The following is a 144,179-nucleotide window of genomic DNA, read 5'->3' as shown; positions in this document are numbered from 1 at the left end:
ATGGTGTATGTAACAGAATTTCCGAGCCTATTCTTCAATTTTTTGGTGAGTCCCCAAAGCAGCATGTGGCCTGACATGATCATGCTGCAGTATGATGTCCTTCCTGTTGAAAATCGCCGGCCTCTTTTCTTGGACTGTTGTCTTTAAATTGTCTAATTGTTAGTCTAATTGCTAACAGTACTTCTTCGAATTGAGCTTTTTGTTCGATTTCGAAAGCTCATAATGTATTGGTCCTCGAATGCGCCACCATATACACAACGTTCTCCTTATTCAGGGTCAAATTTGCCTTAGAGGTGGGAGGGCTAGGTTTTCTGTGTTTACAATATGCCCTTTCCCTTATGATGTTTCCGTGGGTGATCCACTTTTCATTCCCAGTTATCATCCGGTTCAAGAAAGGCTTCATTATGTTTGGAGCGAGCAGAGATGTGCATATGTCAACTCGATCATCCAAATTCTTCTGACTTAATTCATATTGAATTCATCTTGAACATGTCCACACAAATCCTATCTTCCAAATATGATTCAAAATGGTTTGCTGAGCTGAATTAAGCCTTTCTGCAATCTCCAATGTAATCACAAAAGGATCTTGCTACAACATGGTTGGAACAACACCATCGCTGATCAAAGATGATCAGCCAGAGCGTGGCTTATCAGAAAGTTCGAAATCACTTGTTTCAAATTTTTCAAACCATCTTCTGCATGCCTTATCAGAAACTGTATCTTCACCAAACACTTTCAATAAATTTCTACATGCTTCTGTAGCATTTCTTCCTTGTTGGAATTCGTATAAAATACAGTGGCGTAAATGAACTTTATCAGTGGCCATGGGTACACTATCGCTTCACACTTAAGACTAACGTGAATCAACTTTGTTTTAGTTAACTTTCTGCTTTAGTATGCATACATTAAGCATACATCAAATAAACATATGCTTACGTGTCAAAAAATGTTGTCATAAAACGGACATAACTTTCCGGTAGAACGAATATTTATAAATTTGCAGATCTAGTTTCAACATGGAATCACCTTCTTCAGCTGCAGAAATGCAAATGTTCTTGTTGCTTTAATACCTCTAATAATGAATGAAGACTCAAAAGGAAATTTGAAGTCAATCTAAACAATGTAAATCATGAATATATATATATATTCAGAGATGGAGTCTTTAATTCAAGATACTACAATATTAGTGGCATTTAATGCATTTTCCGGCCCATACTGAGTGGTTTTTTTTTTTTTTATATATAAATTATTAAAGAAGTTAAGCTCAGAGTATAAATTTTCCCATGCTTTTAATAATTTCTTTTGTGCTTAAAGAATGCTTTTTATCCTCAAAAGCTTTATTCCCAACTATAAAAACTTACTTTTAAAAGTAATATTGGTTATTGATAATACTCCTGAACATGCTTTTCAAATTCTGGATTTTGATTTGAGAAGTGAAAACTATTCTTTTTCTTCCAAATGTTAACCGAAGGATCAAAGAACTGAAAGTTTATTAAGCTTGATATATTTTACCAGTTTTAGCTGACTGTGTAATGGAAGAAAGATGGGATTTGGAGGAATATATGGTCATGAATTCCTGAGTTATCACAGAAACAAATTCCTGATTCCTTATGAAATCATTAAAAGTTTTTATTATCCTGATTTCAGTACAGTATTTCTTCCAGTCTTAAAAGATTTTGTCATCTCTACTCAGTAATTTAATTTTAAAATTATTATATGAATTCAGTATGCAATTGAACTGATAATCTTTGCATTATGCAGTATTTTCTGCTCATAGTTTTTGTAAAATAGAGTGAAAATTAGTATTCTAAGAAGGTGTTCTTTATTTAAATGTACATTTGTAAATGTATTTTATTTTTTTGGTGCTACAGTTTTGCTGGAAATGGAAGAGAATTGAGGAATTTTAATTTTCAGGTTAGTGAGCTACTAATTGTTCAACACATTCACTGCCAGGATAGGCATCCAAAACTTTGCGAGAAGCTAACTAACATGAAAGCAATGTGCTGACATGTTTTAGCCTTTAGATAATACCATGATATCATAGAAGAGTGTAAACAGCAGCTAACATATGAAACATATTTTCGAAATTATAACTTTGTGAATAAACTGTTAAGTTCGATTTATGGGTTACTAGTATTTTATATCTGTAATATGAGTTTGTCAGTTTATTTGTGATTTAAAATCTGGTACATAAAGTAAGTTGAAAATACCATTTTATCTCAATATCAAAATCATTTTATCATATGCCATCATGAAATGCATCTCATGTAATGGATTTTAATTATATTGCATTACTAGATCATCATTAATTGCTTTATCAAAGAATTTTCTAGATTAATTATGGAACAATTTTATTTGATTTTAAATTTAAACTTTAAGCTGGACAAAGAATTTTGCATTTTACAACTCTGGTACTTGTTACATTATGATTTAATGGAGCATTTTTGGTTTTATGAAAATGTTTACTTTTTATAGACATTAAAAAAATAGATTCAGTGTGCATTGATAGTTTTAACACTGAGTGCCTTCATTTGTTTGTTATTTAATCTGCTCGAAGTTATCTTCTTTGCAATAGTTTGATATTGTTATTGTCTTATTGGGATTATGTTTGAAAATTTTTTGTCTGAAAATCATTGCTTACTTAAAGAAATCAATAACTTAAAGAAAATAAAGCAAGATTTTTTTTTAAAACTTTGCCATTTTAAAAAGTACAGGATTTCCTTTTGCCTTTCTGCCTCATTAATTCATGTGTTAATTATGCAAAATATTTTTGAAACCTTATTGTTATTTTCTTTGCATTTTAGCAATTGAAAATTGTCTTGCTCATAATTCAAGTCATCTTGCATGGAATTTGATGCAGTTGGTTTTCTTCCTTTTATGAAATTTCTACTCCTTTTGTTAATAAATAAGTTTTCCAGTTGCATTCTGCATCATTTCTTTTAATCAACAAATATAATTTTTTGTATAACATATTTTAGCTAACTTGTTTGCAAAAAAGGGGGGAATTCTTGAAACATATTTTTTGCCTTCTGGTAAAATGAAAATGCCAGAGAGAAATATTTGTTGCAAGCCTGGTATCCAAATGATCTAATGAAATAAATGCACAACAGTATTTTGAATAATTTTCTTTATAAAATAAGGTGATGTTTATTTACAATGAATGAAAATTGTAATAAATAATCAACTAATCCTTAAACTTATAGGCCTGTTGTAACTGCTTTGCTTAGAGATTATTCCAGATATTGCTCTGAAATTCCATGCCAAGCTCAGAGTGAAATTTCTTTTAATTTAACAATTTTTAATTTTTAAAGTATTTTTAACTTTTCAAACTTTTATAGGAGATCTGAGATGTTAAACAATGATCTGAAATGATAAAGCTCTTTTTTTTTTTTTTTTTAAATGCCTGAGAACTGAGTATGCTGTAATAGGTCTGTCTAAAAAATGTCATAAAAATAAAAAAAAAAAGTTTTCAAGAAATGTTTGTAATACAAATTGCAGTAATTTATAGCAATATAATCTCTCAGAAATTTTATTAAGATTTGTATATATATCTTTTTTAATTTTATTTCATTAATAAAGCATTAACTTCTTGGTTTAACATCTAAATTAAAAATCTGAAAGTATATTTTTATCCCTTATTCCTTACTTTTCGTGCACAATATGCTGATACCATATATAATTCATTTATATTGGATAAATGAATTAGCATCTAAATATTTGGATAATGAGGATATGTAAAAGCTTATGTAATGCAAGCAGATGTTAATACAAGTATTGTTTTGTGTGTTTCAATGAAATTTGCAAAAGTATGTGATGTCTTTTTAATAATAATAATTGGAACTAACATTTTTAACTCTGATAATTTAATCTATATCATTGTCTGGCAGATTCATTTCATGTCTTATCAGAATAATTTTTAAAAACTGAATTTGCCATAATTATTCAAATCAGTAGCTAAATTACAGTTTTAGTACACGTACAAGAATATTTATTAAGATGGTTAGCTTTTTTAAAAGTGTAAGCCATATGTTTCATTTCTTATTATAATAAATGTTTTAGGGTACCATATAATTCATAATTTTTATAAGTTTAATCACATGAAGTTATGTTTATTCAGTTTCATCTTTAAAGTAGCCATATGTCTTGAGAATGTAATGTAATGATAGATTTCCATATTTAAAGATTCACTGTAAGTGATAAAAATAAAAAATATTTTTCAAATGTCAGGTGAGTGAGTATAAAGGGAAAGAATAAATAGTAAAATAGATTAAACATAATTATAATGTTTAAAATGATAGGAAGTGCATTTAAAAATATTTGTTATATAATCTCAGTAATTTTCTTCGGCAGTTTAAATTTTAAAATAAGACCACTGCAAGAATTTGTTTTTCTTTTGTCAAAAACATCTTTGTGTTGAAAGGTATATATATATATATATACATACATAAAAATAATAATAATAGGCTAAAAATTAAAAGCAAATTTTTATATGCATCCTGCGCTATAGCTGCAGGATTGAAGTAAAATAGACTTAAAAAATCTAAAGTTAAAAGTAAATTGGTGTCGAAGTAAGGCATTTCCTCAGAAATATTAATAATTGCAATCATGTAAAAGAAGTTTAACACAATATCAGAAACAAATCAAAATTAAAATAAGAATTCATAATAGTACAAACTCTAAAAATGAAAATGCAAAAGGGGAGAAAATATACAAAATAAATAATAATTTCCCTTTTGCATTTTCATTTTTATTTTTAGTTTGCATTACTATGAATATATATATATATATGTGTGACAATGTAAATTAAATTGTATGCCATGTACATAATTTTAATTTGGGTATTAAATACATCCAAATTTAACACACAGTTTATACCTTTTAATAAAGCAACATACATATTGATTAAATCAAGTTTTAAAATTTCCTTTCAGGGCATAAAAAATGGAAATTTTAAAATAAATCATACTACTGGAGGCATCTTTTTTAATAAATTGAGTGAGATATATGTATTATGAAGGTGTTTGATGATAATCTTGTAAAAAAAGTGAATAGTTGAAATTTTAATACATAGTAGTGTGGTTTAGTCATGAATTTGCATAAACATTAATATTACATTTTGTAATAGAGTTTTGAAGCAAATTTCATTTACTTTTTTCCCTCTTATTCAATAATTAAGAACTAGTGTATGTCTTTTCCCCCTCCTCCCTTTTTTCCCAATTTTGGTATCTTTACTTGCTTATTTTTCAATATATGTAAATATATTTTTTTTTATTTACCCAGATTTTCTTTTGTGTGACTTACAATGTGAACTGTGTGGAAAAGTGTTGTCTAGCAAACAAAGAAAGAAGATGCACATGGGTATTCACTCCAGTGTTCATGTAGTTTTCCATTGCAACTTCTGTTCAAAGGAATTTTTATGGGGTGACACACTTAATCGTCATGTAAAACTCCATCATTCTTAGAATCGTAATATTCTGTGTTGTGTTTAGATTTAGAAAAAAATTTTTAATGTTATAAATATTAGCAATAATTTTATTGTGAAAAAAAATTGATTTTTTTAATTTCTCATATTAATTTACTTATATTATTACAAGGTTCGTACAGTCCTTAAGAGTCCTTAGATTTTTTTAATCGATTTTTGGTCCTTAAAAGTCCTTAATTTTGATCAAATTCGGCAGGAGGACCTTAATTTTAATCTTCTGAAATTTCTGTCTGTTTTTATGACTCAGTTTGGATGTGAATTAGCATTCTGGACAAATATTTTTGGCGAATATAGTTATTAATAATTGAATAGGTTCATGCATTTTAATTTGTTTCTATTTCTAATACAAATGATTCGATACTCAAGTTTCTGAGCAAGAAGTGAAAGCATTTTGAAACTTTTTCATTTTTTCTAATGAAGCGATCTTAAATTACTTTTCGCTTTTGAGAATGTGAATTCTTTATTAAGCAGTTTCAAATTTGGCGACTTATCAACATTTTGGCAATTTTAAGATCAGTTTCTGAAAAAAATTTTTGCCTTAGCACAATTCATTAACCAATTCTTAACAAAAGCAAAATAGCTATGTATTTAATTAAAATGCCTTCGTTTTAATTTTTTTTCATGATAAGAATTTTTCCCATGTAATTGTCTCAATATGCATCAGTTTTCTCTGCAAAATTAATTTTACACTTTTTTCTTCTGATTTTTTTTTCAACATATTTCTGGCTTTTTGCTCTTACAGAGTTGTAGGGGTAATTTTTCTTTAGGATTTTAGACACTGCAACTTAGAAAGTTTAGAAGGATTTGAATTACCTTCAAATCCTTCTAAATTTATAGACGCACGAATCTAGTAGATTCCAGAAAAATGTCTTCGTGGTATTAATATGTAATATACGTATTTTACAGAAAGTTTGTGATAAACTTTTAATTTTTGGAGAATTTTCGGAAAAACAATGAAAACATAATATTTGAATGTTTCACTTCTGATACTAGAAGTCCATTTTCTTAACATGTTTATCTTTCCTTTTTTTCCTCTACTTTTCACTAGACTCAAACATGGAAAGATATAAAAAATTCTTCTAATCTTATCACATGGACAGGCATTTATAGAAAGGAATTTTTCTATTAATAAAGAAATTGAAAAATGACAATTTAAAAGATTCATCTTATAAGGTCTCAGAGGCATAGCTAGGTTGGGACAAGAGGGAACATTTGTCCCTGGGTGCAGCATCCATAAAGTGCCAAACTGATATTACAAAATTTTAGAATAAAATGTTTTTTATTCTTGTCATACAGAAAGGCTGTAAACTCAACGGTTTGTCCCCGGGTGCTAGAAACCCTAGCTATGGCTCTGTGCATCACACAAAAGGCATGCTACTATGCATTTTTCCACCTGATGCAATCTCTGTGGATCCTGAATTCTACTGCCTAGTGCCTTCCTAAATTCTAAATTTCTAGATTTTGTTACTCGATGTGTCACTAAAATCTAAAAATTCTGATACGTGGGCTTTGTAGCAGGCCCTTACCATATATCATTTCATATTTATTCTGAATGTTCATATTACTAAAGAAATAAAATTAGCACCTTTTCCTATACATTCTAAATGAAATTAGTTTTTTAAAATAACAGAAATCTTTAATTAAATACAAAAATTCTAAATTGGATAAATACATAAAGAGAAAGAAAATTATTCTTCAAAGATAATATGTACAGCTATTATTATGTAAATTAAGTAATTGTTTATAATTTCAGCACAAAAAGCCTGCAATCCACGCAGGCTAAGTCCAGTATAACAGCGGAAAGTGGAATGGAATGGAATTTCAGCCTTTGCTATAATTTTCCCTGTTTCCTCACCAGAAGGAAAATCACTTAAATAGTTTTTAAACTAAGGTTTTGAGGTTCTAAGACAGAATTTCTGGACTCCGCTTGCATGCTTCATTAGTTCCAAGTAGCTCTGGTAATTTGTAATTATCGTCTTTGTGTTATCGTTGTCAATATTTGAATTTGTTTTGCGATAACTATGTTACAATGAGTTACAAAGTTGTTATGACAGGTTATTGAGCCAGCTTAGATTAAAATTAAATCGAGTAGTTTTTAACTACTAGTCCACATTTTTAGTTTGAATTTACTGTTCCTGTTTAATTGGATCACCATATGATATAGTTAATTTTGCTAGCATAAAAACATGTCTTTTTGTTCTAAGGTCTTTTTAAATAAGAGGTTTATTTAAACCTTTCTGACTTTCAGACCTGGCGATAATTTGCTTCATGTCTGTCAGGGATTTGGGACTATTTAACTTTTATCATATCAAGTAAAACCCTATATGTACATAGTCAGAGATTGACAAGTTAGGAGATAAATGGTATCTAACTAGCTAATTTAATTATTTGTAACTAACTGGTCACCCTTAAAAGTTGTCTGCATTTAAGTTGTTGCCTTTCATTAATCTTTTTCGTGGTCACAAGCTGCAACACAAAAATATAAAAATTAATATAAAACTTAATTGTTCGCATCTAGTGAGACTTAAAATAATACAAACAACTTATCACCTCTGATGCTTGAGGGGCTTATTGGCCTACATCAAGCTTTCAGGTTTGTTCTGATCAGCATGTACTCTCTAGGCAAGCAGCAGTGGTGTCAGGTCTGGTTTTCTGTAACAGCTAGTCTTCTGTAACGAATCATGCAGATTATGATTTTGCTTCTCATTTTAACCTATGCCATTGACATAAAATCTACGTGCTATTTACCAAACCTCTAAACTGAACAAGTACATGACAAAATGAGACATAAAAGAAAAAAACCAACTTAATGAAATGTAAATAAAATGTCACTAATCTCCTTGCAAATATGTCCTACTATTATAAGGATAAAATATTTAATGCTACCTGATAAATTTTATAAAGTTGATTTTATTCTCACATTTGTTTTATAATTATATTTATTAAATTATGTTTAATAATGTATTCTGCTTGTGGATCTATTTTATTCTTAGGATAATATCACAAAAGTGAAATTCAGGCAGAGCTAATATCTTTAATTGAATGTATTCAGTTCCCATTTGTTGATGGATCCTTAAAAGTACTTAATTTCTATGTGCAAAAATGTGTACGAACCCTGTATTAGTATATAAATTTTTCTTACTTTTATGATTTTTGAAGCTCATATTAATAGTTTTATATTTATTCTTTTAGAAGTGTTTTGTGTATAAGTATTTTGTTGATATTAAATTAATCAAGTTGCTTTTTTTATTTTTAGCAATTTTCAAAAAATATTAAACATTAATAGGTAAAATCTGTAAAATTAATTTTAATATTTTATAAGAAATTGTAATGTATGTAATGTGTTATTTGCCTTTCCTCCCACGTACTAAAAACTGCTCAAACCAGAAAGCTCATATAATTAACATTTCAATGATAATGCTTTTTAAATTATTAAAAATAATCATTTATGTGTTAGAATTGCTAGAACACATACATTTCATATTTTCTATAACTAAGCAAGGTTTTTTTTTTTTTTTTTTTTTTTTTTTTTTTTTTTTTTTTAAACAGATCTTTCACTTTCAAGAAAGATTTTATTTATGTGCAACAAATCTCAGTAACAAATGTTTAAAATTATTTATAAAAACATATTTGAGAGGTAATATCTATATGTGTATATTTTATTATAAATTTTAGCAGTAAGTCAAATTAATAGAAATTAATTTTACGATCAAAGTTAATTTTATGATTTTCATAAATGAAATACAAGGTAAAACAAAGGTTGAACACTGTATAAATCATTGTTTCAGATACTGCACAAAGTATGACTAGATTTTATTAGAGGAAATGAATATTTTTATGTGTTTTTATATATATAATTAGTTATCTAAATGTAATAATATCTTAATAGTAAACAACTTTTATTTCACTTGGAGTTATAAAAACTTTGCCTGTAACTTGTTTAAAAGATAAGATATACCATATTTAAAAGATATACAAGTCTGTTTAAGAGATATACAATGATACCTTCATATACATCCACTTTGGAATACCTTTTATTCAAACATGAAAATTTTTGTTTGGAATGCATCCTGAGTTCAGTGACTACACTTGTCTACCTCTTTCAAGATAATGTTACAGTTGCCCATGAGTGTCAGTATGCATGCTGTTACAGTTCAGTAAACATATCATGCTATAACTCAAATTTCAAGTGGTATGTTTTTTAAGTTTATTAATAATAAATTTTAGGAAAGTTAATGAGAAGAGTCAAGCAACGAAGAAAATTGTCAGGATGGCTATAGAGGTGAAAAAAGAGATTGTTGAAATTTATGAAGATGGTATGCATATCCAAGACTTCTCAATACCATATAACCACCGGTTCTTAACCTTTTGATTAGCACATACCATCTAAATAAAAATTGAAAAACCTTAGTACCACCATTACATTTTACAGTGATTATTTTTCAATTTCTCAATAAAAATATTTTAAAAAAATATGTGTTTTTCTTCCTTTATTGAGGAGCGCATCCCCTTTTTTCCCCATTTAACCATTGAAATTAATTATATACAGTATTAGACGTTTAGTTTACATTTTGCCAACAGATATCGTTAGTTGTCCACTAAATTGCGGCATTTGAAGGCACGTGGTATTACCGCTCAAACTTCACTTTTTGCCGCTTTATTCTTACATAAATGGTTGCTAGAAAACATTCAGCATTTTTAAGGTTTTTTCCCTCAGCGCTTTATATTTTCTTAAATTTTATACATTTTACCTTTTTACATTATGCAATAAATAGAAATTAACTGTAATTCGACTGAAATTTATTTTAAAAAAAGTTTTTTTTTTTTTTTTTTTTTTTTTTTTTTTCTTTGTGATAACATCTGAAATCGGTTTTTCTGGCAACTTAGTTTCTCATGATAAAAATCTATATAAAAAATATTTTCTAGAAGGAAAAAGTGTATTTTTCAATTCTCCGATATATATAGATTTAAAAAATGGGGGAAAAAAATTTTTTTAGAAGCGATTTCGGTCTACAAATTGAGCAGTCAGAAGGTTAAATATGCACACGTAAAAAATACTAGATTGAAAATTGGTTACTATTTTAATTATCAAAATTCAAGCTGTAATACTTTAATTCTAGAATTTAGTGTTAAATTTTGGCCCGTTTATGGGAGATTGATTTCTTAATGTCTAGTGTTATTTCACTTATAAATTGAGATCCACTTTTAATTTTCTTCTGTATTTATTTTTCAAATATAACATGTAAGAAAATCCTTGTTCACACAAATAGGTTCTGCAAAAAGGTGGTAAAAATGTAATAGCTTTATATGAAAGGCCTTTAAATTCTTTTCTTCGGTTCAGCCAAAAGTTAGCAAGTGTTATTTTTTAAATCTTCAGTTATAGTTCAGTCACAGGAAATTTCTCCAGAGGTGGTATTTTTTTTAGGTTTATTAATAATAAATTTTAGGAAAGTTAATGAGAAGAGTCAAGCAACGAAGAAAATTGTCAGGATGGTAGCTAGGGTGGGGCAAGGAGGGACACCTGTCCCCAGGCGCAGCATCCAGGCAACGCCAAATTGATGCTACGAAATTTTTTAATGAAATGTTTTCCATTCATGGCACACAGAGAGGGGCGCAAAATTCTTCAGTTGTCCCTGGGGCGCTTGGATCCTAGCTATGCCACTGAATTTCTCTCAAGTGTTTTTTTTTTTTTTTTTTTTCTCCACAGGATTTTTTAATTTAATAGTTAAAAATACTTTGTTTCTTTTTGTACCACCGGTTGAGAATCACTGCCATATACTTTAAGATTATTAAAGGACTAACATTGTGAAGCAGGCAGAATTGATTACCAAACAAAGATCAGAGATGTTAGAGAATGTTGAAAAATTGCTTCTGGATAGCAGAAAAACATTTATGCATGGTACCATGTGCAGTGCTTCATTTATGTACAGTATATACTTCACCCACTGCATTTTATTTTAATATTAAACAGCATTATAATAATAAATGATAATAATAGGATTTTTATAAGCGTAGATTAATTATTTCCCCTTTTATTTCTTAATGGAAAGTTTGCTTGGTATACATCCAAGGAAATGCAATGGATTGATGATATATATCAAGGTATCACTGTATTATTTTAATACGCAATGTTTGGTATCGTAATTGCAATTGATAATATGACTTCATTGATAATATGTGTGTGTGTGTGCGTATGTGAACCATTGCTTAGTGTTCCAAGTTTGTAGTATTTATTTTCTTTCATTCTGAGAAATTAGATTTTTTTTTTTTTTTATTTACTAATGCGTAGAATTATAGTATGCCTACAGAGAATATGGCGTGATTTAGGAATTTTAGAAACTGATATGAGAGCTGTGTAATGATATTCATATGCAATAAAAATATTCTTCTTTTTTTTATGTAAAGTTTAAATTTTTTAGAAAATAATGAAAATTGTCTAATTATTGGTATGTAAGGAATTAGTCGTTATGTAGCAAGAAGGTAATTTGTAAAAATGATAAAATTGAAATGTTCCACAATATCAATTTAAATTTAAAAAAATCTTTTTCTATTTGTATAATTGCTTTAATAAAATTCCTTGAAAATATTGAAGCTGTACAAGTATTAGAGACTACAACGTTATTTATCGTTTTAATAATTGGCAGAATTCGCTTACTGTATCATGGTAATTTTAAATATAAACAATTTATTATACTTATTTAAAAAATTAATAATTAATAAATTAAGAATTTTAAAAATCTTTTTTTTATTTGTATAAATGCTTTAATAAAAATCCTTGAAAATATTGAAGCTGCACAAGTATTAGAGACTACATTATTTATCGTTTTAATAATTGGTAGAATTCGCTCACTGTATCATGGTAATTTTAAATATAAACAATTTATTATACTTATTATCAGTAACGCCAAAGCTTAAATGTTATAAATGTAAATTTAAAGTAAAGAATTTAATATTAATTTACAATAATAAACAATTTATTATTGTATTTTTCAGAGAAAATAGAAAGTACGCGTAGTGTAAATGCAAGAATACATTGTGACGTCACAAGCTTAGTCCCACCCGTTTATGGACATCACACAGCTCCGCCTTCTAAACTTTGTTGATGCAGCCTATTCTGTGCTTTTACCAAAACTAATATAACAAGCTTTGTAAGAAATAAGGCAACACTTATCATGGAACACTAACAACTTTTTTTAGCTCAATTCGTTGTTGCCACATGGTGAATCTTAATAACTATGTAGAAACATTACATCATGTTCCCACTTAGGAAATCTTAATAATTGTATAAAAACATTAAATTATGTTCCACTACAGATATATGTATACTAGAAAGCCTGACCGTCATACGAAATGACCACTGTTGTAGATATTATAAATTGTAATTAAAATGATTTGTGCAAAGGTGTCTTCTAATTCAAACTGAATTACCCAGGGCAGGCAGCAAGGACACCTCTTTGCTTACTGCCCCACGGGGTTTTCCCCTTCTACTTGCTTAATTGCTTAAAGTAGAGTAGAATGAAGGAACCACTGGCAGTACATTTCTTAAGAGCCACCGCTAGCTCAATAAATAAAGGTGATTTAAATAATAAAATGTTAATTCACATGTCAAAGATCTCTTTGTACATAACATTTCTTGTGTAGATCTTTCTATCATTGTTAAGCTCACCCTGCAGAGGACTATCAATTATTTTTAATTTTAGGTCTGTTCCATCACGAACTCTTGAACAAGCAACATTAATTTGATCGTGTCCAAATACAGGCTTAAGTAAAAAAATGCCAACACACTTAAACGTTTGGCCCTGAGACTTATTGATGGTTATAGCAAAGGCAAGTTTTAACAGAAATTGTCTAAGTCTCAATTGAAATGGCAACCCTGTGCTGTGGCAACTTCACCTCATTGGCTAGTACAGTTGCGCAAGCAACCAATAAACTATCGGCGACAAACAGACACTTAAGCCGCATATATATATATATATATATATGAGGTGAAGTAACATTATCTCCTCCGAAATGGCTGGCTCCCATGCTTAACGAAGCACACCGTTGGATTCCGCAGGTCCTTGGCACGCCATTTTGACCATTTGCGTCTTCGTCGGATTTAATTAGCCGAGATATTAATTAAAAACTAATTTTCCACTTTCTTTCTTGGGTTTTCGCTATTAGAGGGATTTGGCTAAGTGCCAAATTCTTTTTTCTCGAATATCTACGGAACGGCACCGAGTTGAAATTTGAGACGCATATCCTTGGGTTCCAAAAAATTCTCCGAATCCATCGATACCATTCTCATCTTCATACGACTTTAATCAACCGAGATATTAATTAAAAACTGCAGAGACATTCATTTCCGCGCTCATTTTTCCGAGTGGCAACAATAAACTATCAGCGACAGACACTTAAGCCGCTTATATATATAAAGATATATTTGTTTTTATATTTATGTAACACTTTCCTTACGGAAATTAAAAGTTTTTTTTTTTTTTTTTTTTTTTTTTTTTTTAAATTTTTTATTGTGAAGTTATGGTGTGATGCATACAGAATTTTAAACTGTAGTATATTTGTTTTACCACATTATTTCCAAAATGATGAATTTAATAAAGCTTAAAATTTAAATTATTTGTTATTTCTGTGTTGAAATGTAATAGCTTTTTATACAACCTTAGATTAAAACATACTTGTTTTCAACTATCTAGATGCTAGGCAGAGAAAATTAATGGCTTACAGATTTTTTAGCAGTTTTTTAATATGTTCATTTGCAGTTATTTATTTTGTTTCAGTTAAATATATTGTTGAAAGACTCACTTTGTTATCCTGTGTTACCTGCATTCAGAATCAGGTATTGAATATTTCTTGATTATCCATTTTGCTTTGCATCTGTGAAATTAATATGAATAATTTCTAACTAAAATAAATAAATAAAAGTTTATTCTTGCTGTTTGTGTGAAGCATAATTTTTTTGTGGTGGTTGTGAAAAACTAAAAAACAAAATTGGCACAATTTTCTTCTATCTCATCAGACCTCTGTGTTATAATTGACACATTCACTATTGGCTGATTCATGTATGAGCGATAATTTTTCCTCAAACAGACCAGTTATTCATATGTGGGACAGTGGTAAAAACAGAGTCTCTCTAGAATTTCTCAGAAAAGACCATAACTACTGCACTTATATTAAATAGTGGTCTATAGAAAACTATGATTCGTATTTATTGCACGTAATCTCAGGTTCTGATTTGTTTAAATAATATTAAAATCATATTTTTGATTAAAACAACTTTGAATTCTCTTATTGGAATGAGTGTCTGGTATTACTGTATAGCTTAAAGTACTTAAGTATGTCCACGATTATTTTGATAACATTAACCAATGAGAAAAATTGTCTTTTAAATATCTATGGAGGTATTTATTATAAATATTAATTATATAAAATATAATAATATATTATAAGGAATTTAATATAAATATAACCAAAAACATAAAAATAGGTATTTTTATAACATTTAATCAGGAAAAGGCAAAAATTTGTTTATGTGCTATTCACAATGTCTTTGATGCAAAAGTTCATTTATGAACTTCATGATGTTTCTGGAAATTATTTGATCGATGCTGAACCCCTACCACATAGAGAGCATCTCTTGTTGTGTGGGGATATGACTTTTTTAAATTAAAAATTAGGTTAAAAAAAAGGAAACTTAGTACATGTTTTAGTAGTAGTTCCTCCCTTTCCAGATGTAAGGAAAAGAGGGGATTCTGCTGATTTTTTTTTCCCCTCCTGAAGAAGAAGGACCTGTGTCTGATCACCCTCAAAATGGAAGTTATTCAAAATCTATGACAAGCTATTTTGGGGCTTATTTTTTAATGGTTGATTAAGATTGAAACCAAATTGTTTAGTTATTTAATCGCCTGGTGACATTTCTCTGTCTCATGCTATTTCTTATAATTATCTTGACCTTACATAATGACTTTACTTCAGCTTAAAGAAATTGATTCTGTAATATTTTTATTAAATGAATTGTTGATCACAATAAGCTAAGTATTTTCCATTTTTTCATCTGCAAATGGGCAGGACTTTGGCAGTTCTATGGCAATATCCAAATGATAACATTAACTGCAATCACATTAATCAGCATTTGCTGTGTAAAAACATACTATTGGTCTGTAACGGAAAATTTCTTTTTACATGTCATTATTGAGCATGCTAATAATAAGAAATCTGTTATTAAAGATCTAGTGAGGACTTCACATTGCCTTTTGAGTGTTTTGAAGCTCTGGTGATTTTTTTTTACCTCGATATTTTTATGTCATGTCAATTTTTAATCATTTATGTTATTTTGATTTTAAAAGTGTTTGGGAAAGTTACTGAGGAACTTATTATAAACACAAAACTAGTTATAAATTCTTTTATTTAAATTACATATATATACAGGGTTGATTAATTTCTCTGTATATCAGAAGGTCGAGTATATATTGTATTGTGATAAAATTTTTGGGGGAATTGATTGTTATAATTTTTTTCAATCATCCAAGTGAAATTAATTTGATTATTTTATTATGTGTATAATATTTATTGCATTGAGTCAATGTTTACTGTATAAATGAACTGCTATGTGACTTTAAAAACTGTTTAAATAATACTTTATCAGTTTTGAGAAGGAAATTCTTTGTATTAGTATTTAATAAAAGTTAAAATTATTTTTTATGCTGGTTTCTTTCCCAGTCAGGTAAGTGTCTCATAGTATACTTAGTAGCTTATTTTTATATATTCATAAAAGAGATTTAGAAGAGGAAATTGTAATTTATTTAATTTAGCTAGGATTAGTATTTGTTTCCATTAATATTGTCATTCTCTTTTAATTTGATATATTTTTCCTACTGTTAAATATATGTATTAATTTTTTTCTTTATAAGTTACTTTTATGAATAAAGTATTGTTCATAATTAAGAATTTCAGTTGTTTATTTAAATGAAAATTTTAAAAAATTAACGATTAATAAATTAAAGCTTTGCCAAAAATTATTTCATCAGGAAAATTGAATTGCTTTAGGAAAAAGGAATTTGTGTTTTTGTATCTCTGTTCACTGTAAATTTCTTAATGTGTTGCAATAAAATGCAGTTTATCCTTTATTTTTAAAGTGTATATAGACATATAAAAAGGGGAAGAAGAAAACTTAAGTAATTGACAAACATTTCTAAAATTATTCTTGTATAATAGTATTAAAGCAGTATTAATTATAATTGTAATGGTGACGGAGAATTCAGAAATCAGTTTCAGTGTTTCATGTCTTAATTTTAATAATTTACTTTTTAAACAGAATTTTTCTTTAAATGACTATAAATTCTTATACAAGTTTTTATATTTTAGTAAAAAATTGAATATATCATTATTATGCTTTAAAAAATTATTGCATTTTTCGTTTGGATAAAAGGTTAAAAAATCTGAAGGTTTGCTGTTTTATTGCTCCATGATTTTAGATTTCCAGGTGCTTTTAAAGCACAGTATTGCTTTGCATAATTTAGTTAGACTTTATTCACATCATTTCTTATTAAACTTGAGTGAATCATAGAGATTTAAAATTTTATTCAATAGATATTTTACTCTTTTAAATTATTTGTATGTAATCTGATATATTATAATAATGATGATGTAGAAGAAACTAAAGTTTCATTTCTATTGTCAATAATGGAACTGTAAAAATTCTGCTAGTTTTTATCTATTAGTTTCTCTGTTAATTTATGTTAGTTATTTATTAATAACTTTTTCATTAGATTGCAGATAGGTTTTTTTGCTTTTGAAATTTAAATATATAGCTTTCTGTACTATTAATATAAATCAGGGTTACAGAGCTGATAAGTTTTATTTTATTCCAAACCTCACTTGTTAAGAAAAAAATATTTTTACCGATTCTTAAGGCCCAGTAGCTTTGTAATGATATTTTTAATCTTTAGCATATTGGTGTCTATTCCTAGGAAAACAGGAAAAACACTTTTTTAAATATGTTTATAGCTTTAGCTTCTTTTATATGTATTTCATGCTGTAGATGCTATTTTATAGTTCTAAAAGAACTTCTGCATATCAGATTTTCTAGAATATTACATATATGCCTCTAAAAGTTTTAATTTGAATTTTTTTAAATATATGTTCATAAGCATATTTTTCAGAGGTAGTTTTGTTTATTAGCATTTTCACTCTTCTCCCTCTTACACTAGAAAAAATTTTCTCATGACAAAGATGGAAATTTATACTTTGCTAGATTTATACTAGATTTTCTTTTTTCATTAGATTGCTTTTATTTGTGTTATTTTATCATGTGTACATTTCTGAGATACTTTTATATTGTAAATAATTCATAAAGCACTGTGCGAGATGCCCATTGTAGAGACAATGTGACTTAATGTATGTGATCGTAAGATAGGACTGATATTTCAATTTTGCATGTACAGCTTGTATTTCTGTTTACTCCACTTATGTTACTTGTATTTCTGTTAATCTTGTATTCTCAAGTTCTATATTGTTCTGTCCTATATGTGCTCAGTTCATGCTGATCTATCTCATATGTACTCAGTCTAAATATATAGCTGAGATAGGAGTTGAGTTCTAAAATTGAAAAACCAAAGTTTATATCTAGTTATCTTTTCCCTTTTCATCAAGAAAAGTAAGAAAAATTTTACTATTCTTGGATTAAATTATCATAAAGATATGGTCTATGACTGATAGAACATCTGATGAAATAAATGCTAGCAATGTTATACTCCTGAAATAATGCTGCATCCTTACTGATGTTTCTGTTGTTTTAAAATGCTTTCATTTGCTCTGACTATGCTCTTTCTGTAAAACATGTAAACCAGATTGCTTGAATGCTAAAGTGACTAATAATAAACAACAGGTACAAGATTAAATAAATTTATAGTACTATAGTTATGCGCTAAATTATTTCAGTGTAGAAAAAATAAAGAAATTTGTCCATCTGTAAAGGTTAGTGATCACAAACTTGCCCACTGTTATGATGCTGTGTGACTATTTTGCTTATGTTCGTCCTTTTGTAGTAAGCCAGTTGTTCTGTTCGTATAAGTGAAGCACTTGTTATTTTGCCACTGAAAAGCATATCTTTTTTTAAAAGATTATAAAGGTCTTATGGCTGCTGCGTTTCAGGAGAGCATTATTGTGCATACTAACATATTCCAGGTAGTACCTTTCCAGTTTTATGAAATAAGACTTGCCTAATTGGTGATTTATAGTTTCTAAACCAAATATGCGGCATTGTGCTCAAGTCATAATTCAGTGATTTCTTATTGCATGCATTATAGGAATGCATCAGTGCAGATATCATATACTATAAAAGTGCACCAAAGATATTGCTTCATTCTACAGTATGTTTGTATGATATTCATAAAACAAAATTTTTAACACTTTACTAAATTTTTCTATAGCATTCTGCATTTTCAGATATAAAGAAAGTTTAGAACAGAATTTATCAGGCAGATCACATTTTGATTAAGATTTGATACATGATAGATGAGTTAATACATGATTTTATATTATCTTAATATAAAAGTATGTATTGATTATTTAAAATTTGAACTCCTCCTCCCAAAAATTACTCATTTTTCCTTCTGCAACTGTAAAATGTAATAGTGATAGTAATTATTGCCATGGAATTGCCCATAATCTTTGAAATATTGAAAGATAGTTCTTTTTATGATTTCATTCATGTATGAAAAATATACATGTATGTTTTCAACTCGCCTTTCTTATGGCTGTAAAAAAAGGGGGCTTTTAGTAATATACTTTAATGAATTCACTATTTTCACTAATTATTTCAAACAAACATGCTTTTTAAGTATTTAAGAAAATTTTTTATTTATTTTTATATATTTATTTTCAGGAACTTGGACTTTAGATGGTCTAGATTTAAATAGTCTTCAGTGTCACGTTTGTGGTAAAATTCTATCAAGAAGACAAACTTTGAAAATACATATGCAAACCCATATGGATTGTAGAAGCATGTTTAATTGTGAATTTTGTCCTGCTGTCTTTAAATGGAAAGAAAATCTTACTCGCCATGTTAGAATTAAGCATGCTTTGATGTGGTTACAGAAACAGCATGAGCTATAAAATGGCAACTCTTTTTTTTAATACTTGGATTGTACAGAAATGATTGACACAATGGCTCTAACAACGAAACTATTACACTATGCAAAGGGAAAACAAGTGAAATAGACACAAGGCTACAATGAGCTATTCAGAATGCGGCCGCAAGCGAACAGTATAAGTTAGCACTCGTCCATTTCGCTGTCATCATTGAGAGCGTGGACAGCAATGATGGAAGGTGATTATCACGGTCAGCATTGGACATCGTAGTTCCTATGGATGGAAGGGATACAGGATAGTGAGATCCATCGTTGCATGATGTCTTTGGGCAGGAACAAAGCACCCTCAAGGTGTACCATATCCCATTGGTTGGCCAAATTCAGCAGTGGAGGGGAGACTGCAGCCAAAGGTGTCAGCTTTGGGATGACCAGTAACATCACATACAGCAGCAAATGTGGCAGCTGTGTCATATTTGATCATAGCGAACAGGCACATAGCATTCAACAAGATGCTGGAAGAGCGCATAACATTCAACAAGATGCTGGAAGAGCACATAACATTCAAGAAGATGCTGGCTTGTGCAAGGAACATTGGAGGTGACTGTACATGGTGATTTGGAGATGACAGATGTGTGTGCAAAATAGATGGATCTTGGACCTCGGACTATGCCTTGCTTGACAAGATGAAGAACGCAGTCAGGGGCTAACATGTTGAATCTTCTGCCGAACTGTATGCAACTGTCCATTAGGTGGTGCACCAACGCCCCCCCAGACCGGTTTACCAAAGCCCTTCGGGACTTCACAGCCAGATAGCAGAAGTATATTTGCATGGGCGGGGATTATTTCTAACTGATGTACTATCAGTTTTGGGTTAATAAATTGTGTTCCGCTCTTTGGCAAAATTTGTGTCATTCATTTCTGTACGACCCTAAATGTTAGCTAAATACGCTGTGATACTCAACATGGAAAAGAAAAATTATATATTTTACAATCTGTTCTACCATGTGTGATATATTTTTGTGTTTGAGAATAAGCTTAATGCTGTAAGAATCATTCTCAGTTATTGTTTGGAATATTCCGTATATTTTTTATTTAAATATAATTTTGTTAAAAAGTGTTTTTTTTATTTATTTATTTACATCACTTCATGATAATATTTAAAAATGATATATTATTGATATATTTTATATTATACAAATTTTGCACATTTTATGCTATTGAAATATATGACACAGTGTAAATGTTCTATAGTAGGGCTTTCAAACTATTTTATGAATGGTGCTTTTTTTCTATGGACTAGCCACATAAAATAATTATTTTTAAAAAGAAAATAAATATATGCAATGACTTTATTGAGTACAGCTAGTGTAATTTCATAGGTCTTGCTAATAATTAATAATAATAAAGAACTGTGTTTATTGCTTATTGCTTAATTTAGTAATCAGTAATTGTCAAATTAAATTTAGAAGAAAAATTAAGTGTACTGAAGGGCAGCATGCTAGGATGTCCAAGATTAAAGTTTTTTATTTTAGGCAGTGATATCACGAGTTTGTTGATTAATGTGAAAGGCAAATATATTATGCTTTGCCAAGTAGGAACGTATTTCTTTAAAATTGCTGAGATTTCTGATTAAATTTGAAACATAAATATATTATGCTTAGCTGAGTGGTAACACATTGCTTTTTAAATTGCTGATTTTGTTAATCAAAATTGCCTTAATTTTGCATGAAATATAAAATAAAGAAAACAAAAATTCAAGCATTGGGCTTCAAGGTACACATGCTCATGTAGAGTACTGCATGTCTTTGAAATTTGGTGGTTGTAAGTGCCATTGTTTTTCACAATGTAAGGAACATATGTATATATATATATTAATTACAATAAGAAGACTTTCCATATACCATCTCCAAGGAACACAAATTTAATTTAATACCATGAATGAAAAAAAATTTTTTTTTTAGTCAGAATTAGTATTTTAAATAGTAATTTCAGCTTCTTGTTTAAAAATCTACTAAAAAAAATCTTTAAAAAAAAAAAAAAAAAAAAGTAGTTCTAAATATTGAAAAAGTAGTTATTGTCATTGATCGCTGTAAATTAAAATTAATTCATAGGCTTTTTATTTAATTTTAATTACTTTATTTTGAATATATACACACACACCCACACAGATTCTCCATTATTTAATAATAGAAATGCCATCATGATCTACCAAGGTATCGGGAACACATAATATAAAAATCCTATAATGCTATAGAGAAAATGCTCATAATTGATTGGTTTGGCCTGCCCTACTATATAGCATTTGCTTAATTTTAAAACATAAAATGTTTTCAGAAACTTGAGTAACCTTTTGATATTCAAAGAGCATGTTTTTTATTCTGTATTCATTTAGAATTTTTCTTCTTACTTTGTGTATACAGTTTTAAAAAATACGATTCCAAAGTAAATATATTTGTATTTCATTATTTAAAAAATTAATTAATTCAAAGTGCAGGTGTCTCAATGTATTGAATTATAGCAATGTATAAATTTAACAAATAATTTAGTAGTAATATAGAACCTAAAAACTATATGAGTTAATCTTTTTTATAAGATATGGTTTTGTATATGGAAAGGCTAAGTACATTTTAAGGAGATTAATTTTTATCAATTAAAAAGATTCATTGGTAGTTTTAACAAACACTATTCTTGATATAATGGTTTCTTATTTTATTGCTGACACCTTCCCCCCCCCCAAAAAAAAAGAAAAGATTTTTTTTTTTAAATTCTTTTAAATCTGAATTAACTTTTTGGTGGTAAAATTTTAACCTTAATAAAGCTTAGTTTATATAATCTGTTTAAAAGTCATGAATTGTTAACTCTTGTCTGTAATTTTTCAAAACTGCTGGTAGGAAATTATAAAATTTATAAGTATTTCTATGTAATTATCTTAAAGAAAACATTAATGGATGAAAATATTAATCCAATTATTATATTTATCAGTCTAGTTATGAGATACATATATCAATTTAGTTACAGAATATGAAATTTAATACCCAAGTCTACTTCCCTGTAAATCATAATTCATTTCTTTAACTTTGACGCAACTAGAAGCATGATACTTAAATTTTTCAAAAATAAGTTCAAAAATTCAAAATTTTAATTTCAAAACTTTGAATTTTTAATATTTTAAAAGATTTAAAGTCTTATTTCATTAAATTATTTTTCAATGTTTTTAAAAATTTTTGTGTATTTTGTTGCTCAAAAAAAATATTTTCAAAGTTCTAAAACAGGTGTTAAAAGTAGATTGTTTTCGTTTACAGATTTCAGTGAGTTGATATGGAAATGTTCTGTTTGTGGAAAGGACTTAGCTACAAAATACTCTTTAGCTAGACATGAGCGTCGACATTTTGAAGAAACTCCTCAATATTCATGTGAACTGTGTGGTTTACATTTCTCATGGAAAGAAAGCTTAAATTTTCATCTAAGAAGAAAACATAATGTATCAAAAGTTAGTTGATGTCTTGAGCAATTAAAGATAGTTGATAAATTATATATATTTAGCTGCCTAAATTTAAGTGCAAAAAGATAGGACAAAAATGATTTGGTGATTCCAGTAATCCCTCATGGTGAACGTGGTGTCTAATAGTATATAATTTATCTAATATTATGTTTCTCTTTCCATTAATTTTTATTTATGAAATCTAAAAGTTGTTCCTGTGTATTTTAAGAAAGTGAAATAACTATTGTATTTTAAAAATCAAAGCAATTGTAATATGTATTTTTAACAGTAATTTTTTAGACATTTTTTTTATTGCTGCAAATCTGTAATCTTCACAGTAGAGTAAGATTATACTATGAAGTAAGAGTACTTCATAGTAAGAATACCTATGTAAGCATTTCTTACAATAAATTATTTCTATTGGTGTCTCACTTTTCCATGCTTTAATGTGATGATGATTCTTGTTTTTATGAGATGTTTATAATTCAACATATTTTAACATCTAATTTTTATTTATAACTATTCTCATAGAATTCATTGAAGCAATTTCACAGATTTCGCTGGTATTTTAAAAGTATCATTTAAATTTTAAAATGTTCTTTTTATGTAACCTTTATATATAACATTTTTTAAAATTAGTCATGGTATGCAGAACAATTGTTTTCCATGTATTGATTTTTATTATATCATTAAAAATGTTTCAAGATGGATTCTATTTTTTTCCCACTTCCAGGCTTGAATATTTGGGAGAACAAGGCAAAAAGTAATTCTTCCATTGTTATGTCAAAATGGCAATGCCATATCTGTGGCAGTTATTTATCCAACAAGTACTCTCTTGAGCGGCATATGTACAAGCATTCAGATGTAAAGCATTACTTCAAATGCAATATTTGTAATCAACTGTTTGCTTGGGAATCCAGTTTATTGAGGCACAAAAAGTGCATTCATAATTGTTTACCAGCATAAAATACAGGAAACTTTTCAAGTGGAACTATATTTCTAGTGTTCATTCTTTTCCACTTGTCCACTGTAAAATATTATGTACACTTTGGGGGGGGAAGGACAGTTCTATATCTTTCGTTCTACTAGGCCGATTGACAAAATTCAACTTGTGTTTTTCGTATCTCGAAAGCGCGACTTAAGATATGCATTAGATTTATATATAGCGTTGTTCTAATGTAGGTATCTTGACACAAAGTTCGGCTTTTTCTGAAGTGATATGTCGATTTTTCTCCATATTTCGATTCTTCGACTCATTATGCAAAACAGCCATGTTTTTTAAAAATCTCACGAGTAGTTTTTAAAAAATTAGCTCTCAAACTTTTAACTCCTCATTGTTAATCGAATTTGATATATATTTATTAATATCTCCTTTTTTAGTAAAGTTACTTGATTCCTTCTTGCAGAATTCGAAATTTAGGTTTAATCCAAATATAATTCGTACATTTTTGTGATTTATTTCTTAAACTTGTATTTTTAAATATTTTTTATAATTTTTTGAAAAAAATTTTGTCTTTTTTTACGTATAAATTTTTTTATATCGTCTTTAAGTACATGTATTTCTAGGCACACCTGCAGAAAATTAGAGGTTTTTTTTATTCATAATTTTCTAAAATATACATGAATGTACATATTGGAGCAGTTTGAAATTTGGCATCTTTTTGTGTGTGTGCGATAATAATGCTAAATCTGGTTTACGCACTTTGTTAAAATTATTTGAAAGCATGAACGATGGCTTTTTTTCCCGCTCGGCTGTAATGAAAAAAAGAAAAGGAAAATAGGTTGCTATAAATTAAGAAGTCCGCCATGTCAATTATTTTTGGCGAAAACTGAAAAAAAATACGCCAAGATAAATTTTTGAATTTCTCTGTAAATTTTTGAATTTCTCCCCGAATTTTACAAAATTTAATATTTAGGCATAGTTTGAGTCGTAGAATCGAAATATGGTAAAAAATTGGCATGTTATTTCAGAAAAGTCCGGTTTTATGCCAAAGTACCTATGTTACGATAACCACTATATATAAATGTAATAGTATATATCCTAAGTCGAGCTTTCGAGATGAGAAATAAGCAATTGGAATTTCGTCAATTGCTCCAGTACAACGGGAAATATAGAACTGTCCGGTCTCCCCCCCCCTGCAGTGTACCTAAGATTTGCCATCTATTGTTTTCAAGTTCCCCCTCCAAATTATATGATATACATATGATGTCAACTTATAAAAGTCCAGATTTCTAATTAAATTATGTATGTTTATTGTCCAGTACTTGACATTTCATATAATGCAGTATTTAAAATTATATGTGGATTTCATGTTTAAAGCTATGAATTAAAGTAAAATTGCATTTTGCAACCTTAATTGTACTTAAAAATATAAATTAAAAATTCAATTTTTATTGTATTTTCTGTGGAATTACAAAAGGACTTTTTTTTTTTCCCTCATTTTAAAAGTATATTATAATGATTTATTTTTCTGTTTTTTATTATTTTATTTTTTTTTTCATATGACGCAGTGCAAATATTTATAGAGAATATGTATTTGATTTACAAATTTAGGTATAGTTATATGTATGGATGTGTATGGATGTATACATACAATTTGCATTTATAATTTGTTAAATATTTTGAAATTTAAAGATTTTTCATTATATTTGATAAGACAATTATCGTTTAATGAAAACTAAGGATTATTTGTCAGTACTTGTGATTAGTATAATTCAAATGTATACTTTGTCTTTATTTTCATACTATATGAAAAATGTTAGAAAGTAATGTGTAAATTTATGTAAGATATTGTAGTAAAAGAGTTCAGTATAAAGAACGCTAAAGCAGGATAAGATTTTTTATTTCTTTCTCATTTTATTCAGAATAATAAACATTTTATCTCAAAAGCACAAACAAGCAAAAGAAGTTTAATTATAGATTAGGTAGCTTGTGCATTATATTGATATGTTTTGCTTTTTATTTTAATCAGGTTCATAGCAACAGTTTAATGGTATCCTACTTGTAAAATCTTTTAGTTCTAGGCATTTTTCATGTATTATTATTTTTTATCTGAAACTTTAAAATTCAGTTTAGTTTTTTTTTTAAATTTAATTATTACTTTTCTTTGATTTTATAAATTTAATGATTTTAATGTTTATTATTTGAATATGCACTTCTTTACTATTAGAATATTACTTAAATGTGTATTTAAATGTAGTATTAACACAATCCTGACCTTAAAATTTGTAATTTATTTCTTGCATTTAAAAATAATCTTTATATAGTACTATTTTATGAATGTATGTTATCATCAAAATTTATTTTATGTCAGTTTACCTCTTTGTCAGCATAGGTGAAAAACTATTTTGGTGAAAATTCCTGATAACTAAAATTTATTTCCATGTACTGCAGAAAATTTCTTTGCCAAGTTTTGCAATGTTTCCATTATTTTACTGAATGCAGATCTCCATCTATTAAACAGTTGTTTATTGCTGCAAGTTTCATGCTTTGTAAAACTGTAAATAAAGTACAGTTGAAAATTTAGTTTAATATTTGGCATTATGTATAAAGTATAATTTATTAAAGTATGGGGCTAGATTCAAAAATTCTCTTTCTTCACCTTTCTTCTACTGATATAGTTAGATTTTTCTTTGTAGTTAAAGAACCATTTAAAAATATAGTCATTTTTTCATGCATTACATGTAAGATGCCCTTTATCTTTATTTGAATATCTTGAACAAGGTGGTGAACAATTATTACATTTTAATAGCTTTTCTCTATCCATTGCATAATTTATGTACTAAATTATAAGTTCTTCTGTGCTTTTATACGTTTGGCAATTATACAGGAGAATAATTTAGTGTATGAATCCCTTATATAAGAACATTATTTGCCAGAAGCTCATGCATTTGTTACTTAATTAACAGTCTATTATGTCATTGCAGTAATATCATTAGTTATTGTTGTTGTGACTTTTCACTCACTAATCTGACAGTAACATCAGATATTGATACATTAATTGTAGCCATGAGCACAAGGGTTATGCCTGTCATTTTCGTAGGCCAATGACTGACTGACCTTTGGCTCTTATAAGTGATATTATGAATTTGTGCAACTCCATTGTTGTTTTGAAGGAGAATTCATTAGGAGATGCATCCAAGGGTCTCCCACCTCTCTTCTCTGTGTGTCACCTTCTCTAAAGAACTTTTGGCTGGGCAGTATTTAAATTCCCCATGCTATGAAAACACTATGCACTTATGAATATCCATGCCTTTTCTGGGATTTGACCATGTGCAGTGGCCAGCTCATCTACCATGTGCCAGTGGGATATCCTTTTTTTGCCCTCATCTTCCTTCCCCCTTTTTTCCCCTGCAGAAATTCCTGCTTCCCCCTCTTTTGGCATTTAAAATTTGTCTGAAAATAACAGAAGTCTTATAGCAGTCAAACATTTCTCAATCTAAGATAATCTGTTTGGGCAATTCTTTGTTGACATGATTTTACTGGTTTTCCACCAATACATATTTCTACCGGTATCTTGTCAATTTATAATGAGATTCATTAAACCAAGCATTTCATCTAAAAAAAAAAAAAAAAAACTTGCCCACATTAATAGTCCTGTGGCATGGTGTTAAAAATTGTACCTTTGTGAATTGGTAACTTCTGTAACTTATTTACATATAATACCAGCTAAAGATTTAAATAAAAGTTACTGCCACTTCTTATAGTGTAATTGGTAAGAGTGTATACCCCTTGTCCTGTATATTTGGTTGAATCTGCCTGAGATACACATTAATTAAGCATATTCACCCTTACTTTTCTCTATATTTGGTTGAATCTGCATGAGATACACAATTAATGTGTATCTCATGCAGATCAAGCATATTCATCCTTACTTTTCTAAAGCCTTACTGCTGTTCACTAGATATTTTGGAATTTATATACATACGAGGGCCATCCAGGAAGTAGATTACGTTTCCGTCTGTGTCCGCTAGGGGCGGGGCTAGCGCGGCCATCTTGGGGTCAGAGCGTTGCGCAGCTCAGTCTGCATCTAGTCGTGCTAGTGAGAGGTTCGTGCTGTGCTCCGTTCAGATACTGGGACGGTTTGAAATGTCTGCGTTAATTGAAAATCCCGCGAGGTGCGCTCAGTAATAAGGTTTCTGACTGCAAAAAACTGTAAACCGATAGAAATCTATCGGCAGCTTCGTGAAGTGTATGGGGACAACATTATCACTGAAGGTGGAGTGCGTCAGTGGGTCATAAGATTTCAAAATGGCCGAACCAATGTTCACGACGAAGATCGAAGTGGGAGACCCAGCATAGTGACCGCCGAACTTCTCGAAAAAGTCGATGCTAAAGTCCGTGAAAATCGAAATTTCACAATAACGGAACTTTCTTTGAGTTTTCCACAAATTTCGCGAAGTTTGTTGCACGAAATCATAAGCGAAAAGCTTGGTTACCACAAGTTTTGTGCAAGATGGATTCCAAAAATCTTGACAGAGGACCACAAAAATCAGCGAATGGCTGCAGCGTTGAACTTTTTGGACGCTTACCATAAGGATGGTGACTCTTTACTCGATCGCATCGTTACTGGTGACGAAACATGTGAACTGTGAAACGAAATTGCAATCAATGCAGTGGGGGCACACAAGTTCTCCCTAAAAACCCAAGAAATGCATGCAAACAATGTCGGCAAGGAAGATGATGGCGACTGTTTTTTGGGACAGAAAAGGTGTAATTTTGGTGGACTTCCTGGAAAGAGGCACTACAATAAACTCTCAAAGGTATTATCAAACTCTCCAAAAACTCAGAAGAGCAATTCAAAACAAGCGCAGAGGAATGTTGAGCTTGTTGATTCACGACAACGCCCGGCCCCACACGGCAAATGTCACTCGTAGTTCTTGAATCTTTTAAGTGGGAGTTGTTTCCTCATCCGCCGTACAGTCCCGACCTGGCACCGAGCGACTTCCACCTATTCACAGCAATGAAGAAGTGGCTGGCTATGCAGCGTTTTGATGACGACGCACAGCTGCAAGAAGAGGTAACGAAGTGGTTGAAGGCGCAGGCGGCCGAATTTTTCGACGAAGGAATTTCCAAGCTCGTACATAAATGCCTTAATTTGTATGGTGACTATGTAGAAAAGTAGTATTTGAGTGTGGCTTTCATCTGTATATAATAAAATTTGTTTCCTGTACTTTGTTTATTTTTTTATTCCAAAACGTAATCTACTTTCTGGATAGCCCTCGTATATATATATTTTTATGTACTTCTGAGGCAATACAATGATGGAATAATTCAGGCAATCACTATCAGATTTAACCAGTTCATAAAGTTTATCTGTTCTAAATTTCATGTGTAATCTAAATAACTGATAGTTATTTGAGCACTACCAGTCAGTGATCCTTGCAGAATTATGTATAATTAGTAACTACATTTATAGTTTCACCATATTTATATATACATTAAATTAAAAAGTATACAATTATTTTTTTTAAAAAAATTGTTGTTTGATGCCATAATTCTCTCTTGAAAATATTTGATGTTATGTCTCCTGTTCTAAAGATATTGCAAAATTTGCAATTATTTATTTTAAAAAAAAATAATGTATTTTTTTTTTTTTAAGATAATATTGTTCAGTTTTCTATTTATATATATATATATATACAAATATATGGTTTACGCAAATGCTGCTTTAATTTTTTTTAACAAAAAAAAACTTTATTTAGGGCCAAATCTGATAACTTCAGTGAATAGAGGATAAACCGAAATCAACATTGCTGAATTTTCCACTGCCTTTAAATCATTCCTGAACATTATCATCATTGCTGTACCAAGAACAATGTAAATGTTTCTTCAGTTTGCTAAATAAAAAGGAGCCACCTGTGGTTAATTAGTGTACACATTGGATGGAAGAGAAACCTAAAATCTGCATTGCTGAACAGCAGTCTAGGAAATGGGAGATGGAACTTTGTTGTGCAAAAGAGCAACACTTTTTTGCTAAGATGGCGGCGGCATTTTAACTTTATGGCTTGTCAGAAGTAGAGCTGTAATAAAATTATAAGTACCCATTGTATTGTGGCTTATTATTAATAAGCAGTAGTCCGTTTTCATTCCAAAAAAATGGTACCCAAATTTTGCTGGTAGATTTCTGGATTCTGAGCTTGTGGGATTGGAAGAGATTCTCAATGTTTCCACATTATGTTCTTTTATTTCATTTCTGGGTCAAAATAGTGAAGCTATATTTCATGTCTTGTCAGCAGCCATAAAAAAATTTTCTGCATTTATCATGGAGAGTAGTTCTCAAGAATGTTTAGTCCAGCATTTCTTCATTTATGGCATCAATATTCTTAATATCATCTGCATCACTTTTGACATCCCCTGTATTTCATGCAGAATTTTTCCACTGATCCATATGTAGTGAAAAGCCAATGAAATCAAGTCAGTAAGGAACTGTTTCCATAATATCCTGAGAAACTGTCATTTGTCTATTTTTCATTATTATATGCCTCGATTTTAGAATGCATTTCATTAATGGTCATGTCTGCACTGCAGCCTGCTCTAGAATCATCTTTGAGTAGCATTATCCTGTTTGAACATCTCAGTTCATGTTTTATAATGACATAAGAAATCGCTGTATTATTGTAGACTGCAAACATGCATCAATGGAAATGTCATATATCTTTGGCAAGAACTCGGTCGAGCAGATTCTGATATTTTCAGAATTAACTGATATCAATTTCTGGCAACATTTAACAGCCTTTCAAAAATAATAAAATTTTCTGTGTGTAATTTTACTTTTTATGGTTCAAAAGGGCAATGCAATTATTTCGCCAAATTTTATTATTCTGCAAAAGTTACATCATGTTTAGAATTTATTGAAAACCTCATATTTAAATGCTTGGCATAAGCTTAGTTTTAAAAATTGTGTCTTTAAAACGATAATTCTCATGTATAGCTTTCACAAAATTAATTTATATATTGTAAAATATTTAAAAATAACATAGAAAAATAAGTACAAACAGATCAGAATTGAGTTGTAAAAATGTAAGTGATAAAAAGGTTTTTTAGTTTTTAAAAAGACTACATAGTGGATATTATACTGTAATTTGAAGAAAAGTGTTTAAATAAATTAGACTTTCAGTGTTTACTTTTTTACCTTGTATCATTCATTTAAGAAAGGGGGATGAAAAGAGAGAAAAGAACTCTTGGAACAGAAGTTATTGATTTTTAAAATTCATTATTCACGTATGTCAAGTGTTTGAATATGCAGACATAATGCAATAAAAATAACTACTGTTTTTTGGACTCTCCACGTTTATGTGATGATATAAAATCAGATAAATTTATAGCACTAGGTATTGTATTAGTATTTTAAATTTTAGTGTATCCATTATATATAAATCTGAATTTCTAGAAAAGTTTGTGAATTTTACTTTTATTCATCATGCATTTTGAATGATTATAGTTCACATTAACATGTTGATAGATGAATTTAGTTATGCTTTACTAAGAATAGACTTTACATGGCTTAAAGTTCATTGCAAGTAATTCTGGGACAACCAAAACCTCATGAGAATATATTATCATATATTTTTTATGTAATGAAATAACATTACTATAGCTAAAAATCGCATAACTGTGATCAAAGTAATATTATTATTTAGGCTGTGTAAACCTTTCAAAGTAGTATATGTTCATATTGATTTGAATGCACCATCCTTCATCTGTTACAGTTCATTAAAAAAAAAAAAAGTTTCAGAGAGCAAAACAAAGACACCTAATGGCAGACTGCATGCAGCCTGTGGGGGTTCTCCCCACATATACACATACATAGCTAGGTTAACAAAGTTTATTATTATTGACCGAATTTATCCAAATTTATGCATATTTTCTTGTTTCTAACCTTTTTTTATGCAAAGATTATTTGAAATTAGTGCAACAGAAATCTTGAACTAACTGATGTTTATAACTCCTCATTCTTAAATATTTGCTAAATGTAACTAAAGATGCAATGTATGTTAGCTTTTGAGGGTGCAGAAATTGTCACCACTATTTGCTCATTTGCTGGAAGGAATCAGTAAAAGGGAAAAAAATTAGTAAAGCAGGCCATTATAAGAGATAATTGTTTATGTTTGCATTCAAAGTTATTTGCTTCTCTCCCCTTCCTATACACATATTATTTTAAATATGTTTAACAATCATTTAAATAACAATTTATACACATTTTATTTGTAACTTTTTTCCCGAAAAAAATTCTCAAGTAAGTACATTTAGAAAGCAATTATCTGGTATATTACTATCTATATAAAAAATCTGGTTAAAATTTATTCAACTGCTGTTACTTTTTTTTTTTTTTTTTTTAATGTACTTAATTAAAATATTTATTTTAGGGAAGTACAGCTGCGATATCTGTGGGCGATTATACACAATGTCTAGCAACCTTAGCAGACATCGTAAAACTCACCAAGGGGCAGCTTATCAATGTGGCATTTGTGGTGTAACATGTTCTCGATCTGATAACTTAAAAGTGCACATGAAAAATCTTCATGGTGTTTTATAAATTATTTACTTAATATTTTGTTCTTTATTGCAAATTATGCGGTACATAGGATATTTATAAAAAGTAGGTATAATTTATTATATTTATTAATTTTTTAATGTATGTCTCTTGATTTTTTAACATGCTAATTATTTGCCATTTATTGTAATTGAACTGATGCTACAGTTTAAATTTTAAAAAGTATTGATTTAAATTTTATTATGTGAAAAATTCAGTATGCTTTAAATTTATTTTTAAAGAAAGTAATTTTGTCATATATAAAAGAAATTAGGTTGTGTTTATCTCATTTGTCTGACAATAACATTAAATAGTAGACCACAAATTTTAACGTAACAATGAGATATGCACCTTCTCTTGATTCATCATTTGGACAACGGACAAAAATTTGCCTTATTTCATTCTGATTTTGAATGAGAATCCACTGGGAGATGAATTCAATGGTCTTCCCCCATGCCTTCCACCAACATCTCAAGAAGAGTTTAAGTTTGGCACTATTTTGAGTGTTCTCATGCCACGTGCACAGTTGACAGTTATAAAGATCCACATGCACACTTGACACTTATGAAGATCTATGCCTCTTCCTAGATTCAAATGTGGACCGAAGACTTTGGCAGCTAGTTCCCTTACCAGCATACTAACAGGGTAACAAAAAAATTGTATTGGGAAAAATCGTTCTGAAGAATTCTGAGAAATTATGTAAACGTTTTTGTAAAAAAAAAAAAAAAAAAAAAAAAAAAAATTATCCAGTTTTTCCCTAGGCATTGTGATAGTTACAGACAGTTTTGTGCTCGAAATTGAAGTGAAAGATTCAGAAATCACTGAGCTTAGCTGAATATTCCACTGACACTGATATATGTGTAGATTAATTTTAAAGTGTATATTAATATCATAGGTTTAAAATTAGTGCTTAAATGACTACATAATTTTCTCTTGCATATAATAAATTGCTCAGAATTACATAACACTTATGTATCAGTTACAAGCTTTATAACACTCAAGTGAAAAATTTTTATGAACACAGTATGAGCACTGAGAGAGAAGGTTCTTTAGATACAAAACCGAACTTCTTACATGACTGTCATAGAGCAAAAATTCTTGTTAATGTATATTTTTATGATTTAGTAAGTTAAATGTAAAAGTTTGCATGTATTTTTCAGAAAAGTTCCCCGAGTTTTGTTCTGATAGTTTTCTGTAGTCAACTGCTAAGTTATATTAACTGCTTCTGTTTTCAGCCTGAAATATTTAACTTCCAAAATTACCTTGTTTTGTAACATCTGCCTAAATGTGCTCAAAATTACTCATTGAGAAGTTATCTATGTTAATTAGTTCTCAAATACCTCTGCTGAATTTACACATATTGATATAATATTAAAACAAGATCAGCATTTTACTAATTGCACTTTTCGTCTACAAAAAATATATAAAAAGTTAGATTTTGCATTTACTGAACTCGCTTCAGTGCTGGATGTATTTTCACAAAATTCTATACCTTATTTTGGAAACTGTGTAAATAGAAATACAGGCTTAGGATAAGTATTTATGGAAATAAAAGCTGTAGTCACCTTTCTTTTGTAAGCTCTTGAAAACATGGAATGTTTTTCTTTAAATTCTGGATTTTAAAACATGGAATTTATTTCTTTAAATTCTGGATGAATTCTTTTGGGGTAAAGGAAATATAAGAGGCTCTGTTAGTGGAAATGTCTATTTTAAATGTATAAAAATTCATTAAAATAAATTTTCAAATTATTTACATAGTTTAGTTTATGGTTTTAGCCAATGGTGATGAACAAAATTCTTTTTAACATGTCTGAATCTGTGGCCTGTCTACATGTGCCTGCTGGTTAATCAGTGTGTAATCATTCATAAATCCTCTTCTGATGACTATTTTGTACAGCTGTCTTTAAGTTTGTTAAAAATTTTCTGCTTATTTATTTTATTAAGCATCACATTTCATAATTCCGTTAAATAAATTTAAGTTAAACAAGATAATTATGTATGTCATCCTTTTATCAGTTTGGGAAATCTGTCAATAAAAAATTCAATTCTGTGCAATTTTTGTAAAATTAAAATTTTCCTATCAAGTTATAAATTTATAAAAATCTGCAATTAGTCATCAGTGTAATGCCTGTAGATAAAGGTAACTGCTATCTCTTAAGAAATCATGAACATGTATTTTTTCATAGAAGGCAAAAATAATATAAAAATCTTATTTAACTAGTTACAAGTCAGTTTATTAAACAAAAAATTGGTATAGAAAGGTAATATTAGAACTCACTTATTGTTACCTTGTTAGTTAACACTAGAACTACAGGAGATTAACCTATGCCTATTTTTACCAGGAAAAGAATCCGATACTTTGATAAACCTAATTTTAGTATTAATGAACATATCTTCATATCAAATTAAGCATCATTTATTTCCTCTCCCAAGTTGTTTACACTAAAGAAGACATGTAAGATAAAAAATATTTCTTAATTCATTTTATCTATTCAAAAAAAAAATGTCTACAAAGTATTGTCATTAAATTTCACCCTTTAGTACCTATATGTGATTAAGTTTGATTCATTCTGTTCTTAAAATTTAGTACAGAAAATAGTTAACAATGTGAAACCACTGATAAGTTACCTTGTTCAACAATATTAAAAACTGATACATCCTTCAGGGTGCTTAAATTATCAATTAAAAATAATTTTAAAATGATAAGTTATATTTATGAAAAAATTTAGTTAATTGCTGTAAATAGTTTCTCATTACATGAAATGTAGATATAAACCTAAAACTACTTTTTAATAGAACATATACGTTTGAGAGTATGGCATTTTGTTTCTGTACCTAAAATTAATATATCACCTCTTTACACATAACCAAGTGTGGTTAAAAAGTAAGTAGACCGAATTTTTCCCCAAGCTGCTATTAGCTTGGAAACCATCATTAGGTCAATGATTCTCAACCTTTTATAACCCACATACCCCTTTCACCACTGCTAGATCGCTCCCCCTCTTTTCCAAAACTCGAAAAATACATATATACATTTATTTAGATTTAGATGATTTTTTAACGTGTTTTATAAATTAATCAGCAGAAAGTACAGGAAAAGTAGATAAATACGAAAACTTGAACAAAAATGTAGTTTTTTATATTCATAAACTTAACAGTTTACCCCAAGTGTACTTATAATGTTTGCTGATAGACATAAACTTAACCCCTGAAAATACGAAACTCAGTCACACAGTTGTAAAATATATAATATCATTGTAATTACAGTTACAAAATAATATCTTTTTTGTAAATTTAATTCTATTTATATTAAAATTTATATTTACAATTTATTTTGTAAATATATATCAGCTCTAACTGTAATTGCTGCTGATAATTCCAGTTACTTAATTGTAAAAGTAATTGTCCTCTACAATTACATAAGTATAGTATAATTGAATCACAATTGCAAATTGCATTTCAACTTTGCATATTTGATGCCGAGAACAATTTTGAATAATGGCTACCTGTAAGAAAAATAGTACTATTTTCCATCTGGAACTATCCTGCTTAACTTCTTATATTTGTAGTTATGACATAAATTAAATACTACATATATTTTATTTACATATTTGTGAAAGAATACAGTTAGAACAGAATGTGTTTACAGGAGCAATATTGGCTCTTTCAAGTAGATGTAAATCCATGTAATTTTGGGAAGAAAAAGTGTACTTATAATGTTTGCTGATAGACATGTATGTGTATTTAAATTACTTGATTATGTAAAGCACATAAAGGCCTATAGGATTGATTCTGTCCTGGAGTTCTTGTCAAGGGAAAAAGCCCTGAAGGACTACAACTGTATCACTTTAAAACTTTAAAAGACTGTATCACTTTTCAAATCATTGCCACCATATATTATCGCTCTGTCTTATATTTAAAGAAATTAAATAATGAAGAATCTGCATAAATGTGTGTATATTTCTCACACTATGGTAAAGCAACGGTACCTATAGCCATGAAAATTTGAATAATGTAATCTTCCCTAATAATTCCATGTAATCATCCATTTTATAGTTTGAGTACATAGAACATGATATTTAATAAATAAAGGTAATGCACAAAACATTTAAAAAATGCCCCTTTGGACGTAATTTAAAATTTGAAACCTTTCAGATTTCCCCCCCCATTACACAAGAAATGTGTCTTAAAATGTCATAGCTTTCTGATTAATATGTACTGCTGTGGAGAACTTGTAACAGGTGAGCTTTTAATCAGAAACACTGTATATGTATGTATATATAAAGGTCGAAAATATTTCTGTTTAGTTGTATTTTTATATGAGTTAATGTTACAAATCACAGTGATAATTCAGTACATTTTATATTACCTTTTTTCATAATAAATGCAATGTAAACCGTCTTGATAAATCTAAGATATTAATTTATTGAACATCAGAAATTTGAAGCTAGAAATTTGGAACTACAAACACTTCAAAATGGTGAATTTTAGACACATTATATATATTTTAGTGTAAGAGGAAATATCCTGTTGGAGGAAATTCTCAAAAATTAACCATCTGTACTAAAAATGAGTGAATGTAAGAAGGTAATATCAAGTTAATGACAGTTCTCACCATTTTTGTATATTTTTTGGCAATTTTAATTTAATGTTGCTTTAATAAACCTTTATATCTTTTCCTATGTATTGTCATATGTGCATATGTCAGTAGATTTTTTTTTTTTTCCAGTTTTCCTAAACACAGCATTTAGAAAATTTTTAAATACTTATGCCATTTAGAATGATATGGAGAACTTTTCTATTAATATTTGTGAAAATATATTTAATATTATGATAATTTGATATCCAATCATGTTGTTTAAAAGAAAATCTAATGTAAAATCATTTAATGTAATGCCTGAAATATAGTATTTAAGCATTTGAAATACATGTCTTAAAATGTATGCTCTACTATAAGATCCAGAATTTTAAATATTTAGACTTTCATAGTTTGAATAGTATATTCATAGTTTGAAAAAAATATAATGTAATTAATTTTCAAACATTTAATTGCAGAAAGACGTTACCAATGTAAGATCTGTAATGTTCTTTTCACAAAGTCTTATAATCTGAATAGACATTTAAGGGAAAAACATTTACTACGAACCACTTATACATGCAAGCTATGCAACTTCCCTTGCAAAAGAAGAGACAGACTAAAAATGCATTTCATGACAGTACATTCATCTTTTTGTGGTAAAGGGGAAAACCTTTGAATATCTTCTTGAGATATGTGATTTAAGGGGCCTTATTCTTTATAAAGTGCAATGTTGATATATGTATTCTTGTTTTTGTTGAAACAAATATTTTGTATAATGTCATATTCAAAGAGTGTTATTACAGTTTTTAAAAGTTTTAAACTGAGACTTCTAAGATTAGTAATTTTTTTTAATATAAAATTATAATTTTTTACCTTTTAGTACCATTTTAATGTACATGTAAACTGAATTTTATATCAATATTTTGTTTGTTTTTGAGATTAATAAATACAATTTGTGTAAATACAATCATCCTTTAGTACTTGCATCACTTAAAACATAACTAAGTTAACAAAATAACAGTTGTTTATTAATATAACAACAATAATTAAAACATATATTTAATTGTATTTCTATGCTTCATGTGGGTTCTTCTAATTTTAAAAGTTGAAAATTGATTACTATATTTTTCAGTTGCTTCTTTTTTGAATTTTGAAAGAAAAAATATGTGATGTTTTCTGCTTTTATTAAATAGAATAACTAATATCAGAAAAGGTAAATAACTAGAAATAAAAGCGTGTTTGTTGAGAACATGGCTGAATTCTTGAAAAAACCTTTACTGGGGAAATGATTCATATCTCATTTGGCAAAGTGTAATATATGAAGTAAGTTTGATACTGTAACTTATAAATGTACCTCCAAGATATCAAATATAACACGTCTAAGATAATTCAAGTTAAACATATGTATTACTGTGTGAATTGGCAATTTTCAAGTTAATCCCATCTTTTAATCTCTCAGGCATGACCAGCTTTATCCAGTCGTGAAATGTTTTATCACTTCGTACATATTAGATTATAATTTAAATATTTTGCTCTCTTACTTTCTTAATAATGTAAATATCATCTTAAAAATGGAAGTTAATGAAAACAAAGACCAAAATAAGTAATTATAAAAATTTAGCTAATAGAAGCTGTTTAAATGCAGGTCTTCATGAGCAGATCAAAAAGCTGTACCAGTGAAGGTATTTCTGATCTAAGAGTAAGCTTTTTGTTTGCTTTTACCTGCTTTACAGCTTCAAATTTGGGTTCAGTTTTTCTAATTCAAGCGTTGCATTAACATCACATTTAATGAGTTACGTGATAGAATTCAAAAATTGTACTACCTGTTGACAGACCATTGGTGTGCAAAAACCTGAAGCCTTTCAGCTAGACCTCAACCAAAATAAGGAGCTAACTTGCATGTCATATTTATTTGAATTTATATGATATAACATTTTTTCTATCAGGCATCAGCATTACCAAATTATACTATTAACAATTAATTCCTCATTGAAAACATGTTTGTTGTTAATTTCCTGCTAGACAGTACATGATTGTATGTTTCTTTCAAAGTAAGAGGACTGCTCAAAACAAAATGAGACCTATGCTGTACTTACTTTGTTGCTCATTATACAAATTTTCAGTCGTATATTATTTATTTATTAATGTCCTGTAATACTCTCATTGCACTTTCCTGAATTTCCTGAGTGATTTTAAGTTTGGCAAAGAGAGAATAAGGTGGATGGCACATAACAGAAGTGCAGTGTTTTGCCAAATAATTGGATACAAAAGAGTGGTGCATGAGATGAAGCATTGTCATATACAACATCCACGATTGATTCCTTCACAGTTCAGATCTCTTTCTACACATGGCATCTCTCATTCATGTTAGAATTCTCTGGTAGATTTCCTTGTTAACTGTCTGAGCACATGGTACAAATTCATAGTGCACAATATCTTTCTAATAGAAAAACACAATAATCACCCAGATGTCTGAGTGACTCATATGTATATATATATATATATATATATATATATTTCTTTTTTTTTTCTTTTTTTTTTTTTCTTCTGCGTATCTACATCTCATCTCTTACAATGTTCGTGAGAGAGTTGTATATTTTTGCAAACAGGGCGTGACAGATTTCAACTGCTTCTGGTCAAAGTTTCCTTTCCTAAATTTGTCCATTGCTTAAGATGTAAGCTGAACAAAATTGTGGGATGCATAATGCACCCACAGGGATAATGTGTATTATTGAAAAATAAAATTATGTGTGGATTTTACCATTTGTCATCTTATTTTAATAAAAACGCAGTATTTATTATCATATAATGTAGCAATAATATTTTAAAATATATGTAATGAAAACAAGAAAAAAAAACAAAGCCGCATCGATGCGTAATAGCTATACAGTACAAAGTCCGTAATCCAGACTCATTGGGACTTCGGCGATTCGGGATTAGGTTTTTTTCTGAATTTTAGAACATAAACTTAAATCTGGTAAGATGGCATGCAGAAATTATACAATTAAAAATATGAAACCGTAATTTGTGAAATAAAGAGCAATTATGATCTAAAGGGTATCAAAATTTACAAAAAAAAAAAAAGCTTAATATTTATTTGTTTACTTTATTAAACATTTCTTTCAATGTAAGTTGTTTAAGTTGCTTTGTTTTTTGTGCTAATACTTTCTTTTTATTTCTATAAAAAGACATAATTTCTTGTTCAGTTACGAAGTTCCACTGTTCAATTCCTGTAATTGCTATGTCGAGAATACCGACTAACTTGTCAATCGAAATTTTTTCATTTTCAATAACCTCTCTCTCAATTTCTTCACTATCGGAAGCAGTATTTTCTAGATCTAGAACCATACTACAGATTTCGCTGCCCGTTAATTGATTGCTGATTGGGGCATTGTCATTGCAATAAAAAACTTCTGCTATATCATCTTCATTTATTCTCGCTTCTCCACATTTCTTTACAAAATCCAATAACTGGAAAATTTCACCTTTATTTTGCCATGTCTGAAAACCTTCAAATTCACAGCTATCATCTTCATCGTCCTCACCATGAAATATGGTAGCTGGCCATAAATTATGCCAAGCATTTTTTAACGTATCTGGAGACACATCCTCCCACGATTTTGTGATGCTCCACACAGCAGATTTTATGCTAAAAAATTTCAAACAATCTTGAATAGTCTTGCCATTGTTCAAGAAATTTAACATAGATTTTAAAAATGCTACTTTATATGTGCATTTCAGCGTGTGCGCTATTCTCATATCCATAGGCTGAATGATAGACATACAGTTTGGAGGGAAGAATAAAACACATACATTATCTCTCACTAAAACTTTAAGTGAAGTATGCACTGAACAGTTGTCGACAATCAGGACTATTTTTGAGTCATCAGGTAAACTAACCAAATTCAAATGTCGCCAAGCCTCGGTTATAAAATGATTTTCAAACCAATAATTCATCAACGCTTGTGTCATTAAAGCTCTTTTATTTGTGCGATATATAACGGGAAAAATGTCATTCCTTTAAATGCTCGAGGTTGTGCATGTTTTCCGATTACGAAAAGTTTGCACTTGTGCGTTCCTGCAGCATTTGCACACGTTAAAATTGTTAGTCTCGCTTTGGAATCTTTGACACCAGTTGGAGCCTTTTCTGTAGAGGTTGCCAAAGTATTTCGCAGTACATATTGCCAGAAAAGACCAGTTTCATCAGCATTGTAAATTTGTTCTGGAGATAATTGTTCACTAGTAATGAGTTCAATGAATTCATCTGCAAATTGTTCAGCAGCTTCAGTATCAGCTGAAGCTTTTTCACCTGAAGTTTTTAATTGTCTTATACCATGGTGATTTTTAAATTCGGTTAACTAACCTGTTGAATATGTGCACTCAGTGTTTAAGTTAATTTCTTCATGAAATATTTTGGCTTGAGCCATCAGCATTGGACCCGTCAATGGCACGCCCTCGCTGGGATGCTGTCTGACCCATTCAGTCATCACTTTTAGCATAACGAAACCTTTTTCTGTTATTCATTGCAAGTAAAGTGTTGGAATCCACAAAAAATTCAAAATGTTCCTTTTTCTTTTTGCTTATGTCACATGCAGTTGACTTTCCAATACTCCTCACATAATTTTGAGACGGATGTGCCTTTATCCATTTTTTGCAGCAATTCCACTTTTTGTTTCATGGACATCGAAACATGCTTTCACTTTGTAGATCCTTTGGCAGCTCCAGAATTGGAAACTCTTTTTGACATAATCGAAAGTTCAAGCTTAATTTTTATAAAATTGCTTTAACAGTCTGCAAAAAATAATAAGCTAATCCAATTAGAAGATTAAGGAACAGTGCAATCTGCAACATTAACAGAAATGCCTTAGAATCAGTAAAGATAATTTTAGCTTAGCTTATACTGTCCATTATACATTAAACGCGCATGCATAAAGCATACAAAAAAAAGTTTGTGGCTTTGAGGTCCGGATTATAGATCATTCCGGATAATGGACATCCGGATTACGGACTTTGTATTGTATATGATAGACCATAGATCTATACTGAAGAGGAAGAATTCTGATTGCATCATATGCTGATATGTTGACTTGGTAATATCTAAAAAAACTTTGCAGTCGAGGCAGTTTTAAGTCCAGTCGACATTTGTGGCCAGAACTGCTTGGCTTTCTAGTTGTGCCCGTTCACAGAATATTGACATTTTTTATGCTATGACGATAGAAAGCAAGCACAACAAAATTATGTCCAACCAGTGCAGAAGTTCAAGCTAAAGTGTGTGGTATTGCAAGATAGAAGCACACAAAGAGAAAGGTTTTGGTGTGAGATAAAAGTTTCAGTTCCCAATTATTACATCATCAGCACTGCGCAGGCCATGCAAAATGGAATGATTTAGAAATGACGCAATCCAGAGAAGTTGTTATGATTTTTAAAACAGAGAGAAAGAATTAGAGTTTATTGTTAGTTTAAATTATAATTTTGATTAACATATTTTTATGTTACATATATATATATAAACTTAAAGCATCTAAAGTTAATATTAAATTCGAATCAGAGCAAGGCAATTCCTCACCAATATCAATAATTCCAACCATGTATAAGAGGTTTAACACAATATCTAAACAAATCAAGATTAAAATAAGAATTCCATAGTAGAACAAACTCGAAAAATATAAATGCAAAAGGGAAAATATATAAAATTATAGAAAGAAAAATTAATGTCCTTTTACTGAAATTCCAATTCAGAACTCATCAGGGGAAAATGAATTAAAGCTTCATAAAAGTCGATTCATATGTTTCGAAAACACGTTTCATTCTCCTGGTTCATTTGAGATCAAAATGATTCAATTAAATTTTCATTTAAAACATTAAAATTCCTATAAAACCGAAAAAATCGAATCTCAAATGTACCAGAATTTTTCCTACACACTTCCGAAACACTTGGAAAAACGAATAAAACATAACATTGTGCCACATTGACTACTCAAAAAAACCTAAAAACTGGTCTAAAACCATTATATGCTATTCCAATTCGAAGAATTATGTATTAAAAGAGTCTAAAACTTGCGCTGAAGCTACAAAGTTGGAAATAAACATAAGGAAAATAATAAAATTATCTCCAAGGAAGAGAAAGAAAAATTGTATTCCTAAATGTTATTGAAGTAAAAATTTTTTAATATCTGCTAAATTCATTAATAAAGGTACAGAACATGTCAAAACGTAACTAGTTACAAGTCAGTTTATTAAACAAAAAATTGGTATAGAAAGGTAATATTGGAACTCACTTAATATTACCTTGTTAGTTAACACTAGAACTACAGGAGATTAACCTATGTCTATTTTTACCAGGAAAAGAATCCGATACTTTGATAAACCTAATTTTAGTATTAATGAACATATCTTCATATCAAATTAAGCATCATTTATTTCCTCTCCCAAGTTGTTTACACTAAAGAAGACATGTAAGATAAAAAATATTTCTTAATTCATTTTATCTATTCAAAAAAAAAATGTCTACAAAGTATTGTCATTAAATTTCACCCTTTAGTACCTATATGTGATTAAGTTTGATTCATTCTGTTCTTAAAATTTAGTACAGAAAATAGTTAACAATGTGAAACCACTGATAAGTTACCTTGTTCAACAATATTAAAAACTGATACATCCTTCAGGGTGCTTAAATTGTCAATTAAAAATAATTTTAAAATGATAAGTTATATTTATGAATAAATTTAGTTAGTTTCTCATTACATGAAATGCAGATATAAACCTAAAACTACTTTTTAATAGAACATATACGTTTGAGAGTATGGCATTTTGTTTGTGTACCTAAAATTAATATATCACCTCTTTACACATAACCAAGTGTGGTTAAAAAGTAAGTAGACCGAATTTTTCCTCAAGCTGCTATTAGCCTGGAAACCATCATTAGGTCAATGATTCTCAACCTTTTATAACCCACATACCCCTTTCACCACTGCTAGATCGCTCCCCATCTTTTCCAAAACTCGAAAAATACATATATACATTTATTTAGATTTAGATGATTTTTTAACGTGTTTTATAAATTAATCAGCAGAAAGTACAGGAAAAGTAGATAAATACGAAAACTTGAACAAAAATGTAGTTTTTTATATTCATAAACTTAACCCCTGAAAATATGAAACTCAGTCACACAGTTGTAAAATATATAATATCATTGTAATTACAGTTACAGAATAATATCTTTTTTGTAAATGTAATTCTATTTATATTAAAATTTATATTTACAATTTATTTTGTAAATATATATCAGCTCTAACTGTAATTGCTGCTGATAATTCCAGTTATTTAATTGTAAAAGTAATTGTCCTCTACAATTACATAAGTATAGTATAATTGAATCACAATTGCAAATTGCATTTCAACTTTGCATATTTGATGCCGAGAACAATTTTGAATAATGGCTACCTGTAAGAAAAATAGTACTATTTTCCATCTGGAACTATCCTGCTTAACTTCTTATATTTGTAGTTATGACATAAATTAAATACTACATATATTTTATTTACATATTTGTGAAAGAATACAGTTAGAACAGAATGTGTTTACAGGAGCAATATTGGCTCTTTCAAGTAGATGTAAATCCATGTAATTTTGGGAAGAAAAAGTGTACTTATAATGTTTGCTGATAGACATGTATGTGTATTTAAATTACTTGATTATGTAAAGCACATAAAGGCCTATAGGATTGATTCTGTCCTGGAGTTCTTGTCAAGGGAAAAAGCCCTGAAGGACTACAACTGTATCACTTTAAAACTTTAAAAGACTGTATCACTTTTCAAATCATTGCCACCATATATTATCGCTCTGTCTTATATTTAAAGAAATTAAATAATGAAGAATCTGCATAAATGTGTGTACATTTCTCACACTATGGTAAAGTTGGAAATAAACATAAGGAAAATAATAAAATTATCTCCAAGGAAGAGAAAGAAAATTTGTATTCCTAAATGTTATTGAAGTAAAAATTTTTTAATATCTGCTAAATTCATTAATAAAGGTACAGAATATGTCAAAATGTAAAAACCAAATTAAACGCCATAAGGTGATAAAATTCAGTTGTTGTCATTAAATGGAACCCGATTGACTTTTCAAGGGAAACAAACCATTTTTTCATTCAAATAACAATGTTTAATTAATATAAGCGATTATATTTCATCTCCTGCATTTGCAAGAATCCTAAGCCAAATTGAATTAAATTGTTATTAAAGAAATCAATTATTGAGCACTTGGTTAATTAGATACAAATAACACAGTGCAAGTTAAGAAATTAACTTTTAAACAAACATATGGCCTTTTAAACGCTTTTAAGATTACAATTTTATTTATTTATTTATTTTACTAATAAACTTTTCTATACATAATATGTGCCACAATTATTCCACAAGTCATTACCTTTTTTGCTTCATATTTTAATTGACAACTTTTATTTATTTTTGGTATTTAGCATTTTTTATGGCATTCTTAATCACTTACTTTTTATACTATGAGTGAATAATCTGGTTCGCTTAGTAGCCTCGGAGCAATTTAGATAATTAAATCACCCTGTATATACAAAATGTTGTCAGGCAAGATGTCTGCGAGGGAGACTTTTACTTTGTCTTTTCATGTAGACAGGCCTTAAAAGGCAGTATGTTACCAAGATATTGCAGTCAGAAAATGCAGCTTTAAATTTCCTTTTTTCTTTCTGAAGAAACCTGATATGTGGCCAAAGAGCTTTCTTAGACGTTACTGCAACTGCATTGGGAAGTTTGCCATCATATCCTAACTTGAATCATATAATATTTATTTATTTAAAATTATTCTTCCTTTACCTGCACACCCAAATACCCTGGTCAGAAATGTATAATGCTTCACATGCAAAGTCCTTGTTTGGCTTTTTAAAATTTATTTTAATCTTTTAATGTTACTTTACTTTGAAATAAAATTTATTTATAAAAGCTGTTTTTAAGGGAATAACATAAAAAATAATAAAATGCAAAAAAATTCTCAAAAGAGAGCAGTATTTTGTTTTTTCTAACTTCTTATACTTTTCCATAAATTTATTTACAACTGATTAATGATATTTATCACAGCAACATTCAAAATATAAAAATCATTGTATTCATGGATGAACAAATGGTTTTCCTAATTAAAAGTTTTTTGGAACAACTTTTCTGTAAAATTTCTTTTAAGTCAAAAGCATATAGCACTAATATTCATTAAAACGCTTTATGTATGCAGAGTATTAAAGGGACAGCATTTTCTTCCATTGTATTTTCATATTTCACAAATACATATTCATGAATAAAATTTTAAGTTGTAGTAAATCATTATTTATTCAGTGTACCCTGATGATGATATTTTATACCTTAAATATTTTTATGATAATTATGATGTGTAAATAAATTTGTGAACAAAAAATATATTTTTTACAAATTTTTTATATCATATTTTTGCTTTAAATAAAACATCACCAAGGGAATTAAGAATAGGAATAAAAAAAAAGTTTCCCACAGCTGGATTTGAACTGCAGTCTTCTCATCTGTAGCTCTGTAAATTGTCAGTCAGGTTTTTTGCAGTTTGTACCAGATGCGAAAAGTTACTAAAAAAATTAACTTTGTTTTTATCTTTTATTTCTGAGAGTAAACTATTTGTAAATATGAAAACTTTAAAATGCACAAAATGCTGTGTCTGGGTATGAAAAATTTTCTTTGTATGAAACATATAATGTGGTAGCAGCATAATTCAGCTAGAATATCTAAAAAGTGAAATGTTTCCTTTTTAAATGTTGCTAGAGTTAGTAAAATGATTATTATATTATCGGTTTCAAAATAATCTTTTTTAACCCCTTCGCGATGGCATGTTGCTGAACTAGAAACCCTCTGCAGACCGGGTGTGTCATATGCATCTGTCCCAAATGTTGCTGACAGCCGGAGACGATGCACAGGTACATCACTGCTTGCATTGATCTTTCAGATGAGTGTGGCATATATGTACTTTCAAGCATACATGTTCTTTTAGAATTTTTTTTTAAACGCTAAATGTCACTCCGTGTTGACTACAGTTAGCTTATTTGAAAATTGCTGACCATAAACATTGAACAGTTTCCGATGTTTCAATTCCCTTCCCCATGAGAAGATTGGTAGTGGAACTGTGGTTTTAGGAACTTTGGTTTATACTCAGTTTGCATCTTCTTTAGATAGCACACGTAAGTTTTTTGCACTGGGTAAGAGTTAAACTAATAGTGCAATGTCTAAGAGGAAGAAGTTTTTAACTGAAGAAGAGTATTTTCGAATTGTAAAGCCCATGAGTGACTATTTTGACACCAAAAAATTTAGTTTAAAGTGAGAATAGTCATTTTTATACCAAAATTTTCTCAGAGACTGAACTAGAAGTTTGTTTTGCTTTCACCTCTCAGTCCAGCAGGACAGTGGCTAATCTGTCATGAACACAATCTGTTAAGTAATTGAAGCCTTATGAATTTACAAAAAAGTAAACTTAATTGAAAGTTATGTGAATGAAATTGATTTTTTTACCATTTTTTTCCCGATAATCTAATGAACATAACAGTTGAAGAAGCTAATAATTTCTACGAACTAAAGATGAGTGAAAAATCCATCTTCGTCCAAAATCAACAAACTCCTCTAGATGTGGCTAAAATGAAAGGATTCCTAGGATTAATTATTCTACTGGAATGAAATTAACTGAAAATGTGTTTCATAACTAATGAAACAATAGTGACTAGATTACCACACACTGTCTCCTTTCTGAATCATTTATGCTATAATTGATTGTATATTTTATTATTTTTCACGTATGTTTATATAAAGATTTAAGTAAGTTTCATTACATTTCATCAAGATGATTCAAATATTTTATTTTGCATTTAGATTTTAATTAATTTTTTTGGAATCTCTTGATATTCTACAGAAGAAATCAAAACTATTGAAAAAAGATATATATTTAATCAATTTGTTTTTTTAAGTTAGGCTTAGCAATGTGAAATATCCTGTACTACTGCAATAACATGCAGTCTCCAAGGTAAGTTGTGCTAAGCAGCATGCTGTTGCTTAAGAGTATTAACTGCTGATGAATATATGATACACCCATTCTAAAGGGGTTAATGTATTAATGATGTATTATTTTAAATGAATGCAGAAATCAAACTCATCATCTTTGAAGTTAAAAGAAAACTGGTCCTTTGTGTTTATTTTCTGAATAAACAGTTAAAAAATACTAAAATTAATAAAAGGGATGGAAAGCACTTAAGTAATAAAGATAGATTCTCCCTCCACCCCTGCAAAAGATGTAAGAAAATATGTGTGAAATATCCGACCAAAAATAAATGTTAAATATAAAAAATTACTCGTTGAAATTGTTTTAAAATACATAAAAATTGTGGTTTTAAGTTTAAATTAACAATTTAATTAATTTATAGATATTTAAATGTATTTAACACATTATTAGTGTTTTCAGTGAGATACTCTTATATTTCTAATTTTGGCATAGCTTCTCATTAGTTAAAACTGATTTTAACAATTCAACTCTGAGACTTCTTGTAAGATGAAGTTTGCTAGTGAAACTGAGTAAAGTTATATATATAAAAAAAAAGTTAATACATGTATTAAAATATTTTTCTTCAAATTGTAAATTAGAGCCTTTAAGTAAAATTTGAAAGGAATTCTGAAAATGAGATTATTTATTTTTTCCATAAATGTGAGTAAATAATTTACATCGATGCATGTCACAAGCAGCACAAAAAAGCAAAGATGAGTAGTTGTTATCTGGGAAAATGTATGAGTTTTATATAACAGAATATTCTTGAAAATGTATGCAGACAATATACAGACTTACAGTAGCAGATGATATGATATCAATATAGAACTTAAAACAAGAGAGGGAGAAAGAATTCACTTGTTTTTAACAGTTCAGTGTACAATAAAATGAAAATGTGGTAATTTAACTTATGAAAAGATACTAATATTACAAATTATAAATAGATATGCACCATTAAACTCAACATACATAAATTATATTCTCCCCCCCCCAACTAACATTTCTGCAACTATCAAAAATAAAGAGCGAACTTTTAATTATACTTTGCAGTATATACAGTTTTTAAATATATGGTATTATTTTTTAAATAAACTGTGACAATTCAGTATAATTATAGTATACACTTTTAAGTTTCAAAAATTAAGAATTTATAAGAATTCTGAAGATATACTTAATTTTTTTCAGTTTGACCAATTTTAAGTTTTATAGATAAGGACACAAACAGAAAAAATTCTAAATTTCCAAATAACCACAAGCATGTAAATATGTAAAGAAAAAATATTATATATTTTGTGAAATAAGTCAGCTTCCCCCAAAAAAACAAACTGGATGCAATTTTAAACATACTATCAATAAAGCAATTCCCCCCCCCTTAAACAGCAAATCATAAAAAATTAATGATACTCTATATAAAATATTTCTAGAAAATAATATTAACGTTACTTTATTAAGTTTTACTCGCAAAATTGTAAGATTAAAACTCTAACTACATTTATATATCCTGAACTTGGATAAAATTTATATTAGGTATGCCATTTATGTTTTAAATATATGTAGACTACACAAATACGGAAAAGAATAAAGAGCTATCTGGCTAAGGGAAGGAGTGTCTTTATGGCAGACTTCCAAGGGAAACTGGCTCACATTCACGATAGCTAACTCAGGAAATAGTTCACAAAAATAATCCTAATACATTATTTATGTGTGTATAAAGCAACAATTTACTCAAAGTTTAGATTTTATGCATGAAGTTATCAAAATACTTTAAAAACAAATAAAATTATATTCTTCATGGGATTTGTTGTACTTGGAGAAGATATGGAACATGGATTGTCCCCCCCCCCAAAAAAAAACACTAATGCAAAAATGATAACATTTTTATATAGATTTTTCAATTAAAAGGGTAATGAATATAATACAAGTATGTGGTGTTAGAACCAACTGCAGTATTTACTGGATCATACTTGATCACGTTTTCATTCACTATTTGCAAAAATGCATTACACAAAATCCAAAATACATATTAAATTACATATACATACATTTAGTCATTTTTTACATTTATTTATCATTTTTCCTTCATATTTAAGAAAAATTTCATGATAAGCAGAGCTAGGTGCCAAAGAAGGAACAAATAAACATTGAAATAAAATTTCAAATCTGTGACTAATACATACACAGTTAAGTAAAAAATTTATCTTAAAATTTTTTTTATGTCAGTAATAAAATAAATAACTAAAATAAATAAAATTATAAAAAATAAACTATTACTTTAATAAACAAAACATGAATTAATTGGTAAATAACATATTTTAATGCAATCATATGTACACATATTTTATTTATCCAAATACAAGCTAAATCAAATAACTATTCATTTAAAACAAAATTTTTTGTTAAATTTTCTATGAATATTGTGCATCGATTACTTTTCATACCTTCATATGATTCACCAACAACATAAGTCTGAAACAAACCAAGGATCTGAGAAAGAGATTTCGGATATTCTAACAAAAATGTGTAATATGTTGCTATAAGAACAATTAAAGCTTCATACAAATTATTAGCATTTGTATCAATAACTGTTCTATCTCCAGCTACAAACGCTTTCTGCATATCCTGGCCATCACTAAAAACATACAGTTGAGGTGGTGCATTATCAGTTTTCGAAATATGCTGCAACATTTCATCTTCATGCACATTCTAAATGTGAAAACAAAAATATTTGTTTAAAGCAAAACATAATACAGAAAGGCATTACTAACAAAAAAAAAATTGATGTGTACACCATGATTTCCTTGTATGGAACATTAAATTATAGGCATGTTTCCTTGCATTTCATTTAAACTTATTAGATTGAACTGAATCTACTTTATGATATATGAGTGATAGCGCATAAACCACAATAGAATAAATGCACTCTTTAAATTTACTATATTTGTTTACCATAGTGACACTCTGGCACTACGCTAAGTTCCCTTAACATCATTACATTTTATAACTACAAAATTTATATCTGAAGAATTATCTATTCACATGTTCTATTCAAATATTATAATAAATCTAAAACCATGTATAAAAGAAATTAAAAACAAAAAAAAAAAAAAAAAAAAAGAAAGAAAGAAACAGTTTTTCACAGATGATTCAGTATTTCTTATTCAATTAATTCAGTCCTCACTTCTCTACAAGGCTAAAATACACAAACGCAAAATATCTATATTAAAAATTACAAAGTAAATCTTAAACACTTATTTCCTCAAAAAAATTCCAGAAAGGATTAAGCATGATTTAATTTGCAATAATAAATGAAGGCGTTAGCTTTGTTGTTGCAAAGCTTAGTTTCTCTAGATTGGCAACAAATCCACTATTCTGCCAAATTTCAAATGTAAACAGCCATGGCAAAAATAATTAGGCTTAGCCACACTTAAAAAACTTTTAAATTATTAATAATTCTGCAAATATTGCATACAGATTTACCAAAGGCATAAAAACCTTAAACGGATGATAAGAACCACATAATTCAATCATTTTTAAAGCAAAAAATGCACAATTTACAAACATATAAGAATAAAGATGCTGAGATCACTGAGCCGAGTAACAGAGTGGATATATACATATATTATACTTTTGGTGTGGCCAATTGCAACCAAAATATGAGGTGCAATTTTGCATGTTACAACAGTCCTATATACAAAATTTCAATATTCTGAGGCTACTTGTTTTTTAGTTATGTGAGATACGTACGCACAGACGCCACAAAAATTCTCTTCAGAATTCATTTTAAATTAGTTTTAAAATTTTTTTGGGAGAAAAGAGTCCTTTATTCTGTCCTTACATACAGATGTCACGCAAAAACATCATTAAATTTCATTCAATAGCTGTAAAAATGGATAATTGAGTTGAAATATGATGCCTCAAACTTTTCGCTATTACAATACTTCCTTTTTACTTCGTACAAGGAAGTAAAAATGGTTGAGTTCATATATTAACTATGAAAAAATGGTTGAGTTGGCATTAACTGTATTTTAAATACTCAACAGATTTTTCTCATTGAATGTGTAGATTTATGCTAATGTAGTCTAATAATTCCAATTTTATTACGAACATTTGAATCCAAAGAGAACCCAAAAAATGAGGCTTTAGATATGCAACAAGTGAATGGTCAAAATTTCCTTTTTTAGGTAAAATTTTAATTAGCTGATACTGGAAAATTAAAAGATGTTAAATGCTACTACAATTCTGCAGTTATTTTCTGAATATTCTCTCATCACAAGAGATGATGGTAAAGGTTAGTCTAACTTCTGTTCATGTTCTGCATGTTACTGCTACTAAGTAAGAAGAATGAATCCCAGCAAGACTTGTTTTACTCAATGGTTTAGTTTCTACAATAAAGATCCCAACTTTCTAATGGCTTAGGGAAAGATTATGTTATAGATAAAAAAAATGCATGAGGGAAAAGTTCTATATTCTCTTCTTACATTATCTTCTTGCTCTCTACGCTGCTTTTATCCTTGTATTGAGAACAATAACACTTGGTGATGGTGCATTTTTCTTGTACCACGCTTTTAGATATACAGGGTGTTTCATATTGAACAGGACAAAAGAAAGCATACCTGTGAATGCTGCAATTACTTAATTTTGATAAATCAATTTACAGTGAAACTTTAGTTATCAAAGTTTCAAGAGATGTATTATATGTGTCCTTCTGATGACATGGCAAATAGCTATGTGGTATTCCTGTTCCTGCCACATTCATGATGGAATAGCCTTTGTTAATGACTCAAGCATTTCTGCTTCAGTTGCTGAAAGTTCTAGGGAAATGGAAGCATGAATATTTTATCTCTAACAAAACCGCACTAGAAAAAAACATAAAGGGATTAAATCTGGAGATATCAGTGGCCAACAAAGCAATGGCATATGGTTTGATTCAGCACAGCCCAATACAGTGATAGAATAGACCTTTTTGTTCAGGTATACTGGCAAATGTTTTAATGCCAATGTGGTGGAGCACTGTCTTCTTGCAGAATGAAGCTAAAAACTGCTTCCTCTAGTTGAGAGAACAACTACTGTGATAGCATTGGTAAATGCACCCATTAATCAATTCAGTTTTTCCACAAAGAACGTTTCCTTTCTGCATATCCCGGCCCAAACTACAGCTACTGGAAATGAAGCAGAAAACGTTCACCTTTGGAGAATCATACTTATGTTTCTTTACACCATGTGCATTTTCCGTGCCCCAAAATCGTAAGTTAGGGTTACTAACTTTGTCAGAAACATGAAGAATGGCTTAATCCATAAACACAAGTCTTTTCGCGTAACCATCTACCTCCACCTTATTTTGCAAATTCTCACAGAAAGCTTTACGCAGTGGTTTGTGGGAAGGTTTTAAATGCCTGCACCATCTGCAAACCATACTGTTACATAGGAGATATTGAATTCAGAACTCATATGACATGTTGATTTTGTGGGACTTTTTAATGTTTCACGTATTTTTTTAACAACTTTGGTTATGGCTGCTGTTTGTCCTGAGCTGGTTTTCTCACACAAGCAGCCCATGTCCTGAAATTGCTTCACCCACTGTTTGGTATGGTGGTTCTTTACCGAATTTTATGCAAAAATTTCTTTGAATGCCAATAAACAATGATGTTTTGGCATATTCCAAACTACAATATGCTTTCTCCTGCATGGATGGTGCCAATTTTATTAACAGTGCCTCTAGCGTCGATTTCGTGAACGGAAGATTTTTTGCTGTTGTCAGATAAATCTTGTGCAATTGTAGTTTCAGAGTTAATCTATTTTAGTTCATAAATCAATTACAGAATTTGTACTAATTCTGTAATTGATAGATTATTCTGTACCATTCAATATGAAACACCGTGTATTTATAGAGAGAGATATATGTATAAAAATAAGATGTGAGCCTCAACTTACTCATTCTCATTAAAGGATCATAACGAAATATTTAAAAATATTCCCAATTAACAATTCCATATGTATAGTAACCTCCTTTGTATATAAGAAACAGTAAACAGAATATTATTAAATCGGACTTTATTTATAAATGCATTATAATACATAGCATTTTCTTTTCTCATTCATGCACAAATTCTTATACTGCTATTATATTCATACTCTTTGAAGTAACAGTTACGAACATGAAACTATATTTCTGTGTTAGGGATGTACGATAGGTGCTCAGTAATTTCTAAACCAAAATATAATGTAATGTCTATGGAGAATGAAATATGGTGAAGCAATTGCATCCTCCTTTAGAAGTATAAAAAGAAAAAGCACACATACTTGCTGTTATTTGATCTTTGAGAGGCTACTAAATATCAAATAATGATACCTATTAATGCTGAAAATAATCAAGCATTGTTTGAAAATTGTATTCTTCCCCAAAAATATGAGGATGGATCCAAAAAAAAAGATTACAAGGGTAATAACAAATTATTTATTAGCAATAGATAGAAAGGATTAAAAATAGATACAAAGCTGGATTAAGAGGTGCACTTGCCTATACTTTTCCTACATAAACACTAAATCCATTTAGGCATTTACCTGAATACAGGGCCAATTTGTTTAATCCGGCTTGGCAGAAATCACGTCTCTGCCCACTGAGCCAGTTCTCGGTAGCTGTTTTCGCAACATTGTCTGAAGAGAATCTCGTTCCAAATAAATATTCCTTCAGTTTTGGGAAAAGGAAATAGTCACTGGGTTCTAAATCAAGGCTATATGGGGGGTGACTCCAAACTTCCTACTTAAACTTCTGCAGCAATTCTCGAGTTTCGCAAGCAGCATGGGGCTGGGCATTGTCAGGACGACACCATTGCTCAACATAACAGAGCACTTACTTTGGATGGCTTCTCATAACCTTGTCAAAATGGCACAATAACGATCGGCAGTAACAGTATGGCTCCAGTTACTCGATCAGGATAATAAGCCACAGCTATCCTGTCCAAGTGAAACCACTTTTCTAACATCTTACCATTTCAATTGCTCTGATGCATCTGTGAACTTAGTCTAACTACCCGCACAATCGCTGCTAAACAAGTACTACCACTTGTCTGCTATCTAGAAAAAAAAGTATTCCCCTCACACTATTACTTTTCAAATGCTGATGACTGCAATTTTTTTTTTATGCATAACACTAACAAATATTCATGGTTACAGTCTATGATGATATAATACCTTTCTATGCCATCATTAAGATATGGAAATACTGTTGTGTGCATACAGGTTCATAATGGATTGAATGCACACAGAACCAATGACAGCATGATAAAATTTGTTTTTCCAAAAGAAGCATATAAAGCCCCGTTCAGACAAGGGCGTAAAGGGCATACGTGGTTAAAGCCGAGCTCCGATGCCAAGGCAACCAGTCTCTGCTATGTCACAGAATCTGGTTTAGGGCTCGTGGCATAGGGTTCAAAGTTTTCAACTTTATGCTGAGTTTGGGATAAGTGTCGACCAATCAGAGTGAAGCTAAAATGAAGCAGCTTTCTTTAGATGATTTCGCTGTCACATCGAAGGCGACATTTCTTTTTATATGGAGTCTGAATCGTATCCGAACGAAATAATGAATTGATCTCGCAAGAAATCTATGATGATGACATGCATTTTTTAATGATTTTTTTAATTTATATTGAAAAATATGGATGAAACTTGCAAAGCTAAAGTTAAGTTCCGGATTATGCATGCTGTGTATCATCCCGTAGAACAAGGATGTCAAACTCGCGGCCCGGCCAATATATCGGCAAATAATAATATATAATAATAAAATAACATATCGACGAAGAAAAAAATGAAATGTTTACTGCTAAATAATTAACAATACTTTATTCAGTGTTGTTAGATTACTCACAGCGAGCTGACACACACACTACTTAAATTACAAATGCGTGTGAGTAGCTTGCGTTCAGCTACCTTCGGCTTTTGGGGGGACACGTGCACTTAGAACTTGTACGCATCCCCCAATAGCCGAACTCATGGTCTCAGTTTTCCAATCATAGTTTTGTACGATATATTGGTGCATGCATATTATTAATTATTACTTAATTCATATTGTTACGGATTTCATAGTTATTTATTTAGTTAGTTTTTTTTATTTAGAATTGTAATTAGATTTGCTTCATGTTGCCTTAGCAACACAGACGATTTTTGAAAAGACAGCTGCGTTGGAAGGTTAAAAATAGAACAGCGCGTGCATTTAATACCTAATAAATAAATATCTCGTAATTGCTGTTGCCATCCACAAAAATCCAGATATTTATAGATGTTTCCAGTATATTCGAGAAATTAATTATAAAGCTTATAAAAGCCAAGAACAAACAACTCATCTCAGTAGTAGCTGTAGTTCTAGCGAACTGTTTGTTTACTTAATGCTGTGATTGATTTGTAGCAATTTCGCTGTGAGATAGAATTAGTTTCTCTGTTTTGAATTGATTTTTGCTAAATGTTTGACATTTTGTGATATTGTTAGAATATTTTTGAAGAAATATTTCAGCATTTTGATTTATCTCTTGTGGAAAGAATAGATTTTTGTTAACTTTTTAACGTTAACCGTGTTTATTCCAGCCCTTTGTATTCAGTATGTCTATATCAAAACCAAGTGGTAGTAAAATTAAACAAAAAATCGCTGACGAACGTAGAATATTCCAAGTAAAATGGGAATTAGAATATTTTCGCTGTGAAATAAAATATAAAATAGTCTGCTTGATATGTAATAATACTATTAATGTACCAAAGTTATATAATATTAAACGTCATTACAAACAACACAAATTGAAATATAACAATTACAAAGGATTAATGAGAGAAGAAAAGTTGAAAGAGCTCAAGTTAGGAGTGAAAAAGCAACAGTCCATGTTTAGTAAAGTATTGCAAGAAAGTGAAGCGGCGGTACATGCAAGCTACGTCTTGTCCGAGTTGATAGCTAAACATTCGAAGCCTTTTACTGATGGTGATTTCATCAAGGAATGTCTAATGAAAGCTGGAGAAATTGTTTGTCCTGGAAATGTGAAGGCTTTTCAATCAATTTCATTGTCTCGAAATACAGTTGCGGAAAGAGTTACTGATTTAGCCACGAATTTAAGTGATCAGATCAAAGCAAAATCATCTAGTTTCAAAAGTTTCTCCATTGCCTGTGACGAGAGCACGGACATTAATGGCAAAGCTGAATTAGCAGTGTTTCTTCGTTCTTGTGACAAGAATTTTAACATTTTTGAGGAATTACTGGAACTAATACCGATGCCTGGTACTACCACAGGAGAAGATATATTTACTTGTGTTTTTGGACTTCTGCAGAAATACAATCGACCTTTGGCAAAATTAAATTCTATAGCTATAGATGGCGCTCCATCAATGACCGGGGAAAACAAGGGCTTCGCAACATTACTAAGAAAAAAACTTGGTGAAATTCACAGTTCATACATTCATCATATGCATTGTATTATACATCAAAAAGTTCTATGCACAAAAGTAATAAATATGGAGAATGTTTTGTCATATATAAAAAAAGTTATAAATTTTATAAGATCTCGAGGTTTAAATCAGCGTCAATTCACTGCTTTCTTAAGTGAGTTAGATAGTGAATATTCGGGTTTGTCCTACTATACTGAGGTACGTTGGTTATCTTGCTCCAAGATTCTCAAACAATTCTGGGATTTGAAAGAAGAAATATGTCAGTTTTTAAAAACGAAAAATCAAGACGTAAGTTTGTTTTACGATCCAATATGGATATAAGATTTATCTTTCTTGGTTAATATAACCAAACACTTAACCGATTTAAATTTATTGTTACAAGGAAAAGATCATATCATTACGAACATGTTTGACATAATTAAAGCATTCAAATGTCAACAAGTTCTTTGGGAAAAACAACTTAAAAATGAAGATTTGACGCACATCCCGACGTGCAGCATGAACAAATCAAGTTTAGATGATACTTGTTCGTATCAAAAATACGCAGAAAAAATTGCAAATTTAACAACTGAATTTGAAACGAGGTTTAATGATTTTAGTTCCCTCGAAGACAATTTTTTTTTTTTTTTTTTTTTTTTTTTTTTTTTTTTTTTTTGATTTTCTTAATAAGTATTGACTCAGTACCCAGCCATATGCAAATGGAGGTGATCGAGATTCAATGCAACTCAAATTTGAAAGCAGAATTCATTGAAGTGGGCATGCCTGAATTTTACAAATATTTTCCAGCCAGGTTTGAAAATACTCGAAAATTCGCATATGAAATTATTTCCATGTTTGGTAGCACTTATCGGTGCGAGCAGTTATTTTCAGTCATGAAAGGTAATAAGTCTCCTATTAGAAACCATATTAATGATGCTCACCTTGGGTCAGCGTTGAAAGTTATCACTGCAAACAAAATTTCTCCCGAAATAGGAAAGATAATAGCACAGAAGAGATGTCAAGTATCAGGACGTAAACATTAAATTTTTCTTGTTCTTTTCTATATAAATATATACATATTTATTATTGTATTATTCGAAATAAATCTACGTTTCTATAAATATTGATTTTTTTTTTTTTTTTTTTTTTTTTTTTTTTTTGTGGCCCGCCTAAAGTTAAACCTTGTTTGTTTGGCCCAAGTGTACCTATGAGTTTGACATCCCTGCTGTAGATGATTGATCCCATCCAATATTTTTCATTTTATTATGAAAATTCTTTTAAAAAATGCATGCTTGCAAAAATTTTATTTTTTCTGTGTAAATTATTATTATTACTTTCTTTCTGTTTATAATTTTTTTTTTAAATTATTACTATCATTTTTTTTCCTGTTTAATTGTTTTTGTATTTAAGAATAAATTTATTGAAAAAGCTGAAAATATTGTATTGCTATTTGCTTCAAATGCTGATTTTCTTTCCAAACAAACTTCATGAATTAATTTTACTAAAATAAAAAATCAATATCAAGAATCTGCTGTTTTTTTTTAACAGTAAAAATATTATTTAAAAAAAAAAGAAGAAAAAATTATTTTCACTTATTTAAGAATAGTCACAATAGTCAATTCAATGGTGTAAGCTTTGTATAAGTAATAAAAGATTAACCTTTTGAGAAAATGCTCTTATGAATTCCAAGAAGGAAAAAATGTAGTGAAATATCCTTAAAACAACAGTCAACAAACAGTCTAGACAGTTTTGTCTCCTGTTGAAGTTCTGTTCTGTTTTTTAATTACGTTCTCCATGAAAGGAATTTACTTTTAATGAAACTGAATAGCACACATAAACATGGACTATAATTTAATTAATAGTATTTGTTATTATTATCCACTTTTTATTACTATCATTTGAATGGAATTTTGATCATTAAATTCATGCTATTTCTCTGCTAGAAATTCCTGGATAAGGTATGAATGTTTATAATTTTGTTGTATTTGAAGACTTGGGTACTTAAAATTTGTCAATGTGAAATTACTTTTGAGATTTGGTCATAAATAGAAATGACAGCATATGTTGAAATTAAATTCAGGGGTGCGGCTTATACATGCAAATTATTAGAAATAGATGTATACAAACAGCTGGCAACACAGCAAAATGTATTTAATGATTGAGCATAAAATACATTGTTGGGTGAACGTTTCCTAGTATTGTACTAGCTGCGGTTGCTGGTCATTGTGATCAGTTGTGGGATACTAGTACTAGTGATAAATGATACTGGTAGTGCAGCCAACTACTATAGTGATCGACGGGGACAGTGAATAAGGAGTGCTAAGAACACGTTTCACTGTCACAGAAACATGTTCCTTTTGATTGAAAATTAAAAAAAAAATAATAATAATGTATGGTAAGTACTGTTTTTAGCTTAACTGCTTTCACACCTACAAAATGGAATAATATTATATACAGGCTATCTGTTAGTTATCCTCAAGATTTTTTTTAAATTAGGCATATTTAGAATATCGTATTTCTCCTAAGAGAAATTATATATAAAAATTGAAGAAGGTTTTATATATATAAATATGCATACAGTACAATACAGAAATATTCCATACTGCTTTGCACAGAAATATATGTGCCAACCAAGTATTGGTCTTTCAAAAAAATATCTCTACACCATTTCGTTCTTTTTCTTTTTTTACCTTCTTCCGTTGCCTCTTGGCTTATAAGAAGGGCAGATAAAAGAGCATTCTGTTGAACCAGTAAAACTTTGTGGTGAGCTGAAAAAGCCATGACATAAAATAACGAAAACAAGCAGGAGCGAGCACGAGAAATCAATTGAGCTAGAAAACAGCACGCGAAAGGTGTAGACACATACATGCATGCACAAATTTAGTTTCTCTCATTTGCCCACAGCTTAGACCCGCCATCTCGCAGGTGTGAACGGATGTCCCATACTTTATGTCCTTATGACTATGCCTCTATGCGCTTTACACCCATGGCTGAATGCAGCTTAATGGACTAAATGCACACAGAACCAATGACAGCATGATAAAATTTATTTTCCCAAAAGGAACATTTTACAGATCTGAAACTTCCTAATAAAATACTCGTACAGCCCTTTTCAGTATAACACAGCATAATGAGTAGTTACCACTTTAAACTATTGAGAGCATTAAACACGATGCAATGCATAGCATATCCAAAGACCAAAGCTTGCATGGAGATCTCCCAACACTCCAAAGTTAATTAACAACTTTGAGCCAATGCTCTCTCCGGACTCTATAGTTATACTCCAGCCGACAAGAAAACTCTGGTTCCTTCCATTTCTGGAAATCACTGGAAGACATGTACGGTTAAAGTTACATATAATGGTCGGATACAGTTACATATAGGGATCAATTGCAGTATATAAGAACCAGACTAAAATGTCACCAAAACCACGGTCAGTTCGGCTATTTAGTGAGATTACCATTTATCTCAATGTTAACCCCTGTAACCTCATTTTTCCAGCACAGCTTCACTCTCTTAAAACTTTTCATGCTACATTATACAAAATTTGTAACAATAGTTTTATGGTAGAGAGAAACTAAAAATTATCTTAGATAAGGCTGCAATGCAGATGTAATCTGAAAAAATTTCTACTTCAAGTCAAGAAATATGTAATGGAAAATAGGCAAGTTACAGATTTTTTATTACGTGTCTGGACCCCTAGCAACGGCATGGGAGCCGAGCTGGTCACAGATGTGCAGTGGAAGTTTTCAATTGTCAACTTCACCTTAAGAAGCTGAGGGGGGCTCTAGGAGCAAGCAAACTAACACACCAGTCTGCAAGAGGATAACACACTCCTCTATCACGAGAGAACTTTGCAACAAGTTTGCATGAAACTGCTCACAGACAAGTCCCGACCAGCAGCAGTAGCCATTTCTCAACCGCCGGCCAGTATCTCGTCCCTGCCCACAGACTTAACGCTACGAAGGAGGCTTGTTATGGAAATGGGCATAAATGCTGGATTACCCCCCCCCAAAAAAATCCTGATTGAAAAGCTGGAGGTATCAAAGATCTGTGCTAGATGGATGTCCAGAGTATTACTGCCAGAAATGAAGTAACATTGGTTCAAAATCTTTTGAGAATTGCTAACATAAATGAAAATAAAAAATTTTTTATCATGCCAATGACAGGAGATGAAATATGGCTTCATCATTATGACCCAGAAATGAAACAAAACAGGACTGCATAGAAACAGAATGAATCTTCACAAGGTCAAAATCCAGAAATCTGCTGGGAGAATTGCAAGTGCATTTGGGGGGGGTGAGAAGGGAAGATACACTGTTTATTAATTATATATCACAATAACAAGTGTTTATTATGCTAACTCATTGAACTATTACAAACCATAAGAGTGAAACACTGTGGTAAACTAAGTACAAATGTGTTATTCTTGCACAACAATGCTCCAATATACAAAGCCAAGATTTTCCACACTGCTATTCAGCTTCTATCTTCTACAACATATTCACCAGACTTGACTTCATGTGATTTATTTTTGTTTAAAACACAAAGTAGCATTTGCATTGTTCATGGATTAATGATGAAGATTTTAAGGAAACTTCAAAATATTTTTCTTTCTGGACTGCTTAATGAATCACCATGCTAAATGCATTGAAGTCAATAGAATTGAAAAAATTCTTAAAGTATACATAATAGCAACAAAATTGGATTCTTCATATTCTATTTTGTACAAATCAAGACAAGAATAAAAATGTATAATGAGAATTCATTACAACAAAAATCTTTATATATCAGTCTTTTATACATATGCCATATTTGAATATCCAGGTATGGTATACAGATTCAAAAAATATAATACTTAAATACATTGCAAGGAAAACAGGTCTCTGTTACAAGATTTTAGTAATGATGAATGTAAGCAAAATCACATATTAAAAATAAACTTACTGATTTGTGTATAATAATGCTCTTTGAAAAACTGCTTTTACCCTTGTGAAAAGCAATTTGATCTTCCATATATTTCAGTATCTTAAGGTTTTGGAGAAAATTCTGAAATAAAAGCATTCTTTTAAAACCACTACAAATACAATGGAAAAAATTCAAAACCAAAACTCAATTATGTTCAACAAGCTGCAATAATTAGTGGCAACTTTATAAAATACGATGAAAAGATTAAATTTAAAAGACAGTGAAACTGTAATAGAGAGTTGTTAAAAATTAAATAATTACTTTTGCAAAAGCAATATACCATTGTAAAAAATTAGTAAACAAGACCTATTTCTATTTCAATAAATCAGCTTGTTTCTGAGCCAATAAAGACACAAATTAAAGTTTAAAATAATCTAAGAAAAACAATCAAAGTAACATGCATCTTTATTAATCCAGCCCCTACCAGCTAAAATCCACAGCAGTATCAAAAATACAAACAAATTTTAAAAAAATAAAAATATTACTTTGAGCAAACCGAGTCTAAAAAGTGCAAATAAGAACAAATAAATACAAGGAAAATTAAAAACATACATAAATTTAGAAACCATGCAGGCCGAGTTAAAAATTTTTTAAAATCATAAACAAGCAAAAAAAACTTAAATATTTTTTTTAATTTCAGTGGACCAAGTCCAAAAAACGTGTAAAACAATCCCATATAGGAAAAAATAATAAATGAAAATTTGATCTAAAACTAAAAAGAGTTCGTTTTTAATATCTGTAACATTAAAACATCAAAAGTTTCGAAATGAAAATATAGATTCATTCTGTTTAATAATTGCTAAGCCTAAAATATGCTAAATAATGAACTTCCATCAGCTATGGACTAAAATGATTAATATTAAAAAAAAAAATAAAAAAAAAAAAAACTTCTATTGTAACATTAAATATGGTGATATAATATATAAATTTAAACAAATTTAAATTCTTAACAAATACGTATAAAAGTAAAAAAGCAAATTTAAATTCTAAAAAAGGCCAAAATAATTTAAAATAATTTTAAAAAATGTGGAAACATGTAAAAGATTTAATTCTCGAATTAATCTACAATATCATTTAAAGTCAGAAGCATAAGCAAATCAAGTGCAAAATCTATCCATGAAAATAAATCTACTAATTTAATAAATTAAAATTAAATTAAACATTTTTTTTTTTTTTTTTTTTTTTAAATGCATATGTGAATGACCGTAGAGTAGGCTGGAGACAGACTTATCAAGGGGAAGTTGCCTCCAAACCTAATTCTCCAATCATTCAATTCGTGTTTCGTCATTCATGCAGGCAAGGGTAAAAGTCAAAACCAAAAGTAATTCCAATAAAGTGGTACCCTTAGAAATTAACATTTAAGAATTAAAGTTCAAAAAGGAAAATACTAATGAAGTCTTTTGAGTAACAAGCAAGTAAAGTCAAGAATTAAACTTTTTTTTAAAAAATTAATTTTTTTTAAAAATTAATTAAATTAAATTAAAAAATTAATTTTTTTAAAAAATTAATTTTTTATAAAAAAATTTAGAAACCAATGTATTTTAGAAATCCGTGTCTACAGAAACTTCCCCTATACAAATATGCATATCAATAAAAAGAAACTATAAAAGAACTATACATAACCCATATAAATCAATAAGAAACAAAAAGAACTAATTCACTATTTTTAAAAAACAAATATATATTTAAAAATATAATTTCATATTTAGAAAATACTTAGATACTACATAAAAATTTAAAAAAAAAATACTTAAGGCAAATAAATAGTAAGTTTTAATTCTAACTTACCTACTATATGAGTGTTGGGGGTCTGCAAAAGTGTTGTGAAAGAGAAGTAAGTGTGTTCTTCAAATTATATAGATGGCGCTTATGTAGGTAAAGTTGAGTGTCAAGCTGCTATCTTTGTTATAGTAAAAAAATTTTTGTAAACATTAATATTAAAAATTAAATTAAAAATCCTAAAGGTAGTAATATCAATTATTTAGGGAGTTAAGTAACTGAGCCAATCAAGAGATGTAAGTTTGCTTGAAGGAAATTAAAGTGAAGTGGTATGTGAAAAAAATGTAAACTGTTTGTAATTTGAAATGTGTGTTCTGTTGAAAAATTGTGAAAATTGTTAAAAAAATTAAGTGAAAGATATTTTGTGTGAAAATTGCAAAAAATTAAAGTAATTAAGAAAAACTGAAATGTTTTAATATTAAAGTTTTAAAGTAAAATTTCCCCAAATTTTTTTGAAATGAAGTCCTTAAAAAACCTTTAAAAATTCCCAGAAATTTCTCAAAAATTCCTTTAGGAAGTTAAATAAAACTTAAATTTGATGAAAGAAAATATTAAAAGTTTAATGAACTTGATTTTAATTGGTATATCAAAACTTAACTAAATACTGGCTAAAGTATGGAAAATTAGAAGAAGAAGATTAAAATCTTCACTCAATTCGGGCTATAATTCAGACTTTTGAAAAGAGTTGGCCCTTTATTAGTAAAAGGAAAGAATCCAGTATTGATTAAATATACATATTTACAAAATATTTACAATAAAAATTTACAATAATTTCTCTACTCTTTTATATCCTTCATTACCCTCCAGCTAAGGTTTAAGGTAATGTTATCATATCCAAAAGAGCTAAAAAATTATAAAGTAAAGTTAAGGCCTGCCTTTTTAGTATATAAATTAATAAATTTTGGTGGTACTTGGTTATCAACTTGTACATTAATTAGTTTTATAATTTCTTCCTTTAAATCGTCATTTTCAGTACATATATTTTTTATTCTGATAATTTGGCTATGAAACGTGTTTTCTATTACTTTTCTAGAGATATTAGAGTTCCAATTAATTAGTTTAATAGTAAGAAAATGGAAATTCCTTCTTTTATCAAATAATTTAATTTTGCTGTGTTTAATAATTTGCAGGTCTAGGAATTCAATAGTATCTTGATTCGTATTCGTTTTATTAAGTGTTAAACTATTTGGGTAAATTTTGAATTGCTCAAAAGTAGAATTATTATTGAAAGTTATAATATCATCTATGTATCTAAAAGTATGAGCAAATAGCTTTAATTCATTTTTATTTAAACTGAGTTGGGATTTATATTCAAATGTAAAAAGAAATAGGTTACAAATTTGTGTAGAATATTTAATTAAATATGTATTTAAATTTAATTTTTTAATTAAATTCAATTTATTCTTATGATATAATATATATATGTAATAAGATGACTTGGTGGAAAGTAAGTTGCAATAGATTGGTGTTGGTGAGGTTTTACTGCATATTTAGAAACACGGATGCATAAACCAAAAAACTTCCAGACGTGGCGATTTGGAGACAATTTTATTCCATGATAATGCACATCATCACTAGCTTTCTTAAACAATGGACGAAATTGGAAAAAAATCACTGCATGGCTAGCGGCGAAGCGACACAGTGAAATGAAGCAGAAGAGAACAGTGAAAGAGGGGGGAGTTGCGATACAATTACCTTTTTATACCGAATTCCATTTCAGATCACATGACAGTTTAATGTTCAAATGTTGGGTTCAGATTTCATCGATAAGTGCGTTTCACAATTGCAGAGTTTAAAAAATTATTGCTCTGTTATTTCTAGAATGAAGGCAGGAGTTAAAGGGCAATTACTAATTTATTATTTGAAAGATAGATATTTTATATTTTACATACACACATCAAAATAAGTTTTATATATATCAAAAATAATCTAAAATCTAAAAGTAGAAATTTTTAACTTCTGTAACTTTTGCTACTGTAATGTTACACATATTAAGAACTAATTACTCTTTTTACTTTTATTCTATATATTGTTTTGATCAAATCTTCATTTAGTATATTTTCATATGTTAGAATGCTTCTGTTTTACATCTTTTGGATTCTGTCCATGTAAATTGAAAATTATTTGATTTTCAACGTCCCCTCCCCTTGTTTATGATAGTGATGCTTTAATTTTTAAAAGTTTTAATCTAAGTTTGAACTCACGTGAAACTCACCTAACTACGTTAGGGTGCGCATGGTGTAAAAACACCATAATTTATGTTCTTTCTGTTGAAATCTGTAGTTTTATCTGCCTTTTTTGACAACAACCTTTTTTGGTAGTGAAGAAAGCAATAGAAATGGGACACTGAGCTGCGACTAGAGAATTTCAAGTTGACAAGAGATTGTAAACTGAGCTGCAACTAGAGAGTTTCAAGTTGACAAGAGACGTATTTGGTGGCGGAAAACCAAAAAAGAAGAATTAGAAAAATGCCTAAGTTTAAAAAATCTTGTCAGACCAGCATCAAAGCCTGGCCTATTTCGGAAGGCAATTTACAGAAATGGACAACAGAGCAAAGAGAAAAGAGTAATTACTCAAGCAAAAGTAATTACTCAAAAAATAAGCATTGCAAACTTTGTTGGAGGACTTAACTTTTATTTCAGGTTCATGAAATGAAATAAATTATCCATCAGGACTAAAATGACAGTTGGTCAGAAGCTTCCCATGGACTGGCTTGAAAAAAAGTTGCTTTCCGGTTTTTTTTTTTTTTTTTTTTTTTTTTTTTTTTTTGAGTACACATCTAAGAAAATTAAAGAACAAAATTTGAATAGAGCACAAATAATTAAATTTATGATTTGATGGATTTACTTTTGATTGTTCTCTGAGCAGAAATGTTCATTCAATAGGTTAGAAACAGTTTCAATGTCAACCTGTTAATGCTGAATGTGAGCGAATGGACATGGAAAACAGATGTAAAGAAAACGCCACTAAAGGGCGGAATTAAAATCATATTTCTTTCAAATGAATTTTTTCCTACTGTTGAAAAGTCACTGTTTACATCTGCTGGTCAGACAGACACCTTTTTTTTCTAATTCCGAATTATTTTTTTCAATTTAATTTTCAATATCACTTTCTGTGGAAGAAGCAAAAAATGGCAGTTCGTCGAAGGTAAGCCGATTCTTTTCCCATTTTCATTGCCTCATAAATGTCGCTGTTCATTTTTTAACAAGCAGAAAGTTTATAGTTCACGAATATAATTTGTTTGAAACAAATAATTTTCCTTTTAGGAGCAAAAGAATGCGAATGTGCAGCAGCAATGGTATCATTTTCCAACAAAAAGCATCCATTTGCTTGTATTTTAGTAAATATTATTTAATTTTTAGAACATGATTGTAGTATGCTTGTAATTTATAAAACAGTTAAAAATAGCTCGGTTTCAAAAGTATAAAATACTCTTTTTTTATCCGAAACATACTACACTTTATATTTTATTTTAGATGTATATTTATTTGTTTATGCTCATGATATTAATTACACTTTAAAAATAAGTTGTTTTTAATCTAGTGTCAGTTTATCATAATAAATTAATATTACAAAGTTCAAAAACAGTAAGATAATAATTTAAAACAATGAAGATAATTAACGTAATTTCTGGAAGAAACACCATAGCATTTACATGCTTAAAACTTAAAGTTTCAGCAGGTGCGGCATTTCTACCCATGCGGCACTTAGGTGCACTAAAAAAAATATTTCCTGTGATGCCATTGTGCATAGTTTGAATGACCCTGATATTGTACATAGTTTGGATGGCCTTGTCATTGTAGATTGGTGATGTTCCCACACAAAAGACCACTCAGTTGCTTTCTGCAGACTTTATTTTGTTTACATTCTTTCCCTTGAACGGACCACCTATGTGCCTTATTCACCCTAAACGGGATCTCAGACCAATAACATTCTTCCCTCTTTCAAATCAGCATTCTCATCAGTTTGAATAGTCTCTCTTCTCTGCCATTTGATGAATCTTCCAAGACCCATCCTCTCCCCACTCCTGCCTTTTCCATTGTAAATCTACTGCATTTTTTTTCAAAGACGGATACCACCTGCATTGCAATAACGAAAATTCTGACGTATTTCCCCTTCAGCACGAATCGATTTTTCTTGGAATTCTCCAGATACAGATCCTATCAGTTAAGGTACAAGTACTTGTTGAATAGTTTTTAAGTAAGAAGGGAGTGGAAAATTTTTGAAAATGGCACCTAAACTGCACAGAAGCTATGCTGCTGGTTTTAAGCTTAATGTAATTTCACATGCTGAACAAATTGGTATTAGAGCAACAGCTCGAGAGTTTGAAGTGGACAAGAGATGCATTCGATGTTGGAGAACTGAAAAAGAAGAACTTAAAAATATGCCACAACAGAAAAGAGCCAAAAGAGAGTACTGTAAGGTGGCCGAATCTAGAGGACGACCTTGCAAACTGAATAAAGAAGCAACGAGGAAAGGGAATGGCGATTTCGACTGTAAAAATTCGCTTACAAGCAAAATTTATGGCAAAACAAATGAACATAAATGATTTCAAAGAAGGATCTTGCTGGTGTAGCAGATTTATGAAAAATATATTTCTGTGCGTACTAGAACAACAGTTGAGCAACAGTTACCAACGGACTGGCAGAATAAAAAGGCATCTTTTCTAAAATATGTCACGGATATTATTGACAAAAAAAATTTCTTCCATCACAGATAATAAATATAGATGAAACGCCATTAGCTTTCAACTATCCTGCAAACAGAACTAATGATGAAACTGGTGCAAAACTGTATCTGTGCTTACAACAGGGTATGAAAGAACGTCATTTACATGTGTATTAGCTTGTGTCGCACACAGTGACAAGCTAAAGCCGATGATCATTTTTAAACGAAAGACTATTCCGAAGGGAGATTTTCCTAATGACTTAATAATTTGTGCAAATAAGAATGGATGAATGTGCGAAAAAATCATGCATGAGTAGCTATAAAAAGTTTATCAGTGTCGTAAGGGATATTTTTTCCAACCAAAAGGGTTATTGATAATGGATTCCATGCATGCTCATTTACTTGAGTCTCTGAAAACCAGATGTCAAAAACTGTCTACGACCGTAACAATAATTCATGGTGGTTTGACAAAAACCTGACAATTATTAGATTTGTTAGGTAATAAATCCTTCAAAGCTGAAGTCAAAAAGCGGTGGGAGTGTTGGATGATTGAAGGATTGCATACATATACCAAAAGCGGGAAAATGCGTAGAGCATCTTATGAAGAAGTTGCAAAGCGGGTAGGAAGTGCGTGGAAATCAGTGAAAACATCGTGTATAATAGCAGTGTTCAAAGAAGTTGAAATTATATCCTCAGATAAAAAGACTGTAAACCAAGAGGATGAATGTGACAATCTGGAAGACTTGGACTTAGATCAAGATTTACTAAATCTTTTTAATTCAGATAGTCAAGAATCAGATTTTGATGGCTTCATTTGATGGACAGTTTGCTGCAATTCCTTTGTAAATAAAATTTAAAATTTTTTCTTGTCATCCAAATTTAATATCTCGTTATTGCAACATTTTTTTATAATACAGTATGAGTATGACAAATATGGATTTCTTTAGTAAATATAAGTATATTCATGAACGTAAATATATTTTCAACATTTCTTACTTTTAACTTATTTTTGAGTTATAATTTCATGTCATGCATTTTTCTTAACTGATATGTCATATATCAGGACATAGGTAAAGATTTTGCATCTATATGGTCTACGACAATGTCAAGCGCAATTTAATCTATCGTGGCGTTTCTGCATAATTTTAATTTTTTTTTCCACCATTTTTCTCGAGTGCAGGATGCGGCCTTTCTTCCGGAAATTATGTTATATTAAATTACATTTTATGTTACTCGGAGATATTGTGCAATGCTTTATATTTATCAAAATAACCTGTTTACAGGATTAACTCTTGAAGAAGCATTAGCTGAACATGATGATGATGAAATCGAAGGAAGTTTTATTGATCCTCCTGAATCTAATGTATTTACAGATGTAATCTGTTAATACATGAAGATGTTGATGGTGGTCTCATAGGTAACTTCACAGGTCAGCAACTCAGATGTGAATCCAAAATAATATTCCGAGGGCATGAAAGAACTCAGGAACAAGAAAATAAATGTTTATTTCAAGATGAGAGTACAAAGTCACAAACCATTAAAAAAAGAAAAAAAAAAAAGTTTGGAAGAACGAAGATTTGAACACATCTCAAGAACATGATACTAGGTTAAATGATATGCCTGTAGTAGATCTATTTGAAATTATACTAGATGAAATTTTAGAGTTTCTTTGCTGCCAAACTACAAATTATGCACTTTTCAAAAATGCTTTTGATCCAAAAGTATATCTTTCTGAAATTGAAAGTATATTTGGCAATGCCAGTACCACCAGGATGTAATTGTATCCTATCTAAACTATTCTTCAAAAGACTTCAGAAATGAACTGGTTGAAAATAGAAAACTTGCCATTCAAATTATATTTTGACAACTTTCACTGTTAAATCTTTCACTGCTAAATTATTTAAAAACCATGGACATAAGGGAACAATATGAGAAAACAGAATACAAAAAAAATGCCCTTTATAAAGTACAAAAGAGATGAAAAAAATGAACTGTGATTCATGCACTATTCAAACAAGCAAGAATAAGAAAATAGCCATTACTTGACGGATAGACAATTCTGCAGTTACTGTTGCATTACAACTGCTAGAATCGAGCCAGCATCACACGTCACTCGAAAATCATCATCAGAGGAACAGACAGAATGAATGAAAATTTCTCATATTATTATAGAATTTCAGTAACAGGGAAACAATGGTGGTGGCCAATATTTATTTGGCTCATTGATGTCAGTATCCAGAATCTATGGTTTCTTATAAGAAAGACATATCACAACTAGATTTTTGAAGAGAAATTGTTAATACCTATCTCCAAAAATATGCACTTCCTCCTCAAACTAGTAGAACATCAGTATCAAGAGCTACTGATCTTCAATGATGGATAAATAAAGAGTTGTGATTTGATGGAATAAACAGCTTGTAGTTCTCTGCAAAAGAAGTCATTCTTGGGAAAACTGCAAAAGTGCAGTCCATACGGAATGTACAAAGTGAAAGTCTGATTATGCATTTATTATTCTGTGGATTTATACAAAGAAAAATGAGACAAAACTGATTTTGTATAATAATAATTAAGCACTCCAAAATATATCTTTTAAGAGTTTAAATTTTGATAGTACTCCTTACAGATTTTCTAGCAGAGCTTAATTTTCATCTTACTGTGTGTTTTGTTAACTTTTATGTGAATAATTTATATAAAAAATTCTTCAAAAATTTGGATTATTAAATTTCATTGTGATTATTATTATTACTATTATTTATTTCATTAATATTTAATTAATTATTAATGTTTGTTCTTGAATACATACTTTTATGAATGAAAATTAGCTTTTATGGAAATTATACCAGTTTTATGACATTTACCTAACGATGTACAGTATAAAAAAGTTCAGTGTTAAAAGATTAACAATCAGAATGAAAAGACATTGTTTACTCTTGTTTTTTGTTGTGCTGCCAAAGAAAAAAATTTAATGCCTTTATAATTTTCAAAAGAAAAATAGTTTGAAAGGAAATGTCTCTAAAGTAGCCATTATCTGAGGCAATGAAAAACGATAGATGTGCAGATAAGTGACATTTTGGCTCAGAGAAATCTAGCAAAAAAAGGAAAGGTGCTTTTTCTCAAGTACTTACTGTTCTAGGGTCTATGTGATCCTATTTAGGGGATATGTGAAAATTTAAAGCAATAAAACTTAGCACTGATGTCTCAGTGATGCCAAGTGAGCTTACAAAAATTTTTTAGTCACTGGCTCTCACCATCAATAGAATTTTCAAGCATGAACTATGAAACAGTAGGAAGAATTGATGCAAAGCAGACTCCATTCCATCAAAAATTAACAATGGATGAGAAAAGCTTCATCTGAGGAGGTTGCCATGCGATTCGATAAAGCATGGTACCCAGCATGAGCTGATACAATCATATCAGCATTCATTAAATTGGAAATCATTGAAAAAGAAAATGAAAATGAAGACAGCGATGTTGAAAGAAGTGATTTAGAACAGAATGATGAAAGTGACCTTGATGGTCATTTGTTAAGTTTATTTAATTCTGCCGTTGATAAATTGGAATTTGAATATTTTGTATAAATAAATGCAGATTATTTTAATTATAAAATTTTGTTTAATTATATAATTTACATATATTCTTTTTCATAATATGCTAATTTATAGTAATAAAAAAAAATTACCAAACTCGTAAAAATAATGTCTATTAGAAATCAGCAGAGTTTGTTTTTCGCAAGTAAGATGTTTGTTTATTTTTTATTTATTTACATATTACTGTTTATAATTATTTTATATATGTTATCAATGATGATTACATCAATGTGGAATGGAATTACTGAATAAGTGCAATGTTTCAGAATTCGTTGCTGTAGCATATACAGCGGTGTTGGCTTATCTGATGAACTTTCACTTTTTTAGGTCAGTTATCGTATGTTCAGTGTATATGGTAGGGTGGCTATTCTAACCAAAATTACAGTATATGCATGATATATGTATTGTATACATATATATGTATTGTATATAAGTATACATATACACATATATATATATATTGTGTATATATATATATATATATATATATATATATACATACACATATATATATACTAATGTTTTTGAAGTATAGTCACTGTAGCATAATGGCAGACTGGGAAGACAAATAGATGACGCCGATACAAAAATGAATTAGACGAATTCCCGATCTTTATTTCTATGCATATAAAAGCATCTCTGTAGATATTTATCCAATCATTACGAAAACCGATAAATTTCTATGATTCAATCATAATGAAATATGATAAAATTCTATGTACTTTCTATGTATGTGGCTTTGTAAAAAAATGACAGGCATTTAAGCAAAGGTAAAGCGACGCAGTGTTGACAGAGCAGCAGTTAGAAAAGAATATGATGCAATTAGCTCACAGTATTTATATTAAATCTGAGGTATAAGTAGAGCTAATCTGCGATTGGTTAATTTGAAGTTGTTGCATAGCATAGAAGATTCTCGAATACTTTTCACTAAAGAGACCAACAATAAACATTACCATTTAGTATTCACTTGTGCAGTAACACGTGCTATTCATTTAGAACTGGTAACCTCGATGAATACTGAAGCGCTCTTATTAGCCTTTAGAAGATTTATATATATATACACCGCCACCCCCACACATACATACATATATACGTACATATATAAAATGTGCTTATTATACAATATGCTTAGGTCAGAATTGCGGTGGCCTGTAAAGTTACAGGATATAACTCTTATCTGTAAAGTGCTGTTGCAGCACTTGCTGAATATATGTGGTGGCATGTGGAAGAGCACCATCTTGCATCCATATAATGTCATTAATGACATTTCGCTGCTGAAAATCTGGAATTATGTAATTCTGCAACATTGTTGTATACAGAGCAGTTGTGATGGAGAACATTTTCATACCTGTGGAAATGACCTCTTCGAAGTACAGACAGAAAGAATGTGCTTGCAGTGCTGCACCACACAGTCACTTTAGTTTTGTATAAACGCATAGGTGCTACATGCCCAGTGAATGTAGTTCTTGGAGTTTATGTTTCCAGTTAAGAAATGTGCTTCATTCGTCCACAATATTCGCAGTGGCCACCTGCTGTCTTCTTCATATCTGATGACAAAAAAAATTCATAAAGTCAACATGCTGTTGCCCATCTCTAGGTTGCAACATCTGGATGTGCTGGAATTGATCCACAGAACACAGTGCAGAAGCTTGAGAACTGTGGTTTCGGTACATCCAAACTGCAGCAACAGTTCTTGCAGTAATTGTAAACAGGAATAAGTGGTCTTCCAGATCGCAATCTATTACACAGGCATAGAGTTTCTTCAAATTTTTTTACCAAATTTCACACAGTTTTTATGGAACATGGACCTTGTCTTTGCTTATAATTTTACCAATAAATTCACACTGCTCCAGCAGCATTTTCCCCATTCAAATAAAATAGCTGTATTGGTTCACCTCATTGTTTTCATGTAATTACCATCTTGTTAGTATGTTCGAACACCTGACTAAAGAAACAATCTTCCAACCTTGCTTATTAAAGGTTTTCCATAAGCGATGATTTGCAAAAGGTGTGCTGTTATTGGTGGTTTTACTATCTATCTTTGTGAAATATGCAAAGTATGTCAACAATCCTCCTCTCTATGTTGTCACAGGTCCTTTACAATGTTCTTCTTTTCAAATGTTTTATGTTGGCAGTTTTCGTCACTATATCATTCCAACATCATTTATGGTTTTCGAATGTGCGGATTAATTTGTGCAAGGCAAAAAATAGGTGTTGCTGTTTGAAAGTTTCAAATTTTGTCACTATCACCCTAACTGTAACAGTTCTATTATTTTAAATCACATAGCTATGCATTTGTACTTATTTCATCGAAATAAATTATCTCCAGGATCATAAATTTTCCATAAGCAAAAAAATCTGGAAAATTTGAAAATAAGATAACTGTGCATACTTCTGGTCAAAAGTAAAGGTCACTCTTACAATATTCAATCTTATTTTTTTTTTAGATGCAATTGTCTTACCTAACTACACCAGTGTTAATTATTTGTACGAGAAATCTTCAATATTCATTATGTTTAATCTATCCAGTCTATCCTATATCTTGTGATAATACCACTTTAAGTTCCTTTCTTAATATTTTCACCGACTTTTTCTTTAATAAAGATTCATGAGGCTTCATTACACAGATAAAAGAAAAAACGAATTTTAGTACACAAATAATATATATGAAATTGCTGCAGAATGACCTCTCTGTCTCTTAATTAACCAATTCTTCAATACGAACAAAAGCAAAACAAAAAATTAAAGAAACAAAATCTGAAAGGATTCAAATTTTAGCTCTGCATAACAGGATTTGTTAAGGTTTATGCTCTTGCTGAGCATAGCTAGTTACAAAGTCTGCTCTTGGATTCATTCCTGCCAACACAACCTTTTTCGTCTTTTTAGCTTTATTATAAAACGTTGCTTTCTTTACACTTATGCCACACAAAATTCGAGACCAAAAATCACAAAATATTTAAAAACGGCATATCTTTAAGACTTCCCAACAAACTGCCAAGGGTTGCCATATTTTTTTTTCTTTTTAAAAACATTTGCTATATTATTTCCTTGAAAATTAGCCACTCAAGTGGACAGCTGCCTAAAATGTTATTATAAAAAAAGTAATATATATAATGATTTTAGAGAGTCCAGCTAGTGTATCGCATAAAAATATTTAATATTTCATAATTTAAATGCATTTTTATTTAAATCAATCAAATTTAAAAGGATAAAAAATATTTTTAAAGCTGCATTTATTGCTTTTTAATCACTTGATTTGCTACTCAGTAACAGAAAGATTAAATTCATATGTTAAATAGCTTACATTTCACTGAATACCAATATGCAGCTGTCTGGGGATAAATATTCTATTTGGCAGCATTTTACTTTCAAATAGCGAAATTTGTGGTTAAAATTGAAAGATAGTAGTTATCTTACATTTTCTTGAGTGGCAAAAGTCGGGCATGCTGGAGATAAGTGTTTGATTTCGAACAGTGTTGCCACTTCTCGCTTTCAAATTGCTGAGTTTGTTTAAAAAATTCATTAAATTGTACAAAATATCTGAAAAACAAGTTCAAAATTCAGGCTTTGAAGTTCCCATGCTCAGAAGGAGGATCATGTGTATTAAAAATTAGGTGGCTCTAGGGGTCATCGTCTTTTCACAATACAAGGAACATACATGCATACATACAGATTCTTCATTATTTATTATTTTTTTATATAATACATCATGATAACACTTTGGCAACAATCTGAAAAGTTATTTGGACACAGAAGTGATACAGACAAAAAGTGAATTTTGAGACTAATTGTAGCTATATAGAATAAAATGCCAAAAATAGAATAAACATAATTGAAAATATCTGAAGGAGAGAAACTGATCCATATTTCATATTTAATTGTTAAACAATAGAGTGCTTTTGTAAACTGAAAAATAAAATGCTTTAATGCATTCTTCAATATTCCAGGCTTTTTGGAACTCAGTTAAAAGTACTTGTATTATTAAAGAAATTATAAAGTACCATGACCTGCAGTATTCACAACTTCTCAAAATGTGTAAATTCTGTTTCAAGTTTAGAATTATTAGAGTAGAATAATTGATTAAATTAAGGTGATCAAAAAAGCTATATTTCTGGTTTACTACTAAAATTATTAAATAGTTTTATGAAATTACACTAACTGGATACAATAAAATTACACTAACTGGACTTATTAAAATCATAACATACTTTTTATAACTATTTTAAGAGCTGGACATGAAAGCACCTATTTTTTTAAATAATTAAAGTTTATAATATAAATTGATATAAGCAAATATATGTTTTAACTCACGAAGTCTTCAACTGGAGGTTCCATTATTGCTCCAACAGCAGTAAATAAAGATTCAAGCTTTTGTAACATTTGAGTTGTATCTTCTTTTTTCATTAATATAAGAAAATCTTTAACAACCTAAATAATAATAATTTAAACATTTTATAGACACATAATAAAACCTGTGCATAATTATAAAAGCAACTCAATTTTAACATAATGTGAGACTGTTTAAAGGTAACAAAAAAAAAAATAGGTAATAGAAGAAACTGGATTATTTCAATGCTCCCTTGATTAAATGCTAATGTTAAAATAAATTTCAAATTTTAATTTTCTTAAAAATTAATTTCTTGAGAAGCCAAAAGAAAAGACAGCATTTTCTATTAAATAAAACATTCTCATCTTTCTTTACAAAAATACTCGTGGCAGCATATCTTTAGACTTCCCAATAGAGTGCCATACATTTTTGTTTTCTTTTTTTTAAATATTCGTTATATTGTTTCTTGAAAACTAGCCACTCAAGTGACCAGCTGCCTAAAAAAGTTATCATAAAAAAGAGAAGCTTTTTTGACTATAAGTATGCATTTATAACTTGGATTATAATTTTTAAATTCATCAACTATCATCATTATCATCAGTTTTATTTATATGTTAAGGGGTTAACTAAGTCTTCAAGGGAGATTTTCTTTATTTCAATTTTTCACTTCATTTTTTAAATAATAAAAATTTTAATTGGAATTGTATTTAATATAGAATACTTAAAGACTGATATATGCTGAAAATGTTAAATAGTTTTAAAAGTATTTGTTTATCAAGAAAACAAGGAACAATGTACAATCATAAAGAAGATACAGATCATAACGTTTCAATCACATAGGACTTGGTTTACATTATGCAACTAGATTAGGGAAATAAGTAGCAAAAATAAGCATAAATAAAATGAATTTATTACTTTTAACTTTTAATTATAATTTCATACATGCATATGATATGGTGTAAAACACTTTTTGCAAAATGCTATTTGACACTTTCAACAAATAAAGTCCGAGATCCAGACTCATCAGAACTTCGGCAATTCCGCATTTGGGATTTTTCCAGATATTAGATAATCAGTTTAAATCTAGTAAGATGGCATGTAGAAAGTATAAAATTCAAAATATGAAATTGTGATTTATGAAATGAAGCATTTATGATCTAAAGCAGGGGTTCTGAACTGGTGGTACACAAGGGAAAAACAGGTGGTACGCAATGAAGCCTAGTATTTTTAACTATTAAATTCAAAAATTAAAATCCCAAAATCCTGATTGAGTTTTTTCTCTCACACTCTTAAATTTATGCGATCTGAGCTTTTGTTTAAGAATGGTGGTGGTAGTAGTACTTTGTAGTGGTGGTACTAAAGGTTTCCAATTTTTGTTTAGACGGTACGTGTTAGTCAAAAAAGCTGAGAACCGCTGATCTAAAGGGTATCAAAATTTACAAAAATAAAGTTTAATATTTATTTGTTTGCTTTATTATAAACATTTCATCCAATGTAAATTATTTAAATTGTTTCATTTTTTGTGCTAATACTTTCTCTTTAATTCTATAGACAGACATAATTTCTTATTCAGTTACAAAGTTCCACTGTTCAAGTGCTGTAGTTGCTGTGTCAAGATTCTGACTAACTTGTCAATCGGAATTCTTTCAGTTTTCTCTGTCACTTTCTTTCTTATTGATAGCGATATTTCTGTATCTAGAACCATACTACAGATTTTGCCATCCATTAATTTATTGATGATTGGAGCATTGTCATTGCAATGAAAAACTTCTGTTATATCATCTTCATTTATTATCGCTTCTCCACATTTTTTTACAAAATCCATTAATTGGAAAATTTCACCTGTGGTTTGTGATATCCAAAAGGCTTCAAATTCGTGGCTATCATCTTCATCATCCTCACCATGAAATATGGAAGCTGGCCATACATTATGCCAAGCATTTTTAAAAGTATCTGGAAGCATATCCTCCCACAATCTTCCGATGCTCCACACAGATTTTATGCTAAAATATTTTAAAACGGCTTTAAAAGTCTTGCCATTGTTTAAGAAATTCAACATGGGTTTTAACAATGCTACTTTATATTTGCATTTCAGTGTATGCACTATTTGAATATTCATAGGTTGAATGATGTACGTACAGTTTGGAGGAAAGAAAACATGGAACCGAATTCAAATTTTACCAAGCCTCGTGTATGAAATGATTTTCAAACCAATGATACATTAATGCTTGTGTCATCTGTGCTCTTTCATTTGCATGACACATAACGAGAAAATCTTTACTCCTTTAAATGTTCAAGGTCGTGTATTTTTTCCAATTAAGAAAAGTTTACACTTGTGCGTTTCTACAGTATTTGCGCATGCTAAAATTGTTAGTCTAGCTTCGGAATCTTTGACACCAGTTGGAACCTTTTCTGCACAGCTTGTCAAGGTACATATTGCCAGAAAAACTCTTGTTTCATCAGTGCTGTAAATTTATCCCGGAGATAATGTTTTACTATTAATGAGTTCAATGAATTCATTTGCAACATTCATTCAATGCATTTCAAGTTCAGCAGCTTCAGTATCAGCTGAAGCTTTTTCACCTGGAATTTTTAATTGCATTATACCACAGCGATTTTAAAATTTGTTTAATCTGTCAAATATGTGCACTCAGTTTTTAAGTTCATTTCTTTATGAAATTTTGACTTGAGCCAATAAATAGCATTTGGACTCGTCAATGGCATACCCTTGCTGCATCTCTGTCTGACCATTCAATCACACATTGTCATGATCGTCACTTTTAGGATAGTGAATAGTTTTTCTGTGATTCACTGCGAGTGGGATGATCAGAATCCACAAAAAATTTGCAAAGTTCCTTTTTCTGTTATGTTATATGCAGTTGACTTTCCAATGCCATACATATGCCTTGCATAATTTTGGGATGGATATATATCTATATCCATTTTTTACAGCAATTTCACTTTTTGTTTAATGGACATCAAAACATACTTTTACTTTGTAGATCCTGTTTCAGAATTAGAAACTTTTTTCGACATAATCAAAAGTTCAAACTTTTGTTTCCATAAAGTTGTTGTAATTATAATTATAATGGCCTGCAACTGAATCAGATTAGAAAGTTAAAGCACAGTGCAATCTGTTATATTAACTGAAATTCTTTGGAATCAGTAAAGTACAATTTTAGCGTAGCTTAACAGTGACCACTATACATTACTGGCTATGTATCATGAGATTGGCGATGAAAGACAAAATGTTCCGTTAAATTTTGTCTTACTTCTGTCATGCACTGAGAAAACAAAGCTTGAGTTATATTAATTTAGTTATTTATTATACTTCAATCTGTTTCTTGCACATACTTAAGGCTTATCTGAGTCCTGAATAAATAAATTCCTATGTATACTTAAGCTTACTGAGGGCAGGTGCTAGATATTTTTCCCGCCTGACGCAGTTTCTGTGGTCCTAAATTCTGCTACCAAACGCCTCCCTAAGTTCTAATTCTGCTACCAAGGGCCTCCCTAAGTTCTAATTTTTTGCCGCCGCTTAATTTTGGGTCCCAGTGCTTTCCTTAAATTCTAAAAATTTTATAATCCCTTAATTTTGTTACTCAGTGCTTTCTCAATTTGTAAAACTTAGTCTTTCCTAAATTCTGCCGCCCAATGTGGCCATATGAACTATGGCGCTGGTTCTAGGTTTATTGCGAATAAAAAATCAGTCATTCTTAATTCACGTAATACTAAACGTAATCTTTTGGATATGAATATCATTGACCAAATCTATTTTTAGCATATGGAAAGAAATTTTTGTTAAATTTTTCCTCATCAATATGTAGCACATTTAACTTAAATCTGTAATCATCGCCAAGCATAAAACATAAAAGGTATCCATACTCTTTATTCAATTAATAATATTAAAAAATTTGTTTAGGCATCAATGTATGAGTCATTACTCAAGTTGTCATGTGTTGATAAACATACGGTGTTGAAAGCAAAATATAATAAAGAATGATTCGCCAGGTTGGTGTCAGGGATATAAAGTATTAGCAGTTGTAAAATCAACGATGTTTCTAAGAATAGAATAAAAGAGAAGGAATAAAAGCTAAAAAATCTTAGAGTAAAATCTAAGAAAGGTAAAATGTTTTGGTTTCAGATGTACACCAAGCAATTATGCAGCTACGGAGCCAAATTATTGATCACACAAATTATGCTAAAACAATTGGTAACAACGTATTTTATTTAATGCCACAGTGAAATTAAGAATCGGGATTCTCCGTATGTTTTCTTATGGGGAAAAATTCTTATGCACATGCGTAAGACATAAAAAAAAAATCCTAAAAAGAGTTTTGTTGATGGCTTTGCGGTCCAGATTTTAGATCATTCCGGATATTGGATGTCCAGATCTCAGACTTTGTTCTGTATTTATCCTTTTGCCTATTTATCTGAATCTCATCTCTGATATGTCAATCCTTTAAAATTCGCAGGCATTTTTAACTTTATGTTTTCTTTGGATAATTATAAATCTTTATTTACATAATAAGCTTTACCAGCATTTTCCAGTTTTGCAGGGTCTATAAAATATCACTTGAAAGAAAACAAACAGAATCGATACCTTGATATAACTTCTTGATGGGTTATATTCCCCATAGGCTACTCATTAAACAAATAACACAAGATTCAAGGCAGTTAATTCTAGCATATCATCATACTGCAACCCATCCTAATTACTGTTTTTCTATACAAATGAGAATAGTGTACTGGTCTCTCATCTTTTCCACTTACCAGATTTGACATTATAAAAATTTTTGTGGTATTACATAGTATCCTGTTGGCCATAAACCATGAAATCACCAAAACTGGTAGAGATCCACCAAAGTTGTAGTAATCATTCCTGTGAAGTGTAATCATTCCTGTGAAGGAAATTATTACAAGGTTGCCACTTAAAACAAGAAAATGAAATTCCCTGACTTTTCCAGGTGCGTTTTAAGAAAATTCCAATCTATCCCCGTAATACATATTGTGCTAAGAGGTAAATTAAAAATGGTACCACTTGAAAACACAAAAATTTGCCAATTGTATGACTTATATATATATAATCCCCAAAGCATTATTATTATAACTATAATAGAAGTTGTTATCACCACTTCAGACTGAGATTAGAATCTGCCCAATCTGGATTAAAAAATATCTTTTTTTGCAGACATTTTGCAGCTAAACGAAAGAAATAAATTTAATTAATGATATTTTTAAATAAATTCAGGTATTTTATATTTATTTAGCAGCATATATAAGCAAAAAATATGTGCATTAAATTTTGTGATGGTATGTCATCCCACTGCTAGAATTTTTAAGGATTATGCCAGAGAAAATTTCCTGAAATTTGAAAGTATTATTTTTTACTACTAATAAATAAATTTAGAGGGAAAATGCAACATTAAATTATATGAATAACATAAATACTTAAAAAATTTAATTAGAATAATCAATTATATTTTAGTGAATATAGTTATATTAATTGGTTAGCCTAGATGACTGAGTACTGTTTTTTTATTTTACTGCAAAATGACAAATAAGGCATTTATTAATAAGGGAAAAAAAAAAGGTTTAAAAGATTTTGTGGTAAAATCCTAGCATACACTAAGGCCTTGGCATGATTTTGAAAATTGTTGCCAACACCAAAACGTTTACTGCTCATCATCATGTCGCCAAATCCTGTGTGTACCATATATGGAGGTTAGAAAAGAATACATGGAGGCTATTCTAAACTCCATACTATCGTATACTTGGATTAAACTGGTTTTATTTTATGTGAGAATATGTATTTTTTTTAGTTCAACACAAAGAAGTTGGATTACATAGAGATGCCGTTTCTGCTATCACACTATGACGAAAGTGAAGCCGAGGGAAGCAAATAAGCCACGCCACGCGAGGGCAGGAAAATGCTGCCCTTACTAAGCAAACAGAGGTTAAACTTCATCAGTATCAAGTTCTTTGTGTGTTCGGATTTTCCATCTGAAGATAAGAGAGGGCTAAAAGGTACTGAATTGTTACAAAAAAATAATGTCTACATTTTCAGATTTCATTACCGTGTAAAAGAATGTTTTTAAACGTGCATAAAGAAGTAGAATAATTGAAATGTTTGTTTGAAAAGCAGTCAAAAAAAATTTAGAGTATTTTCTAGGTGTAATGAGCATGAAAAAACATACACAGTTCTCAGATTTTTCTTCTCATAGCAATAAAAAATTTTATTCTCACAATTAATTGAGTTGTGAAAGCAAAATGATACGTAAACTAGGGGGGGGGAGTGGCTAGCTCTCCAAGCAAAAGAAAAAAGTGTGTGATCATATTATGCTGCAAGTCAGATATTTTATATATTTAACTTTATTTTATTTTCTGTTCAACTAAATATAATAACAGGATTTGATTTTTAGTCAAATTTGTGGTGCGAGTTTTAAAAATAAGAAAGCAGAATCTAAATAATTTTTTTATCATTGTTCATTCAAGATTTTTTTTTTTTTTTTTTTTTCCAAAATACAAGTAGTATTTATAACATGGAAAATTAGAGAATTATATATATTTAGAGCAACTAAAGTATAATCAATTTATGGTTTAAATAATTAGTTACTTTTTTTTTTTTTTTTTTGTTCACAATACTTTTAATGATAGCATGCAATAACATAATGTAAAAATTATTGCAATTATATAATGGAGAAATAAAATGAAATGGTGGGAAAAGTAAAGGAAAAAATGGCACGAGGAATTGGCGGTCTTTAATTTATGTCTGACAGGAACGAAACTGGGTGTGATTAGCTTCTGCCTCATTGGCTAAAGAGCACGTAAATCTTTCTAAGCCACGACTACTAAGGGCATGCTTCCCCCATCCTTTTTGGCTTCACCTGAACTGGGCGTAGGGCATCTCCATGTATTCTAACCTCCTTGTTTCGAAATGCACTGCACATGCGAGTCTCTCGGTTCCTGAGGCTACTGGAAGCAAAGTTGCTGGAAACTTGCTTTGCCTTTCTAAAAGTTAAGCTAATTGGAGCTGTGAAAATTGGCTCTATGCCAGCTGCCTGAATGACACTTACGCAGTAAATAATTTTGCCAAGAAAGTTATCGCTTCCACAATTGGTGCAAAACTCGCTTTTTTTGGGGGGATTACCATATGAAATTACCCAACTTTTCTAGATTTTGACTAAAATATATAAATTCCCTGACTTTTTCCTGAAATTTTTGGTCAATTTTCAAATTCCCTGATTTTTTCCGGTTTTTCCGATTTTCCAGGTACTACTGACAACCCTGCATTTATAAACAACTAGCATTTGACCTGCTTCATTTTTTGCACTTCATAAAAATGGCTTTTGTTGATTTCTGCTATTTTGTTAGGACCTCTGATTTTAAAGCAGCTCTGTTTAGAACATTAAGAGTACAAACTTCCTTCAGGCAATTATTTCAATCTATTACTGTTTTGTCTAAAATATTCAGATGACCATATCATGCTTTTTAATATGCAATGTTTTTATGTTAGGATCCATAACACTGAAAATAATCCACTGCTTGGTGTTCTGTAGAAGGCAGATCACGAATTTCAATCATTTTTTCCCAAAATGCAAGAAACAAATACAGAAATAATCATTAATTTATATCCTTATTCATTAAAACAAAACATGACTTATCGAAAATAATCACAATTCCAATGAACAAAAGTGCAGATATTATGAGTGTGTTGTTACATCATGTTTATCCATAACTGACACTAAATTGCAGTAACTGATGACAGTTTCACTGTTGATGTTGATCACTGAAATAATATATAAGGCCCTTTCTTTTAATTTCTAAGACAGACTATCATTTTGACTGCATAGAAAGCACTCAAGTAAAACCATCAACGATACTAGACATTCCAAAGACTTCAGTTAAAATATTTCCACTCGCAGTGAACGTGCTGCCTTCATTGTATTAAATCAGAAAGAGACTCTTTAAAGGAGATAGCGATTAAATTTATCTCAGGGGAACTTTCAAAATTTGATCTAGTTTCTTTTTGATCAACTTAAAAAAAAATTTCATGCCATTCATTCTTGAACAACCTTTGTATAGAGCCTACAGTTTATACAAAATGTATAAATTACATCCAAAAGAATAAAATTCATTCCATTATTCATTACACACATAAATTTGGTTGCTTAAAATCATACTACGCATTAAGATTATAGTATAGCATATCAATTAATACGCAATTTAAGTTAGCTTTAGAGCTTATACTATGCAACAGACTATCTTATAATTACATTAAACTGTAAACTTTTCATTTAAAATATGAAAATTTTAAAGTTTAGCAAATAACATTCACTGAAAAAAAGTTTATTTTCCATGTAAATCAAAATTTATTGAGCTATTCTCAAAATAATAAGCTTTATATTAATACAAAAATTAAAATATTCTACCAAAAAATTCACAATAATTTATAAAATGCATATCACTTACATATCTTCCATCTGTAAAACAAGGATACTCATCTATAAGTGCTGATAATTTGCCAGTTCGATGAGATCGCAACCAGGAGAGTCTTGCTTTTGATGTCAGCTTCAAAATATCTGCTATCCTGCTGTCTGCTATCGATTTTTTATTCCAACCATCAGCAAGTTCTCGTAATAATGCTTTATATTGCTTACTAAATGTATACCTCCGATCAACTTTTCTGCGGTCATTTTTTTGTAAACCATGCATTTTAGAACCATGCATGCTATCTCTTGGTTTTCTAGACCTTCTTGATGTTAACCCAAGTCTTTTCCTTTTAATTTTCCATTTTATATGTCTTATTTTCTGACTCAGAGATTTACAAAAATATGACTAAAAAGGGAAAATTATTGATATTTTAATAAAAGTAAAAATGAGGAAATAAATACATTCAAATAACATTTCTTAAATGAAAAGATGAATTACAGAAAAGTTATGCACAACAGTTTATGGTAAATATTACAATTATTTCATAAAACTATAAATGGAAAAAACAGAACGAAACAACAGAATGATACATCTAATTCCTAACGAACGACAGATTTATATAAATATTTCCATAATCTTAATCATAATCATTCATAATTTCCATAACCATTAATAATTTCATATTTTCCAAACAAATAACAATCACGCTAATCCTGAAAGTAATCACTGTCAGCATCCTGTGCCTTTTGCCAATAAGTACTAGCTGTGTAATGCCATCACGGTAAAACTCAGTCTTGGACGCAAAGAAGTCCGTGAGGGCCTTTTCGAGGTCTGGCTGGTTGTTGGAGGATTTCCCACAAAGATGGTTTCCCAGAGAATGGAAAAGGTGGTAGTCTGTTGGTGGGAGGCCTGGGGAGTATGGTGGAAGGGGTAGTGTCTCCTAGTACAGTTGCTGGACAGTGTCCCTGGCCTCCTGAGCCACATGCGGCCTCAAATTGTCATGGAGAAGGAGTACACCCTTACGATTGACCGATGCTGGCCCTTTATGCATCAGCGCCCGATGCACATGTTCCAACTGCTGCAAGTACAGGCCTGCCATAATGGTTTGGCCCACTGGCAGGAGCTCATAGTGCACCAAATGTCAACTAGTCCACCAGATACTAAGCATGATCTTGTGTGGCGGACAGAAGGTCTCGCAGTGTTCCGTCACAGGGTCCCGTAGAGACAACCAATGTCTGGAATGCCTGGGTGTGTCATACTGGACCCATTTTTCATCGCTGGTGAGTACTTGATCAAATATGGATGCACTGCGATCCCGAGTAAGAAATTACAAACAGGCAGCAACACACACTGTTGCGTGTTTGCATCAGACAGTGAGTGGGGTACCCACGTGCTCAGCTTGTACGTCTTTCCTATGCAGCACAAATGGAGTCTAATCATTTCATCAGAGACCTGGAAGTGTGCAGCAAGTTAACCACATGTTTGGCTAATGTCACTCTCTACGGCTGCTTCTAGGGTCTAATCATTCAGCGCTTGTGGCCGACCGTTGTGTGGTGCATCACTAAGACACATATCCGGACCTGAACTTCTGGAATCATTGCCTATCGGTTAGTTCATTAACGGCATCATCACCAAAGGCCTGGCAAGTTCAGCAACTTAATTCTGCTGCTGACAGCCCATTTTAAAGTCATACAGCAAACAACTCCAAATAAGTGCGTCTGACACATCCATTTCAATCAGTCGCTGTGTGAGTTATGTTTGAAGTACCGAAGCAACGCGCTTTTATACTCTTGGTGAATGTCCAGACTCCCATCCTTCTTCTATGCCTACTTCCCATACTACTATCTACCAACTTCCCATGTTACTATGACCACTTCATTACCAGATTTGACGACTATTTTTATGTTGAGTTTCACTCTCCCAATGTCATATCAGAAACAGCAAGAACTTTTTTGGTTACCTTATATTAAAGAATTATTAGCTCACCATTATAATTATTTTATACACTCATTATTAATTCACACATAGTATATTTTATAACCAATAACAATTTACAAAAAGGCTTTAACCACTACATCAAAACTTGAGATTCAATTGTAATACAGCTATTTAATTCTAGATCACTTTGTGAAATAATATTATGGTCACAGAAGATGTAAATGGGTTACGGAATAATAAACTTTCCTCAACTTTATTATTTTGGAAGAGCTCTTAGAAATAATTTTCAGGTTTCAATGTGAAAACTTACATTAAAATTAGTATATTAACACATTGAATGCCACACACATTTTACGTGGTTCGCCCATGGTGCCAACATGATTTTTTTTTTATTCTATGCATACTATGTTGAAATATTATCTACAGAAGATAAGGTGAGTTATGTAATCATGTTTAATGCATATTTCCTGGTGTGGGGGGGGGTCACCGCTCAACCCCCGAGGGGCTGCAGACCATTTGTGCGATTTATTATTTAAATTTTTGTTTTTGTGATCTATTACTTAAAAACATTATAGTAACAATGGTTATTATTTAAAAATTTATCTGTATCAATATTTACTCTAATTATATATTTTTACTGTTGGTCATGTCGCCAGTCACTGGTGGTCCCTACGGTGCTGTAGCCAAGTCGAGTGCCAGCCAACGGTGACCCCCCCCAGCAGTCAACGTGTTAACATGTATCAACGTAAGAGAGATAGCTAATACTCTTTTAAAAATTTTGGTACATTTTTCTATGTAATTTATTTTGGCTAATCCTTTTAATATTCTTCTTAGATAATTTTCCCCATCTTTTCTTCTTTTCTTAAAAGATGTCAAATACAATGAAAACCAATAATATAAAAATAATCAGTTTTTCCCTATGTGACTTTTTCTCTTATACAAGAATCCTAGAAGTAATCTAAAATGTCCTTTCTGTGGAGCCCATTCTAATCAATATACAGGGTAAGTCAGAATGAATATAGCGATTACAAATGGCTATAACTATTTATTGAAAACGAATTTATCTTTAATATTAACACATACTGTAGATGGAACTTCAAAATTTTGTATACATACGTCACAGGTGTTCTATGTGACTTCCCTTCGTTACACGGACAACATCTAGGCCATTTCACACCATTCATTCTGAAACATTTGTTCAGTCACCGACGCAAGCGCATTACAAACACATACTTTGAGTTCTTCAATTATTTTGGGCATGGGAGGCACAAACATCCTGTCTTTCACATAACCTCCATAGAAAAAAAAAGAAATGCAGGGTGTCAAGTCTGGAGATCTCGGTGGCCAAGAGTAGAAGACATCGTCGGCAGCTCAAATTCAACCAATGTTTGGAAGATGTTGATTTAAAAATGTGCGAACCTCTGTACTCCAGTGTGGGGGTGCTCCATCTTGCTGAAAGATGTAATTCGTTGTCCAAGGGAAGTCACATGGAACATCTATGACATATGTACACAAAATTTTGAAGTTCTCTCTACATTATGTGTTAATCGTAAAGATAAATTCGTTTTCAATAAATAGTTATAGCCATTTGTAATGGCTATAATCATAGTTACTTACCCTGAGTGAAATGTAATGCAGACTATTCAAAAGACAGGGAAGAGATTTTCAAAGGAAAAGAAATAATTTCATCACTGGTATTTTTTAACAGAAATTAACGTATATTAGAAAACAACCTGCTGTGAAAAAAGTGCAAGGTGTGAGTGCCTAAAAATAATTCTGCACTGATTGCCATATGTTAAATGAAAAAGAAAATATGCTTCATAGGTAAAGTTATTATATGATAATGGCAACATTAACTTCTGAGATCATCTTTTGAAGTCTTCAAAATTAATCCATGTTCAAGAATAACTTAACTAGATAATGAAGACAGATGAAAAGACTAGAGATTCAGGTGAGGTAGTAACAAAAAGTGGGCCAATCATGGATGAAGTGACTGTTGCAGACACATCTGTAAGAACCAAATGATACAGCAGGTTAAAGATGCAAGATTAGTGCTTATAAGATTTGAATAGTACAGTAGTTACAGTTTCAAGATCCGCAGCAATGCAGCAGCTTTGCTCTCTGAATTTTGTAATGATAGCTGTTGATGAGATGAGGGCTTAGAATATTCCGTGGGTAAATAAGGCACATTTTACCACAGAAGTCAGTATGTAGAACTGTCACATATAAAATACCTTCCAATTGCATCATTGTATGAAGTAGATTCACAACTGTTTTATTCTGATTTTGATTCCTTCTTATTCTTTTTTTTTTTTTTTCTTTCTTTCTTTTTACTGACACTACAGATACTACTTTCAATTATTTGCACAGTATATAGTTCCTACCTTACGACAATGGGGGTATTTAAGGAGAATCATTTTCATGCAGGATTAAACAACACCTCACACTGGTCAACAGAAGTAAGTAAAACAGCCACTTCATGCCAACTTTGGTGATGATTGTGTCCCTTCAAGATATTTCCTAGGTGCTTGGCAGCTTAACTATTCCATTTCCCAGATCTGAATTGAAGTGACTTCTAACTATCAACATATCTACACATTCATATTTATCACGGAAGTATAGGGAATCTGCCTGAGCTGAATACCAGCATTAAGCTGCATATTTCTAATATTCCCTGGAAATCTACATGCGATTATTGATTGTACTTACACTTCTAACAAGCTTTCATACATAAAATACATATACTGAACAGTGCTATAAGTATAATGTAATTCTACCTTTCTGTTATTAAGTTTATCATTCATTAAGCACCAGTTTCAACTTGATAGTGAAAATCGGAATTATTACATTTTTTCTTTTTTGCAATCCTACTTTTTATGGTTTTAACTCAATTTCACCAAAGTAATTTTATCACAATGGAATCTAAAGAACTCTAAGCAGAAGTATTTCAGTTATATTTCCTTTTTACTGTAGTGTTAAACTCTTTAAAGTACTTCTAGCGGCCCCCGAGATTGAATCACCAATCAACCCAGACAGCTCATCAAAATCTGGCTGAACTTTCTTATATCTCATCATGCAATCATATATTAGCACAGGCAGCATATTCTTATGCTTCTTTTTGCTCTCGGCGCATGCTCCTATATTATTCATGAATTTTTCAAATTCGTATTATTTATTTTAAAATATTTTCATTGCTTTTTTCTTCTGAATATGATGTTAACAAGCTTTAATTTACCAAGTAATGAGGTGTCTTTTACCTGACAAATGAGTATGCAAAAATGGCCACAACATGAAACTTTATATTAACAAAGAAACCATCAGAAGGTGCAATATTAAAAATCTGCAAAATGAAGAAGGGCCTCCATGTTGGAAATTGGTTCAGTAGTTCCAGAATATTGTTCGTCACTGCTATGTATTCTTGGGCATAGGAGTTGATCCCCATGACATAGTGTAATAAACAGCTTAATATGTGTGAAAGTATTACATTTGACTGGAACAATTACATGCAAAAAAATAATAATAATAAAGATTAGGATTCTTAAAAATATTCTTAAGAAACGACATGTGAATATTAATGTTGGTATAATAAATTGTGTTGTTCGTATTTCACAAGCTTGGCAAAATTATAGACGAGATTTAGTGCAAATTTAAAATCGTCAAATATGGTTCGGGGCCAATACAACAAAAAGACAGTCTCTAATGGCAAGAAAAATAATAAATCTCAAATTAATAAAAATATATTAAGATAGAAATTTAGTTATTTAGTTTTTAAACTAAACAACATTACCTAAAAAGTGTTTACGAAGGTTTTTTTTTTTTTTTTTTTTTTTTTAAACAATTTATAATTTGCCTTTTGACATTTTCATCTGAAAATGAGCATGATATCATTTAACTAATTCAAGTTCTCATTTTCCTTAGATCTCATTAAATGCCTTTTTCTTTTCCAATTCTGTGATATGATCTAGAATTATTTATATTGCCAAGCTATTTATTTAGAAAGATCTTTACTTTAGAGGAATTTTATTAATGAAAAGTATAGAATGATCAATAAAAAATACAGAGCTGCTTCTGACTGAAAAAAGTCAAAGGTCAACAAAAGTTGGGGTTCCTGATTTAGATGTATACTAATCATAATTCAATAAATAAAATGTTTTAACATACCCAAGGTTCTTTTCCTTCATAACCAATAGCTGGATATTTTGAATACATTTTACGTCCAATTGCTTGATACTCGCTGCTGTTCTGTATATTAGGAAATTTCTCATAGTAATATTTAGCGCATTCATCAATAAAAGTTCCCCAAACAGCACTGAGATTATTTTCACGCAAATTATTGCGAATCAGATCACTGAATTCAGGCAGAGGAGTTTCAGAATCAATAAGCTTGAATTTTGGAGCTGCAATAAAAGACATGTCAAAGAAAGAAATCAATAATGTTTTTTAAACTGTGACAAACTACAATGTCTATTATACAGTACAAAGTCTGAAATCTGGACGTCCATTATCTGGAATGATCTAAAATCCGGACCTCACAGCTACAAACATTTTTTTTAATTAATGCTTTATACACGCGCATTTGATTTTTTCTTCTATAATAAAAAGTGTGGAAGATTTTCACTTAAAAATTCCGATTCTTAATTTCACTTAGGCACTACATAAAATACCTCGTTATGGAAAAACAGTCATGTAAGCATAAATTTGTGAGATTAATAATTTGGCTCCATAACTGAGTATCTACTAGGTATACATTTCAAACAGAAAAATTCACCTATTTTATATACCAGACGCCAACCTGGCGAGTCATTATTTATTATATTTTTGCTATCATCACTGCATGTTTATCAATGCGTGAGAGCTTCAATAATAACTCATGCTGTGATGTGTAAACTTTTTTTTATATTAGTAATTGAATAACAAGAGTATGGCAGCCTTTTATGCTAACATTAATTAATTGGCGATGATTATAGACTTTTAAATGCTCTAAGAAATGTTGACGAGGAAAAATTCAGCAAAAGTTTCTTTTCATATGCTAAAAATAGATTTTGTTAATAAACTCATAGGCCAAAAGATTACATTTAGTGCTATTTTAATTAAGAATAACTGATATGTTATTCACCATAAACCCAGAAGCGGCGGCAGAATATGTCGGCATCGAACGGCAGAATTTAGGGAAGACGAAATTTTTGGAATTTGGGTAAGCACTGAGCAGCAAAATTAAGGGATGAGAAGTATTTATGTTTAGGAAAAGCACTGGAATCCAAAGTTTATGCACAGTGAAAATTTAGAACTTAGGAAAGCACTTTGTAGCAGAATTTAGGACCTGTAAAGACTACACCAGGCGGTATCGAGCGCCGGCCCTAGTTAAAGCCTTAAGTATATGTGGGAGTTTATTTATTCAGGACTCTGATCAGTTTGAAGCATGTGCAAGAAATAAACGTACATATAGTAAATAACTAAACTAATACAATCCAACTAATACAATACACAATAGGAGCAAGACAAAATTTAGCGAAACAACTTGGCTTTCATTGCCAATCTTGTGATACACAGCTAATAATGTATAATGGCTGCTATTAAGTTAGGCTAAAATTATCTTTACTGATTCTAAAACAGTTCAATTAATGTAGTAGACTGTGCTGCTCCCTGATATTCTAATTTGATCCAGCTTATTATTTTTTGCAGACTGTTATTATTACAGCAATTTTATAAAAACTAAGCTTGAACTTTCGATTATGTCAAAAAGAATTTCCAATTCTGGAGTTGCCAAAGGATCTACAAAGCAAGAACCCGTTTCAATATCTATTAAACAAAAAGTTGAATTGCTGCAAATAATGGATAAACACACGTCCGTCTCAAAATTATGCGAGGAGTATGGCATTGGAAAGTCCACTGCATATGACACAAAAATAAAGAAAAAGGAACTTTTTGAATTTTTTGTGGAAGCATCTTAAACAACTTACATGGAAAGAAATGTTTAATAAAGTAAACAAATAAATATTAAGCTTTCTTTTGTAAATTTTGATACCCTTTAGATCATAAATGTTCTTTATTTCATAAATTACGATTTCATATTTTTAATTGTATAATTTCTGCATGCCATCTTACCAGATTTACAATGATGATCTATTATCCGGGAAAATCAAAATCCGGAATCGGCGAAGTCCCGACTTTCGGACTTTGTACTGTAGTATACATTTTAATCAACAGAGACTATATAACATTAATTGTAAGGGAAAATGTAATTACATTTTAAGTTAACAATAAATACAGTTTTAAACACAAAATATAGGTACTAGATAAGTGGAAACATCAAACCATTCAGTAACTAAGTTACAATGCAGTGTCGGTAGTTTTGATGACAAGTACAGTTGATATTCAGAAGCATTCTTCTCCTTTTGAGGATGATGTACATAAGTGAACTGAGGACTTTCCCTATTTATTGCATGCTGGAATGAAATCAGTAGAGGCATGCTCAAGAACAATAGTATTGGTAAAATGCTAGTACCCCATTGTTTGATTTGCATTTATAAGTCAAAAAACAATACATAAAATTATGTCATCATGGCAGTTGACAGAAAAATAGCCCTCGTGAAATTTAATAGTGGATGAAAATCCTTCCGGTAAAAAAGGATGTTTAAGCATAAGTGTTGTATAAAGAAAAATATACAGTCAAAAGTCATTCATTCGGACAACCATAATCCAGACCTCAAAGCTACAAACTTACGCGCATGCCTCGCGTTGACACATGCACATCAGACCTTCACGGCTGCGAATATGCGTGTGTGCATGCGCAAAATACGTTTATGCATGCGCGTTTAATGTATAACGGACGGTATAAGCTAAGCTAAAACCATAAAAATAGTTTAAGTATATAAATATAATCATTATTACTAATAGTACAATCACACAATCATTTTGCTCGTATTTCCCCCCCCCCATTTCTGCAATTATATTTCAACAACATAGTACTTCATCAAGCATATATGATTATCTAGTAATTAACACAGAATAACAATAAAGTGTTATTCTGTCATGGCCATTTCAATCACAAATTTTAAACCCTACTGTAGATTTATGGAACATTAGAGAATAAACTCCAGGAAATGCTTTTCTTCCTCAGAGAATAAAGATGATTCATAAAGTTCCTAAAATTGAATTATATAGGATTCTTCCTTTTCACTTCCCAATACTGGCATTTCAAAATATGGTGTGCAGGGTTCCAATATTGCTTATGGCATTCCTTTAATAGATTTGACACTTAAAAAAAAAAAAAAAAAAAAATTAAAGACAACAAAGCAATTCAACAAAGAATCGATGAGATTAGTAAGTAAACATGACATCACAAAAGTGAAGCCAAGGAAATAACAATAACTTGACGTTACAACTTGTCATGGTGATGTCAATCGTCATGTAACATACGGATAAGACTACAAAACATATTGTTAAACAAAATTACATACGAGGGCTATTTTTTTTCAACCTCCGATGGGCTATAAAGAAAAGACAGCTGAATATACAAAAAAGATTTTATTACCAAAAATAATGTACAATACAGATTATTTCTCTACATAATCACCTTGACGATTGAGGCATTTGTCACATCTGTGAACAAGCTTTGCAATACCCTCTTCATAAAATGTTCTTGCCAATGATTGGAAGTGAGATGTGGCGGTTTCTTTCAATTCCACGTCATTTTGGAAGCACTTCCCGCAAAGCCACTGCTTCAGTTCAGGGAACAGATGAAAGTCACTCGTGACTATATGGTGGATGTTCGAAAATGTCCCATTGAAATTGCTGAAGGAGCCGTTGGGTTACACGAGCTCTGTGAGGACGGGCATTGTCATGGATCAGAACAATTCCAGAAGTCAGCATGCCTCTTCGTTTGTTTTGAATAGCTCTCCGTAAGCGTCGCAAAGTTTCACAATATGAATCTGCATTAATTGTTGTTCCAGGCTGCATAAACTCATCAAGCAACACACATTTTTGGTTTCAAAAAACAGTTGCCATAACCTTACGTTTGTTAAAGGTTCGTTTGAATTTTGTGGGTCTCTCTGGAGAATCCATAGTTGTGACTGTCGTTTCGTTTTGGGCGTGTCATATTGAACCCATGTCTCATCACCTGTCACAATGGATTTCAAAAACTCTTCTCCATCAGTATTGTAACGGTCAAGAAACTCAAACGCTACAACCATTCGGCGAATTTTGTGGTTGTCAGTCAACATCTGTGGGACCCAGCGAGCGCAAACTTTTCTGTACCGCAACTGTTCAGTAACGATAGAGTACAGGGAAGATCTTGAAACTTCCGGAAATTTTACTGATAATTCACTTATGGTGAACCTTCGATTTTGCTTAACCCCTTGGTCAACTCGTTGAACAATGTCATCTGCAGCAACAGACTTGCATCCTTGATCCCCTTCATCATGCACATCAGTTCGGACATCTTTAAATTTTCGACACCATTCACGGACAATGCCATCACTCATAAAGCTGTTTCCATACACTCGACTGATTCTTTGATGAATTTCCGCTGCACTGTTCCCTTCTGCCTGCAAGAAACGAATAACAGTTCGCAATTCACACTTGGCGGGAGAATCAATAGCGACAGCCATATTTATGTGACTGCAACTCAACGACAGAGCGTGTGGAGGGGGAGATGCGCAGTCGCCTACTAAGCACACCAACCACCTGCCGCATACCTGGCCATCATACTGTGCGATCGGAGGTTGGAAAAAAAACAACCTACGTAGAATTTGAGAGCAAATATAAGCATATATAAGCTCAGGAAGGTGTCTTATTAATGCACATTGGCTCAGAATGTGGGCTTAAAAGTGATCAGAAAGGTGTTGCAGGCTCAAAAAGGTGTCTTTTTGTCAGAATGGTTCAGATAGGCTTAGAAAAGTGTCGTTAGAAAGGTGTCTTTTTTCAATGTATGCACGCTCAGAAAGGTACCTCAGAAGGGGTCTTCAGAAAGGTATTTTGAGCTCAGATAGATGTCTTTTTAAAACCTCAAAAAGGTTACATTCAAGCTCAGAAGGTCAGAAAGGAGCCTTTAGGCATAATTTGCATAAAACACCATTAAAGCTTTCAATGATCTTCCACATTTTACCGTATACACATTTTTCTTATAGTTACCATTTACACATTTTTATTTACTTAGATTTTACTAAATTTAAAATAATTATTTGAAATCCTTGTGATTATTGTATATACTAGGCAGATAATCTTTTATGTTAAGTAAAAAAATTAGAATCATAGACTTATAAACAATCAATGATAAGAAGCTAACATGTAAACAATGATTAGAGTGTAAATAAAATCTATAAGGCCTACGGTACGTCACCATGATAAGTTAAACACATCTTACAATGACATTTCATGGCTTCACTGTATTTCAAAATATGGTGAGCCTAAGGCAATATTATCTAAATACAAAGGATGGCTTTTCCAGCACACACATTATGATGTCATCAGATGTTTTACAATGAAATTTGACCTAACTTTGTGGTAAATATGGTGAATGATGACATAATAACATATGCAAGAAGTTGTATACAGACAATACTGAACTCAGTGCTTGGAATGCTCACGCTGGTATATCCACTGTTACCGTTGCCTTGCCATTTTGTGTTTGCTTCTAAAGGATCTATGTCTTGTTTGCATAAACTCTCCCTTTCAGATACAGTCAGAAGTCTTTAATCCGGACTCGTCGGGACTTCAGCGATTCCGAATTATCGATTTTTCCGATTCATCAGTTTAAATCTGGTAAGATGGCATGCAGAAATTATAAAATTAAAAACATGAAACCGTAATTTATAAAATAATGAGCAATTATGACCTAAAGGGTATCAAAATTTACAAAAAAAAAAAAAAAAAGCTTAATATTTATTTGTTTATTTTATTAAACATTTCTTTCAACGCGCGCATGCGTAAAGCATACATTACGCATAGCCGAAATTAGAAAATTGCAACCAGAAAACTATTTGATTTGTATTTGTGATATTTATAATGACGAGGAATTTGATTTAGATCATATCAAAGACGGAGCACATCGAGATGAAATACTGCATTTAGTACGGAACTATAAGCCGAATAAAATAAAAACATCTGCCCTGAAGGTAACGATAGTGCTGACAGATCAACTTCCAGTTCATTGCGTGCCACGACGTCCCCCCCCCCCCACGCAGAGCAGCGTGAAATTGATAAACAGATTTCGGAATGGTTAGATAAATAAAGGATATGCCTTTATCCAGCAATTCCACTTTCTGTTTGATGGACATCGAAACATACTTTTGTTTTATAGATCCTTTGGGAACTCCAGCATTGGAAATTCTATTTGACATAATCGAAAGTTCAAGCTTACTTTTATAAAATTGCTCTTACAGTCTGCAAAAAATAATAAGCCGGATCCAATTCGAAGACTAAGGAACAACACAATCATCAACATTAACCAAAATAGATAATTAGATAATTTTAGCTTATACCGTCCGTTATACATTAAACGTGCACGTGAAAACGTATTCTGCGCTTACGCACACACATATGCGCAGTCGTAAAGGTCTTACGTGCACGCGTAAACGCCTATGCGCATGCATCAACGCGGCACATGCGCAGAAAGTTTTTAGCTTTGAGGTCCGGATTATGGGTGTCCGAATTATCGACTTTTGACTGTATTCTCATAAAAATAATTTGGCAGCAAGAATAGTGGGCAAAGTCCCTGTGAAATCATGTGGTTGCCAAAAAAAATAACTAAATGTGGCTGCACTGTTCTTCTTAGAATGAAAGCGTTATTAATGTATTGCATTGGAATTTTTATTTGCTTAAATATTAGAATTTCAAAAAGTGACATATACTAACAGTGGAAACCATAATTGTTTTTAGAACTAAGTCACAGCTAGATTCTCCTGAAGAAATTTCTGAAACATCAGTAGCATGCCATTCTTTTACCTTGATTAGGCATTTCCATGGATCACAGAAATACAGTATCCATAAAGCTTTCTTCCTCCCTTTCAGCATGATGATAACCATTTCTGAACAACCCTGTTTCTTTTCAGAGTTGTAGCAATGCCTTCCTGCGAGCTAACAGTAGTCAGTCCTTCAATTTCTGGATCATTTCGTCTAGCATTTTGGATTACCTCCCGTAAGCTCTTAACTAAGATAATTTTATTTCTTCAGAGCAATAAAATTACTCAATTTTATAATTTTGAGTCAAAAAGCAGATTGCAAAACTTATCATTTTGAGCATAGCTTTCAATTCATGTACCTTCATGTTTAAACAATTATGAATACAGCTCTCAATTCAAATATCTTCATGTTTAAAAAATTATGCTACTTTCTCAGTATCTGTACTTCCACCAAAAGACATGAAAAAGTATTTATGAGGCTAAACAGTATATCACCAAATTATTTATGTGGCAACCCACAATGTCACGAAAAGGTTATTTATGTAGCAACTTAAGTATGCACATAGCACAAGTTTGTTTTGGCTGGTGTGGAATGCCAAAGTTGTACAATGCTGAATTTATACAATTCTGATATTTTCTGAAGCAAAAACCGAACACTGCGTGCAAGAGGAGAACAAAAGCACAAAACAGGACTTCTTGAAAAAACTGAAGTGCTTTATTATTGATGTTTTCTTTCTTTTTTTTTTTTTTTTAATTTTATTTATCAATTACTTTTACACTGAGTTCTTAGTGCACCCGCCATTTTGGAAATGGCTACTGAATTTTGTGCATTAGCTTAAAGAGAAAATTAGATGGCATTGAATTTGTGAATGCCTTCCAGAGTTGCTGAGTTCACATCTTTTTGGTTGCAGATAATTAAAGAGTAGCCAAATAATTACTATAAACACCATAAAGAAAAATAATAAAAAACATTTCCCTGTTATCACTACTACTAATGCATGTACATACAGAAGTATTCTACCAATTACGCTATAAAAGCTTTTTGCAAAAAAAAAAAAGGGGGGGAGGGGAAACATGCCATACTTATAAATACACATTTCATCCACATCCTTAAGTAAAATGATGCTCATGAATAGAACAAAGTTAAAATACTAACGTTTTGGAACTGTTGTTGATACGTCAGCTTCAGGTTCTTCCTGTTTAATTTGAGATGGATCATTATTTATCATATTATCATTAACAATCTCCATTTCACTACGTTGTTCCCATACACCACTGTTAATGAGAAATAGTTGGGGAACATGAGGCAGTGTCATTGGCAAAATAATATTGTTGATAGGCTTCATATGTGAACCTGTTTTTGTGATTAGACCAAGACCTACATGATAACAAAAAAAAAAAAAAAACATAAACATTTATAACAGGAATTAAGATATGGAAATTAAATTCTGTAAATCTTCTGAAGGCATAAAACATTTTACTTTTCATTTAACAAACCAGCAGGATACAAAACTATTAAAAAAATATTAAATACTGCCTCTACAGGATAGGAATTATATACACATATATATTTTTTCATTTTCTTTCTGATTACATATGTTTAAAATTTAGTTGCTGTGTTACGACTTGTCTCATTTGTCTGACAGTAACATCAGCTCAAGCCCATGAAATTCATCGTGGCAAGTGCAAGATTGCGCCTGCCGTTGGCAAGAGCCTTGAGCACCATACAAGTGACAGTACGACAACTCAGTTCTGCTCCCAATTTTGATGGAGAGCACTGGGGGGGGGTCTGCCACACTCTTCCACTACCACTAACCTCTCGAGAGGACTTTTGGCTTGCTGCACATTTAGTGTGCCCCATGCTGCACATACACTATACATTTGCCAACATCCATGCCTTTTTCGGGACTTGAACTTGGGCCCTTTGGTATGGAAGTCAGCCTTGCTAACCATTATCCCGGTCGGGCAACATATGAGTTAACACAAATTTTTAATTTAAAAAAAAAATTTTTTGCTTCAGTGATAATGACTGAAACTATAATAACTTACATTCATAAAATATTCACTATTTTTTAGTTGAATTAATTAAAAAATGTGTTTAATTTGTTAAAATACTGCTTCTAAATACTTCAGTAAAAAAAAAAAAAAAAAAATGTCAGCGATGGAATACAGTTAACAATACTGGGATGCAATTAAAATCAGGTTTATTATTTAACTGGATATTTTAATTGCTTTCTATGAATCCTATATATATATTTTAGTTATGGGGGAGGAAATACGCCTTAAAATAAGTAACAGCACGATGTTACAAGAACACTGGTATGTTAAACAGAAAAATCAAATTTATAGGAGAATTGCATGAAATCTGATTTAATCTATCTTTGTATCTGATAATCTTTTGTATCATAAGAGTTTACAATAGTCAACAACAAGTATTTCACTACACATCAATATACAAGATAAAGAAAGAAGCTTAATTAAACACATTTAAAAAACATTGTATTATATTTTTATAATGAAAAATAAAAACAAAGAAAAGTTATACTTAAATTAATACTAATTTGGTAACAAACGTAACTAATGAAACAAAACAAAGCTTTCAATTATTTTAACATTAATTCAATTTAAAGCAAATAGTGTATGAATTCATTTAATAAAACTAAAAAATAGCTTAAATAACATTTTAACTAATTGATAATACTTATATATTACAAGTAAACATATATAAAATGTAAAATCAATTTTACATATCAATATATATAAAATAGTTAAACATATTTTTTTTTTTATATTTTTCTCATAATCAAAACATTCTCATGAATAGACACTTTTCTAAATTATCAAATATAATAAATTAATATTATTAATCATTTGCATATAAAACAGAGACATAATTTTAAAAATCACTGTCACAAAATATTCAATAATTTAACAAAACATTTATCATTCCAAATTGATATTTGGCATTTGGATAAAAAACTCTGGCTCTCCTAAAAATAGAAAAAAAAAAAAAAAAAAAAAAAAAAAGAACATTAACAGAAGTGAAAATTTAAAAATGTTTCACAGAAAAACATGCAAACCTATTGTTAATGAAATTGAGACAGCAATGTTGAGAAAAGTAAATTAAGCTTCAAGAAAGTAAAAACATACTTTTCTCTTAAATACGCTTGCTAAATTTAAATAAAAAAAAAACGAATATGCCTTTCAATCAAATTTTAAGAAATATTTATATATAACAAAATGAGAGGGGAAAAAAATTATTTTCTGATATAAATCCAAACAGGACCATGAAATTAACTTCCAGCTCTCCTTAAATCTGCTTCATAACTTATTAAAAAGTGCATTTTTAATATTTTATTACAAAAATTAAATTTCATAATGTAAATAAATGAATGATGTCTCTGATAATTAATATGGATTAATACAAAATTATAATTCAAAATTTATCATTGCTACAAAAGTCTTTATGAATAATCAGTTGTAGCAAACAACATGTTGGGAATTCAATTAATATTTTTTAATTAAATATTAATTGTATGGTTTAGTAAAATATTAATTTATTCATCTTACCTCTGTATGCAGAACAATGTATAAGGAATGAAAATAACTGATTTTGTAAGAAATTATATCCTTAATGGCATATGCCAGTTTTCACTGATTTATAACATTATAAAATACTACATGGGGGGAGGGATTAAACAAGAAATTTTATAAGAATTACAAACAAAATGTATTAAAATAAAAACAAATAAATAAAAAAGTACATATAATTTTCAATTAACATTATTTAGCATTTATCAATAAATTCATTCATATAAAATTCTGAAATAAAAGTGATATGTTCACTATTTTACAGAATAAATTATGAAAATAAATTACTTCAGAAATAAATTTCAGAAAAACTAACAACAAGAAGACGGTAGAATATTACCATTAGCAGATTTATAAAGTAGGAGGCCCATCTTTTAAAAACTTTTGAAGTGTACATTTACTATTTTTTAAAAATTCATTAATGATTAACAAGTCTCATGGAGTGTGCAGCCCTTGCATGACCTCATAAACTTGTTTTTGACATTTTTAATTTCAAAATAAGATTCACCTTTTTATTTGAAATTGGTGCTAAATGCTAAATTGTATCAATGATTAAAGTTTAAATTGGAGAAAAGCTCTTCCATCTAATATCCTAAAATTAGTTAATGAAAATAATTTAATACCACTCTTCTAATTTTACTTAGGCCAATCTGGCATAATTATAGTACAATGTTTCAAATTAGCAACTGTGTCATATTAGTACATTTCATATTTATACATGATTTACTTTTGCATTAAGTTGCATAAATGAAAATATTCTTTTTCTGCAATTCCATGTGATTACTGAATAGTTTAGATTATATTTTTTTAAACACTGATGCAGTTCAGAGATTTCTAAAGATACCGGTGCCGAAACATTATGTGAGATCTGAAAAATTAACAAAAATCAATTAATTAAATAAATAATTTATAATTAAATTAATGTAAAGAGCTAAATAAAAAATAAATTAAAACAATGACAAATATTTCAGTACAGTGGCTCACACTTGTTTTTGAACACTTGTATTGTTGAAATTTATTTATTTATTTGTTTATTTATATGTATTTGAAAAAATGTGGAGTGTATTTTTGTACTAACTGTTCAAACATACACTCCAAATTTTTTCTTAATATATTATTTTTCTATATTTTAAAACTTGCTTGTTACAAAATAAATATAATCAAAATATTATCTGGAATATATATATATATATATATAAGTGTTAATAAGTAAATCAGATAATAATTTCAACACTCGAAAGTTTTGCTGACATGTTTCAGAGGACAATTTTTCTTGTCCTATTTAGTTTTCATAAATCCACATCTGAAGTGAACATGGTAAGGCTTTACAAATTAATGACAAACTCTGTTAGAAATTTCCTTATTCATGATTTTAAAGATGGCAAAAGTATTAAAAAAATGCCTGATTCAAAGCATTCAGCTACCACAGATGTATTATTAAAATGATAGGCACTGCATGAAACTGCTCAAAATAAGCTAAAGTCTAGATCCCATTCCAAACTAACACCAAGGAATCTGAGCTTTATTGTATGAAGAATCAAACAAAACTTAAAAATAATTGCTACATAACCTGTAGCAGATTTAGAATGCTACTGTTAGAATATGCTACTGTTAGAACAGAAGTTACGGCATATACAATGGGCGATCAGCAAGAAGAAAATTCATTGTCAAAAAGAGAACATGCATGCACTCATTAATCCATTGTAAGCGAAGATTTAAATAATGTTTTATTTGCAGAGATGTCAACATTTAATATAGTTGGGTACACTGGATAAATTTCTGCGTGGTGAAAGCCAAATAGAACTGAATCTGAAAAAAACCTACTGTCTACTGTTAAACGAGAAGGTGGAAGCACAACGGTTTAACCCTCTCAGCAGCACAAACTTTTCGCTCTGTCATAAAAACTTGTGTATTTAAATAGAATTCATTAGCTAAATCTGTATAATTATTTAATTTACTCCTTTTCTTCATAATTTTACATTCATTAAAGGGACATTATTAAAGAATGTATGAAAGCAAAATTTCTTAAATTACAAGCTAATACGTATTAAGTCATAAAAAATCTCATGACCAAATGAAGTTGGTCATTACACTTAGAGAGTTAAGTATGTTTGACTGCCTCTGCAATGAGAAATTTAAATTTTATAGAAATGCTATGAATCAGTATAAATATGTAATTTTTAACAAAAATCTGAAAGATTCTGAGGGAAATTTTGGAATGCAAAATATATTCAAGATATATCAGGATAATTATCTTAAGTGTTCGTATGTAGTTATTACCCAGCTATCCTAAATTTAACAAAATTTCTTTACATTCTTCTTCAGACTTAACTCCTACTTAACATGTATCGAACAAACTGGAGAAAAGAACAAGTAAACATGACATCCAAAGGAATGGAATATTCTTACTCAAAAAAATTATTTAAATCCATGCCAAAATGCATGAAGAGTATAATTTTAGCTAAAGCAGCATTGAATGTTCTATTATTTTCTTGTTTTTATTAAATATAAAGAGTTTAACTCGAAGTGTCTGAATATTTACATAAGTTCATTTTCAGAACTTTTGAATAAAGTACTTTTTTTAAACCAAACACATTTTGAATAATGTTTTCAAAAACAAGCAGGTTTTAAAAAAAGATTAGTAAGCACGAAAAAAAGTCATATCACTAATAGTTAATAACTGATATTTGCAAATAAACATTAAAAACAGAAGTGGCTTTAAAAAAAGCAAACCACTGTAATAAAAAAATAAAATACTGAATTTCATTTTATTTGAAATATCAGCTGAAATTACAATTTGATTAAAAAATTACTCAGTATACTGAACACAGCACTAGTACCCAGCCCAGTACAATACAATATACCATATCAAGGGATGGTAGAAATACGGTTGATCTTTACAGTATGGTAACTGGTAGTTTGGCGACATTTTGGAGGCGATAAAGGTTACTACCTGGGACTTTGGTAATAATGTGAGCAGTACTCAGTTCCGATTACGCATTATTTTGTGTGAGGGAAATGAGAGATCATGGGATATGTCATGTGATATTAATGGACGAATTACGGTTCTTTAATCGGAAAAGGGGGGAAATCGGGAAAAAATCTGGAAATTTTGTATTTGGTTTATTCTGTGTTGTGTGAAACAGTGTTCGTGAATTTTTGGATCCCATGGCCGTAACTAAAGAAAAGTTTATCGGACACGTAATCAAGATTCTGAAGAAGATTAGGTAAGTTAGTATTTTTAATTATTTGTGGATATTATTTTTATGCATTGTTCTAAATGTAAGGTGGAAGTAAAGGAATTTGGTATTATTGGGAAAATTGTTATTAGCAATGATTTAGTTTAAAGTAATTAGGATTGTAAGGTAATTTTTATTAATTTAATGTATGTGCTCATTTATATTTTAAGTAGTGTTTTTGAATTTAATTATATTTTAATTAAATGATAGTTATTTTGTGAATTTTATGTTTGTAGGAATTTGGTATATGTTTAAGTTGAAGTAAACGTGCATGGAAATAATTTAAATATTTGATACTAAGTATTTGTAAATGCTTGCGGTATGAATTCGTTGGTGACGTGTATAATGTAATAGATGATTTAGAGGTAAAAGTTTTTGGATATTTTATTTATTTTATATGTGGAAATGTTCATATTTGGAAAGGGTAAATACTTTTTCGCGATCAGGTAATTTCATATATGTTCTTTTTACCGGGTTTAAAGATTGAGAAAATTGTCATGTATTTTCGTGAAATTTTTCTAATTTATGAGAAAAAAGCAGTGTACATGGATATAGTGCAGAGTGTGCGCAATGCCATTTTTGTGCAATTCTGGGATGTTTTTTTAAGTAAAAATAAGTCGACGTGTACATGGTTTATGTGTATGTGTTATTTTGAAAAACGCGTAAGGAGTATGGTATTGTGCACTTTTTCCCAATTTTGCAGTGAATATTTGTCATGATTAAGCAGTTTTGTTTGATAAAATTTCTAGCATAAGTGTAATTCGGCTACTAGATTGTTGGAAGAAGTGTTCAGTAGATAAAAAGAAAAGAAACATGTCTTTACTTCGTGAAGACAAAATGGCAGCGGGGAAAAAAAAATAGAGGGTTGCTGTAGGAGAGTTGGTTGCCAAATTTTTGCCAAAAAATCGCCAAGTTACCATAATGTAAAGATCAACCAGAAATACAAATCATTCTTTTCCCAATAAAAAAAAAAAAAAAAAAAAAAAAAAAAAAGCAAAACAATTGAGGCATCACTATTGTGAATAAACAGAATGCCAGAAATAGTATGAGAACAATGAAGTAAAATGTAATGATGAAGCAATGAGAGAAGAATAAAATAATTTCCTGATCATAATCTCTACAGACAAAATTATAGCTGTCAAGCATAATATGTCATGGGGCAGAAGATCAGCCAAATCAGTGGGTTCATCTGCAAGCTGAGAACGAATGTTGGCTTCTGCAGAAGTGACCATTTTTATTTGCCATATTTGATTACCGTATTTGACGGCATATAAGACGCACCCTTATTTAGACGGCTACACACAAGGGGAAAAAGTTTCAATCGCGTGATTTCTTTTAGTTCTCACGCTTCGTAAAAGCCAAATAAACAATTATTGAATGCAATTACCTTCACGTATAAGACGCAGGTAACGTTTTTGAGACCAAATTTAGGAAAAAAAGTGTGTCTTATATGCCGTCAAATACGGTACTTATTCAGGGAGTTTGCAGGCATTCTTTTCCATAGTCACTATCTTATACAAGTTTCAGCTGTTTATACTAATATTTCACTATGTTAGGCGTACTGCCTGTGAGTATGCATTTAGGAGCATGAAAGATAATTGCCCTTTCTTTCAACATGTGGGTTGTGATTTTTCTTCCATCAAATGCCTCAGCTTCCATCCAAAGGTTTTGTTTCCCTGGCAAAGATAAGCATACATTCAAAAGTTAGTATTATTGGTTGCTATTCCACTGCATAAAAAAAGAAGTGCTTGAGCTCATCCTTTTTATGGATGCAGTATGCTTCAACTAGAATTATGATTTATCTTTGAAACTGAGAAGTACTGGAGGAGAGCTCTGGTGAGCTCCAGCACAATTTAAGCACTAGTTATGATTAAAAAAATTAAACAATGCAGCAATTTTTAAATCATGATCACATTTTTGAAAAGGTATAGTTTTGAGGAAGAAACAGAAATGAAGTGGTATTCCTACGGCTGTGGAAAGTTAAGAAGGCATAATTGCAGCTTCTCATAATACTTATTCATTACTAATGACAGAAATCAATGATCAATGAGTGTTAATACATGAAAATATTTCAAATTAATACAGAAATAAGTATACCTTACATCAAAAATTATTTTCTTAACGTACACTGCTTGATATAAAATCAAAAATTATTTTCTTAACGTACACTGCTTGATATAAAATCAAAAATTATTTTCTTAACGTACACCGCTTGACATTTATCATAAAATTAATGGCCATTTAACATAATACCACATGAAATCATAATTTTTTTAAGTGTGAAAGAAGATGCATTAGCTTTTGCATATGCCATAAATTTTGATTCTAATATCTGTACCAAGTATTGCCTCCTTCTTATTGTTAACACATAACAAAACCTTTTCAAAATCATTACGATGCTCTTTTTCAATACAAAATGCTTAAATAGTTAATGGAAAAACAGCATCAAAAATGCAATAAATAAAACAATATTAAAAAATATACACTAACTTCATCGGCTGAACTAAAGTTTTTACATAATGAAAATTTTACCCACAATGCATGATTAATAAATACGAAAGAATTTTAATAGTTCATATTAAATTTATAGAATATTAGAGTTAATAAGAAATCGAACAAATTCCTTAAATTTTCATTACATCTTATAAGAACCTATAATCATATATTTTGTATATATTAAAATCTAGCTAGAGGAAAAAATAAATCAAACAGATACTGAAATAAGGATCAATATATGATGTTATTTAAAATCGCGTGGTTTTTAAATCAAAAATTATTTTGAGGAAACATCGCATAAACAAACAAGAACCGGTTAAATTTACGGTCTCAGTTACACAGTGATTTACGCTGGCCAAAGCTCAGAAAAAATTCATTATATTTTCAACTTGAAGCGGATGATTACGTGGAATTGCAATATAAAGTGGAACCTCGAGATAGAGTTTAATTCGTTCCAGTATTGAGTTCGTATAGAGAATTTCTCGTATATAGATACAAATTTCTGCATTGAAAATAATGGAAATCCAGTTAGGGGCGAATTCAAGTGCAACGCTCTGATAAATTGCAAATGTTAGCTCGCAAGAGGCGTTCCTGCTATCGTCTGCTAAAGTCGAATTCAAGTGCAACGCTTTACCGCTCTGGTAACTGATGACGTCAAAATTGCAATGGGGAGCTGGTTTGCTCTCGTGCCAGGAGAGCTTGTCCGATAAACTACATCAATATCCAATGAGACTGCGTGTCGATGTAAGCAAAAAACATCAGTTCCCATAATTTCTCTGAGCTTATGGTCAAGTGTTTACTGCGTTGTAGTGTGGTGTAACGAATTGTTCCAGTCCTGAAAATGAAAGAAATATACAGACATGTATATTTCTTTTAATGTGTACAACATGTATTTAATGTGTACAACTTTATCCTATAGAAAATTCCCTCCAAAGTAATCTAGAGCAACAGGTGTGTGTAAAATATATTTTACTTTCAGACAAAAATCCTTGCTTTTTCAAATATAAACCACATTTTTTTCCCATTTTCAAATTACAGCATTTGGTTTTAATTCTTCTAATAGTAAGTTTAATTTAAAATTCAAATTTGTGTTATATTTTTATTGTTTAATACAGATGCATGATTCTTCAGTGACAGTAGGCATGTTTACCATATGAAAATTAACTAGTTCTTGAATTATATAGTAATTAATAAGCCCATCTATCTACAAGCAGATAAGCCTGCTGAACACTGCTATCCCAGTCTCTTTTTAAATCCAGGTGAAAAAGCTGGCTGCATGTGTGTTTTCTTCATTTTTTCAACGTATAACATGAATACTAAGTTTTCCTTAGTCTTCCACGCAGGCATTCCTTCCCTTAGACATTCATTATGTGATGAAACAGTTAAGAGACATTTTTAGATTTATATTGTACATCGTTGGGAAAATATAAAAATGAAATTAAAGGTATTTCAATGTAATACAATAAATAAAAAATTATATGAAACCCTGATAATTCTAATGTGATATTAATGTAATATATACATGCAGAGTAAAGGTTAATTTATAAATTATGCTTTGTGTTCTGCTCATTATATTGTGCATTTACAGTACACTTTCTGCTTCTTAAGTGAAAGTTTGGACCCATTCTCATTTGATATCAGTTATGTTCAGATTTATTTATTTCATAAAATTTCAAAAAACAATTTTTGGCTATTAAAAGCTACAAGTGCAGAAACAAAAGCTTAATTTCTTTACTGTAACAGTGTCATGCTTCTCTGCTGATAATGAAAGTCGTCTTTTAATAAGATTTCTTTCATTCCATATATTAATTATATCTTTTACCATACTGGTTGCCATCTTTCATTGTGCATTCTTCAATATTTTTTGGTACTTATGTATTAACACAAACACCTGGATCAGTTTGGTAGTCTGTATAAACGAAAAGAGAAAAACACTTATCAGGAGAAGTACGTTGTTTTTGCAGCTTGCTTTTAGCATAACCAAACTATCAATATTTATCTAAGTTGGCAAAATGTTATCAACATATCAAAGGAAAAAACATTTAACAAATTTTAAAATACTAATTTGAATTATTAAATAAAAATTATATGATAGTTTAAAAAAAAATACATTTTCCACAAATTTTTTGTCTAATTTTTTAGCACTTGTGCCAAGTGATCTGTTTTCACTTAAAAAAAAAATCAGAGAATTACATAAACTTGATACTGCCTGCCTTGTCTATGTACCAAATTCATCTCATAGTTGTTTCCATTAGAAATTTTTGTACTAAAATATTCTATTCCTGCAGAACTTTTAACACAGCTTTGTCTTTTGATGGTAAGCTCCACAAGCAGTATTTTAAATCTGAAATTAATCTAAAACAACTATTCGTATCTAAAATCCATTGGAACTTGAAATACAACATAAGAAACACATATGAAAATGGTGACATTGTTTGAATGAAAAATTGTTATGAGCATGTTACCTGAAAAATTTTGATACATAATCATTGCTACAAGTTTGGCACATTTTTGAAAATTTGGTAACTTTTATTAAGATGCTTTCAATAATATGCAAATATCTTTTATTCTTATGATTGCTTCATTGTATACTTTTTTCCTTTCCGTAGAGTGCAACACAATGCCACAAGTTTTCCAGCCAAATGCGGTATGCATTTCAAGTTTCTATACATTTATATAAATTTTAAGAGAGTAAAATATTGACAAAACTGCATTAAGTTTTCAACTCTTGTTTTGTTTTTCATTAAAAATTTGCTACCATTATGTATAATTCATTTTTTTTAACGTAAATGTTTTTAAGTATTTGTAGGATAAAGGCAAATTACACTTATTCATTCTTTCTTTGATATAATACATGTAGCTCTTTACCTGAAATCAATGTTTGTCAAATTATTATGCATAAATTAGAAGTATGCATGTTTCTCTTAGGTCTGTTATGTTTCAGGAACTATCTTCAATGAATTGTATAGAAAATTGTGGACGAGGTGTTTGGTGTACAGGAACGTGGTATATTATAAACATGTATAGTATCTCATAGTATATAAACTCATAACTTTGATTATGCAGTATGCTTTGTATATTATTTCTGAAAGCATGTATATTTCAATCAACATTGTTGAGTAAACTTTTCTTGCTTTATGCTATCTCTGAAAGCATGTATATTTCAGTCAAGATTGTTGAGTAAATTGTGCTTATTTTATGCTTTTTTACATTAGAAAATTCCACACCTTTATCACGAGGAAATCTGCAATGGCATTTATTTGTATCTATTACATAAAATCTAATGTTTTCTGTATTCTTCTTTTCCTTTTCCTCCCAACAGAAAAACTTTAATGGTATAAATCAGCGGTTTTCAACCTTTTGACTGTAGTGTACCATCTAAGCAAAAACTGAAAAACATTAATACTACCACTAATTTTACAATGATTATTTTTCAATTCCTCAATAGAAATATTAAAAACATATATATATATATATATATTGCCATTTGCACACTCTTTGTATTAAATATGTACACATAAAAAACTATTAGATTAAAAACTGATGATTACTTATCAAAATTAAATTTAATTAAATTAATTATTCACTTGATTATCAAAATTTCAGTTATAATACTTTAATATTTAATGTCTTTATGTCTGCTCTTATTTCATTTAATGGTAAATTAGGATCCACTTTTTATTTTGATGAGTATTTCAAATTTAACATGGAAAAAATCATTTTTCCACACAAACAGGTTGTGCGAAAAGACAATACAAATTTGATAGCTTTATTTGAAATGCCTTTAAATTCTTTTTTTTTTTGGGTTCAGCCAAAAGTTAACAAGTGTGTCATTTTCCAAATCTTCAAGTCAATTTCGATCAAAGGAAATTTCTATTAACTATTCTTTTCTTTATGAGATTTTTGAATTTTGTAGTTAAAAATATTTTGTTTCTTTGCATACCACCGGCTGAGAACCGCTGGTATAAATTAATTATAATAGATGTAAATTAATATTTCTCATACAAAAGAGTTATTTCAATTCTTTATTGCGAACATTATATACAGAGTATGTCTTTTATTAACAACAAAATTTTAAGAATTTAAAATAATAATCATTAAATCCTCTTGATCTATAAACAGTCTTAAAAATTATAAAGGGAAAAAAATTGAAAGTTAAAGAAATCAATATTATGAATTGTTCCTTTTAGAGAAGTTTCATTGTTTAATTAATTATAAAAAGTGTTTTACATTATGAAATATAAAAATTAAGAACATTTGAATTTGAATGAATATTTTAAAATTTTCCTTCAGATAGAAGCTCAACTATTCGAAGCAGGAGACCGAAGAGAAAAAAGGAAGAGAGATGATATTACAGCTGCAGAAAAGGGAATAATTGAAACGCAGAAGAATATATTAATGTACTGTGTGAAATATGTGACTTGTATAAGCAATCAGTTGCAAATCAGTCTGCTGTCATAGAAAATCAAAATCTAATTATTAATTTATTAAAAAAATAAATCATGCATTTCAAATATTACCGTGTTTTCATTCTTGTATGTATTTCTGAAGTGTGGGATTCATATTTTAATTGTAAAATTTACTACTTTCTTAATTTTATAAAATTTTGTGATTATAAAAATTATTTAAAAGAAATTCACAGATCCATTATATGACATAAACATTATAATAACTCTAATACCACTATTATAAGTCTCGTGAAAATATTTATGCATTTTACACAGCAATTATCTTTTTCCTGGAGGAAAATGGGAATAAGACCTGTAAGAATCTTTAGTCAATGTATTACAAATTTTAATTTTCAGATATAACACGAAATGAATTAAATTGTTTTTCAATTATGTTAATAAGTTATATGAATGAGATGTGGTATTAAAAATTTCATTTCTTTTTATCATTGAAGAAATAACATTCGATATCCTACAGCTCCATAACAATGGCAGATAAACTTGACATTCTAATTTCGAAGTTCTAAAAATACAGAGATGACAACTGTTAAAGTATGGCTAATGTCTAGTTTACAATAACAATGTTGAGTCGCCTACTAAAAATTAAGTGAATCAAACTGTATTTATTTTCCCCCTTCTCTTTTTTTGGCTGAAAAACAATTTATTATACACTGATGATTTTACTTAAATGTATTTCTTTTAATGGCAAACCCACTGAGGTAAGTATGCAGTAAGTTATTATAGTGAATGCATAATGATGATATAAATCTAAATTCAGTAAATAATCTTTCCCTTACTTTAATGTTTTAAATTCTAGAATTAAAAGAAAAATGTATGTTCTTTAAATAATACAAGAGTATATGGAGGCATAAATCATAGGCTGTTTATTCTTTACATATTATGCTAATCAGGAATTGGAGCAAAACCCTGCTTAATCGAAGAATACGCTCACAGGAATGGTGGAGGAAAATTGAACTGTCCAATATTTGTTTTGCCCACCCCCAAGAAGACATAAACAGTATAGAATAAACATAATACATAAACAGTATAGAGTGAAATAATTGTTTTTAGGAAATACATTTAAATATCTTTGACAGAATATGTCAGTTTTAATTTATACTATAATAAATAAGCATGAAGTTCTTATGCTATTAAATGTGTATTGTCACATGGAAATTTTCTGTCTTGTCCCACGGAAGGGGACGAAAGGGAAACATTTGACTTTTTGGAAGAAACTGAATTTCGGTGCAGTAAATCTTATTGCTAAGTTTAAGATAAATTAAGTGCAATGCTAATTTATAGTGACTTACTATTGTAAATCATGACTGGCATACCAACACTAATATATATATATATATCGAGCCTATTAAGTTATTTCTGGTAGTCAAGAGTTTTTAAACATAAATGATGGAAACAAGAAATTCAGAGGGAAGAACAATAATGATAAAAGTTGTCAGTATGCATTTGAAACCAGGACTAATAAAATTATTTAGGATTATTATTATCAATTAAAATCATTTAGGGTTGTGCATTTAGTTACAGGTTTAAATATAAACCATGGCTTGTGGGTCTTTATTATCCATGAAGGGGGTTTCACCTTTGCCAGAGGTTCATTGCTGCCCACTTTGGGTTTTTATTATCGAGTTTCAAAATTTAAAGATAATTTATTGTGCAATGCAATTTCAACATGCACTGACTGAAAACTTTCTGAAGGTACCAACTCATCATCTTCAAACACATCAATCTCAGGATTTTCAACATAATACCTTAAGCATATATTATGTAAAATGGCCACCAGATATGACCATTTTACATATTTTGCTTTGTGAATACAATAGTGTTCCACCAGTATCGTGCAGTACCCTAAATCTTGATTTGATCTCTATAGCTGCACGAACTTTTCTGTGCTTCTCATTATAGAGATATTCCCGTGATAAAATGGGAATATAATCCACTATCTCCCAAAGATATGCACGATGCGACAAAATACTATGTAGATTTTGTTTCAGTCCACTCCATATAAATGCATCATGAGTATTGCCTGGCCATTGTCCTATAGCATAGAGAACCCTCAGACCAGCAATCCATACCTAGAAAAACATAAATCCTAAGTCAAAAGAAAGTTTCATCTGAAATTTTAATACACAGATTTTTAACATTAAATATAGTTGATATATTAATAAATCAGTCTTTTTAAGGAGTTTACTTTCCATTTTTAACAAAAATATGTAACTGTTTTTTCATTATTAAAAAATATGCAATAAAACGTTAAAACAAACACACACACACACACACACAAAAAAAAAAAAAAAAAAATTACAGCTACCCTTTTTTCATTAAATTGTAGTAATTATAGTAAATAGGTGATTCTAAAATTTATTTAATATTTTGTATTATTTAATATCTATACTTCACTATAATTATACATAGCTTTTTGTTATTATTATTCGAATAATAATGAAACATTCTTGCAGTAATTTGAAATGACTATGATATTACACTTATTATCATACGGTCACAAGTCGTTAATTCGGACACCCGTAATCCAGAATGATCTATAATCCGGACCTCAACGCAAAAAACTTTCTGCGCATGCGCCGCGTTGACACACGTTCGCGTAAGGCCTTTTACCACTGTGCATATGTGTGTGTGCACGCGCAGAATATGTTTTTGCGTGCACGTTTTATGTATAACCGATGGTATAAGCTAAAATTATCTAATTATCTATTTCAGTTAATGTTGATGAATGCGTTGTTCCTTAATCTTCGAATTGGATCCGAATTATTATTTTTTGCAGACTGTAAGAGCAATTTTATAAAAGTAAACTTGAACTTTCGATTATGTCAAATAGAATTTCCGATTCTGGAGCTCCCAAAGGATCGTACAAAACGAAAGTATGTTTCGATGTCCATCAAACAAAAAGTGAAATTGCTGCAAAAAATGGATAAAGACATGAAGAATGTGACAGAGAGGTTAGTGAAAACGAAAAAATTTCAATTGACAAGTTAGTCAGTATTCTCGACACAACAATTAACGGGACTTGAACAGCGGAACTTTGTAACTGAACAAGAAATTGTGTCTGTTTATAGAATTAAAGAGAAAGTATTATCACATAAAACGAAGCAACTTAAAACAACTTACATTGAAAGAAATGTTTAATAAAGTAAACAAATAAATATTAAGCTTTTTTTTTTTTTGTAAATTTTGATACCCTTTAGATTATAATTGTTCTTTATTTCATAAATTAAGGTTTCATATTTTTAATTTTAGAATTCCTGCATGCCATCTTTTGAGATTTAAACTGATGATCTATAATCCGGAAAAATCGATAATCCGGAATCGCCGAAGTCCCGACGAGTCCGGATTAACGACTTTTGACTGTATATTTCTTACCTTTTCACCATTAATGGAAAATTTATTTTTTCCGGTTAATGAAGACAAAACAAAAATTAATATCACCACACTCGCAACATCTGCGGTTTCATTTGTATGTAACCCAAAATAATTCTTGGTAAGCTAGGTAGAATCACACTTGTGATTGCACTCCAGTTCTTTTACAGCTGGTTGAAAGAATTAACATCTACTGTATGTGGAAATAGTGAACAAAACAGTAAGAAATTGGAACAATTACCCGTGGACAACTTGTATTCATAGCATTCTAAAATGAGCTTTTGGTAAAATTTGACCGCAAATAAAACAGTAGTAATGAATGAATGTTTTTTCACAAAGTGGGTCCAATACTTTCACAGCAGGGTTATTTCATGTATTCTGCAGAGAGACTGATGTATGGTTTGTTGTAACTGCTGTATACAAATGTCTGGCTCAGAATTCCACAACAGTAATTAGCACAACTTTCATGGTTGATGGTATAATATGGAGGTACCAAAAATTAGTATTATCACAGTAACTGCAAGATGGCTTATATTTCTAAAACTCAGTTAACACATCTCATGCAGAAAGAAAATATTATCCAGTTTCATACTTAAATCAAGGTCACTGAAATGTGGTAAAAGCAATCTGCTTAAGAAAACAGATGCCTCTGTAGAGGACTTTCTATGGAAAACTGGCTTTCATTCCCATTATACATGGGCAAAACCAATGTCATGTAATATAATAATCTATTAGTAGAGTAAATACATTTAATTTCTTTGTATTTATTTATGTCATGCTGCTTTTCGTGTAATTTAGTATGATAACCTTATAAGTTTATTTAATTCTGATCATGGTCTACGGAAGTAAGGTAAGTCACCTGTTATCGAGAATATCAAGTTATTAATAGTTATGTGAAAGTCTGCAATAACTTTTCATATCATAAGAGATTTACGAATGTGTATATAACTTACATGTGTAGTTATTATGCAAGATCTATAGAAAGTATCCAAAATTACCATGACATTAATCACACTGTACGAACAGGCAAGACATTATACATTAGGAGAAAATTAACTAATATTTTTGGGGATGAAATACTATTTTACACATGGGAACTGTTTAAACAGCTGAGAAAAATTCATGCTTTCCCCCCCTACAGTTACAGAATATATATATATATTGTTTCATAAGAATAAAAAGTAAAGTTAAATTTAAATAATTCTCATGCGCCATTGCTGCAAAGAATGAAATTTGAATTTAACAAATATTCTCTATTCATATAAAGTTAATTTAAATTATGAAATTTTAATTGCATACATATCAAAGATTAATTATTGCTGCAAACTAATTTACTATATCACTGAAATTCTAGCATATGTAAATTAAATGCACGTATCTAAAACCATGAAAAAATATATAATATTCCAAAAAACTAATCCCAAATATATACATATATATATATATCTCGAAGACAGGCATATGCATAATTTCTGTTAGAAAAACAATTTCTCCGAGATTACGTTTTAGAGTAATTAAAACAATAAATTAATGGTGATATTATTACTGCATTCCAAAATTCGAAGTAATTAACGATTTCGATCATTACTACGAAAAAAAAAGGGATGAAAAAGAAAGAATCCTGATACAATAACATTAAAAATTTGTGTGTTTACGTATAAAAATATATAATATTCTCAAATAGGTCATTTAAGCATAGTCTTTGATTCGGAAACATTTCCAGAAGTATTTCAGTTTTCATAATCTGAAGTAAAAACAAACCTGCTTTTGCAGAGAATATCCATTGGCAGTTGCCTTCAGAAAAGGTTTCAATTCATTGAAGCAAACCGATTTAATCTGAATCAACTGATGAACTCACGCTCCGACATTTCAAAAGCATTACGACTGTCTCTTAAATGCCAAGGAATTCGATCAGCATTTCTCCGATTTCTTAAACGTCTGAGCAAAATCACTTCAGCCATCTTGTTTACAGTCGCTGTTAAGAGTTTGCGGCAGGTCAAGAGTAGCCGCAAAATTCCTCTATGGTAGTGACGTATTTTCAGTAGGCGTGTCCGAAAAGCGTTGCACTTGAATTCGGTTTTGCAATGCAAGTGCGATTACCTAAGGCTCCTATATACCAGGCTGAATCATCAGGCATTCGCTATCCCAATTGGGAGATTAAATGGCGGCTGTGTAGTTACGGTGCAACAATTTTTTGTGTTTTTTTTTGTGTAAAATGGGCGGATGTGCAGCTATTAATTGTTCAAATCATTCACGGAAAGGTCATACATTGGTAAAATTTCCTAAAAATGAAGAAAGAAGAAAAATATGGGTAAATAATTGCCGAAGAGACAATTGGAAACCTGGTCCAAGCGCTGAAATTTGCTTAGTAAGTATAATGTTAATTACGCCTTGATTTAGAGTTTATATCTTCTCTGATGTTTATAATGTGTAAGTAAAGTGAAATTCTTGTGTACAATAACCTAATTATCTGCTAATTTCTGTAATAATAGCTATAATTAAATTAGTCTAGGGTTAATGTACCCGTCGCCAAACATCGCCAATGTGGATGTTTTGAATGTGGAAAAGAAATTTCTCTTCTAATATAAAGCGCAAATTTTGTTTTCCTGTGCTAATTGTGGAAATTATACTAATGTAACATGAAAATCATTAGCATATTGAAATTTATTAAAAAACAATCATAATTTGGAAAGTCAAGATAAAATCTGAATGTTTGCTAAAGATATATGTAACATTATACTATAGTTGCAATATCGTTGGAATGATATATAATTTTTTTCTTTATTTTATAATCACTATTGTTAAAAAGTTAGATGAGTTTTTTATGCACGGTGCCCACTAATGTTTCTTGGTTAAAATAACTTCCAGAATTTTGACATTGACATCTGAAGTCAATAGAATAAATTGAATAGTATGAGACAAAATATATATAATCTGACTTCAATAATTGCAAGTACCATATATTTATAATCACAGTATTATACAATTTGGCAATGGAGTAAAGATTTAGAAATGAATGCAGAACATTCAAATAAGCACAGAAAACTTGTGAAACTGCATGTGTATTTTTCAAAAATAATTGTAGTGTTTTTAATGCATGTGTAGTGTTTAATGCATGCATAACAATTAAATAAATCTGCCTATAATGATGAATTTCAAAGGCCAAGCCAAAATCCTTTCATGAATTTGATACTTCTAAAGAATGTGATCTCGTCAAATTAAATCCTCATGACATTGATAAACAGTTATTACTGATATGTGTTACAAAGCAGATTTTTATACATGATAAATAATATTTTCTGAAGCGTTATTTTGTGTTGTCATCTCTAAATAAGAAATTGCCTACAAATTCAGAAAGCTACTGAACTACGTTCTAGAGTTTTTAATAACTTTAATTGGATGTGTCTGTGGGGATGTAATTTAAAAAATTGTCGTTTAAACTGGCCTTGATGCTTTTTAAAATGCATGTTGGCACTGTGCTTCGAAATTAGGCCTATGTTTTGAATGATTAGAGAATTAAAAATTAAATATTTCAATTAAAGCAATAAACATTACTACAATTATAACAAGAATCATAGTCTGCTCTAATTATAAATGTATTTATCGGCCTAGTATCTTAAAAGTTGGGTGAAGTGAACTCATATTTTCTTATCTATTGTAAGAGCACTATAGCAAGAAATATAAAGTTTTATTTTAGTTGTTTTTAATTTTATAGCAAAACACTACTTCATTTAATTTTTGGATAATGTTCTAAAGAACACTTTAAATTATAGGCAAAAAATAAATATTGGATAATTAAATTCTGCCCAAGCTTACAAGATGCTGCTGCTGATATGTTAGACATGGTTTGTTTATTGTTTCAGTTTTTTATAATACTGGGCCTAATTTAATTACCTGCATATTTATTTATTGCCTATACTTACTTACAGTTCATGCTTGCTGCCTTTGGCACAACCTCACTGTGTGAAACACTTTTCTCACATTTCTTTCGTGTGGTTTGTTTTTTGTACTTTTATTTATTTTGTATACTTTTTTTTATTACTTTATGTATTTACAGGATCATTTTGAGGAATCTCAATTTGAGTCACTATGCAAAGATAGTTAAAAACTAAGAAAAACTGCAGTACCAACACTCTTTAGCATTCCAAATCCACCACCATCTGTAACTGACAAGAGGATAAGAGAAGTAAGATGTCCTAAGCCAAATACTGAAGTGGTAAATTATTTAATATTCTCCAAAAAAATTGTTGAAAAAATCATTGTTATTACAAATATATTAATTCAGTCAACCATTGTTTAAAAAAATAATCACAGCATAACATGTTTACTATTTCTTTTTGAATTTAGGAAACTCTACCTGCTTCAAATGAAGAGTTGTTAAAAAAAAATAGAATTCCTTGAGCAACAGCTTCAAGAAAAAGATGCAAAATTGACATCATTTTTGTCCGATGAGCAAGTAGGAACCCTTGCTGTGCAGTCAAAAAGGAACTGGTCAGAAAAGTCCATTATAAAAGGACTGAAGATGCGATTTGCTTTGAGCAAACATGGATATAATTACCTCAGAAGTACTGGATATCCAGCACCATCGTACAGTACCTTGAACAGGAGGATTAGGGACATAAAAATTAATTTCGGCATTTTAGAAAATTTGTTTTTTTTCCCTCAAGACAAAAGTTCATTCATTTCATCAAGAGCTTGATAGGAACTGCTGCCTTTTAGTTGACGAAATGGAAATAGCTTCATATCAATATTTTGATACATCGTCTAAGTCATTCATTGGAAATGTTACGTTAGGAAGCTAAGCATTACACTATTGTAATGCTTAGAGGCCTTAAAACATCATGGAAACAGATTGTTGCCAATGAATTAACAGGGCCTTCAACATCAGGTTCTGACATGAAAGATCTAATTCATAGAACTGTAGTAGCAGCTACAGAAATAGGTTTAACTGTAAGAGCCTCTGTTTCAGATATGGGAAGCAATAACAGAGCAATGTGGTCGTCATTGGATGTGTCTGTCTCTAGGAGAGATAGGAAGACAAATTACAACATTGGAGGACCTGATGTTTTCATTCACAGTATTGCAGATGTACCACATCTCATTAAAAATATGAGAAATACATTTCTTTCAAGTATTATAATATTACCAGAGGAATTTCGCCACCAGCATGCCTTGCCATCGAGGATAGTATCTTCAGTGTATGTGAAACGACTCTGGTCAAGTGAGATAGAAGCAGATGCTGCCCTGAGATCTCTACATCACTTGAACAGAGTTCATCTCTTCCCAACACACTTTTCCTCGATGAATGGGGCATCTGCTGTGCAATTGTTTTCTGTAAAAACAGCTGCTGCTATTGAAAAAGCAGGTATTTTACACCAAGTTGCAAAAGAAGCATTAACTTCTGCATGGTGGCTGAGACTTGTAGCAGAATGGTTTACAATTATGACTACAAGGCATCCAAAAAAAGGCATCACTATCAAAAATCAAGATGAGAAATTTAATATTTTATTGAAATTCATTCATGTGACTGAAACTGTTCAGTTTGGGAAAGCATGGAAGCTATTTCAAACTGGCATTATTATGAGCACATTGAGTGTTGTGAAACTCTCAAAAGAATTATTTTCCGAGGGGTTTACATTTTTCTTACCAGGCAGGTTGACACAAGATGCGCTGGAAAATGCCTTTTCACAGATTAGACGAAAGTTGGGTGCAAAGCCTACTGCTTTGCAAGCCAAGAGAGCACTGAAATTAGTGTGCCTATCACAGTTCATTTCAGATATCAATAATCCAAATTATTGTTCTGAAAGTGACCACAGCCTCTTTGATGCTTCTGAATTAGAGGTTGCTATCAGAAAGGAGGTCTTGCATCCTATCTCCAATTCTGTAGTGCCATCTACCTCTTCTGCAGTGGCAGTGAAACGTCGCTTGCCCCCAGCTGTGGAAGAAAATGATATACATTACATCGCAGGAGCCATATATAATAAGTTGTTGAAAAAAAAAAAGCATATGTGAAAATTGTAAAACAGCTATGACCATTTCAGAGGACATGCTGGAACCTGACATACCCGAGCATCGCACAATTCTTACAAAACATAGCAGTAAAGGTGGACTGAAGGTCATCTCTTCAGGAATGTATCAAATATGTAGGGAAGCTGAACGAGAATTTCAAAAATGTAAAGATGTACTCCTTCGTTTACAATCAGCCATCACAAAAGAATTAGTTGAAAGAATAATTGATAAATGTACGCATGTGGCCATGCCAGAATGCTGTAATCTTAAGAAAGTAATTATTGATAATTTTTTTATTACTAGATGCAAAGGCCTTACACAGCATCTTATCAACAAAAGAGCCCATAACGTTTCATATTCATCAGCATCGGCCAATAAGAAACAAAAAGTAAAATAATTTTAGAAGATATGTATGTTTTATATTAAATAATTTATGTGTTTTATGTAATATGTATTACTTTTTCCTAGGCTACGAGTATATAAATTTCTGTGTTTGATGTTATATATGTTACTTTCTGCTAGGCTATGAGTATATTATTATGGTATTATTTTCTTGTTTCTAATATATAGAAATATAGCATATTTTCCAGTATAAAATTTCAGTTCAGTTTTACTTAAAAGTATGGGAAAGCAGATTTGTTTCATGCATGATCTTTATAATACTGGTATGAAATGAATGAATTTTAATCTGTAAACAATTTTTTGTTAATATTGAAATGTGTTTCCTTGGGTACATTTTTAGGCACTTGTGGATCATGTCAGACAACATGCAATAGAAAAAAGATGTCCGTGTGCATAAATTTTTCATTGTGTTACTTCATTTTATCTAAATTTCAAGGATAATTCTTTTCATTTTTATATGGCATGTTATTAGTATAAAGGCTAGTGAAAATAAATTGGTATGTGTATCTGTTTTTGAAGTGTAATGCTTAAATAAAAAGATGGTGTGTGTTTCTTCATTTAAATAAAATTTCAAAGATAGTATTTTTCAGCGTTGTACTGTTTGTTATTTCTCAATGTAAAGGGTAACAAGGGGAAAAAAACTGGTATGGTACATCTGTTTTTTAAGCATGATAATTTTATTTATTTCTTTAGTGATGCATATATATATAGAGAGAGAAGGTATTTGGTCCAACTGAAGTTATAATAAATCTAATTTTACTAGATCTCTCCCTCCCCTCAGGTGTAGAAAATTTTCAAATGCAGAAAGTTTATTTGCAGAATTAATTCATTTCTGATAAACTTATTATCATTAATTTTTTATATACCATGTTATTAAGTTACACGTATGACTACTGTGTAATAAACTTGTATTTAGGGCAAAAAATTAACTGTTTTGCAGCTGGTGACTAATATCATATGCTTCTAAGAATATTACTTTAACTTTTTTCATAACTTTTGTATTTCAGGAACATGAAACTGTTATTTTGATATACTTAAATAATAAAAGTGTGTATCTGAATCAATTAATGGATACAAATATTTTAGTTATTTTTAGAAGATATTTGCCATATCGCTTCTAATAATTCATAAAGTATATTAAAATATAGGTAAATAATTTGGTGCAGAATTCAAATTTAGGGTTTGAAATATAGTGAATCATGAGACTAAATGATTTTTATTGTCATGATTTGCCTGGGCTTAAGAATGTACTTTTCGCCCAGTGGAAATTGTCATCAAACTGTCCTGAACAGGCTTTTTGTTGATAATAACTTCCAGGCTTATCAGTACCTCCTTTTGAGTGGAGGGTATACAAATATAGTACCCAATTTAAATTACATTGTGATTGTAATAATATTGTGGTATTAAATAAGTGATTATAATTACAATTTAGATAATTGCTTTGTAATTATATTACATTGTATCTGTGAACTCTTAATTTCATTACTTTATGCAATTATGTTGTAAGTGCATAATCTAATTGCAATAATATAATCTATTCACAATTACAAAATAATTATAAATGCAGTTACATCTTAAATAGAGGCCATTTTAATACTTTTAAATTTTTGCAAGATAACTTCCCATTAAGGTTCATTTGGAGGAAACTATGCAAATACTAAAAAAGAAGTTATGTTAAATTTACATATTTTGTACAGTAGTTTCTTGTTATAATACTGTTCAATATATCTTCAATACTTTTGTAAATTTAACGACATTCTTTGCAATTACTGTGGGGCTTTAAAAAGAAGTTTCTTAGTTATGCTTTCTAATAAGAATGTGTTAAAAATTAAGTATTATGTATAATAACTAACAATTAAAAAAACTTGACTGCATGAAAATGCTGTTGCTGTGTAAAATAAAAAATAAGCTTTCTTTTATGCTTTGAAATGAATTACATGTGGTTAAGTCGTCCTTTTACAATTTAAGAATGTGGTTAACACACATTCTTAAATTGGACAGGTTTTATCTAAATTATTAGTATAAAATATATAAACTATGAATTATTTTGTAACATAACTCAAATTACAAAATTCATTCTATATACGTTCAAATTTATTATCTTTTATGGAATAACTGTTTTTTAATTTAGGTAAAAATTGGATTTTTAGAAGTATTACAAATACAATGCAACACAAAGGTGATCTGATTGGAGAGGAAGGACTTTTTATTACGGTTTCTAGTTCGTATTTATGTTACATTTGGTGAAAGTCATCCAAAATACAGAATGCTGTACTTTCTTCTTCCATATATGTTATGAAATATTTCACACATTTAAAAGAAAGTGTTTCTTCAGAGTCTTGCACAATTATTTCCATATACCTCAGACTAAAATGACAACATATTCTTAAGTTATTTTTTTAGTGTGAATTTACAGTGTTTTTATGGAAATTTTTGTTAAAATGTCATTAAGATAAATTTATTTGCACACTCTACGCTTTAACTATTTCCCCATTTGACACTATTGAAAGCTTTTATTCATATCTTATTTATTTTAGTCTGCTAACGAAACTGAAACATCTAAAGAATAAGTTATTTTGAATATGTTTACAAAATATACGCGAAATTTTTATTTAAGTGAAAACGTCTATATACTATTCGAGAATTAATTAATTATCCGAAAAGTTTATGTGCGCTGAATGCCGCGCGTCTATAAAATAAATCTTTAAAAAAAAAACAGCAGACATTCAGCCAGCGTGTGCGATAAACGCGCCAAAATTGGTAGCGCGTTCCCTCCCTCGCCAAGAGAGAAAAGTTGGTGATTCAGCCTGGTTTAGAGGAGCCTTACCCCTCCTACCTTTCCTACCTCCATTCGATTTTCAGCACCTAACCCGGTAGCATATAAGCAAAATGTACACTGCTAGGACAACGGCTTGAGTTTGGCCAATGACAATCCAGATAAGGGTCACCATTAACTCCGCCCACATGAGTGATGTCACATTTCTGACGTTTGTTTACATTATGCTCTTCGGTGTTACGAAGTGCGTTCCTTGAATGAAAAACATTTTTACTCTGCAATGTATATTTGTTCTAGGGATACTATTTTTTAAATTTTCCTTTAAAGTATTACATTCTTACTTCCAGAAGGAATATAAATTTATGTCTGAAACTTTACAAAATTTCTTTCTATATTGCGTGTGTGTGTATATATATATGCATGCGTGTGTATATACATATATTTTCAATATATAATCATATGTGAATTATATCATCAATTATGAGTGAGTGTGCGTGTATTAATTTTTAAGAATGTCAGATTTCTAGCAAATAATCTAGAAAGCTTTTTTTCTCTTAATTTTTCACATTCAGTTTTTTTAAATAATTAAGATGATTGTATTAATATTTAATATTTCTGCACAACTTGATTTATCACTTAAGAATGCATATATTTAATTTTGGATAAAGTGGGATGTGAATTCCAGTAGTATATGATTTTTAATAATAGAATAATTTCTCTAAAGAAGCTTTTGTTTGTTTTTATTTTTTAATTCCTTTAAAAGAAAATTACTTAATAATATTAGACATAATTAATATATTACTTCTTATACATGTCTTAAATATTTTAACAGAAAAATTTCATTCAATAACTTTATAAATTTATTTTATGCAGTATTTTAATTTAATAAGAACTAGTGTTGATAAGTGAATTTCCATAGCTTTCTTTATACATTTAGTTTAGAATTCAGTTTTCAGTGCATGTAATTATTCTCCTTCATGGCCCTCCACACACAGCCTAACTGAGGCTGAGCGATAAAGTGGCTGGAAGGCTGATAGTTTGATCTGAGTTTGATTCCAGGTGGACAGGCTGGCTGCATGAGAACTAACCTGGTTTTCCACAATTGTAACATGGATATGAGAGTTTGCCCCCTTAGAAAATCCTCCCCAAAGATATCCCTCCCACATAGACCTTGCATGCTTTCCGTAATCAAATAAGCGAAAGACATTTATTAATGTAATAAATTGTCATGTTACACACTAAATCAAACTCGGAAGTTATTATTAATTATACTTACAGAAATAAAGTACTTAATACCAGATTTTGTTGATTAATTTACATTTTTAGAAATAGTTGAATAAATTTCTGACCTTCCATAAATACAGTGAACCCTCTCTAAGATAACCACCAGCAGTTGTGTAGAGCTTGTCATCTCAATGAGAAGATGTTTGGTACCAGAATTTGTTTATATATTGAGGAGTAGTCAGTTTCAGAGGTGATCAGAAAGAAATGGTTTACTGTGTTAAAATGATAATCTGTTCCTAACTTTTTTGCAGGGTTTGATTTGGTTTATGTGATTATGGCAATGCCTTGAGGGCTATCTGCCTAAGCAGAGGGATGCCTTCATGAAGAACTTTCTAAGGAAAACTGGCTTGTATACACTTTACACATGGGGACAACCACGAAAACATACATGCAGTCAGCCTATTCACAGGATTCGAACCTCAGACCGAACTACCAGTGTTCAGCAACTCACCACTGGTGGGCCTCTTTTTTTTTCAGGAAAGGAAGTGTTTTCTAAGTGTAGGACATAACATATCTGTCTAAATAGTCCATGTTAAGATTTGATCTAGGAAATGAATAATGTTGAAGCTGAAATTAAAATTACATAAATTTGAATACCATGCATGTAATGTTCATCTCAAATTTAGTTTCCTGTGATGTGATTTTTTTAATGTAAGGATCAGACTCTGGTATATTGAAATATATATATAAACTTTAAATATAGCATGAAGTCTTATATTTGAGTATAAATGAAATATGTTAAAACATATGAGAAAATAAATATATGTTTTCTTCACATGTTATGGAATATTCATCCCTTATTTAAGCGAATGTGAAGTTACACAGTTTCAAATCCACCACAAAAATGTATGATAGTCACAAGTTTGACAAAAGATCCTTTGCTCAAATGATAAAAGGCTTTGGAGAACATAAATGCAAATTAGAAATGTGTGCTAAATACGAGGCCATCGACATCCACAAAAGTGCACTGTATTAATTTTAATACTGCTTTAGATTTTTACATATTATCCCTTTCACCAGCCAAGTAGCAGGATTTAGTGCCAGTTAATGGATGACTGTGCCCTCCATAGAAATGATTGGTGCTTGGTTACCATAGCCCAAATTTTTACAAATGATTGGTGCTTGGTTACCATAGCCCAAATTTTTACAAATGATTGGTGGGATAATACATAAGTATCCTAATTTATATTGACATGAATGAAAACAAAAAAATTTTTATCATATACCTTTCTACTAAAAAATTTTGTTTGCACTTGGTTTGGTTTAGTTTACATAATTATGCAAAGCACTCAAGTGCTATTTGCTTAACAGGAGGGATGCTTTTTTGGAGGTCTTTGAAAGGGAAACTGGCTCTTATACACATTACACATGCTGAAAACCATGAAAACGCCCCTGCAGCCAGCACATTCGGCAACATTTGAACCCTGGACTGAATATCTAGTATTCAGAGACTTAAACACTCGGGTGCTGGTGGTCTGGCCCTCGGTCTTATTAAACTAAAATTCATCTACATTTATAAAGGGCTTATCAGAAAAATGCATACACTTTAATAATAAAAGAAAATTAGGTACTTACGTATTAACGCAACCAGGCCAAAATTCGCATTTGGCGACCCTACTTACAGCAACTCTACGTGTTTAGACGAAAGTTTATTTGTAAAAAGAAAAAATAACATTAGGCGTGTACTACCACAGCAATGGGTTTTCGGCGGAATTTGCTGAGAAAAGAAAGAGACATTTTTGGTTACCTAACAGAAGCACCGTTACCCTCATGGAAAAAATTTGCGAAAATATCAAGGAAGCATCATTTATTCGGATTGCTGGAAAGGATACAATACAAGTAAGTTCAAAAAGGCTGGATTTCTGCATGGAACTGTTAATCACAAATATAACTTTGTGGATCCCAACACGGGCGTTCACACACAACATGTAGAGCACATGTGGGGCTCAGCCAAATGGGGCAACAAAAAACAGAGAGGAACAGCCGTCATCATCTTGACTCATACCTTATCGAATTTATATGGCGCCAAGCTCAAGCTGTTAATAGCGAAGACGGTTTTCAATCAGTGCTAAAAGCAATAGCCAAAAGATTTCTGCCGAAAAAATAATTCTGCAACTTATTCAAATTCGAAACCGGAAGGGTTTAATTGCTATTTTATATTTTAAAACAAAATAATATAAAAAACTGTACTAAATATTATCTGTAATTAATAAATGTACATTTTCTTTCTATTCATACTTTTTTACTTAAACTTACAAATCGCGCCAACCTGGTTGCGATAATACGTAAGTACCGAAAATTCTTGTGCTTTAGTATTGAACTTAATTAAGTTAATTAAATCATACATATGAGAGGCTAGGCTAGGTTTAACATAATATTCATAAATATGTACCTGTACAGTTACTTAGATTGCTCAAAGTGTTACAGCGGTAACCATTAACAGCTAACATATAGCACAATACTGAGCACTTATTTGAACAATATTTAGTCGATGTGTCTGAAGGGACTTCTGCACATTCTGCTATAATTTTTTGATGAACGACCTCTAGCCTAACTGATTTCTTGTACTACAAAACATCCCTCAATGTCCTCCAAATCTATTTGGTTCATTGTAGTGTCACATATATGTGAGAGTACCAACATGTTAAGGAAATATACATATTATAAAGATAATTCAACTTTGAATCCAATATATAGTTATCATCTGTTAAAGTTTATATGTATTTTTCTGACAGATCCTGTATGTGAAGTTGTACTTTACATTAGTCCAACCTATTAATAAACTTAGGGGTATTACTGTACAGAATATCTATGAAACTGAACTGATAAATTTTTATATCTGTTCATTTGTTTGCTTTTCATATATTTTTAATAGTTTTATTTTTTATATTGCTTTACATGACATCAATTTAAACATAAGAAAGCAGAGAACAAAAGAAATTCACACTGAAACCTAAATTTAAAATTAGTCTGAAGATTACTGATGTAAAATAAATAGTGGCTAATTTATCTAAATTACATAAGAGGGCAAATAAATAATTAGCATATTCAGATATTTATTATAAGTAAAAATACACATATTACAATGTTATTAATTTATTACTTGCAACCAACTCAGCAGAACTTGTCAGATTTTTAAAATGTGTCAAACTCTGGCAACCATGCTCATAACAATCCTTTAATGGGGCAATGTCGCCTTTTTTGTATACATTCTTTTTGTTGTATTTCAAGTTTCAACATTTTTTTATGAACAAATTGTGATATTTTGTGCCTTGATTTTAAAATATGCACTTAGGAATTTATCAACAATGGAAAAAAAAACTACAGTGAGAATTCTACAGGAATACAAAATTTTGCCAAAACATTTTATATGAAACAAAAAGGGAATGCGTGCGTGTGTGATTATGGCAAAGCCTCGAGGGCTATCTGCCTAAGAGGAGGGATGCCTTCGTGGAGGACTTTCTAAGGGAAACTGGCTCGTATGCACGTTACACATGGGAAAAACCACGAAAACGCCCATGCAGCCAGCCCATTCGCGGGATTCGGACCAAACTACCAATGTTCAGCGATTTTACCACTCGGCCGCTGGTGGGCTCTCAAAAAGGGAATGCATTTGGTAGGTAGCCAATGCTGCTGAGGTTTGTGCCGTGCCAAGTCTCTGAAATTCTTTAATTTTTTTTTTCAAACCACTTGGGGAAAAGAATAGGGCAAAACAATTACAGAAAGTTTTGGATATGAACATGTTTTATTTCCTTATTTAATAACTAAAATTTATATTTCAAATTGCTAAAATATGTTTTTTTTTTCATCATTTGATAATGTTAGCCAATTTATGATAGATATTAATAATTTGGGTATCTATTTAAGAAAATTTGTGAAAACCATCATCTTGTAGCCAATGAATAACTTTTACCTTTCATGTGTTAAATCCAAATTGAGCCAAGGTGGTTGTGTTAATACACAAGTCTCATTAATTTTATAGGCGATACACAATATTCTTTTATATACTGTAATATTTAGTTTGTGCTGAAATTATGTAGTGACAATAATTTTACTTAAGGCAGAAATTTTTCAATATTACAAGTTTACATTTTGGTTAATTTTTTTTTTATGTGATAAAAGCAGCACATTAAAAACTTTAACACGAATATTTTGGAGTTTTTAAATTTGGTAACAGTACTAAATATTATATTTTAAAATACTTGATGACTAGTCCAGAAATAAATAATTTAATTCTGTATACCTGAAGAGAATCATTTCTGACTGGCTTTAAAATCAGATTTTTGAAACACTAGTAGAAAAATCCTTAAAAATACTTATTTTTTAAAACTCTAATGCAATAAAAACAGCTTACCATGAAATGTCTGAGTAAATGATAACTTGTGATCATTATGTATATACAGTCATTCTTATGTAAATAAATGTTACATGATATCTTAGACCAGCGTTTCTTAAACTGTGGGTTGCGACTCCCAAAGGAGTCGCAGGATCTGCAGCAGGGGGTCGCGAAAACTTTTACCAGTTTTGATATTTCTTTAACTTATTATAATAATTTTACAATTACCAAATATTTTTATACAATATCTGAAAATAGATAAGATAATACAATATAGACAATGAAAAAAACGAAAGCTTTTCAATGCGTTCTTTTATAATATAAACGTTCAGTTTACTTGCTTTGTACATGGCGCTGTCATTTCGTCTGTTACTTATTTAAACTTTTCACACTGTTCTATGTCTTAAAATTAGAAATTAAAGTTAATGACCTAAAACTGCAATAGTATATTACACGTGAAAAAATTGACAGTTTCACTCACGTATGTGTTGGATTTGCGCGATGCTTATGGGATCCCACAAAATTTTCGTAAATATTATGAGGTCCTGGGGATCGCGAAAAAATCTCAGTGATAAAAAGGGTTAGATACTGAAAAAAGTTTAAGAAACCCTGTCTTAGACCTCTGGTTTTTAAACTCTATCTATTAATCTGGGAATTTGATTATTTCACTATAATAAATAAATAAGTGGTACTTTTCCGTTTTGCCGGGGCAAGCGTTAAAGTCGCCAATAACGATACAACTGATGCCAAACATAATATCCTCGCTGGCAACCTTTTACGCCTCATTTTCAAAACAATTTGCAGCCATTTCTTATCACATTGATTGTTTCTTTCAATACTGGCATACAGTTACACAGAATTTTTACCATATAGTTTAATTTTATGCCCTATAGCCATTCGCTATAATTAAGTCAATTAGGATTCAATCACACAGTTCACCAGAAGGCAAAAGTATAGAGTAAGTCAAAGTCAAGGCTTAAATTCATCCATTCTAATGAGAATGCACTACGGAGTAAAGCACTGCGGTTTTATATAAGTTCTGAGTAAGCTATTCATACGAACTGAAATAATTCTTGCATTTAAACTTGTATTGAAATTAAGATTTAACTTGAAATTAACGTAGAGAATTAGATTTTTGTAGCGTAGTTTACATGAGACGAAATCACTTGGGGTCACATGATATGAAAAGGCGAATCAGGATATTGAACCATGAAAGCATAATAAATTCTTAAATTAATAGCTTTTTATAAATTTATTGCCTTTATTTATTGGATTTTTTACAAAATTTGAAACAATATTAAAACGTTTATGCCTTCAAAATAAAACATTCTTAGAACTAACATTTGTTAGCCTTTTTTATGTGTATTCTGTATGTTGTTGTCAATAAAGTCTGCTTGGCGAGATTTGCGCCGGCGAAACGGAAAAGTACCAAATAAGTTTTAATAAATGTATTATAGATGTCAATATGTTTGTTTTCTGTAACATATACTTTGAACATTTTAATTAAATAATTTTTCATCAAAAATGTGTGTATATATTTTACACACATTATTGATGAGCTTGATGAGGAGAAATTAATGTTTAAAAAATCAATTATAGACTGAAAGTATTTTGCAACAGAAGATATCAAAAAAGGGAATTATTGCAATTCATAGAACTCGTAAATAAATAAATGCGATAATTAGTATCATATTGTTCTTATTTGTTAAGAATTGATATTAAATTATGGATAATAGAATGGACTTCTAAATGTGAAGCAGTTATATGAACAATAATATTAATTCATAACATTCTGAGTTTGATTTCGATACTTAATGTAAATATAAAGCCTTAACAGCTTAGTGGAACTCGTATTAAATAGTTACAGTGTGATCTTAAGTCCAATCTATTTATTACAAGATAACGAAATATAGTCTGGATTTTAATTCAAAACTCTTTTCACATATCTTTAAAAGCCGAATTTTAACCAGTACTCTTCTGTTATTGGGACAGGATTCAGAGATGTAATGTATGTATACACGAGTGGTTTTGGTTTCATTTTAATTTAGTATGGTAAAGCACACTAGGACTATCTGCCTGTGAGAAGGGATGCTTTTGTGGAGGACTTTCTAAAGGAAACTGGCTGGTATACACTTTACAAATGGGGAAAACTATGAAAATGCCCATGTAGCCAGACAATTTGCCTGGATTTTAACTCTGTGTTTAAAGATTTTACCACTCGGCCACTGGTGGGCCTGTGCACATATGTAAAAGTGTGTGTGTTATGTGTACACATGTACATGAATACATACGTACATTTCTGAATTTGATCCCAAAAATAGTATTTTTTAACCATATATCTTACAGTTTTGATTAATTTTATGTACTGCCTCAATAATACATATTATTAGATACATCAATAATGCATCTGATATTCATCAATTTCTGACTAACAATTCAATTTCAATTGCCTCGAGTTGATTCATGACTCACACATATATATAAATAAGATGTTTCAATATAAAGACATAGTTAATTACATAGCATATTTACAATAATTATTTATTACTCATACATATAATGTATAAAATCAGGCAGTAAATTGTAAAAAAAAATACTTTCAATGAATTTGGAAATAAATGAAAGTATCTGCATTCATTAAATTTTATAAATGCACAAGCTTCACAGTTGAAAATACATACTAATCTAAGAAAATCAATATTAAATGCTTTTTCTATAAAACAAATTGTCAGTTCAAGACATTTTATCGAGTCCAATCATCGGTAGAACTCCAGGTAATCAATCTTTAATATGTAAAATTTGAAATGTTATTTTTATTTTTTTTTAATCCATTCATTTAGCTTATGTAAGCTTTATTGTATTTAACCAGATGTAAAGGACTACAATCACACAATTCACTTGAAGGTATGTTTCCGAGAAATAAAAGTATACTTATTGGATTCAATTCAGTGTTACACCTTAGAACAGGTAATGATACCTCATTGTTAGGCATTTTTGATAGTTCTGAAATATCATAACTGGTAACAATTATGTTCAGCATCATTTAGCATTTGCAGTTTTATAGCTAAATTAGATTTCAGTGGGTCTATTACAGTTATTCAGTATTATTTTCTTTACATTTCAGCAAAACAATGAACTTCCTTTCTAAGAATGCATACTGAACAATGAAAATTCCAAATATGATATATGCTTTACCAGAACCATAATTTGTCAGTTAATAGTGATTTACTCTTTATAGACATGCATATCCAATAGTCTTGAAATATCAGAGCTGGTAGCATAATCCTAAATATATTCAGTTCTTATTAAATAACGTGTTTATCATTTAACTTCAGTAGTTTCACAGCTAAATTACATTTCAATATGTTTATTAGAGTGGTTACACTTTTTCATCTTTATGCTCTTCACGTTCTAATAATAAAATGAAGTTTATTTCTAAGAAAAGATGTTGAATCCAGAAAAGAAATCAAATCACAGTTAATAATGCGACAAATACTCAGATCTATATATATTAAATGTATTTTAAGGATTTCTTGACACACACTATGTTAATTCACTGCAATGGTAACTGGTGGCTTAATTGCTGACACAAATTAGAATTTTTAACCAAGGAAAGATAACTTCACTTGGTTTAATTACCGCATGTACATTATATATATTAGCTGATTTAACTCATTATCACTTAAAAGTCTCTGATTATTAATATGCAGAATAATTTGTAAACCACACTTTACATGCATCTTCCAGCCATCAGTAACTTCCATCCAACTAGATTTAATTTTGGGCACAGCTTTAGTATTAGTCCTTTTTGGCGAGAAATTTGTTTGGCGACATTTTGGAGCGATAAATGAAAAATTATGATAACCTGGGTATCCCTAAATACTGAGCTTCAAACATGCCGCCATTTCTATCCACATAACTTTAATGAATTTGATAGGTATCAGAGTTTTGATGGCAGGAGGGATAAATTGTGTGTTTTTCTTAAAGTTACTTTTGTGTTAGGTAAGCACAACATTTAAAATACTTTTTAAAAAGCCAAATTTTTGATAGTTAAAACTGGTGCTTTTAATATTACATCACATGAGACTTGACATTTTTTCATATGTCAACTCTGCATATTACTAATAAACTCCACCCCCCCCCAGGAAAAAAAAAAACACATTTTCAGTAGCATGAGGTAAACTCTTGGTGTTTCCTTTGCTAAGGAGATCAAAATTACCATGGTTACCTCATTTTAGAACTATAGGGATGTGTAATTGCATGAATTCATAGGTTCAAATCAGGACCAAAATCAGTTTCATTATTGCTTTTATAACATTTTCATAATTTGTCTGACTATAAAAAATATAATGTTGCTTAGATTATGGAATATATTGCTTATAATTTAGAGTTCTCAAATTTTGTAAATCTTACAACCTAACAGCTGTATTATTACTTCACTGAGTATTATTACTTTTATTAATAGTATGTTGACATAACAGTCGACTTTTTATTTTAAATTTTATGCAAATTTTCTACATTACTTAAACATTTTATCTAACAGAAATCTGAATTTTTGTAATAAAAACTCTATAATAAAAGTAAGAGTACAATTTATATATAAAAGTTTGACTACATGGCAAGCACTTAGATACTGATTTCAATGTCTTTAAATGTTATTATCATAAAGTTTAGATATATTCTTATTAAGTTAAGATATACTTTTATTCTATTATAAAGTTTAGATGTACAGAACAGAAGGCACACTTTGTGCTTACGACTCAGTCAACCACTTGTTGCAAGATAACTTATGATAACAATTAAGTTCAAATGTAAAATTTAAATTCAAATAAATTTGTAGCCCAAAGGCTGCACAAATCAATTTAATGCAAAGTTGGTTAAAAACTTAACTGGCATGGAATTCAACTATCAGCAATTATAATGCAAGGCTGAAGACTACAAATCTTTTCTTATCTAGCAACCTATTAATGTGGCCTCAAAAGGCAAAACACGGTTTGTTTTACAAAATAAAAACTTCATTTGGATTCTGGTGAGAAAACGGATGGAGGAAATTGACAGTAAAGATCCCAAGCATGAAATAACTCTGGTTACAAAATAAAGGAACGTTACAATATACTTTGTTCTCTCATTAATTATTCAGTACATGAAATAGTGTTATGCATTTTTGTTTGCATCACATACAAATTATTTAGTTTATTTAAATGCTTTCCAAAACTGACAGGATTTTGCAAACATATTTTTTTATCTATAGATGCAACACTTCTTCTCTTCAGAAGTAAGATTTAGAATTAAGAAATAAGAAAATAAGAGAGAATTATGAATAGAAAATAAATACATATGCTGGCTAGCAGAAGAAGGATCCCTTCATAAAGTACTTTTTAAGAGAAACTGGCTCAGATTCACATTACATCTACGGAAAACTACTAAAACTCCCATATAGCCAGCCTGAACTACCACTGTTCAGTGGCTATCACTCCACCACTATTGGATTCCAATGACTGTTCGAATTTTTCACAGAAATCATCATTTACGATGATTGTTGTATTATTACCATTGGTACAAAATTTACTCATTATGATAATTTAATTTTAGCTTTTAAATTATAACCATAAATTACTTGTAATAAATTGAGGGATTAAAAAATACACACTTCTTAATATTTTTACCATTTACAATATTTAATCATAAAAAATATTTCTAACACTGGTACAAAACTTGCCCATTATAATTGAATTTGATTTCCTTCACTTTGAAATATTTTTTTATTTCCTTTTAATAACAGAATCTAAGAAACTAAAGTAACATATACTAGTTTGAAATGCATTTATTAACCTTTTGTAAATTTCATTATTCATAAACATAAAAATTAACCTTTTGTAAATTTAAAATATTAATGTTTAGTACATTATATTTTGTAATTAAAAATATTAACATTTTGTAACTTTCATTACTCATAACATAATAATTGTCATAAATTCATTTACAGTAGTGTTTCAAGAATTTATCATAGCAGTACTAGAAATATTGAAAATTAGAGAAAGACTGTTTATTCTGATTAAGAGCTTATTTTTTAGGATTGTTATTTAGTCTAGATCGGGTTTTGTTGACAATCCACCATTTAATTCCGATCTTCAAAACCGGGTCTACCTTGGCGACCTAAGTTTGTCGCCAAATAAAAAAATCGCCAAAAGGACCAATACTAAAGCTGTTCCTAATTTTGTATTGGAACAATAGAGTAATCCTTAATATTCCGAAACAAACATTAAATGGTTATTCTTTAGTAAATAAATTATTAGATATATACGCATATATACACATAAACACTTTCATTCCGAAAAACTAAATGCACATTCAAAGAACGCCCTTCGTAACGCCGAACAGCAGAATGTAAACAAACGTCAGAAAAGTGACATCACTCATGTGGGCGGAGTTAATGCTGACCTTCATCTGGACTGTCATTGGCCAAATTCAAGCTGTTGTCCTAGCAGTGTACATTTTGCTTATATGCAACCCGGTACTGACGCACCGCTAGCCAGCGGCAAAACGAAACCCCGGACACACGGCAAATATTCTCTTTCAAAAAGGGAACCAGGTTGTCAATTCGCCGGTTTACCAGCTTTGAACGTTTATCGCCGTTTTTGGCGATGTTTACATTTAACGGATCCTTTGCGGAAGTGCTTCCCAATAACCATTCACTAAAGATTTTGCCTAAATTTCCACTCATGATAATTTAAATTGCGAAAATCTCACAATTAGCACGTAAACACACTGTTCAGCACCACAATTCTTTCGAAAGCGCGCCGTAGTAGTCAAAAGTGGGGTACGCCGTCTTGCTAGGTGATACTAGTCGATATTTCCGTGACGTCAAAAATTCGAAAAGTAGGGTAGGGTTTGGAAATACGCCACCGCGTACCGTGTGTTTAATATTCCTAATGAATTTTAATCAAAAAAAAATTTTAATTTTTAGCAGCCCATGATTATATCAATAATTTTATTTATTCAGGAATTATACCTATCACGTAGCTACAAATATACTATGCATCGTAGATACCAATAAGCAGTGAGTAAAAATATAACAAACTTTTAACAAAAGTAATAGCAAGAAAAATATAAAAAATTAAATAACTATAGGTTAAATCATGAAACATACAGTGGATGGACAAAAATATGGAAACACCTTGTGAAATGCATGTTTGAAAAGAAAAATTGATTTTAATGAAATATGTAGGTGGCGCTGGCGTTTTTGACTGCTGACGCCACCTATACAACTTCGTAAATGTGCTAAACAGTTCAGTTGTTGTCGGAGTACTGTTATGTGAGGTTGTCATTGCTTTATGTCAGAGTTAACAGACTTCGAACGTGGGCAAATTGTTGGAGCATGTATGGTAGGTGCTTCCGTAAGCAAGGTAGCCGAGGTGTTTAGTGTTTCAAGAGGTACTGTATCGAAGATTTATTCAGCATATTTGAAAAGCGGAAAAACATCATCTGCTAAATCACAGCGCGGACGAAAGTGTGTCCTGAGTGACAGACGATCATTAAGGGCAATTGTGACGAAAAATAAGAAGACCACAGCTGCAAAAGTTACTGCTGAAATGAATGTTGTGTTACCGATCCCTGTGAGTACCAAAACAATTAGAAGGGAGCTTCATAAACAGGGAATAGCTGGCCGTGCTTCAATTGAGAAGCCACTCATCAGTGATGCTAATGCCCAGGAAAAGGTGGTGTTTAAGTCATAAAGCCTGGACTATAGAGCAGTGGAAGCGAGTAATATGGTCTGACGAGTCTTCTTTCACATTGTTTCCCAGTTCTGGCCGAGTTTACGTCTGGAGAACGCCATCTCAAGCCTATAATACAGACTGCTTGTTGCCAAGAGTGAAACATGGCGGGGGTTCTGTTATGGTTTGGGCAGCCATATCATGGTTCTCTGCTAGCCCCATGATAACTGTGTCAGGGCACATGACTGCCAAGACTTATGTGAACATTTTGGCCGATCAAGTTCATCCCATTGTATAAATTTTGTTCCCCGATGGTGATGGTGTCTTCTAAGACGACTAAGCCCCTGATCACACAGCTCACATTGTCCAGGACTGGTTTTCTGAGCACGAGGATGAGTTGTTCGATCTCAACTGGCCGCCACAGTCACCAGACCTGAATATTATCGAACCTTTGTGGTCTACATTGGAACGGAAAGTGCGTTCTCGTTATCCACCGCCAACATCGTTATCTGAACTTGCCACCGTTTTGCAGGAAGAATGGTATAATATTCTTTTGGCAAACATACAGGAACTGTATTTATCCATTCCGAGAAGACTGCAAGCTGTTTTGGATGCCAACGGGTTTCCTACACCATATTAAGCAAAGAAACATGTTTTTTTAAAGGTGTTTCCATATTTTTGTCCAACCCCTGTATTATCTTGCACACACACACATATATATATATATTAACATATGCAGTGAAAGGAAATTGCAATACATATTCCTATTTATACCCTTTTTAAATCGATCTCACCAGTGACCGTGTGGTAAAATCACTGAACACTGGTAGTTCGGTCCGAGGTCCAAATACTGCGAACGGGTTTGTTGCATTACCAATATATTTGTTATTATCAACATATTTCTCGTAATTTCCAAAAGCATAAAAAATTAAGGCATACAAAACCTGTTTTAAATACATAACTATATGTATATATAAATGTATTATAAATATATTAATATATGCAGTGACAGGAAATTGCAGTACATATTCCTATTTATGCCCTTTTTAAGTCGATCCCACTAGCGGCCGAGCGGTAAATCTCCGAACACTGGTAGTGCGGTCCGAGGTTCGAATCCCGCGAACGGGCTGGACGTATGGGTGTCATTACCAGTAATGATATATTGGTAATAACAGATATATCATTGGTAACTTCCAGAAGCATAGAAGTTTAAGGCACAGAAAATCTGTTTTAAATATATATATATATATATATATAAAACTGTATAAATATATTAACAAATGCAGTGAAAGAAATTGCAAGATATATATATTTATACCCTTTTTAAATCGATCCCACCAGCGGCCGGTAAAATCGTTGAACACTAGAAGTTCGGTCCAAGGTTGGAATACCGCGAACGGGCTGGTAACACGGACGTTTTCGTGGTTTTTCCCCATGTGTTACGTGTATACGAGCTAGTTTTCTTTAGAATGTCCTTCACGAAGACAACCCTCACTGTAGGCAGATAGCCCTCGAGGCTTTGCCTTAATTACACAAAACCAAAACTAAGCACTTTTTAGATCTGAATAAATATACAGAAAACTGATGTTTTTGCATCTAATGGTTCTGTGAGACTAAAGGTGCATCCAAGAGATAATAAGAGGTTTTGTTAACAATAACAACATTTACTATTTACAAGAAAATATACGAAAATTTCAATCAATTAGAGATATATTATTAGGCATCTCTGCCTTCCACGTCTTACACCTTTAGTATCCTGCCTGCCACTGACTATTAGGACGAACGCAGCGCCCTCTAGTCAGAATGACTCCGGAAATACGTAATATTCCCCACCTGAACTCACTTGAGTTCACTTACCATTGAATTTTAACTAAATTTACATTCAGGAACCATTTAAAATTAAAAGAATAAAAATATAAATAGCATATTATATCAAATACAAAGCTTCAAAATTATTCAGTGACTTAACATACAAAAACCAATTACACTTTTAACTTCCAAAGAAAATTGTTCAAATATCAAGCATTAAAATATAAGCACAATTAAACTATCAGTTATACACAGATAGAACATTAACAGGTTGCAACTCAATTAAACTAACACAATTAAGGATTAATTTCCAAATTATACACAAGTTGTACTGAGCGTCTTATTTGTCATTTAGGAGTCTGAATAAGAAGAGAACGAACTTTTCCATCTCTTCCTGGATATAGCTCTAAAATTTTTCCCATCATCCACATATTTCTGGGATAACGCTCATCATTAATCAAAACAATATCATTCACTTTAAATTAAACTATTTTACCTGGTTGTAGAGAAATATAAGCTGATCTTAGATTAAGTAAATATTCCTTTCTCCACCTGTTCCAGAAGTGATTCAAAAGTGTTTGCTGATCTTTATATTTCTTTACCAAAGAATTCCTATTAACATTAAAATTTTCATTTTTATGTTTTATTACAGGTAAAGACACCAACCTTTTACCAATAAGAAAATGAGATGGGGTGAGTGGAGAGGGTTCTGAGGGTTCGTTGTACAGATACGTGATAGGCCTGGAATTAACCAGAGCTTCAATTTTCGAAAAAACAGTTTCCAATTCCTTCAAAGATAGAGAGGATCGTCCAACAATTTTCTTTAAGCAGGTTTTAACCGTCCGTATCTGTCTCTCCCAGAAATCTCCCCACCATGGACTTTTTTCAACTATAAAATTCCAAACTATACCTTTAGAAGCAAACAAATTTTAAACTCGATCATTATCTATTTTATTCCACCATTTTTTCAATTCACTATTAGCTTTTTTAAAAGCTTTGGCGTTATCAGATTATATAGTGGAACATAATCCTCGACGAGAAACAAATCGTCGGAATCCTAAAAAGGAATCAGCACTTATGTTAAGAACTACTTCTAAGTGGATAGCTCTTGTCACTGCACAGCTGAATATAAGTAAATAACACTTTGAATTAAAATCACGAACAAAAAATGGTCCGGCAAAATCCACACCACATACATCAAATGGTGGATGCTCTTGAATTCTATCAGGCGGTAAAGGGGCAACCACCTGCATTCCAGATTTCACTTTGAATCGTCTACAAATCAGACAGTTATTTAACACTTTTTTCACAAATTGACGACCTTTAACAATCCAGAATTGTTCTCGTAAATGTGTTAAAGTTGCATCAACACCTAAATGGCACATTTTAGTATGAGAATCACAGATAAGTAGTTCCACAAATTTATCATTAGATGGAAGAAGCCAAGGATGTTTAGCTCGCATATCGTTACATGAAAACTGTAGACGTCCCTTTAAACAAAGTAAGTTATTATCATCAAGTTCAGGATTCAAATTAAATATGCGTGAACTCTTATCGATAGTTCCTTTAGAAAGAAGTTGGGTAACTTCTGTACTATAATGTTTGAATTGAGTAGCTTTGATCCAAAAACGCAAAGCTTGCTCGAGTTCTAGAGCACATATAGGTCCACTTAATTTTGTAGAATTAGGTTTAGAATTGTGCACAAACCTTTTAATCCAAGCAGTAACACGTAGTAATCTACTTAATTCACTGAAGTCATTAACGTCCAGTAACGACGACATAGGTAAGTTTCCATTAGCTGAACTGGTTACCATGGAATTAACCAGTGCAGTCCGTCGCTCTTTCACTATAACGCGTTCATCACAGATGTCATTAAAATGATGTAGCGATTCTTGAAGAGGCCACGAGTGAAGTGGTTTAGACAACCAAACAGGGCCTGACCACTACAGAGAACTTGTAAGAATCCTCCTAGCCGATTCTCCTCTAGTAGTAAGGTCTGCGGGATTGTCGGAGCCACTGCAATGGTTCCAACACTCTGATAGAGTCAGCGACTGCCTTTGAGCTACTCTGTTGGCGACAAATGGTTTCCATTGTTTAGAAGATCCTTTCAGCCAATGAAGGACGATTTGAGAGTCGCTCCAAAAGAAAATTTGTTTCGCGAAATTAGGAAATAGACCTTGTAAATAATTTCCTAAACGTGCAGCGAGGAGAGCTGCCATTAACTCTAATCTTGCAAGAGTCAAAGTTTTTAAAGGAGCAACTTTACCTTTTGACATTATAAAGCTCACTTTGATTTGGCCATTGTAATTCACGTACCTTAGGAACGCAACAGCCCCATATGCCTTGGGACTGGCGTCACAAAACACATGAAGAGAAACTTCACTTATTTCTACACTTTCAAAAAACCTTCTTTGAATAGATACTGATTCAAGTTCACAAAGTTCAGAACACCAGGTTCTCCATTTATTTTGTAGGTCACTTGGCAAATCTTCATCCCACTGTACACCACGTTCCCACATCTCTTGCAGAAGAATTTTCACAGTGATTACAAATGGACTGATCAGTCCACATGGATCAAATATCTTTGAAATAACTCTCAAAACGTGACGCTTGGTGATTCTAGCATCAATGGAATCCCTAACATCTCTTAAATCTAATTTAATTTTATCCACAATCGGATCCCACTTCAATCCCAAGAAACCTGTTCCTTGCCCGAAGTCAGTATTTTCCTCATATCGGTTTTCATTCCAAAGTTTATACAATTTCGGACAAATAGTTTTTAATTTCCTCAAATGAAATCCCGCTGCTTTTAATATCTCTATTGCCGTAGACGTCAAATGATAAGCATCTTGAACGGTATTGGCTCCACAGCAGAGATCATCAACATAAAGAAAAAAATTTAGCATGTCATAACATTTTGGATGATGTTCCTTAAATTTCTTAATGTGAAATTTCAAAACGCAAGCCAAGGAAAATGGCGAAGTAGTTAAACCGAATGGGAGACGATTTAAATGAAGAGTTTCGGTTGAATCACCTACCTCTTCGGGAAACCACAAAAATTTAAGGTATTTTCTATCTTCCTCCGCAATCTCTATCATAAGAAAAGCTTTCTCTAAATCTCCGCAAAATGCAACTCGATATTCTCGAAATTTAAGAATTATGTCCAATAAATTTGCATAAAGATTTACTCCTGATTCTAGAGACTCATTAAGAGATTTATTATTTTCATTAGCCTTACTGCTACAGTCATAAACAATTCTAACTCGAGTTGTTTCCTTGTCATCCCTAATTACCGCTCTGTGGGGCATATAATATCCTGAATTTTTATCTTCATTAACACATTTTCCCACAATCTGACATTCTAACTGATCCGATATAATTTGTTTATACTGGTCATAAATTTCCTGATTTTTATTTAGTTTGTGCTTTAACGAATCAAAACGCTTTTTCGTAACCTCATAATTAGAATTCAACCCAACTGCAGGTCCCAAGTTTTCCTTCCACATCAATCTCCAAACATACCTTTCCCCATTAAATTCCAGAGAATTTTCAAATTTTTCAATCAATTGATTATCCCATTCAGAAAAGTTTTGTTTGTATGACTGAAATTCGTAGATCCTGTGGGAGCTCCAGCATCGGAAATTCTATTTGACATAATCGAAAGTTCAAGCTTACTTTTTATAAAATTGCCCTAACAGTCTGCAAAAAATAATAAGCCGGATCCAATTAGAAGAATAAGGAACAACGCGATCTGCAACGTTAACTGAAATAGATAATTTTAGCTTAACTTATACCGTCCATTATACATTAAACGCATATGCGCATGCATTTAAGCATGTGCAGAAAGTTTGTAGCTTTGAGGTCCGGATTATAGATCATTCCAGATTAAAGACTTTTGACTGTACTTTAAACCACCTAGTAACACCATCTAGCTATCTCAGAGGGAAAAAAAGACAACATTCAACTCCTCCACTGAATGTCATTTGTAGAAAACCTAAAGTCATCACTACCTATACGCTCTTATGCTGAGCTCATGTTCATTTCCACATTCCACTCTCCTCTTATCACAAAAGTGAAACATGTGTTTTGAAAACGGATTAGACATAGTGGATTGAGGCTAATTTTGGTCATTGTGATTTTACTACATTATTAGTGAGTGTTGATTAAAGCGGTTATTTACTTCTATCAACAGTCCCTGCTAGACGGGACTTTCCTGAGAAACAAGTTTTTGGTAGCACTGGTTTAAATGGGAGGATTCTTAGAAAAAAAAAGAATCCCACCTAGCTACAGAAACAATGTAGCGGCTATGTGATATTTCTTCAAACCTCGCCAAAAATGTGTCAGCTGAAACTCTGTACCGGGTAGAAATGAACCAATCAGATGAAAGTTCTGCTTCTGAAGGATCACGTGGTCCCAATCTGAGCGATAATCGATTATTGTTTGGCG

The 144,179-nt window shown here is 30.5% G+C and overlaps 2 protein-coding genes and 2 long non-coding RNA genes across 6 annotated transcripts; 3 read left to right on the top strand and 1 right to left on the bottom strand.

Annotated features, from left to right (window-relative positions):
• The first annotated feature begins 18,007 nt into the window (after positions 1-18,007).
• LOC118182400 (uncharacterized) lies at positions 18,008-38,129 on the top strand. Of its 2 annotated transcripts, XR_015040396.1 has the most exons (4): positions 18,008-20,609; positions 22,869-23,056; positions 32,417-32,649; positions 37,639-38,129. It is a non-coding gene; the product is annotated as an uncharacterized LOC118182400 (long non-coding RNA). The 2 variants fall into 2 exon arrangements; XR_015040395.1 differs by having other exon boundaries at positions 18,045-23,056.
• A 10,731-nt stretch (positions 38,130-48,860) lies between these two features.
• Positions 48,861-107,573, bottom strand: LOC118182399 (uncharacterized). The gene is made up of 8 exons (XM_035351743.2): positions 107,559-107,573; positions 102,557-102,697; positions 99,395-99,616; positions 91,499-91,734; positions 85,439-85,804; positions 76,951-77,067; positions 62,585-62,686; positions 48,861-50,938 (listed from the first exon to the last, which is right to left on the bottom strand). The coding sequence occupies exons 3-8, from the start codon at positions 99,582-99,584 to the stop codon at positions 50,606-50,608; spliced, it is 1,344 nt and encodes a 447-aa protein (XP_035207634.1). The 5' UTR covers positions 99,585-99,616; positions 102,557-102,697; positions 107,559-107,573; the 3' UTR covers positions 48,861-50,605.
• A 747-nt stretch (positions 107,574-108,320) lies between these two features.
• LOC118182398 (uncharacterized) lies at positions 108,321-112,083 on the top strand. Of its 2 annotated transcripts, none has more exons than XR_015040393.1 (3): positions 108,321-108,515; positions 110,174-110,211; positions 110,509-112,083. It is a non-coding gene; the product is annotated as an uncharacterized LOC118182398 (long non-coding RNA). The 2 variants fall into 2 exon arrangements; XR_015040394.1 differs by having other exon boundaries at positions 110,493-112,083.
• A 5,447-nt stretch (positions 112,084-117,530) lies between these two features.
• On the top strand, positions 117,531-126,650 carry LOC146998251 (peroxynitrite isomerase THAP4-like). The gene is made up of 2 exons (XM_085813774.1): positions 117,531-117,770; positions 121,715-126,650. Exons 1-2 carry the CDS (start codon positions 117,618-117,620, stop codon positions 121,757-121,759), a joined length of 198 nt encoding a protein of 65 aa, XP_085669900.1. The 5' UTR covers positions 117,531-117,617; the 3' UTR covers positions 121,760-126,650.
• The last annotated feature ends 17,529 nt before the right edge of the window (positions 126,651-144,179 follow it).

The sequence above is a fragment of the Stegodyphus dumicola genome, chromosome 3, assembly GCF_044657685.1.
Source record: "Stegodyphus dumicola isolate Sdum_Otavi_A_Nest chromosome 3, ASM4465768v1".
NCBI lineage: Eukaryota > Metazoa > Arthropoda > Arachnida > Araneae > Eresidae > Stegodyphus > Stegodyphus dumicola.
This window is presented reverse-complemented; position numbering and strand designations above follow the sequence as displayed.

Excerpts from the sequence above, each read along its gene's own strand:
- LOC118182399 (XM_035351743.2), bottom strand. The coding sequence starts at position 99,584 with ATGAAGCCTATCAACAATATTATTTTGCCAATGACACTGCCTCATGTT. Across the intron at positions 85,805-91,498 it reads ATGAAGGAAAAGAACCTTGG|TCATATTTTTGTAAATCTCT; the intron begins GTATGTTAAAAC and ends TTCCCTTTTTAG. Across the intron at positions 77,068-85,438 it reads GTTTTACAGATGGAAGATAT|GTTGTTAAAGATTTTCTTAT; the intron begins GTAAGTGATATG and ends ATTATTATTTAG.
- LOC146998251 (XM_085813774.1), top strand. The coding sequence starts at position 117,618 with ATGGGCGGATGTGCAGCTATTAATTGTTCAAATCATTCACGGAAAGGT. Across the intron at positions 117,771-121,714 it reads CAAGCGCTGAAATTTGCTTA|ATGCAAAGGCCTTACACAGC; the intron begins GTAAGTATAATG and ends TTTTATTACTAG.